Genomic DNA, 144179 nt, shown 5'->3' with positions numbered 1-144179 from the left:
AAATGAAAAGACAACCTAAAAATTGGGAGAAGATATTTGCAAACCATATATCAGAAAGGGGTTAATATCCAAAATATACAAAGAATTCATACATTTTATACGGAAGGCCAACAGGCACATGAAAAGATGTTCAACAGCATTAACTATCAGGAAAATGCAAATCAAAACTACAAATGAGATATCATCTCTCTCCCTTCAGAATGGCTATGATTAACAAGACAGGAAACAACAAGTGCTGGAGAGGATGCGGAGAGAAAGGGGATCCTTGTACACTGCTGGTGGAAGTGCGAACTGGTGCAGCCACTATGGAAAACAGTATGGGGTTTCCTCAGAAAATTAAGAATAGATCAACAATATGATCCAGCTACTCCACTACTGGATATTTACCCAAGGAACTTGAAAACACAAACGCATAAAGATACACACACCCCTATATTCACCTCAGCATTATTCACAATAGACAAGACTTGGAAGCAACATAGATGCCCATCAAGGGACGAATGGATAAAGAAGATGTGGTCTATATACACAGTGGAATACTACTCAGCCATAAGAAATGATGAAATCATGCCATTTGTGACAACATGGATGGAACTTGAGGGTATTATGCTCAGTGAAATAAGTCAGAGGGAGAAAGTCAAATACCATATGATCTCACTCATGGGTAGAAGATAAAAACAACGACAAACAAACACATAGCAACAGAGATTGAACTGGTAGTTACCAGAGAGGAGGGGGGAGGGAGGGAGGCGAAATGGGTGATTAGGCACATGTGTTTTGGTGATGGATTGTATTTAGTCTTTGGGTGATGAACATGATGCAATTTACACAGAATTCAAAATATATAACGATGGACACCTAAAATTTATATAATGTTATAAACCAATGTTACTGCAAAATAAATAAATATTAAAAAATAAACACTTCAAATGTAACATTATAGGTGGATTGAAAGTTAAAGGATGGAAAAAGTCATACCATGCAGATATTAATCAAATGAAAGGAGTGGCTATGTTAATATCATATAAGGTGAACTTTAGATCAAAGAAAATTGCCAGAGACTGAAAATTGCCAGAGACAATACATAAGGATAAGAGAGTCAGTTCACCAAGAACCACAATAATGTTAAACATGTTTAGCAAACAACACAGCTGAATGATGTGAAAAAATGACAGAAATTAAAGGATATATACAGAAATCCACAATTATAATTGTGCACTTCAACAACTCTCTCTCAAGCGATACAATCACTATGCAAAAAGTCATCAAACACACAGAAGAACTCAAAAACACCTTACATAACATTCCACCCAACATCAGCAGAAAACACATTCTTTTCAAGAGCCCATGAGACATTATCCAAGAGAGATCATGTGCTGGGACATAAAACAAACCTCAACAAATTTAAAAGAAGTGAAATCATACAGGGGTTTTTTTTTTGGCCAAAATAAAATCTAAGTAGAAGTCAATACTGGAAAACAATAGAAAAAACTCCAAACATTGGAAAGCATAAAACACATTAAAAATAACTCATGGGTGGAACAAGAAGTCTAAAATTTAAAAACATATTTAATTTACTTTAAATGAAAATACAAAACATAAAAATTTGTAAGATGTAAACAGTAGTGTATTGAGGGAAGTTTGTATCACAAAATGCTTACAGTAGAAAAGAGAAACAGTCTGGAATCAATAATTTAACCTAGAAAAAGAAGATAAAATACATTCAAAGCAAGCCAAAGGGAGGAAATAAAGATAAGAGCAGAAATCAGTGAAACTGAGAAGAGAAAAACATTAGAAAAAAGTCAATAGAACAAAACATGGTCCTTTAAAAAGATCAATAAAGTTCACAAATCTCGTAAGACTGACAAAGAAAAAATATAGAAAGCCCAAATTACGAATATCAGGAATAAAACAGGATATAGCTATAAGCTCTGAAGACACTGAAAAAAGATCATAAAGGAGTACTGTGAAAAATACACATAAATTTGACAATAGATGAAAACGATCAACTACTCAAAAAGTACAAACTTCCACAACTCACCAAATATAAAAGAGATAATTTGAACATCCCTGTAATTATTAAAGAAACTTAATTCCTATTTTAAAATTCTCAAAAAAGAAATCTCCAGGCCCACGTATTTTCACTGGGAAATTCTACTGAACATTTAAAAAAGAATCAACATCAATCTTTTCAAGAAAACAGAAGAAGATATAACACTTCTCAACTAATCTTGAGAAGGTAATTTTGCTCTGATACCAAACCCAGACAAACACAGTTAGAAAAAAACAAAGAAAACTATAGACCAAATAGTCCTCATGAATATAGATATAGAAGTACTTAAAATATTAGCAAGTAGAATTAAACAATATTTAAAAAGAATATTCCACTATGACCAAGGGGGGGGGGGTTTATGCAAGAGACACAAAGCTGGTTCAACGTTCAAAAATCAATCAATGAGGTGGAAACGACTCAAACATCCATCAACTGATGAATCAACAAACGATGATAAATCCATATAATTCTACTATAAAAAATAATGAACTACTGATATGTGCTACAACATAGATGAATCTCAAAAACATCATGCTTAGTTAAAGAAGCCAGGTACAAAAGGCCACACATATGATTCTATTTATATGACATGTTAAGAATATGTTAAGTCCATGGTGACAGAAAGTACCTTAATGGATGCCAGGGGCTAGAGAGAAGGAGGAATGGGAATTGACTGTTTAATGGGTACAGAGTTTCCCTTTCGGGTGATGAAAATGTTTTGAATCTGATAGAGTTAATGGTTGCACAACACTGTGAATTTACTAAATGCCACTGAATTGTACACTTAAAGTTAAATGCTGAATTTTATGTTATGTGAATTTAATCTCATAAACAGAATGGGTACTGTAGTGCTGTGTGATCTAATGGGGGAAAAGAACTTATGCTCATGGGATGTATTATACATTTTTCTAAGTTTCTGTAGAGAGAATATTTCCATAATAAAAAAGTTCTAAAAAGGAAAAATAATGTAATTCACCATATTAACCGGCTAAAGAACAAAAATCTCATGACCATATCAATTGATATATAAAAACCATTTGATAAAATCCAACACTCTTTTATGATAAAAACTAGGCAAAACTAGGAATAGTGAAGAACTTCTTCAACTTACTAAGGAGCATCTAAAAAACCTACAGCTAACGTTACACTACATTGGATGTTGAAAGACGAAATGCTTTCTCCATAAGCTTGGGAACACAGCAAGGACATCTGCTTTTACTATGTTTATTCAACATAATACTAGCCAGTGCAATAAGGCAAGAAAATAAAATAAAAGGGATATAGATTAGGAAGGAAGAAATAAAAAAGTCCCTATTTTCAGAAGATATAATGGTCTATGCATAAAATCCTAGGAATTTAGAAAAAAACTTCCTAGAACTAGTAAATTATGTCAATGTTGTAAGATACAAAATCAACATACAAAATTTCAATCACACTTCTATATGCTTACAATGAACATGTGGAAAGTGAAAAAGTACAATATCATTTACGAATGCTTAAGAAATGAAATACTTCGGTATATATATCAAATAAAAGTTGTACAGAACTTGTATGCTGAAAAACTTAAATGCTTGTGAAGGAAATCAAGGAAGATCTAAATAAATGGAGAGACATAGTGTGTTCATGGATTGGAAGACTCAATATAGTAACGTCAGTTCTCCCTAAATTGATATATTGATTTAATGCAAATCCTTCCAAAATCCCTGTAAGACCTTTTGTAGACATAGACAAGCTAATTCTAAAATTTATGTGAGAAGGCAAAGGAACAAGATAAACTAAAACCATTTTGAAAAAGAAGAACAAAATGGGAAAAATTACTCTGATTTCAAGACTCATTTTATGGGTGTAGTATAAAGACTGTTTAGTCTTGGTGGAAGAATAGACACATAGAACAATGGAACAGAAAGGAGAATCAAAAATAGACCCACATAAGTACAAGCAACTGACTTTCTTTTTTAATAGAAGTATAAAGGCAATTCAAGGGAGGATTCTTTTCAACAAAATGGTGCTGGAGCAATTGGATATCCACAGGCAAAAAATGAACCTACACCTAAGCCTAATGCTTTATACTAAATACTGGTGAGGATGCAGAGAAACTGGATACGTTATGCGCTGCTGATTTGATTATAAAATGGTATAGCCACTCCAGAAAATAGTTCAGATCCTGGGTGTGGACATGTCACTGCTCACCAGGTCATGTCGAGGCAGCATCCCATATAGCACAACCAGAGGCACTCACAACTAGAATATACAACTATGTATGTACATACAACTATGTTTGGGGAGAAGAAGGAAAAGAAAAAAAAAAAAGATTGGCAACAGATGTTAGCGCAGGTGCTAATCTTTAACAAAAAAAAAAAAAAAAGAAGAAGAGAGTTGAATCTTGCTTATATCACTTGGGAAGTGTTCCCAATTGAGGGATCTTCTGGGTGACATTGTACCACTTCTTACTGAATTAACCATATTTATAGCTTTGATCAGAGAGATATGCTGGCTCAAAACATCACAGCTCTATATTCTTCCCATTCTCCCAACCCATTCCATTTTACCTTTTCCACAACACTAATCCTCTGCTGCAGACAGAATAGTATCCTCACTTTCCGTGGCACATAGCCAGCTCATTCTCACTCCCATTCCACTGTTCTTCACATGTCTAGCTTCCTTATTTTCCTTTTCTCTTCCTCTAGTTCTACCATCCCTCAAAATTCATCTGAAGACCTATTTGAAGCTTTCTCAAACCATTCAAGTCAACTCTAATTTCCCCTTCCCTAAACTCTTACGGCACTGATAGTCTGTCTTATATAATTAGTAATTGACCATATATGGTCTTATCTTCTCTTGTTTCATGTGTGTATTTCTACAATTACTTTGGTGACAACAAGAGACAATGTCTTTTCTTTCCTTTTAACACAGGTTTAGACACACAGTAAACACAGATTACTTCTGAGCCCTGGCATCCTACTTTTCTTCTTCTCTCTCACTTCTCTCATTTGCTATTCTCACTTCACAAAGGAAAAAACTAAGAACTATAGAAAGAAAGCTGTCATCTTTCAAATCCCATGATAGAACCCAGTTACAGCCTCTGCTGCTCGCTATAATTAATAAAAATAATTTGCCCTAATGTTGCCCTAAGCTTCTCTCTCTTTCCAAGTTGTACTATACTAACTTAAAATTTGAGTAGGTTTGGATGGCACCACATACCCTGTCATCTGCTTAAGTGTTGTGCCATGTGTCATGATGCATTTGGAGCACTGGTAACACTACGCATCTTGCTGAAGAATCCCATCTTGTTTCGTAGTCAACCTTATATGGATGCTGATCTTACGTCTCTTGAGCTGAAGCATGTTAGCTTCCAGGATACATTTCCAGCCTATTACTGCAGATTCAGTCTCATTATAGGAACAAACTATTTCTCAGAGCTACTATATATAGTTTCAGTTACCCTCAATGATCACTTTGTACCTGCATTTGAAATTTTTACTACACAAAAATGTTTTAAAGTTTAATCACTGGCATCAGGTATTCCATGGATTTATGGATATCTAGAATGATGATCAGAATAATTTTTTCATTGTGTAGAAAAAATTAAAATTGCTTATTTTTACAACTTACTTTTTCCTGATAGTTCAAATTAGAATGTATTGAAATCTAACATGGTGGGTTAAATAACTCAACCTTCTAGAGAAGTAGCCTATAAGTTCAAATATTTCTAAAGCAGTGGTTCTAAAAAATTTAATATATATATTTTCAAATAAAATCTTATATACTCTACCCCCAAATAAAGCAAATGAATGTAGTGATGTTCTGGTTCAATTCATAAACATTTATTGATTGCCTACTTGTCCTACATGCCTGGTAGTATACTAAGTGCTAGGGATACAGCAATAAAGAAGGTAGTCACACTTCCCTGCTGCCATGGACATTATAGTCTAGTAGCAGGAGTGGAGGACCTCGGGAAGGGTGGAAAGAGGCTGGTGACATATACACCTAGCATCCCTTTGTTGATGGTTCCTGAAAGAAATCTATGAGGAACTTTAGGGTTCTGTGGAATAAACAAGGTTTGAAAATGGAGGGAGTAATAGCAGAGGAATAAGAATTCTTCACTACTTGTCTGGAAATAATTTACTAGCCCTGATCCAGCATGTTATGATGCATGCTGGAGTGACCCTTCAAGGGAGGCTGAGCAATTTCCTTCCAATCTGAACACTTCAAGGCCTAGTTTAACCATACTTCCTCCAGTGAGCCTTCCTTGACTAGATCAAACTTTCTCCCCTGAATGCCTATTGCATTTTTTGCCTACACCAACCATTTGGAGACCTGGCAAACATGCTCTAGACGTTGAGATTTTTATATTGTTATTTAAGTATTTTGTGATTATTTCCATTTTCTGTGCTTATATATTGTCTTCTCAACTAAACTATGAGATCTTCAAGGTCAAAGTTACGCTTTATTTTTGTATCTTCTTAGTCCTGGGCTCATTATGTGGTAATTGCTCAATCAAGATTTGGTGAATACTTGGCATAAGGAAGATTAGGTAAGAGAATAGTAGAGACGACTCTGTTAGCTTAATACCCAATTAATAGAGAGATACTTTCAAAATTGCAGAATCAGGAGCTCCATGCACCCCATGAAACAACCATAACTGGTGAAAAGTATATTGTAAAAAAAAAATTTAAAATCTCTGGAAGTTGTCCTAGGGGCATACTGCAAATGGGGACATATTTATTCAAGAAAATATACTAAATCTGGGTAATAGCAGTGAGAGTCTTTGGCATTTGAACCACGACCTACTACTCCTTCCACAACCACTACAACTTAGCATGACAGATGCTATATTCTGGGTGGATGCAGCCAAGAACTCAAAACTCACTTTTACCACAGCTCCCAGTCTAGGGCTACCTCCTCCCAAGGAGGAGCAGACCACCAGTATTTCTCATCTTCCTAGGTCTGTGTTGCCAAAGCTCTATTACAGATAAAAAAGGCTAGGAAGTCTGCACTTTTCCTCCACTCAACACTGACTCATAGGGCAGAAGCTCTACCTCAGGCATAGCAGGCCAGGGATACTGGGCCTTGGTCAGCTGCACCTCAGGTCATCTGTAGGAAAAGAGGTTACATGCTGGGAGAAACAAACTGAGAAAACCAGAAGCTACTACTCCCTCTTAGTACACCACTCAATAAGCATGGGTGTCACTCCAAGAGAAGTGGACCACTGTCCTTGTACCCAGCTCTGGAGCAGTAGTAAGAGGCTTTGCTAGAGCAGAGAGACAGAACATGAGAACAGGGAGCTCCATAACTCTCCACAAGGGACTGATTTTATTTAGAACAGAACATGCAGAAGTTCAAGCCTAAGTGTACTGCCAAAAACAATGGAGATCTTAGTGGCAAGCAATTAAGAAGAAGCTGGTAATTCCATGAAAGCAACAAGCTAACCTGTAGATCAGCTAGAAGTTTACCAGAGAGAATCAGGGAAAGAGTCATCCTGGGGTCATAACAAACCTCAAAGACTAAGTGCAAAGAACACCCTGTAAATGAGCCTGAACTTAATTGGATTGAACTACAGAGCAACTTATGCCCCAGGCCATTATCAAAAACAATACAGTGATCAGATGGAAATTATTGAACACTAACAGCTAGCGGAGATATCAACAGAGGCAAAAAGTTTAACAGAGAAACCAGGGAAAGAGACATTCAAAAAGAGCCCTACTAAAACACCATGATCACAGGGTGACCATACACATGCCCATGGCTGTGCCTTCTGGAGACCAACATCAGAAGTTTCACACTGCAGAGGAAACAGACTTCACTGAAATAGTCTACTCAAGTCATTAGACAAATAAACAAAAACAAGCCCCAGAGAGAAGGGGGGGGTATCAGAATGCAGAGTTATTATAATATATTATCTAAAAAGACAAGTTTTCAACAAAAAATTATGAGATATGCAAGGTGATAAGAAGGTGGGACCCATACATAGGGAAAAAGAAGCAGGCAACAGAAACTGCATTTGAGAAGGTCTAATCATCAGATCTAGCAGACCAAACTTTAAAGAAATTCTTATAAATATGTTCAAAGAACTAAATGGAATCATGCTTAAAGAAGTAAAAAGGTAGGTCTTATGATGATATCTTATTGAATAGAAAAAATCAACAAAGAGATAGAAATACTAAAAAAGAACCAAGTGAAAATTCTAGAGTTGAAAAGTACAATAACTGAAATGAAAAATTTACCAGAAAGACTCAACAGTAGATTTGACTCAGGAAAAGGAAAAATCAGTGAATTTTAACATAGATTAATAGAGATCATGCAATCTGAAGAAGAGGATGAAGAAAAATGAACAGAGGCACAGAGATATGCAAGACACTACTAAGTATACCAATACATGTATTATGGGAGTTCCAGAAAAAAGGAGTTGGGAGGGGGCGATGTTCAAAGAAATAATGATAAAAAAGCTCCCTAAATTCCATGAAAAAATATTAATTTATACATCACAAAGCTCATCAAACTCTAAGTAGGAAAAACACAAAGTGATACATATCCAGACACGTCATAGTGAAAATATTGAAAGCCTAAAACAAAAAGAAAATTTTGAAAGGGGCAAAAGAAAAACAACTTGTCATGTACAGTAGAATCATGATAACATTAAAATATGACTTCTCATCAGAAACAATGGAGGCCAGGAGACAGTGGGATGACATATTCAAAGTGTTGAAAGAGAAAAACCATCAATCAATAATCTTATATTTCTCAAAACTATCTTTAAAAAATGAAGATGAATTAAAGACAGTCCTAGGTAAACAAAAACTGAGAGAATTCCTTGCTAGCAGACTATCCTTATAAGAAATAGTAAAGGAAATTAGTCAAGTTGAAAGCAAGTGTGATAGGCTGAACAATGGGCTCCAACATATCCAGGTCCCAGTTCCCAGGATCATTAATATGTTACCTTACACGGTAAAAGGGACATTGCAGGTGTGATTAAATTAATGATCTTGAGATGGGGAGATTATTCTGGAATACCTGGGTAGGCCCAATGTAATCACAAGAATCCTTATAAGAGGAAGTCAAGAAAGTCAAAGGTAGTAGGAGATGTGACAGTGGATGCAAGAAGTTGCAGCGACATGAGGAAGGGGTCATGAATCAAAGATACAAGCAGCCTCTAGAAGATAAAATAAAGGCAAGGAAATAGATTCTCTCTTGAGTTCCAAAAAGAACACAGCCCTGCTGAAACTTTGATTTTAGACTTCTGACTTCCATAAGTGTAAGAGAATATACTTGTGTGTAGTTTTAAGTCACTAAATTTGTGATAATTTGTTACAGCAGCAATAGAAAACTAATACATGTGAATCCAGATATAATTAAAATTCACATGACACAGAGTGCAGTAAAATTAATTATGTTAGTAATTCCAAAAGACAGTGTAATTGAATATTTTAACTTCTTTCTTCTCTTAACTTATTTAAAAAGCAATTGCATAAAACAGTTTTTATGTAGTTGTATTCTTGAAGTTATACCATATAGAAATATAATATATTTACCAATAACAACATAAAGGAGATGAGTAAGAACAAACCTGCATTTTAGTAATGAAATGTCACCAGATTGTAACTTAAATCCACAGGAACAAATAAAGAGAACCAGAAATGACAAATAAGAAATTTAGTATAAGAAAGTATAAATATACATTTGTTCTCCTTTTTATTCTAAGCTTTTTAAAAAACATAAAATTATATAAATAACAAGTTATAACTATATGTTGTTTTTTGTAAAATATATAGATGTGATATGTATAACAATAATAGGATACAAAAGAAGATGAGAATTGAGCTATATAAGAGTAACATTTTTGTATCTCACTGGAATTAAGTCAATAAATATGAAGCAGATTTTGATAACTTCAGATGTATATTGTAAGCCTGAGAGCAAACACTGAGAAAATAAGTAAAAAAATATAGTGCATGAATTGTTAAAAGAATTTAAATGTTACACTAAAAAATATTCATCTATTGTAAAATAATGCAGTAAAGGAGAAATAGGGGAACAAAAAAAGATGTAGGACACATAAAAAACAAAAAGTAAAATGGCAGAAGTGAATCCAACTATATCAAACATAACATTAAATGTAAATAGATTAAACAATTCAATCAAACAGCGGAAATTGTCAGTTCGAAAAAATCCCAAATCCAACTATATACTGTCTACAAGAGACACAGTAGATTCAAAGATACAAATAGGTTGAAAATAAAGGACAGGAAAATCTACATCATGCAAATAGAAGCCATAAGAAACCTGGAGTGGCTATACTAATATCCAAGAAAATAAACTTTAAAACAAACAAGAAAACCATTAGTAAGATAAAGAGAGACGTTCCATAAGGATAAAAGGATCAATGTATCAGGAAGATATCATAAACCTATATGCATATAAGAAGAGAGCTCCAAAATACATGAAGAAACAAGTGACAAAAATGAAGGGAGAAATGGACAACTCAATGATAATAGTTGGAGTTTCCAATACCCTACTTTAAAAAATGGATCAAACAGGGGCTGGCCCAGTGGTGTAGTGGTTAAGCTCGCACTCTCCACTTGAGTGGCCCAGAGTTCATGGGTTCAGATACCAGGCATGGACCTACACATTGCTCATCAAGCCATGCTGTGGAGGCATCCCACATACAAAATAGGGGAAGATTGACACAGACATTAGCTCAGGGCCACTCTTTCTCAAGCAAAAAGAAGAAGATTGGCAACAGGTGTTAGCTCAGGACCAATCTCCCTCTCTAAAAAAAAGAAAAAGAATAAAACTATGCTTTTGCCTCATTGATGTTCTTATCATCAAGGAGATAGAAGACTTGAACAGCAATGTAAACACACTAGACAAAACAGACATCTACAGAACAATCTACTCAACAAAACTATATAAACCCTTCTTCTCAAATGCACATGGAACATTCTTCTGGGTAGACCATATAGTAGGGCATAACACAAATCTCAATGAATTTTAAAGAACGGAAATCATGCAATGTATGTTCTCCAACCACAATGGGATGAAATTACAAATCGACAACAGAAAGAAATTTGGGGAACTCATAAATATGTAAATACTAAACAACATATCCCTAAATAACCAGTGGGCCAAAGAAGGAATCACAAAGGAAATTAGAAGATCTTTTGAGATGAGTGAAAATGAAGACATAGCATAAAAAAAACTAATGGGATTCAGTGAAAGCAGTGATTAGAGAAAAATTTGTGGCTGTAAACATCTATATTATAAAAGAAGAAAAATTTCAAGTCAGTAACCTAACTTTCTACCTTAAAACACTGGAAAGAGAAGAGCAAAATAGCCTAAAACAAGCAGAAGAAAGGAAATAATAAAGATTCTAGGGGAAATTAATGAAATAGAGAATAGAAAATTAATGGAGGACATTAATGACACCAAAAGTTGGTTCTTTGAAAAAATCAACAAAATTGACAAACTTTTAGCTAGACTTACCACTATAAAAAGAAGAGAAGAAAATTGGTAATGAATATGAAGATGTCACTACCAAACATTACAGAAACAAAAATGATTATAAGGGAACATTATGAACTGTATTTCAACAAATTGATAACTTATATGAAATGGAGAAATGACTTGAAAGTCAGAAAGTACCAACATCGACTCAAGGAGAAATAGAAATAGACCTATAAAAACTAAAGAAATTGAATTAGAAATTTAAAACTATCCACAAAGAAAAGCCCATGTTCATATGGCTTCACTGGTGAATTCCACCAAACATTTAAAGAGGAACTAGTATCAATCTTTACAAACTGTTCTAAAATATAGAAGAGTCAGCACTTCCAAACTCGTTTTATGAGGCCATTATTACTCTGATACCAAAACTAGACAAAGCCATCACAAGCAAAAAAACCTAATATCCCATATGAATATAGAAGTAAACATTCTTAACACAATAGCAGCAAACTGAATCCAACAACATAAAAAATGATAATAAACTATGATCAAAGGGGATTTATTCCAGGAATGTAATACTGGTCTAACATATGAAAATCTATCACTGAAATACATCATGTTAATTGAATGAAGGGAAAAAAGCATACATGATCATCTGAATTGATGCAGAAAATGCACTTGATAAAAATCCAACATCCTCTCATGATAAAAAAAAAACACTCAACAAACTAAATAGACAGGAACTTCCTCGAGCTGCCAAAGGGTGTCTACAAAAAATCCACAGCTTACATCATACTCAATGCTGAAAGATTGAATGTGTATTACGTTAAACTATCAACAAGGATATATGATCTTGCTATTTTTATTTTCATTTTACCGTAGGTTCTAGGCAAGGCAATTAGGCAAGAAAAAGAATTTAAAGGTATTCAGATTGGAAAAGAAGAGGCAAAACTATATTTGCAGATGATATGATCTTATATTTAGAATATACTAAGGAATCCAATAAAAACATTAGAAGTATTAATTTCAGCAAAGTTACAAGATACAAAATCAACATAAAATATCAATTGTGTTTCTATATAGTAGCAATGAAAAATCCAAAATTAAAATTAAGAAAATTCTATTTACAAATACATCAAAAAGAATAAGATCTTTAGGAATCAATTTAACAAAAGAAGTGAAAAACTTGCACTCTGAAATCTTTAAAACATTGTCAAAAGAAATTAAAGAAGATCTAAACAAATGGAAAGACATCCCATGTTCAAAGATTATATTGTTAAGATGGTAGTACTCTCCAAAGTGATCTATGGATTCAATGCAATCCCTATCAAAAGCCTAGCTGGCTGTTTTGGAGAAGTTGACCAGTGCATCTTAAGATTCATATAGAAATGCAAGGGACACAGAATAGCCAAAACTGTCTTTAAAAGTTTAAAAGTTTTAAAAATAAAGTTGGAGGACTACAACTTTCTAATTTCAAGTCTTACTATGAAGATACAACAATCAAGACAGTGTGGTATTAGCATAAGGACAAATGTCTAGATTCATGGAATACAATGGAAAGTTCAGAAAGAAATCCTCACATTTGTGGTCAATTGATTTTCAGTAGAGTGCCAAGACAATTCAGTAGGAAAAGATAGTCTTTTCCAAATAGTGCTGATAAAACTGGATGTGTATATGCAAAAGAATGAAGCGCAACACTTTTTTTTACACCATACAAAAAATTAACTCAAAATGGACCCTAGACTTACGTGTCAGTGCTACAACTTTAAAATTTTTATACAAAAAATCACAGTAAACCTTTATCACCTGTGGTTAAGTAAAATTTTCTAAGATACTACACCAGAAACACAAGTGAAAAAAGAAAAAATACATAAACCAAATTTCATAAATATTGAAAAATCAAAGAACTGAATAAATGGAGAGACATTCCATGTTCATGGATAGGAAGACTAAATATAGTCACGATGTCAGTTCTTCCCAAATTTATCTATAGATTCAAAGCAATCCCAATCAAAATCCTAGCAAGTTATTTTGTGGATATCAACAAACTGATTCTAAAGTTTATGAAGAGGCAAAAGACCCAGAATAGCCAATACAATATTGAAGGGGAAGAACCAAGTTGGCAGACTGACACTACCCAACTTTAAGACTTACTATAAAGCTACAATAATTAAGACAGTGTGGTACTGGTGAAAGAATAGACAAGAAGAACAATGGAAGAGAACAGAGGGCCCAGAAATAGACCTACGTAAAAATAGTTAACTGGTCTTTGACAAAGAAGCAGACAGTGCAAGGGAGCAAAGACGGTCTTTTCAACAAATGGTACTGGGAGAACTAGACAGCCATATGCAAAAAAATGAATCTAGACACAAACATTACACCCTTCACAAAAATTAACTCAAAATGGATCACAGATCTAAATGTAAAACACATTACTAGGAAATTCCTAGAAGATAACAATGGAGACAATCTATATAACCTTGGGTATGGTAATGACTTTCTAGATACAACACCAAAGGTTTGATCTGTGAAAGAAAGAACTGATAGGTTGGATTTCATTAATATTGAAAACTCTTGCTCTATGAAAGAAAATGTCCAGAGAATGAGAACACAAGCCACATATTGGGAGAAAATATTTGCAAATCTGATAAAGGACTGTTATCCAAAATATACAAAGATCTCTTAAAACTCAATAATAAGAAAATGAGCAACCCTCATTAAAAAAATGGGCAAAAGATCTGAATAGAAATCTCACCAAAGAATATATACAGATAAAAAAGAAGCATATGAAAAGATGCTCAACATCATATGTCATCACAGAAATGCAAATTAAAACAACGAGATACCACTATACACCTATTAGAATGGCCAAAATCTGGAATGCTGACAACACCAAATGCTAGTGAGGATGAGGAGCAAAAGGAACTCTCATTCATCACAGGTGGGAATGCCAAATCATATAGTCAGTTGGAAGACAGTTTGGCAGTTTCTTACAAAACTAAACACACTCTTACAATATGATCCAGCAATTGTACACCTTGGCATTCATTCAAATGAGTTGAAAACTAATGTCCACACAAAATCCTTACATGGATGCTTATAGCAGCTTTATTTATAACTGTCAAAACTTGGAAGCAACCAAGATGTCCTTCAGTGGGTGAACGGATAAATGAACCATGGTACATCCAGACACTAGAATATTATTCAGTGCTAAAAAGAAATGAGCTATCAAGCCATGAAATGACACGCAGGAAATGTAAATGCACATTACTAAGTAAAAAAGAAGTAAATCTGAAAAGGCTCCATACTGTATGATTCCAGCTATCTGACATTTTGGAAAAGGCAAAACTATGGAGACAATAAAAGATCAGTGGTTGCTGGGGTGGGGACGGGGAGGAGGAGGGATGATTAGGCTGAGCACAGAGGTTTTTCAGGGTGGTGAAAATACTTTGTATCATACTATAATGAAAATACATGTCATTACATTTTTGTCTTACCCCATAGAATGCACTTCAAGAGTGAACCATAAGGTAAACTATGAAGTTTGGATGATTATGATGTGTCACTATAGGTTCACCAATGATAGCAAATATATCATTCTTGTGAGTGATGTTGATAATGGGGGAGGCTATGCATGTGTTAGGGCAGGGTGTCTATGGGAAATCTCTGTAACTTCCTCTTAATTCTGCTTTGAACCTAAAACTGTTCTAAAAATAAAATCTTTAAAATAAAATTTAAAAACAAAGACAGCGAATTTTAAAATTTTTACATGAGTTACAAATAGTATTGGAGTTATGAGTATAAGGCAAAAGTTTTGAATATGGTACTTGGATGATTTGGTGTATGAACAACTACACTACAAGACTAATATTTTTTATAATTCAGTAAGAATTTGTAACTATCCAGCCATAACTGTGAAGGGAAGAGTTGTACCCACTCAGGAATATACAGCAGCCTTGGTTGAGGAGATGGCTCATCAGGTCACATGATACTCACTTGATTAGAGAAAAAAATGTATATATATAATGTGACCCGAAAGTTAGCACATACCACACACAGAAAATTGTTGTTATAAAATATATGTGTGCATAGATATACATATATATCTCTCTATATATATCCATATTGAAACTATAATTACAATTAGTCCCATACGTGACATTATGTGGAAGCAACATACTTTCCAGGGATAACCTGGCAGTTACTAAATCCTCTTGATAAATTAAAAATATTCACTTGCTCATTGAAATTGTTGCATCAGATGATATTAGCATTTGATGGGCTCTCAAGAGATTATGTGGGAAAGGATAGTCTCTTCAACAAATGGTGTTGGGAAAACTGGATAAACACGTACAGCAATGAAACTGGATCCCCATCTTATACTACTCACAAAAATTAACTCAAAATGAATCAAAGACTTAAACATAAGACCTAATACCCTAGAGGAAAACATAGGGAAGAAGCTTTTCAGTATTGGTGTTGGCAATGAATTTTTGGATCTGGCATCAAAAGCACAAACAACAAAGCAAAAATCAGCAAATAGGACTACATCAAACTTAAGAGCCTCTGCACAGCAAAAGAAACAATTAACAAAATGAAAAGGCAACATACGGAACGGGAGAAAACATTTGCAAACCATGTCTCAGATAAGGGGTTAATATCCAAAATACGTAAAGAACTCATACAACTCAACAAAACAATACGATTAAAAAATGGGCAGAGGAACCAAATAGAAATTTTTCCAAAGAAGACATCCAAGGGGCTGACGGGTACATATAAAAATGCTCAACATCACTAATCTTCAGGGAAATGCAAATCGAAACCACAATATCACCTCATATCTGTTAGAATGGCTATCTTCAAGAAGACAAGAGGTAGCAAGTGTTGATGAAGATATGGTGAAAAGGGAACCCTTGCACACTGTTGGTGGGAATATAAATTGGTTCAGCCACTATGGAAAACAATATGGAGGTTTCTCAAAAAATTAAAAATAAATCTAGCACACAATCCAGCAATTCCACTTTTGGGTATATACTCAAAGAAAATGAAAACAGGATGTCGAGGAGATATCTGCACTCCCATGTTTATTGCAGCATTATTCATAATAGCCAAGATATAGAGACAACCTAAATGCTCATCAATGGATGAATGGATAAAAAAAGATGTAGCATATTTATCACAATGGAATATTATTCATCCATGAGAAAGATGAAAATCCTGCCATTTGTGACTACGTGGATGGACCTTGAGGACTTATGCTAAATGAAATAAGTCAGACAGACAAAGACAAATACTGTATAATATCACTTAAATGTGGAATCTAAAAAAGCCAAACTCATAAAAACAGAGAGAAAAATGGTAGTTACAAGGGGATGGGGAGGTGCTGAGATAGGACAGATGTTTAAGGGTACAAACTTGCAATGATTAATAAATAAGCCCTAGAGATCTGATGCACAGTATAGCGAATATAGACAACAATATTGTATTATAATCATCAAACTTGCTAAGGGACTAGAACTGATCATTCTAACTGCTTAAAAGAAATGAGAATTGTGTAATGTGATAGAGGTGCTGATTATCACTACAATGGCAATCATATTACAACACATAAATGTATCAAATTAACAGGCGGTACACCTTCAATTTACAAAATGTCATAAGTATATTTCAATAAAAAAAGAGATTATGGAACTTAACCTCCTCCCTTTAGGCAAATAAATTATTATAGGGTTCATTCTGTAGACTTAATAAAACTGAGATTCGGAGAGGGGATGTGACTTTCCCAAAGATTACTCAATTAGTTAACAGGAGATTTAGGAATGAAATAAAATTCTCCTAGCTCCAAACCAAATTGTCTTTCTACTAAACCGTGAAGAATCTGATGCATTTACTTGTCAAGTACAGAAAATGAAAATATACTTACTGCTGAAAAAATTAAAAAATTTAAAAATTTGTGCTTCAAAGGACACTATCAAGAAGGTGAAAAGACAACCCAAAGAATGGGAGAAAATATTTGCAAATCATATGATATGATTTGATATGGATCTAGTATCCAAAATATATAAATAACTCTTGCAACTAAATTAAAAAAACCCATAAAATTAAAAAGGTGACAAAGAATTTGAATAAACATTTCTCCAAAGAAGATACACAAAAGGCCACTAAGCCTGTGAAAAGATGCTCACCATCATTAGTTACTCATTAGGAAAATGAAAATCAAATGAAAAAATGAGATACCATTTCACACCCACAAGGATGGCTATAAGCAAAAAGATATACAATAACAAGTGTTGGTGAGAAGGTAAAGAAATTGGAACCTTTGTATAATGCTGGTTGGAATGCAAAATGTGGTACAACTACTGTGGAAAGTAGTTTGGCAATTCCTCAAAAAGATAAATATAAAATTACTGTCTGACCCAGCAATTCTACTTCTGGGTATATACCCAAGAGAACAGAAAACGTCCACACAAAAGCTAGTACACTAATGCTCATAGCAGCATTATTAATAACAGTGGAAATAATCTAATGTCTATTAGTTGAATACAAAAGGTGGTATATCTGTGCAGTGGAATGGACTGTTATTTGGCAATAAAAGAAATGAAGTACTGCATCACAGATGACCCTTATAAACATTTGCTTCATGTGAAAGAAGCCAGTCACAAAAGATCACATACTATATTATTCTATTTCTATGGAATGTCCAGAATAGGCAAATCCATAAAGACAGAAAGTAGATTGGTGTTTGCTTAAGGATTGGGGGATTAGGGCAAAATGGAGAGTGACTGCTAATGGGTATGAGTGTTTTTGGGGGGGTTGATGAACTCTTCTAAAATTGATTGTGATGATAGTTGTACCACTCTATGAATATACTAAAAACCATTGAGTTGTACACTTTACATAGATAAATTTTATGGTACATGAATTACATCTCAATAATGCTGTTCAAAATCCAGTTAATAAAATGAATTCAAAATGATTAGCACAAAGCCCCATGGGGTCAGGATGCTTAAAATCACATCCTATATCCTCCATTATTACCTTTTTTATAGCAAAGGGGAGCAGTCCTGGAACTATATATATTCTCTCTCTATCTATCTATCTATCTATCTATCTAAATATTGAAAGTAGTTTAAGTAATATGAACGCAATAATGAGAAGTCAGAGACAGGCATAGGCTTGTATTTGTAATGACAAATATATTTCCTAGCTTCAGGAATTAATCTTCACCACATTCCTGTGCCATCCTACCCCTTAAAACACTCCACCTGATTTTCTCCAAGGTTTGTCTTCAAAAGATTCCAAGTCCACTCTTATGACAAGTATTCCACTGATGATGCTGGAGAATTCAGAGCAGTGCTTTTTGATTCTAGTCTACCTTAGGAATGAAAACAAATTAGCAAAGAAAGACAAGAACATTTGTTGTGGAAGCAATGAACATTTGAGGACATGAAAGTCGTATTTCAGGCAATACTCTGTCATGCAGCTTCTAGGGAAAATTGGCATCTACAAAAGGCAAATCATAGCAGTTTAATCTCTACTGTACATTTCTGGGACATATCCCTAAAGCACTATAAGCGTATTACATTTTCTCATTCATTTCCCTGGATTTGAGGTTTTCTACTTAAAGATATTATGGTTACATCAGTCAGAAAGCCTGCTTTACACTGCTGCTTTGTAGTTGGTTTGTGGGAGGGCAAATAAGTCATAAGGGGCAAGGTTGGAGATCTTTTGAATTAAAATTCAATTTAAAAAGCCAATACAGGTAGTTCTGTTGTTTTTCTTTTTCAGACTGTAGGTATTTAATAAGCACCTCTACCTATCTGGGTCTTCTCTCTGAAGTTTCTACAATTCTTTTGAAATGCTTTTGTTTTACATGTATTCAAGATTTTTCAGCCATCAATGAAGTTCCATGTCACAAAATTCTGAAAACCAAGCTAAAAAAGCAAGAGCTATAATTTTTTCGTAATTTGCCCTTTTCTTGAAAACAATAGATGACATTTTTTAGCCCTTACTTTATGTCAGCTATATATTAAGTGCTTTACATGCATTATCTCACTTAATCTTCTGAATAACTTTATGAGTACATTCTATCATCATGCCCATTTAAATGTGAGGAATGTGAAGTTCAGGGAGGTTCAGTAAAATTGTCTAGATAGCATATGGTAAAACCAAAATTTGAATAAGGCTGTTCTTGTTTCTCCAAAACTGAGCATGTAACTACTACCTTATTCATCTCAATTTTAATATCTCTAAGAAACAGGATAATAATACAAAGGACTAGAAGTTGAAGGCCTGAGTTCTAGTGCCAACTCCTACTCTTATTAGCTGCTTATTTTATTTTTTAAAGTTCTTTTAAAAAATTTTGATTGTTGTAAAATACGCATAACATAAAAGCTACCATTTTAACCATTTTTAAGTGTATAGTTCAGTGGCATTAGTTGCATTCACACTGTTGTGCTCTCATCACAACCATCCATCCATAGAACTCTTTTCATCTCGCAAAACTGAAACTCTGTACCACTAAACAACTCCCCATACTCCCGTGCCCTCAGCCCTGGCAACCACTGTTCTACTTTCTGTCTTTATGAGTTTTTTCTCCAACGTTATTGAGATATTATTGAGATATAACATTGTGTGAGGTTAAGGTGTACAACGTTTTGGTGTGATGCATTTATATATATTCCAAAATGATTACCACGATAGGATTAGCTAACCCCTCCATCCCATCACGTAATTACCATTTCGTTTTTGTGGTGAGAACATTTAAGATTTATCCTCTTAGCAACTTTCAAGTATGTAATATAGTATTATTAGCTATAATCATTATGCTGTACATTAGATCCCCAGAACTTATTCATCTTATAACTGGAAGTTTATACATTTTGACCAACATCCCATATTTCCCCAACCCCCCAGCCCTTGGCAACCATCATTCTACTCTGTTTGTGTGAGTTTGGCTCTTTTAGATTCCATATATAAGTGATACTATGCAGTATTTGTCTTTCTCTTTCTGGCTTATTTCACTTAGCATAATATCCTCAAGTTCCAGCCACCTTGTTGCAAATGGCAGAATTTCCTTCTTTCTCATGGATTAATAATATTTCATTGAATATATACATATATATACCCCATATTTTCCTTATACATTCTTCTGGAGACAGACACTTAGGTTATTTCCATATCTTGGCTACTGTGAATAATGCTGCAGTGAATATGGGGGTGCAGAACTCTCCTCGAGATAGTGATTTTATTTCCTTTAGATATGTACTCATCAGTGGGATTGCTGGATTATGTGGTCGTTCTCTTTTTAATTTTTTGAGCAAGCTCTATATTGTTTTCCTTAGTGCTATGCCAATTTATACTCCCACCAACAGTGCACAAGTGTTCCGTTTTCTCCACACCTTCACCAGCACTTATTTTCTCTTGACTTTTTGATAATGGCCATTCTAACAGGTGTAAGGTGATATCTCATTGCGGCTTTGATATGCATTTCCCTGATGATTAGTGAAGTTGAGCATCTTTTCATGTACTTGTTGGCCATTTATATTTCTTCTTTGGAAAAACATGTATTCAAGACCTCTGCCCATTTTTTAATTGGATTGATTTTTTTTCTATTGAATTGTAGAACTTCCTTATATATTTTGGATATCAACCTCTCATCAGATACATGGTTTGCAAATATTTTCCCCAATTCTGTAGGTTGTTTCATTTTGTTGATTGCTTCCTTTGGTGTGCAGAAGGTTTTTTAATTTGATGTAGTCCTACTTGTTTATTTTTGCTTTTGTTGCCTGTGATTTTGGCATCATATCCAAAAAAATCATTAAGACTAATGTAAAGGAGATTTCCCCTATGTTTTCTTACAGGAGTTTTGTGGTTTCAGGTCTTATGTTTAAGTCTTTAATCCATTTTGAATTAATTTTTGTGAGTGGTATAAGATAGGGGTCCAATTTCATTCTTTTGAGTATGATTATCCAGTTTTTCCAGCACTATTGAAGAGACTATCCTTTACCCATTGAGTACTCTTGGCTCTCTCGTTAAACATTAGTTGGCTGCATATGTAAGGGTTTATTTCTGGGTTCTTGATTCTGTTCCATTTGTCTGTTTGTTTTTATACCAATACCATACTCTTTTGATTAGTAGAGCTTTGTGATATAGTTTGAAATCAGAAAACGTGATACTTCCAGCTTTGTTCTTCATTCTCAGGATTGTATGGGCTATTGTGGTCTTTTGTGGTTTTATACAAATTTTAGGATTGTTTTTCTATTTCTGTGAAAATGCCATTGGAATCTTGCTAGAGATTGCATTGAACTTATAGATGGCTTTGTACAGTATGGACATTTTAACATATTAATTCTATTGATCCATGAATATGAGATAGCTTTCCATTTATTTGTGTCTTCTTCAGTTTCTTTTGTCAAACTCTTATAGTTTTCAGTGTAGAGATCTTTCACCTCCTTGGTTTAATTTATTCCTAAGTATCTTATTGTATTTGATGCTGTTGTAAATGGGGTTTTTCAAAATTTCTTCTTCACATAGTTCATTGTTATTGTATAGAAATGCAACTAATTTCTGTATGTTGATTTTGTATCCTGAAATTTTACTGAATTTGCTTATTAGTACTAACATTTGTGGATTCTTTAGGGTTGTTTGTATATAAGATCACATTATCTGAAAACAGAGACACTTCTACTTTTTCCTTTCCAATTTGGATTCCTTTTATTTCCTTTTCCTGCCTAATTGCTATGGCTAGTACTCCCAGTACTATGTTGAGTAGGAGTGTTGAGAAGGGGTACCCTTGTCTTGTTCCTCATCTTGGAGGAAAAGCTATCGGTGTTTTACCCTTGAGTATGATGTAAGCTGTTGGATTGTCACATACCTTTATTGTCATATACCTTTATGTCATGCCTTTATTATGTTGAGGTATGTTTCTTCTATACCCAATGTGTTGAGAAATTTTATCATGAAAGGATGCTGTATTTTGTCAAATGCTTTTTCAACATCTATTGAGATGATTGTATGATTTTTATTTTTAATTCTATTAATGTAGTGTATCACCTTTATCGATTTGAGTATATTGAACCACGCTTGAGTCCCAGGATAAATTCCACTTTGCCATGGTGAATGAATCTTTTAATGTGCTGTTGAATTTCATTTGCTAATATTTTGTTGAGAATTTGCATCTATATTCATAAAGGATATTGGCCTTCTTTTCTTGTAGTGTCCTTATCTGACTTTGGTATCAGGATGCTGGCCCTATAAAACGAGTTTGGGAGGTTCCCTCCTCTTCAGTTTCTTGGGAGAGTTTAAGAAGAATTTGTGTTAATTACTTAATTGTTTGATAGAATTCACTAGTGAAACAATGTGGTGCTGAGCTTTTCATTGTTGGGAGATTTTTGATTACAAATTCAATCTTCTTACTTGTTATTCATCTGTTCAGATTTTCTACTTCTTCATGATTCAGTCCTAAGTAGGTTGTATGTTTCTAGGAATTTATCTATTTCTTATAGGTTACTCAATTTGTTGGCATATAATTATTCATAGTAATCTCTTACAATTCTTTGTATTTCTGTTGTATCAATTGTAATGTCTACTCTTCCATTTTGATTTTATTTGAATCTTTTCTCTTAGTCTAGTTAAAGGTTTGTCAATTTTGTTTATCTTTTGAGAAATCATCTCTTAGTTTTGTTGACATCGTCAATTATTTTTCCCATATTGATTTTGTTTATTTCTGCTCTGATCTTTGCTATTTCCCTCCTTCTGCTAAGTTTGGGCTCAGTTTGTTCTTTTTCTATTTCCTTGAGATGTGAAGTTAGATTGTTTATTTGATATCTTTCTTTCTTTAATGTGGGCATTTATCACTATAAATGTCTGTCTTAGAACTGCTCTTGCTAAATCCCATAAGTTTTGGTATGTTGTGTTTCCATTTTCATTTTTTCAATATATTTCTTGATTTCCCTTTGGATTTCTTTTTTGACCCATTGGTTGTTCAAGAGTGTATTGTCTGCTTTCCACATATTTGAGAATTTTCCAGTTTTTCTCCAGTTACTGATTTCTAGTTTTATACCATTGTGGTCAGAAAAGATATTTGGTATTATTTCAATGTTCTAAAATTTGCTGAGACTTGTTTTGTGACCTAGTATATGATCTATCCTGGACAATGTTCCATGTGACTTGAGAACAATGTGTACTCTGCTGTTGTTGTGTGGAATGTTCTGTATAAGTCTCTTAGTTCCATTTTGTCTAAAGTATATTTCAAGTCCAACATTTCCTTATTAATTTTCTGTCTATCCATTGTTGATGATCTATCCATTGCTGAAAGTGGGGTATTGGAGTCCTCTTCTATGTTGTTGTTTTTTTGTCTATTTCTCCCTTCAGATCTGTTAGTATTTCCTTGTATATTTAGGTGCTCCAATGTTGGGTGCATATGTATTTATGATGGTTATATCCTCTTAATGAAGTATTCTGTTTATCGTTATATAATAAACTCCTTTGTCTTACCATTTTGGCTTAAAGCCTATTTTGTTTGATATAAGTATAGCTAACCTCTCTCTCTTTTGGGTTTCACTTGCATGGAATGTCTTTTGCCATCGCTTCATTTTGAGCCTACGAGAGTTCTTAAAGAAAAGTGAATCTCTTATAGGCAACATATATATGGATCTTGTTTTTTTATCCACTCAGCTACTGTATGCCTTTTGAATGGAGAGTATAATCCATTTGCATTTAAAGTAATTATTGATAGATAAGGACTTACTAATGTCATCTTATTAACAGTTTTCTGGCTGTTTTTAAGTTCCCTTGTCCCTTTCTTCCTCTTGTACTGTATTCCTTTGTGAATTGATGATTTTGTGTAGTGGTATGCTTTGATTTCCTTCTCTTTATGTTTTGCATATCTACTGAAGTTTTTTGCTTTGTGGTTACCATGAGGCTTATGTGAAACATTTTGTAGAAATAATAGTCGATTTTAAGTTGATAACAACTTAACTTTAATTGCATACAAAAAACACCCTTTTACACCCCCCTTTTTATGCTTTTGGTATTACAATTTACCTCTTTTTCTATTGTGTCTTCATTAACAAGTAATTGCAGGTATAGTAATTTTTAATAATTTTCTCCTTTAACCTTATTAGTAGAATGTAAGTGGTTAACACACTACAATATTACAGTATTAGAGTATTTTGTTTCTTTAATACAGTATTTTTATTTGTTTATTTTATTGCGGTAACATGGGTTTATAACATTATATAAATTTCAGGTGTACATTGTTATATATTTCAATTTCTGTGTGGATTACATCATGATCACCACCCAAAGGCTAATTACAATCCATCCCCACACACATGTGCCTAGTCACCCCTTTCACCCTCCTCCCTTCCACATTCCCCTCTGGTAACTGCCAATTCAATCTCTGTTTCTATGTGTTTGTTTGTCATTGTTTTTATCTTCTACACATGAGTGAGATCATATGCTATTTGACTTTCTCCCTTTGACTTATTTCACTGAACATAATACCCTCAAGGTCCATCCATGTTATCACAAATGGCTGGATTTCATTATTTCTCATGGCTGAGTAGTATTCCTTTGTGTATGTATACCACATCTTCTTTATCCATTTGTCCCTTGCTGGGCACCTACATTGCTTCCAAGTCTTGCCTATTGTGAATAATGCTGCAATGAACATAGGAGTGCATGTATCTTTATGCATTTGTGTTTTCATGTTCTTTGGATGAATACCCAGCAGAGGAATAGCTGGATCATATGGTAGTTCTATTCTTAATTTTCTGAGGAATTTCCATACTGTTTTCCATAGTGGCTGCACCAGTTTGCACTCCCACCAGCAGTGTATGAGGGTTCCCTTCTCTCCACATCTTCTCCAACACTTATTGTTTCCTCTTTTGTTAATTATAGCCATTTTTACGGGAGTGAGATGATATCTAATTGTAGTTTTGATTTGAATTTCCCTGATAGTTAACAATGTTGAACATCTTTTCATGTGCCTATTGGCCATCTGTATATGTTCTTTGGAGAGATGTCTGTTAAGTTTTTTTGCCCATTTTTTAATTGGGTCATTAGGGTTTTTTTTGGTTGTGACATATCAGTTCTTTGTATATTTTAGATATTAACCCCTTATCAGATATATAATTTGCAAATATCTTCTCCCAATTGTTAGGTCGTCTTTTCATCTTGTTGATGGTTTCCTTTGCTGTGCAGAAAGTTTTTGGTTTGATGTGGTCCCCTTTATTTATTTTTTCTATGGTTTCTCTTGCCCAGTCAGACATGGCACTTGAAAATATGCTGCTAAGACCGATGTCAAAGAGTGTACTGCATATGTTTTCTTCCAGAAGTTTAATGATTCCAGGTCTTATATTCAAGTCTTTAATCCATTTTGAGTTAATTTTTATGTATGGTGTAAGATAACGGTCTACTTTCATTCTTTTGCGTGTGGCCCCAACACGATTTATTCAAGAGACTTTCCTTTCTCCATTGTATGTTCTTGGCTCCCTTGTCAAAAATTAGCTGTTCATAGATGTGTGGGTTTGTTTCTGGGCTCTTGATTCTGTTCCGTTTATCTGTGAGTCTGTTTTTGTGCCAGTACCATGCTGTTTTGGTTACTATAGCTTTGTAACATATTTTGAAACCAGAGAGTGTGATACTTCCAGCCTCATTCCTTTTTCTTAGGATTGCTTTGGCTATTTGGAGTCTTTTGTTGTTCCATATAAATTTTAGGATTCTTTATTATTCTGTTTCTGTGAAAAATGTTGTTGGAACTTTCATAGGGATTGCATTGAATCTGTAGATTGCTTTAGGAAGTATGGGCATTTTAACTATGTTAATTCTTCCAATCCAATAACATGGAATATCTTTCCGTTTCTTTCTGTCTTCTTCAATTTCCTTCAACAAGGTTTTATAGTTTTTGGTGTATAGATCTTTCACCTCTTTGGTTAACTTTATTCCTAGATGTTTTATTCTTTTGTTGCAATTGTAAATGGGATTGTATTCCTTATTTCTCTTTCTGCTACTTCATTGTTAGTGTATAAAAATGCAACTGACTTTTTTTTATTGAGTTAATGATAGGTTACAATCTTGTGAAATTTCAGTTGTACATTAATGTTTGTCAGTCATGTTGTAGGTGCACCACTTCACCCTTTGTGCCCACCCCCCACCCCACCTTTCCCCTGGTCTCCACTAAACTGTTCTTAGTCCATAATTTTAAATTCCTCATATGAGTGGAGTCATACACAGATTATCCTTCTCTCGCTGGCTTATTTCACTTAACATAATTCCCTCAAGGTCCATCCATGTTATTGCAAATGGAATGATTTTGTTCTGTTTTACAGCTGAGTAGTATTCCATTGTATATATGTACCACATCTTCTTTATCCATTCGTCTGTTGCTGGGCACTTAGGTTGCTTCCATGTCTTGGCTATTGTAAATAATGCTGCAATGAACATTGGGGTGCATAGGACTTTTGGGATTGCTGACTTCAAGCTCTTTGGATAGATACCCAGTAGTGGGATGGTTGGATCATATGGTAGTTCTATTTTTAATTTTTTGAGGAATCTTCATACTGTTTTCCATAGTGGCTGCACCAGTTTGCATTCCCACCAGCAGTGTATGAGGGTTCCTTTTTCTCCGCAACCTCTCCAACATTTGTTACTATTGGTTTTAGATATTTTTGTCATTCTAATGGGTGTAAGGTGATATCTTAGTGTAGTTTTGATTTGCATTTCCCTGATGATCAGCGATGATGAGCATCTTTTCATGTGCCTATTGGCCATCAGTATATCTTCTTTGGAGAAATGTCTGTTCATGTCTCCAGCCCATTTTTTGATTGGGTTGTTTGATGTTTTGTTGTTGAGTTGTGAGAGTTCTTTATATATTATGGATATTAAGCCTTTGTCAGATATATGACTTGCAAATATTTTTTCCCAGTTAGTGGGTTGTATTTTTGTTTCAATCCTGTTTTCATTTGCCTTGAAGAAGCTCTTTAGTCTGATGAAGTCCCATTTGTTTATTCTTTCTATTGTTTCCCTTCTCTGAGAAGGCGTGGTGTCCGAAAAGATCCTTTTAATACTGATGTCAAAGAGTGTACTGCCTACGTTTTCTTCCAGAAGCCTTATGGTTTCAGGTCTCACCTTAAGGTCTTTGATCCATTTTGAGTTTATTTTGGTGAATGGTGAAAAAGAATGGTCAATTTTCATTCTTTTACATGTGGCTTTCCAGTTTTCCCAGCACTATTTGTTGAAAAGACTTTCTTTTCTCCATTGTATGCCCTCAGCTCCTTTGTCAAAGATAAGCTGTCCATAGATGTGTGGTTTTATTTCTGGGCTTTCCATTCTGTTCCATTGATCTGTGCACCTGTTTTTGTACCAGTACCATGCTGTTTTGATTACTGTAGCTTTGTAGTATGTTTTGAAGTCAGGGATTGTGATGCCTCCCGTTTTGTTCTTTTTTCTCAGGATTGCTTTAGAAATTCGCGGTCTTTTGTTGCCCCATATGAATTTTAGGATTCTTTGTTCTAATTCTGTAAATAATGTCATTGGGATTCTGATTGGGATGGCATTGAATCTGTAGATTGCTTTAGGTAGAACGGACATTTTAACTATGTTTATTCTTCCAATCCACGTACATGGAATGTCTTTCCATCTCCTTATGTCGTCATCCAATTCTCTCAGAAAGGCCTTGTAATTTTCATTATATAGGTCCTTCACTTCCTTAGTTAAATTTACCCCAAGGTATTTTATTCTTTTTGTTGCGATTGTTAATGGTATTGTGTTCTTGAGTTCTTTTTCTGTTGGTTCATTACTGGAGTATAGAAATGCTACTGATTTATGCAAATTGATTTTATACCCTGCAACTTTGCTGTAGTTGTTGATTACTTCTAACAGTTTTCCAATGGATTCTTTGGGGTTTTCTATATATAAGATCATGTCGTCTGCAAACAGCGAGAGTTTCACTTCTTCCCTCCCTATTTGGATTCCTTTTATTCCTTTTTCTTGCCTGATTGCTCTGGCCAGGACCTCCAGTACTATGTTAAATAAGAGTGGTGATAGGGGGCATCCTTGTCTTGTTCCTGTTTTCAGGGGGATGGCATTCAGTTTTTGCCCATTGAGTATGATGTTGGCTATGGGTTTGTCATATATGGCCTTTATTATGTTGAGGTAGTTTCCTTCTATGCCCATTTTGTTCAGAGTTTTTATCATAAATGGCTGTTGGATCTTGTCAAATGCCTTCTCTGCATCTATTGAGATGATCATGTGGTTTTTATTCCTCAGTTTGTTGATGTGGTGTATCACGTTGATTGATTTGCCGATGTTGAACCATCCCTGTGTCCCTGGTATGAATCCCACCTGATCATGATGTATGATCCTTTTGATGAATTGCTGAATTCTGGTTGCCAAAATTTTGTTTAGAATTTTTGCATCTATGTTCATCAGTGATATTGGCCTGTAGTTCTCTTTTCGTGGTGTCCTTGTCAGGTTTTGGTATCAGCGTGGCATTGGCCTCATAGAATGTGTCAGGAAGTGTTCCATCTTCCCTAATTTTTTGGAATAGCTTGAAAAGGATAGGCATTAAATCCTCTCTGAACGTTTGGTAGAATTCCCCAGGAAAGCCATCTGGTCCTGGGATTTTATTCTTTGGGATGTTTTTGATTGCTGTTTCAATCTCTTTCCTTGTGATTGGTCTGTTCAAATTGTCTGCCTCTTCTTGAGCGAGCTTTGGGAGATTGTAGGAGCCCAAGAATTTATCCATTTCCTCTAGGCTATCCATTCTGTTGGCATATAGTTTTTTGTAGTATTGTCTTATAATCCGTTGTATTTCTGCAGAGTCTGTTGTTATTGCTCCTCGCTCATTTCTGATTTTGTTTATTTGAGCTTTCTCCCTTTTTTTCTTTGTAAGTCTGGCTAGTGGTTTGTCAATTTTATTTATCTTCTCAAAAAACCAGCTCTTTGTTTCATTGATACTTTCTCCTGCCTTTTTTGTTTCAATAGTATTTATTTCTGCTCTGATTTTTATTATTTCTCTCCTTCTGCTGACTTTGGGCTTCATTTGTTCTATTTTCTCTAGTTCAGTTAGGTGTACTTTAAGGTTGCTTATTTGGGATTTTTCTTGTTTGTTAAGATGTGCCTGTATTGTGATGAATTTTCCTCTTAATACAGCTTTTGCTCTATCCCATATGAGTTGGTATGGCATGCTATCATTTTCATTTGTTTCCAGGTATTTTTTGATTTCTTCTTTAATTTCTTCAATGATCCATTGCTTGTTCAGTAGTATGTTGTTTAGTCTCCACATCTTTGTGCCTTTCTCAGCTTTTTTCTTGTAATTAATTTCTAGCCTTATAGCGTTATGATCAGAGAAGATGCTTTTGATTATTTCAATTTTTTAAAATTTATAGAGGCTTGCCTTGTTTCCCAACATATGGTCTATCCTTGAGAATGTTCCATGTGCACTTGAGAAGAATGTGTATTCAGCTCTTTCAGGGTGAAGTGATCTATATATGTCTATTAAGTCCAATTGTTTTAGTTTTTCATTTAGCTCCACTATTTCCTTGTTGATTTTCTGTCTGGATGATCTGTCAATTGATGTGAGTGGGGTGTTGAGGTCCCCTACTATTATTGTGTTGTTTTTAACATCTTCCTTTAGGTCTGTTAATAGTTGCTTTATGAATCTTGGTGCTCCTGTGTTGGGTGCATAGATATTTATAAGTGTTATTTCTTCTTGATGAAGTGTCCCTTTGATCATTATATATTGTCCCTGTGTGTCTCTCTTTACCTGTCTTATTTTGAAATCCACTTGGTCTGATATAAGAATTGCAACACCTGCCTTTTTTTCCTTGCTATTAGCTTGAAGTATTGTCCTCCACCCCTTCACCCTGAGTCTGTGTTTGTCCTTGGGGCTGAGGTGTGTTTCCTGGAGGCAACAAATTGTTGGATCTTGTTCTTTAATCCATTTTGCCACTCTGTGTCTTTTTATTGGAGAGTTCAATCCGTTTACATCGAGAGTGATTATTGATGCATGTGGACTTAATGCTGTCAATCTGTCGCTCATTATCTTGTTTTCCTGCATTTCTTTTCCTGTGTGCTTTAGACTACCCATTTAATACTGCAATTTCTTATGCTGGGTTTCTTAGATTTTTCCTTATTTATGATTTGTGACTCTGTTCTGTACTTTATTTTAGTGTCTACCTTGAAGTTTGTATTTAGAATCTCGTGTATAATATAGTCTATTCTCTGGTGGTCTCTTACTTACTCTACCAATACTGATTTAGACCCTTTGATCTTCCCCTCCTAAATAATTATTTTCATTTTTTATTCCAACTCGTCTTATGAATTTGTAGTTAGAGTGATAAGATCATCCTTGCTTTGGTAGTTTCCTTACCTTTACCCTAATGCTATAGTTGAATATTTGCTATCCTGTTCTGGTTCTATCCATCGGTCTCCCTAGTCTGTGGATTGTGTCCCCTTTCTCCCTTTTTTCTTTTTTCAGGTATGAGAGCCTTCTTTAGGATTTCTTGTAATGGAGGGCTTTTAGTTACAAATTCCCTTAACTTTTGTTTGTCTGGAAAAGATTTAATTTCTCCCTCATATCTGAAGGAAATTCTTGCTGGATAGAGTATTCTTGGCTGAAGATTTTTATCTTTTAAAGCTTTGAATATGTCACTCCATTCTCTCCTAGCTTGTAAGGTTTCTGTAGAGAAATCCGCTGACAGTCTGATAGGGGCTCCTTTATAGGTTATTCTCTTTTTTTTTTTCTTACTTCCCTGAGTATTCTTTCCTTATCTTTCCTTTTTGCCAATTTTACTACTATGTGCCTTGTAATAGGTCTTTTTACATTGACAAATCTAGGAGATCTGAAACCTTCCTCTACACACATTTCTCTGTTGATCCCTAGATTTGGGAAGTTCTCTTCAATAATTTCGTTAAGCACACTTTCTGCTCCATTTTCCTTTTCCACATTCTTGGGAATTCCTATGATCCTTATGTTCTTACTCCTCATTGAATTCATTATCTCTCAGAGATTTTCCTCATTTTTAAAAATTCTTAGTTCTCTTTCTTCCTCTGTCTGGAGCCATTCAGCCTGTCTATCTTCAATTATGTTAATTTTCTCTTCTATGGTGTCTACACGGGCATTCAGGGAATCTGTATTCTGTTTTATCTGGTCCGTTGTGTTTTTCATCTCTAGTAATTCTGTTTGATTCTTCTTTATGATTTCAATCTCTTTTGTGAAGTAACTCCAGAACTTGGCTTGTTTCTCTATCTTTCTCTCTACCTCGTTGAGTTTTTTTATTATAGCTGCTCTGAACTCATTATCACTTAGTTTACCTAATTCTAAGTCCTCAGGACTTAATTCTATGTTTTTATTGTTTTCCTTCTGGTCTGGGGCTTTTATAAATTGCTGGATGGTAGAGGAGCGGTTTTTTCACATGGTGGTACAATTCGGTTGCAGTTACAGGCTGTCGCCACTAGATGGGGGTCGAGAGCCACGTGTTATGAGCTCTCCCCTTGGGGCAAGATGGCTGTGCCCACTGGCTTTGCCGGGAGGGAGGGGATGTTATTCTTATGCGCCGGTCTGGATTCAGATCAGTTCTCTTCTCTGGTCTCCCGAGGCCCTTGGTTTATGGGGTCCCCATGGACGGAAGCTTTCCCCCCATCAGCGGGTTTCCACTGAACCAGCAGCAGGAGTCATGGATGATCCCCAATCACGTGGTCCCTCTCCTGCTTCTTTCCAACCCACGCGGCAGCGATGGCAGACTCTAGGGGAGGGAGCGATGTTCTCTCCTACCGTTCCAGCGCCTCCGAGGCTGTAAGTAGGGTTTATGATCTCCACCTTCTTGGTATTGTAGGTCTCTAACGTGCTGGCATTATGTTTATTCTCTGAAATTCAGTTTTTCCAATCCTTTGTTGTATTTTGGAGGGGAGAGAATCCCGGGTCAGCTCACTCCGCCATTTTGCTCCGCCCCTTCTCCTCAAAATGCAACTGACTTTTGTGTGTTGACTTTGAATCCTGCAATTTGACTGTACTCATTTATTATTTCTAAAAGTTTTTTTGGTGGATTCTTTAGGATTTTCTCTATATAAAATCATGTCATCTGCAAATAGTGACAGTTTCACTTCTTCCTTTCTAATTGTGATCCCTTTTATTTCTTTTTCTTGCTTGATTGCTCTGGCTAAGACTTCCTATACTATGTTAAATAAGAGCGGTAAAGGTCATTATCCTTTTCTGGTTTCTGTTCTTAAAGGGATAGGTTTCAGTTTTTCTCCATTGAGAATGACATTAGATGTGGGGTTGTCATATATGGCCTTTGTCATGTTGAGGTACTTTTCTTCTATACCCATTTTATTGAGAGTATTTTTAAGTCATAAATGAATGCTGTATCTTGTCCAATGCTTTTTCTGCATCTATTGAGATGACCATGTGATTTTTATTCTTCATTTTGTTAATGTGGTGTATCGCATTGATTGATTTACAGATGTTGAGCCATCCCTGGAATAAATCCCACTTGAACATGGTGTATGATCTTTTAAATGTATTGTTGTATTCAAATTGATAGTATTTTGTTGAGGATTTTTGCACTGAGGCCAATCAGTGATATGGGCCTGTAAGTTTTTTTTTTGTGCTGTCCTTGTCTGGTTTTGGTATCAGGATAATGTTGACTTTGTAGAATGAGTTAGGAAGCTTCCTTTCCTCTTCAATTTTTGAAAGATTTTGAGAGGGATAGGTATTAAGTCATCTTTGAATGTTTGGTAGAATTCACCAGGGAAGCCATCTGGTCCTGGACCCTTATTTTTTGGAGGTTTTTGATTACTGTTTCTATCTCCTTACTGGTGATTGGTCTACTCAAATTCTCTGTTTCTTCTTAATTAAGTTTTGGAAGGCTGTATGATTTTATGAATTTATCTGTTTCTTCTAGATTACCCAATTTGTCTGCCTATGGCTTTTCATAGTATTTTCTTATAATCTTTTGTATTTCTGAGGTGTCCATTGCAATTTCTCCTTTTCATCTTGGATTTTATTGATCTGAGCCTTCTTTCTTTTTTCTTGGTGAGTCTTGCTAAAGGTTTGTCAATTTTGCTTATCTTTTCAAAGAACCAGCTCTTGGTTTCATTGATCTTTTCTATGTCTTTTTAAATCTTTATTTCAGTTATTTCTGCTCTGAATTTTATTACTTCCTTCCTTCTGCTGATTTTGAGCTTTGTTTGTTCTTCTTTTTCCAGTTCCTTTAGGTGCACTATTAGATTGTTTATTTGAGATTTTCCTTGTTTGTTGAGGTAGGCCTGAATTGCTATAAACTTCCCTCTTAGAATTGCTGTTGCTGTATCCCATAATTTTGTCTTGTAGTATTGTTATTTTCATTTGTCTGCAGGTAATTTTTGATTTCTCCTTTGATTTCTTCATTGACCCACTCCTTGTTAAGTAGCATTTTCCTTAATCTCCACATATTTGTGGCTTTTCTGATTTCCTTCCTGTAGTTGATGTCTAGTTTCATATGTAGTCAGAAAAGATCCTTGGTGTTATTTCAATCTATTTAAATTTACTGAGACTTGTTTTGTGGGCTAATGTGTGATCAATCCTGGAGAATGTTTCATGTGCATTTGAAAAGAACGTATATTCTGTGGTTCTTAGATAGAATGTTCTATATATCTCTACTAAGTCCATCTGGCCTAATGTGTCATTTAAGGTCAATGTTTCCTTATTGATCTTCTGTTTGGATGATCTATCCAATGGTGTAAGTGGAATGTTAAAATCCCCTACTATTATTGTGTTACTGTCTATTTCTCTTTTTATGTCTGTTAATAATTGCTTTATATATTTAGGTGTTCCTATGTTGGGTGCATTGATATTTACAAGTGTTACATCCTCTAGTTGGATTGTTCCCTTTATCATTACATAGTGCCCTTCTTTGTCTCTTGTTACAATTTTTGTTTTAAAGTCTATTTTGTCTGATATAACTAAGGCTACACCAACTTTCGTTTCTTGGCCATTTACATGGAGTATCTTTTTCCATCCCTTCACTTTCAGTTTGTGAGTGTCTTTAGGTCTGAAGTGTGTCTCCTGTATGCAGCATATATATGGGTCTTGTTTTTTCTATCCATTTGGCCACCTTACGCCTTTTGATTGGAGCAGTTAGTTCATTGACATTTAAAGTAGCTATTAATAAATATGTACTTATTGCATTTTGTTACTGTTTTTTCTGGATGTTCTAGTAGCTCTTCTCTGTTCCTTTCTTCTTCTCTTGCTCTCTTACCTTGTGATTTGATGGCTTTCTTTAGTATTATGTTTGGGTTAGTTTTTAAAAATTTTTTGTGTATTTATTATAGGTTTCTGGTTTGTGATTACCATGAGGTTCATATATAATAATCTACATATATAGCAATCCATATTGAGTCAATGGTCTCTTTAGTTTATTTCTTTTTAAAAGCCCTACTCTTTTGCTTCCCCTCCAACATTATATGGTTTTGATGTCATATCTAACCTCTTATTTTGTGTGTGTGTATCCATTGTTTTCTTATCATTGGAATAGGTAATTTTAGTACTTTTGGCTTTTGACCTCCATATTATCTTCATAGGTGGTTTATCTGCTACCTTTACATATTTTTGTGTTTACCAGAGGTTTTCTTGCCTTTTTTGGATAATTTTTTTTTATTCCTATTTGTCATCTTCTCTTTCTCACTTAAATAAGTCCCTTTAGCATTGCCTGTAAAACTTGTTTCTTGGTGATAAACTCCTGTAATTTTTGCTTGTCTGTGAAACTCTTTATCACTCCTTCCATTCGGAATGAACCTTGCCGGGTAGAGTATTCTTGGCTGTAGGTTTTTTCCTTTCAGCACTTTAAATATATCATGACCCTCCCTTCTAGCCTGTAAAGTTTCCACTGAGAAGTCTGCTGATAGCCTTATGGCATTTCCTTTATATGTAACTTGCCTTGCTCTTGTGGTTTTTAGGATTCTCTCTTTATACTTAATTTTGGACATTTTAATTACAATATATCTTGGTGTGAGTCTCTTTGACTTTATCTTGTTTGGTGTTCTCTATGCTTCCTGTACTGCACATATATTTCCTTCTTTAGGTTAGGAAAGTTTTCAGCTATTATTTCTTCAAATAGATTCTCTGCCCCTTTATCTCTCTCTTCTCATTCTGGGACACCTATAATATGAATTTTAGTTCACTTGAAGTTGTCCCAGAGTTCCCTTAGACTGTTCTCTTCTTTTAAATTCTTTTTTCTTCTTTTCTGTTCAGCTTGGGTGATTTCCTCCTTTTTTGTCCAGCTTGCTGATCCATTCTTCTGTATCATCCACTCTGCTATTGTGTCCCTTTAAGTGAATTTTTCATTTACACTATTGTATTCTTTATTTCTGATTGGTTCTTTTTTATATTTTCCAATTCATTGTTGACATTCTCACTATGTTCATCCATTCTTCTTCCAAGATCAGTGATCATCCTTATGACTCTTTGTATGAACTCTTTGTCAGGTAGCTTTAGTTGTTTCCTTTAGTTCTTTTTCTTGGGTTTTGTCCTGTTCCCTTGCTTGGAACGTATCCCTTTGCTTCCTCATTTTGCCTCTTTCTCTGTGCTTATACCTATGTATTAGGTGGGTCAGCTATGTCTCCTGATGTTGGAGAAGTGGCCTCATATAAGAGGTGCCTTTTGAGACCCAACAGTGTGCTTCCCGGTTCCAAATGTTCCAGGAGTGAACCCTGTGTGGGCTACGTGTGTCCTTCTGTTGTAGCAGGGCTGCTTTCCTGCAGCTTACCAGCAAGTCTAGGCTGTCCCCATGGCCAGTTGGTTGTTATGCTTAGCTGCATGTTACTGCTATGGACTCTTCACTCAATTTTCAGGTTTGGGGAGCCCCAGCACAGTTGGCTGCAAAGTCTAATAGCACATACTTGTTTTGTTTTTTCTGTTAAGTGAGTAGGCCCCCAATGTGCCTGGTTGCTAGGCTCAGGGGCTTACAATTGCTGTAGGCCTCTTGTCTGCAAGGCTGTTGTAAGCTCTCTCAGGATTGCAGATGACTGGGGCTGGCCACATGCACAGGAGCACCCAATTGTTTCATGTTTTGGAAGGTGGGGCTCATCCCCTATGTGGCTGTTTGAGAAGCACAGGTCTTCTGCTGCTGATAAGCCCCACAGCCCACAGGTCTGCACACTGTTTCAACACAGTCCTGACCCATGCAGGCATCTCAACCCCCTGGAGTGTACGCAGTCACCCCACTGCAGAAGTGCCCATACACTCCACCCATGCCCCACCCACTCCACCTGCTTCTCATCCATGCCCTGCCCAGGTGGATCCATTTTCCTGCCTGCAGAGGATCCAGGCATTCAGTCTATGCAGGCTGAAAAGTTGCCCAAGGGCTTGCTTTTGAGTGGGGCCAGTCCCTAGGGCAGGCTGACTGCCCTAGCTGAGCTAGATTAAATTGGTGCTCTAGCGAGCAGGGACAGGCCAGGGGAAGATCTCCAATGGCATCTGCCAGAGTCTGTGTCAGCACATCTGTACTAGGTTACAATAATGGCTGCTGCCAATGTGTCAGTCCCTGGAGAGGTCTCACTTCTCACCAAGATGCACCCAGATCCTATCAGGTGAGTCTCTTTTCACCAAAGGACTGTGCAATTCTTTTTCTGATGATTTTAGGTTGCTTTCCAAAATGGGGGAATTTTTGCATGGGCCCTCTAAGAGCTGACTTTTTTCTACTTATGTCTGATAGGTTTTCTAGGGGTATTTCCCATTGTAGTTAATAGCCAGGAATGCCAGATATTATGACACTTGTATCAGTTGTGCTGAGCCTAAAGGATGCTTATAGTGGTAATGTTCCCCTGCTCAGGTCCCCCACTCTTCCAGGGAAGGCTGCATATCTTCGGATTGCTCCTGGATGGTTGTGAAGTGCTGTGGCTTGCAAAGGTGGCCTTTTTTCTTTTGAGAAAAGAAATTTCTCCTCTTCCACCTCAGTCAGGATTGTCCCTTGTTGCAGGGGTTCTTTTTATCCAGTTTCAGTTCTGTCTCAGGGGTAACTGTTCCAAGAATAGCTGTAACGAGGTTGTGGGAGGAGGTGAGTTCAGAGTCTGCCTAGGCTGACATCTTGACACCAATCTCTATTTGAATATTTTGAATTTGACTTTGTAGTTACCTTTACCAGTGTGTCTTATATTTCATATGCTCTCAGGTTACTAATTAGCATACTGTCATTTCAGCTTGAAGAACCCGTTTCAGCATTTCTTATAAGGCATGTTAGTGGTAATTAACTCTCTTAGCTTTTGTTTATCTGGGAATGTTTTTATCTCTCCTTAATTTCTGAAATACAGTTTTGCCAGATAAAATATTATTTGTTGGACTTTTTTGCTTTCATCATATATACACTCTCTACTGTCCCGTAAGGTTTCTGCTGGAAAATCTGCTGATAGCCTTATGGGGGTTCCTTTGTAATTGATAAACTTTTTTTGTGTTGATAGTTTTAAGATTCTGTTTGTTTTTGATTTTTGACAGTTTTATTATAATGTGTCTTGGAGAATATCTTTTTTAGGTCTATTTGTTTAGGGGCTTATAAACTTCATGAACTTGGAGATCCAATTCTCTCCCCAGATTTGAGATGTTTTCAGCCATTATTTCTTTAAATAAGTTTTATGTTCCCTTCTCCCTCTCTTTTCCTTCTGAGACTCCAATAATTTGCTCGTTGCTTCCTTTGATTATAGCCCATAGTTTACATAGTCTTTCTTCACTTTTTAAAATTCTTTGTTTTTCTCTGATTGGGTTATTAAAGGATCTGTCTTCTTCACAGATTTTTGTCTTCTGCTTGATCCATTCTGCTGTTGATGCTCTCTATTGCATTTCTCATTTTAGTTACTATATTTGCGTCAGCTTCAGATTTTCTGTTTAGTTCTTTTTTTATGATTTCTATCTCTTTCTTAAATTTCTCTTCTGTTTATGTGTTATTTTCCTGATTTTGTTGAATTGTCTTTCTCTGTTTTCTTGTAGCTCATTGGGTTTCCTTAAAACAGCTATTTCGAATTCTTTATTAGGTAAATTGAAGATGTCCATGTCTTTGTGGTCAATTACTGAACGATTATTGTTATTCTTTAGTGGTGTCATGTTTCCTTCATTTTATATGTTCCTTAAAGTCTCATATTGTTATCTTTGCATTTGAAGTAGTAGTCACCTCCTCCAGTCTTTATTGATTGACTTCAAGAGAGAAAGGCTTTCCACCAGTCTTGCTAGAGATTTTGAGGCTTCCTTAGACCATCTATGGATACAGGTGCTCCATGCTTTTTGCTCTCTCTAGTGGTAGAATTCTTAAGCTTGTATGCCTTCTCTCAATCCTGCAATGTACCAGTCCAAGTTCTGGTAGTCTCCCTTTTGCTTTTCCAAGGGTGGTGCTAAATGCCCAAATTTGTGGTCTCTCCCTGGCCTGCAGATTTGGGCCAGCTGTCTGCACATGCTTACTAGCCATCTGTCAAAACTTGTTCTCACTGCCATTGGGATCACCCAGAGGGGGTCGGCCAAGAGATGGAGGGTTGTGTGGGTGAGGGACATGGATCACTGGGGTGCTCATGGGTCAGAGGGAAGATCTGCACATAAGAAGTCCCAGGGGCTCGTTGATGGGCCTCCCAATGGAATCTATGGTGTAGTTAGTAGGATCCATGTCCCTTTGATATTTTCTGAGCCCTGGCTGCTATTCTTCCAGCTGCTTACCACTCCAGTTGTCTAGCTCACAACTCAGCACTCTACATGGAGTGAGAGAGAAATGGGCCTCTTTAGCAGTGTCTGGAACAGCTGGGGAAGCCAGGCACTCACTCATACACTCTTTCTCCTGTGGGAGAAATCATAGGCCAAGAGGGGCTTTCTTGGCATTGAACTGGGCTGCTTCGGGTGAGGGGTGACATGGGTAAAGTCAAGGTGTCTCTCTCACCCTCTCCAATACATATAATCTCTGATTTTCTTTCTCTAACACTGTGCTGGAACTTCTCTGCTGGACTCTTGGACTTCCACAAAGGCTCTCTCATCTGTGGATGGCTGTCTAAGTCTGTTCTCCGGGGCCTCCAAGACCATGACCTGTTAGGGCTGGAGCCAATTCACAGTGCATTTCAGGGTTCACAGCTGGGACTGAGGTCTGTATGCGTATCACTTGACATACAGGTGGGCAAGACTCCTCTCAGGCCTCTTGGCATATAATGCTGGATGCCAGAGCTCCTACAAAGGTAGTTTTGCCCATTATTGGATGCCAAATTACTGTTATTGAGGGAGGTATACAAGTGAGGGACATCTTATTCAGCCATCTTCCTGATGTCACTCCCAGTTCTTTCCATTTAAATTACTTCCATAGACTTTCTCTGATCCTAGGTGGTTTCTTTTTGTCCCTCTTCAAATTATGACAGCTCCAACTGCTTGGTTTCTTACTAGGACCAGGAGTTCTTGGATATTTTATCAACACTACCAGCCACAGTGGTAAAGGGGATGAATGAAATCATTAGCTTATGCCATATCTTCACTAGACATCAAGGTAATCGAACTGATCCACTAAGAGAATCAAAGATTTAGAACCACTTAGGATCTTTGATACCATCTCACTTAATTTTCATATTTGACTTATGGGCAAAGGAAGGGGGAGGGTTCTCCCCCAGTCCACACAGACTGGAGTATACTAATAGAACTCAGGTCTTCTGTCTCCCAGCCCAGTGCTCTTTTCATTATATTGCTTATAAATATATTGCTTCTATTTATCAAATATACACATGACAAGCATCTGGCTGCCATTTTGAAAAGGGAAAACATGATCTTTGGCGCTGCTCTACCTAGGGGCTCTCACTGGGAGCTTACCCTATATTCTGGGCTTGTCCTTCCCTCTCATCATTCAGTAATTCATCTTTACCATGGGCTCATCTCTGCAGGGCTCTGTTTGCTACTTTCCCAGATGACAGCAGGTGTGTTAACAGTCCACCGTCCCTCTATTTCCATATATATAATTGGCCTCCTGGCAACAGTGCACTAACCTAGAAGAATGACTAGTAGTATAAACTTCAGGCACTGTGGCAGGTCAGCAAGAGGGATGTTTAGGGATGATGTCACCCTGTGATGGTTCTCAAATCATACTATGTGAGTGATCACTTAAGTTTTTTACATTCCAGGCCAGAGCTTATGATTTTGAAGGTAACGGAAAAGGATCTCTACAGTTGATAGAGACACATCATTCTCTAACCTTACCAGCCTTTCTCTTTCTTTAATTCTGGAGTCACATTAAGAATTAAAAATGATGCAGACTGTCTAAGAGATTTTGAAACACCTCGTGGACTTATAGTTAAGTCATTTGATCTCATATACCTTGCTTTCTTTAGCATGGTCTAGTGGAAAGGGCAGTAGACTAGAAGTTAGGAAACCTGGGCTCTGTTACCACTTCATTCACTAACTGATGTCATCACCCTGGGCTTGAAACATACCCCTGTCTGGGCCTTAGTTTTCATACCTGCAAAATGAGGAGCTTGGACAAGATCAGTGGTTATCAACCTTCTGTGCATCAGAATCACCTGATTCTAAAATATAGGTGAAAAAACACAAATGTCTGATTACTACCTACAAGAGATCTGATTGTTTTGGAGTGAGCTCAGTCATTGATATTTATTACATTTCCCCAGTAAATCTAAGAAGCTGGGGTTGAGAACCACTGCACTATTTGAGATTTTATGAGTTGACCCTCTCCAAAAGAGCAGTTTTAAAGATAAACAAGATATGTTCAAAAAGATTTCTGAAAGAAACACTAGGAACAGATTGTGGGGCAGAGGATAGAGTGAAAAACAGTGTGTGTACTATTTAAGTGGTTCTCCATTTTTTCTTTTTGTTATTCACCTCATGTGCCTCACAACTTTCCTCACCTTCCTTAAAGTTTTCAATTCACTCTGTATGTAATACTCTACTTTCCAAACTCTGTAGCTCTACTTTCCATGTTTGTATAGTGTTAGATCTCCATAACTTGAAAGCTAGGAGCAGAGCAGACTCTAGAGGTAAAGGGAGGATGGTCATTTTACCTCTTAACAGCCTGCAGAATATTGTCAGTCTCAGTCAGCCTTTTTGGAAATTCATCACAGTCCCTCTCCAGATTCTATACCAAAGACTGTGAAAAGGATCCAAGATCTTTGCGTAATATAAAGTAATAGGTACTAATTGGCCCATCATTTCATGAATATTTACACACTGTGACAATGCACAGAAATTGGCCAGTTTCCTTTCTTACCTTCAGGTTATCTTGCTTCTGCTATGTATCAGTTCAGGGTGGAAAAAAATGGTAAATCAACACTGACATGAGCCTCACCCCTATCTAAACTAAATTTCTGTTGTGTCAGTTTTAGATCCCAAAAAGGCTGAAACAAGTCTTAGATTTGCTTGCAAAGATGTTAGGTAAGTAGAGATAGGTAAGGGAGAGAAAAGCAGCTGACTGGCCAATTTAAAGCCTCTTTGAAGATTAGGGGTTGCCTAACTTTTTGACCATAGGAAAGTTGCTTCATTTTAAGCTTCAGTTTCCCTGCTTATAGAATGAGAGAGTGGGACAAGAGGATCTCTAAGGGCCCTCCCAGCTCAAATAGTCTAATTCCCATTGTAAAGTTAAACCAGGACATTTCTGTCTTGTAAAAACCAGAGCTTCAGACTAGAGAAGGTGGAAAGGATTGAGAGTGGGCAATTCAGAACAGGTACACCAAGGTGAGGTCAACATTAGTAGGATGATCATGATTCTGGTGTGTGACCTTGAATAAATCACTTTCCCTTTCAGGGCTGACTTCCTTATCTTTATAGTGGATATAATAATGCCTGATTTACATATCTAGCAGATTTTTTGTGAGAGTTAATGAGAGAAGAGGAAAAACTGTGAAAGTGTTAAAAGCCCTTTAGATATGTCAAGTGGTATTTAGATATGTAAAGTCCTGGTTAGACTAGTTTAGTAAGAAAAAGGAGGAAAATCGAATAGGATTACAAAACATTCTTTGTAATGTATTATGTATCCACTATTTACAAACTATATACAAATCTTTGTAGAGTAGCATTTATGTACATAAAGATCTTTAGCACACCCCACATCTGGGAATCCTGCTCATTTCCAGGAAATCTGTACATTTGATTGGCCCATGCTGACCCAACTGCTGATCAATCTGCCTTACTTAACGCCTACTGTGTTCCCAATCTTGTACTAGGGAACTCTTCAGGGAAACAGAGGAATCTAAAACATGTTTTCTTGCCCTTGATGACATCATGTTTTAACTGTGGGGGGCAAGATTACAGTATTCCTATTTTCTATACCAAAAATTGGAATTTGTGGTCTGACAAGTACGGACATTCTTATGGAGATATTTGAACAACATTTAAAATCTGTACTATACTAGAAAAAATCAGGATGTTTGGTTATAATAGGAAATACACAAACATGCAGAAATAGCATATACTATATACATTTGCTAATTAGGTGTCAAAGGAGTGGGATAGGCAGAGTGCTACAGGGAAGATTTCTTTGAAATGGGATGGTCAGGAAAGTCTTCACTGAGGAGGCAAGATGTATAAGCTTGTGGAAAGGAAGGAGAGGGCATTCTAAACATGAACATAGTGGTTGTCAGAATAGCAAACTTTTCCATATTAGAGGGAATCCAGTACTGTGCTGCTGTTGTCACAATTTAAAAGGTTTCTGGTGTGGCCTAAGTAATGAACCCAAGTCCACACAGCTCAAAGTTCTAATGTAACTCCATGTTACCTTGAGCAGCAAATTAACCTTCTTAGTGTCTTATTTGCCCCTCTTAGAATGAATATATCAGCGGTGGCTATCAAGCAGAATAAAAGCAAAGCCCTAGCTAATGAAGGGGATATGGAAATACCAGAAATATACCAACTTGTACAGAAATATATCAACTCACAGATATCTACACCTTGTATACATACATCAAAATGCCAGATCCTGTCAGACTGTAGCCTACTAAGATCAGACACGCTTCATCTTAATTTGGTTCCTTGCTGAGTCCCCAGAGAGTTCTCTCTGTGTTTACAGAGATCTGTTTTTTCCTATGGAATTGACAGCTGCTCAGTGGGTGGTTTAAGATGCCAGGTTCAATCAAGAGAGAGCCGGGAGATTTTTCTACTTCATAGAATGGTGAATTTATTCATAATAAATAACAAATGAAAGTTTCACATAAAGAACTTGCAAAGATGTATAGGGTGGTACTACAATGATACACGGTAAAGTAATATCGGTATAAGATTTTAGAACTGGAAAAACCATTACAGATCCTTGAAGTCTCTCATTTAACCACAGAGAACTGAAGCCCAAATTGCCTAAGAACTCACAGTAAGTAAATGGAAAAGCAGGACTAGAGTCCTGGCTTTTAAAAAAATACATGGTTCAGTGTTCTCTCCATCATATTATGCTGTCACCCACAAATCACATAAGAATGGCTAATATTTATTGAGTTTTTGCTTTATGTCAGACTCTCGGTTAAGTACTTTACATATATTCTCTCACTGAATCCTCACAAGAACACTAAAGAATCTGGTACTATTGATGTGGTGATATTAATGAGGAAACTGAGGCTTTGAGAGATTACGTAACTTGCTCTAGGTCAAAGAGCAACTAAATAGCTTACTTCAGGTCTATCTGGCACTGAAGCCCATTATCTTCATAATTATCCTACACGGTCTACAAATAGTAAACATACTTGGAAGAATGCTCAGCCTCACTAGAAAAAAGCGCAAGCTGAATTAATTATTTGATATATTTTACTTCTCTTAAGTTAATAATAATAATAAAGGAGCTCAGTGCTGGAGAGGCTGTCAAGAATCAGGAACACTTGCGCATTGCTGATAGTGACATAATTAATCAGTGTAAATCTTTATAGACAGCAATTTGACATTATGCATGAAGAGTCATAAAAAAATCAGCCTACCCTTTAACCTAGCAATCCCATTTCTGGAATGTATCCTAAGGAAATACGAATAAGTTAAAATACATTTGTATGATACATTGACAGTTCTATTAGTGGAAAACTGGGAATTGTCCAACATATATTAAATTCTATAATCATAGAATGCTGAAACTAGAATCTTTCAGGTTATTTTGTCCAAATATCATTTCTTTGCCACCCCGTATTATTTTTCAGATGAAGCAACTGAACTCAAGTAAGCTCTGATATCAACTGGAATGATTATTCTGCATTCATGAAACATGATAAAGACCATGAAATATGGAAAAGTATGGATAAAATATTGTAGTCACAGCCTCCTATGAAAATGTGATGAAAAAGGAAGGAAAAAAGATAGCCAGTGAAAAGTTAAATTCTTAGGCTCACTCCTTGACAGCTGTCTGATGGCTCTAAATTATTGAAGTTTGCACCATGCTGCTTGGATCATTTGCATGATTCAGGGGTTATTTATCTAGAGATGGGAGGAGAGGAAGGGGGTAGTCCTCTTCTTAACAATGTAAGGATGATCCAAAGCAAACAGAATAAGTAGTACTGCAGTGGGAGTTAAGTAACCTTAGCTTCCGTTCCAACGCTGCCATTAAAAGCAAGTCTCTGTTCCCACTTTGGGACTCTGCTTTCTCATTTGCACTGGAGTAGATGCCCTTGAAGACATTTTCCCACATCTAACTCTTTGTCATTCTATAATATGGTCCCTGGAAACTTAAAATTTAAACGCAAATTTGAGTTGTTTAGAACATCATGCTCATGAGGCCAAGCCAATAAGTTTAGATCCTATATACTCCCTTGTTCTATTATCACAACTCTAGCTAGCAGTCTCACACATATGTGTTACTGGTCAAGGGGAGGCCTGAACAAAAGAGTGCTTGGGCTACATTCTCAAAACTAGTGTAAAAAATACCAAGGTAGTGCTACCTAAATATGAGGAAAACAATGTAGGATCTGCTTAAACTATTATGCTTAATCTGCTTAAAACTATTATGTCAGTTTGCTGAAAGTCAGTCGAAAAGATTTAAAAGGAAGGAAGCAAGGCCTCTTTAGGAACCTATGTTTGAAGTGAAAAGTAAATGGAAAGATAAATTAATTAGTAATCTTCAGTACTATACGCCACTAAGTTTTCACACAAACTTTGAACATCCTCAGGGGATAAATAAGAGGCTTATAGCTGTAGGAGTTCACCAGCTATAGCTCCAGTAATGGGGAGGATTCTTTCCTTTCTAGCTGTGCCCTGGTAGCTGGTATGTGTCGAGATGTCTTGGACAACAGCAATACTCTCCTTCACTTACAGTTTTGAAAGCTCTTCTACACCCATGATCTCGTTTGATCTTCACAATAGCCCTGTGAGGCAAGGATTATTATATTCTCCTCATTTCATAACAATATCAAAGACTTTAAGTGATCTCAAAGCTAGTAAAATGTAGAGCTGGAATTTGAAGCCAAGTAATCTGATTCCAAGTTCAGTGCTCTTTCTACAAAACCACGTTTTTGCACATCTACCTCGGGTGCAAAGTCTCACAGCAGTCTCCAAGGGCCACCTAGTCTTTCTTTTCCTACTCACTGGTCCATGATCTCCTTTAATCCTTATCTTTAGCTCTGCTTTCCGTTCTGTTGTAGCTCAACAGACTGAAAAGTGGAAAAGACCCATTGCATACCTAGAAAATAGAGATTTTAAAGTAGCTTGTGAGTGTGTTGCTGGCATTTCTTGAGGAACTATTCATTTTCACAAATTATAAATCATTTTTCCAAGAGAGAACATTGCCCAAGTCACGAAACCTCTTTACAAGTCATGCTTCATTGCCAATCTTTTCTATTAAACAACTAGACTATATGAGCATAAATTGTCTTTGTCAGCCATTACCAATCTGAGGAGGAAATGGAGGAGGTCTTTGGGCGACACTCTCACCGACTTATTCGGATCCAACAGCACACATCCCTCTAGTTGCTGTATTCTTTATGGTAGGTCTTGATTCCATTTCTTTCTTCATTACAACTTCTAGAGTCAGCATAGGCTTTCTCTGAGTGATCAAACTATTTCCCTTAATCATATGGCATGGCATTTTGGTATCTTTTAACCTGGTATTCATTCCTCCCAACTGAGATCTAATTTTGACATGGTGCTTGGAATAGACAAAAGCTTATTAGTCTTAGAGGCCAAGCCAACACTAACATTACTCAGATGAACTCAGTGGTAAGGACAGTAGAGTTCCCATTCGCATTTGCCAGCACAGATTTATTTGTTGATTGTTTCCAGAACTTTGAGCAAACAAAAGGTTGAGACAGATGAATAAAAGTCAAGGTTGAAACAGGGATAAAAGTCAAGAAGAAAAATATATAAAATTAAAGATTTTATAATGCAATGTTATAATTGATTACTCATTAAGCCCATATAGAGTTTCAGACTGACATTAGAGATATCATGGAAAATAAGGTTCAGAGTGCAGATGGGTTTCCCTTCAAATACAGATGTTAAGAGCATCCAGTTGAAGGTTCATTTATTTGAATTTTCCCCTTCTCTAGTCACCTCAAATAATCAGCCAGAGGAAAACAGGTCCCTGAAAATTTCTCCAACATCCAAAAGTACTAAGCCCTTGTTTGTAATTCTTCACTCTGGCGATTTGGCCCCCATTATGTACATACAGTTTTAATTTATTGAAAATTTACTAATCATGAGAGATTTCTCTTTTTTTTTTTGCTGAGGAAGATTGTCGCTGAGCTAACATCTGTGCCAATCTTCCTCCATTTTGTATGTGGGATGCTGCCACAGCATGGCCTGATGAGCAGTGTGTAGGTCCATGCCTGGGATCCGAACGTGTGAACCCCGGTCCACCAAAGCAGAGCATGTGAACTTAACCACTGCACCACTGGGCTGACCCCAAGACATTTCTCTTGGAAGCATTTAGAGGTTTCCTTTGATCTTTGCCTTCAATTCTGATCATCTATGCCACTCTGAACATCTGCATTGCTGCCCATCTTTCATCTGTGAAATTCCTTGTCAAACTGTAAGTATTTCAGGATGCTTTTTCGGACAAGAGAAATGAGAACTGACTGTCAGCTATCTCGGAGTTCTGTTTGTTGATTGGCTCCACTCCTGCCCTCCACCTCCTACCAAATAATTCCTTTCTAGTCCAAATTGCTTAAAATATTTTTTTAAAGTCATACACCAAAAGCAGAATGCAAAGCTGATCTTACAAAATAATGTGTTTTCTATTTACTCTAATATACTGTATTGTACACTGTAATGTACACCTGAGGAGTGCCCCTAAGTAAAAAGAACTAAGAAAGGACCCACTGCTTCTATCTTGGTAGAGTTCTGAATGGTCAACATGTTTAACATAAGCAGCAGTAGATAATCCTGATCAAAGAATTAGATTAGCTTATTTACCTATCAGAAGGCATAGATCATGAAATTATTCTTCACTAGAAACAAAAATACTGTGACTTGATACCTTCTTACCTCTTTCAGATGTGATCTCACTTAATCCTAAGAATGCTGTTAAGTGTAATTATTCCTGTTTTACAATAGAAACCAAGGCTAAAAGAGTTGAACTACTTTCCCAAGACTGTCTAGAGGGAAATGGCACACCAGAAAGCCAGGTCTACGAAAAATATAAATCCAGCATTTTTTTGCTGAATCATGGCTGCCTTCCAAGAATTGGTAAAGCAGGTAAGAGGCAGCCATTTTAGGGGAGTGAGAAATAATCTTATAAGGACACAGAATATGGCAAATAATGTGTGAGGAAGGGTATCTTTCATAAAGTCAAATTTAAAAAGCTATCAAGGGAGGCAGTAGGCCAACATGGCCATCGAAGCCTGTGCTTGATATTTGGGAGAGGGAATTAGGTGGCTTGCTTTTCCATCTGACTGTTGAAAGATGATGGTGGGGTGGTATAACTACAGGCTGACACAAATTGTATTTGCTGATGCTTTGTATTGAGCTATCAGAGCTCTGTAAATCATACAATTTGAGAGCTGGTGGCTTCCTTCAAGGGATCAGGCCGCTAGCCCTGACTTTTAGGGACAGCTCTGCAGGGCTGAGGATAGTGTTCCACATTCCCTTGATTGGAGGAGCAAGGACTCCCTGTTCTAGTCTTAGCTGCTGGGAACACCAGTTTGATCCTTCCAAGTTTTGCCAGCACCCTACCCCAATTAGCACCTCTAAGCAGTGTGTCTGTATTAATTCCTGCTCTTAATTCTCCCCATCTATCCAGAGGAAGACAGAAACATTCAGTTTCTGGGTGTCATATCTTCCATGCCTCTCCTAAAGCAATTTTGCAATATATTTCAAGGGCTATAAAGACTTCATACTCTTTTATACAATATTTGATTTACAGGAATCTATCTGAAGGAAATTATCAGATGCAGGTAAAGATTTATGTATAATGATGCTCATGAAGTCATTATTTATAATTGCAAAACACTGAAAACAGACTAAATATCAAACAATGGGAAATGACTAAATTATGGCATATTCAAACATTGCACTACTATATAACCATATTTAAGTTTCCAAGATTACATATTGATATTGGAAAATATGAAAGTGTAAAAGCAGCATACAATATACATGTAAGAAAACTTCTTTATAAAAATGCACTATACACATACATAAAAATGTTATGCAATTTAAAGACATTAAAATGGCAGCAGATGGTGGGATTATGGGAGATTTTTATTTTCTTCATACTTCTATTTCTTACAGTTTCTAATGGAAGCAAGTATTTTAATAATAAAGGAAAAATTATCTTAATGGCCCTACTTTTCATCCATCAGACCCTAATACAACTGACAGTTCTGCTTGCAGTATCTAAACATATTGAGTCTAACCTATTTATGAAATAGGTCTTTCTAAATTTTCTTTTAAATTAACATCATTTTGCTTCAACATAGTGTGAGAAAAGAAAAACAATCAGTAGTCCTTTCTGAATAACAAAATACAAGACAGGTTTTATAGATTCCTACCTAGAGTTCTTATCATGGTGTTATCACCTTGGGCAATATTACCCTTGGGAGATAACAAAGCAGGTGCTGCTTTGCGTAGCTGACCAAACTTTCGTTGAAAAGCTATGAAGTAAAGATTGGTTCTAAAACAATGTTTTGGTCCTCTCTGCTTGTGGCTGTGTTTCACTAGGTGAAACCTTTGATGTCACTATTCTATTTGGAAGCCTGACCAGTTTCATAACACCATCCATTCATCATCATACACAGACCTTCAAAGGCATTATAATTTGAAATACATCAATGTTATAGAATCATCACATGGAAACTAAGAATGTCAGAATTAAATGAGGCTTTAGATCTGGCTTAGGGATCATGAAATCAAGTGTCCATAATCACCAGGTAATAGCAATGAATGAAGCAAGTCATTTGTAAGAAAACACTTCCTTTCCACCAAAAGAAAACCACTCCATCTTCCCACCCCACCAAAATTTTTTAAAGAATATATGCAGTTATCATGGTATTTTTTCCTCAATTTTGAAAGAGATATGGATTCAAGAAACATTTTGTTTCCTTTTTAACTATACCATAAGAAAGACAACATAACCTGAGTTTTAGAAGACAGAGGGAATGGTTATAACTATGGCAAAACAAAAAATAAATTCGCTCCATTTAAAGGGGGTAGGCTGCTACTCAGTTATAGCTGATAGTTCACATGTGGAATTTCTCAAGTGAAGCCAGAAATCTGGATTTCTATATGAAGTCTCTTAAGTGCTGGCAACTAATTCAGAATGTGTGAAAAAAATTCTGCAGGTCAAAAAGACACACCTGTCTGAGGACTGGCTATAGTTTAGTTTGCAGCCTTGATCAAACTCAACCTCATACCTTGGGGATGATGGATAAAATCAAGCTCACTGAGTGTCCTAATTTTTGCTAGAGGTCACTCAGGTGACAGAACAAGGATTACAACTCAGACTTATGGTAATTACAACTGGATCCCTTATTCCCTAGATCCCCTGGGATCTAGTATCACCCCGAGAATTTCCCACATTTAGGCAAATGAAGCATCCCATGAAGTGTTAAATATTATTTAATGGCAGATTTAAAGGCATGTGGCTTCTGCCCCCAATAATATAAAAAGTAATGTGAAAGTACTTCCCACACGGCACATTCTACTTCACATCCAAGAAGTTAGAAAAGTATAGATTTTTTGCTCGATCTATAAAGTTTTAAAAAAGAATTTTAAAACATTATGAAACTTCTTTGTATGTTTAATTATGTCATCTCTGCTTTAACATTTTGAAATTTAAAGTATTTTTGAAATATTCAGTACAATTACCAAAGATACTGGGAAACATTAAAGTTTTTCTTGTTATGTTACATTTTGCTGTTTTGCTGAATTCGCAAAAGTTTGGCATAAGTTTTAAAAAACCTAATATTATCGCATGTTAATCAGCTTGAGTAGAAGTCAAGTAGAAGATCATAACACTTGACTTTCTTATGATCTGCTGACAAAGAGTCAAAACTTTTGTCAAGTAGCCTCACATTTCAACATTTCTTGCACTAAAAAAATTACATTTACTAAGGTGGAACTCCATTTGTACTTTAAATTTTACAGTTCACAGGTGGGCATGCAGGGTGAATGCAAAGTCATTTAGAAACAAGTTCCTACTTAGTCAGATGCCAAACACTGGGCACAACACAGGCCCCCTAAGCTAATATATAGCATGAATTACTTACAGGGTCAGACATAACACTAGCAAATGTAGGAAGGAGCAGTATGCAAAATAAATTTTTTTAAAAAGGCCTTAAGTAATCACCTAATAATGATGAAAACAGGGTAGGGAAGGAAGAAAGGAAGATGCACCAAAGAAAACACAATTCAATTCATTAACATAGATTTGCACTTTATTGTAATTTTGCATCCTGAGATAATAAAATTTTATATCTGACAAGTGAACAACGACAGAAGCAGCAGTGAAAGTTTCAGAGAGGCAGGTATCCTTCATTTTGGCACAGCTGTGTATAGGTTGAGTTCTTCCAGGGAAGTTACTCCCAAACTCAAGGGAGAAAAATGAATTCATTCCACAGGCTATGTAACAATACAAGATGCATGAAAGTTCTAGGTTTGAATGGACATATCCACTTTTATTTTTTTCTTGTAAAGCTGTTCCAACAGGAATCTTCTCCCAAAAAGAAGAAATCCTAGGCTTTTCAAACAGATGTTTTGATCAATGCCTGCTCTCTAGCTCCCAGGATTTCCTGTTTTTGCAGCTGAGATTCCTATTTGTATGTGGTTAGTCCAAGGATGGCAAACGAGCTTGCAGATTATATAATTTCAAACATCTGTAACTTGTTTCCAAGTTCGGGCATTAAAAAAATTTTACACTACTTGCTTACTAGAAAACTGTAAAATTAAGAAAATTAAGCCAAGATAAAACCAAACAAAATAAGCAGGAATAAAAGGAACATTTGAGGAATTATTGCCTTGACTCATCATGATGAGTTCATACACAGAACTACTTTGAGACTCAGAAATTGATACCTACTCCAATGCTAGAACATGACATGATAACACTTTCCACATTTGCAATCCTATATGTGTGTGCATATACACACCAAAATAAAGTAGCTCAGTTAGATCATTCTGAAACAGAAAAAACTGAAGGCAAATTCTAACCTGGAGTTATATAGCTCACTCCAGCCAACACACACTCACACTCACACACACACACAATCTAGCATTTTATTATTTAGGGACTGGGTAAGCAACCTGTGGAGAGGGTCAAATAATTTTAGTTCCTTTATAGAAGTGGCTCCCAACATTTCACCATAAGGATCCTTACATTATTCCTTCTCCACGTTTTCAAGTATTTTACTTACTAAATTGCATGTAATAATAGGCTTTCTCATATTTTTATTAATCAAAAGCATAACTGCAATTCACAGCTTCTGGTTAGCGTGTGATAACCAGTGTTAGACAGAATTGAAAAAATTTACGCAATATGCATGGAAATGCAATGTGTTAGTTGGTTTGTGCAGCAGGAATATTATGGGTAAATGTATGATTTCTAGTATACTTTTTGAATTAATGAAAAAGGTTCAAGGATGCTCCCACTGCTATCTTCATCTGCCCCAAGTTGGGAACCACTGGTTTACACTCACCTGCTTTTCCTCCCTAAATCAAGTATTAACATAACACAATTACCCATGTTAACACATAGGGGATTATTAACAAAATTTACTACAGAAAAAATAGATTAAGTGCAACACTCATTCTGTAGGGTTTGACAGAGAAAGAAAACATAAGAACATAGATTAAAAGGAATCTATTTAGAAATTACAAAATTATGATATCCAGTACATCTTTCAGTCAACTTCAAAAGCACATTAATATATGAAAAGATCCTCAATTCCCCTGTGAGGTAGGTCCAGATTATTGTCCCCACTTCCACAATGAGGACATGAGGTACAGAGGAATTAAGCAGCAGAGCTAAGAATTAAACCAGAAGTGACTTGGGTTTGAATTCCACACCACTTTTCTTTGCATCTAATATTATCAATTTGTTCCAACAGATCTTTTTGAGGATATGGAACTTAACAAGACACTGAAGCAGATATTGAATAGGATATAAAACTCTTTCCACATCAGTGTCAAAGCGGGTCCTCCCATATCTCCATTGTTGTCACAGCTATAATTCTTGCCCAAATACCAACTGCATAGTCAGATTCCACATAGGCAAAGCCCACAGACCTCAGTTCTCAGTTCCTAGGGAAACTACATTCTTTCTTATCACCATGGAGGTGCTGAGGTCTAGCAGACATCAGGTTCTTTGAGTCTGTGTGATAAGAACACACATCAGCTAGGAGCCAGTTGGCAAATCAAACTTTTACTGTGTGCAAGGCACTGTGAGAGTTTCCACCAAGGGTAGTACATCTGAGGAAAATCATTCTGGGATCCTGTAGAGAAAAAATTTCCTCAACATTCCTTGAATCACAGAATGTTAGGTGATCTCTAATTTTCTGTACAGTTCCAGGTTCAACCCCATGATTTCACAGATGAAGAGACTGACATGTAATTTAAGTGACTTGCCTGGAACCCATCATATTAGATCATTTTCTCAGATAGTACGACTCTGACAAAGTCTACAGAAATTGGAACACATTCTCAGGTTGCCATCATCAAAATGAAAAGACTGGCTTAGAATCAGGTGAGAGAAATTTGGAGCAAGATAAGAAAATATATATCTCCTTATTTTTAGTCCACATATTACATGAACAGGTATTATGAATAAAATCTATTCCTTTTCTGTGGAGAATTGCCCAATAGTTCACCATTTAAAGGAACTCGAACAATTTGACAATTGTTGCAAAATGGATTTTTTTCTAAAGCAGAGTTTTACAGGCATAAGAGGACCTAATTTCAATGAATTTGAGCATCTTATAATCAAATTAGCAAAAAGTATTTCCAATATGTGAAACTTCTCCAATTAAACGGGTGTATATATTTCTATATCCTCCTAGGTCAATATAATCATTTCTAATGAAATATTGTTTGGGGGCTTTATGTTCAAGTAATGAGGTTTATTTTAAGTGGTGGTTTATTTGTAAACAAAATTAAAATGCTAATGATTTTTTAAAGCTCTCATACATTTGAAAAAACCCTGTTTATTCGAAGGCATGCAAATGTTATGGAACTTCACTCAAATTACGAAAAAACAAGAATAAATTACATTAAAAATGGTAGAGTGCTAAATATCAGCACACTTTGATGAACTGTTCAGACATTAGTGTTTATAGGTCATAATAATATGAATAGTATGTGTATTAAATACTTAAGTCGGTTTGTTAGGGCTTCAATCAAAGACCATTGCTCTTCCAGAACCATGTTAAATTACATGTTTACTAGCATTAGAATCATACTACTTTTGTAAGTGACTGATAGTCCTGTTCTGTAATATTTTGTCACTAATAGATCACATGATTGGGGGAAAACAACAAAACAGGCTTTAAATAATAAACAGAAGAAATATAATATGCTAGTGAAATATTCTTATACTTTGTTGAAAAGGATGGTTTTAAATCTGATGATCTACCAATTCATTTGTTCTGCTTCCTTCAACATAAAACACTATTTTTGTTCAAAAAAGACAAGGCACTTCTCTACCTACTTCTAACATTTGACTACAATGGTCTCTTTCCCAAATTAATACAGGGGGTAGTGGGGAACAAAGAGCAGCTGAAAAAGTTAGAGCTTATTCCATTTTATACACAATTTAGGTGTTTAAAGGGGCAATGGGGGTGGAGATGCATAAGGGAAAGTTAGAGAAGGAATAATTTTAACTTGTAACCTCAAAGCTTTATATACTTTGGCAAATATATGTTATTTTCTCTGGAAACTATCACAGCAGGTTTTATAAAGGAATACTGTGTAACAAAGAAATTCAAAATTACTTCAATCTAAAAACAACTTTCACAAAAATATTTTACTAACTTGATTGAAATATCCAAGTACGTTCTATCCTGAGGATGAAAGAAAAAAAGGTCGATGGGGAGGAATTAATGACCACAGTGTGCTCTGTCATTTCAGCATTTACTGCTGCCAATTTCATTGAAAGGAAAACACCCCCCACCGCGCAAAGCACTCTAAAATACCTAATTGCTAATCAGCCCCCTCCAAAAAACAACAGTTTGGAAAAGCAGTCATATAAGAAAGAAAAAGAGAAAAGTGGGTATTTTCTGAGTAGTACAAGAAAATAAGATGAGCCAACCAGCATAATGAACAATAAAATAATAAATTTAAGAGTGACTAGAGCAGGTTTTAAAATTAAGTTTACATATGCTGCCAAATGATTTTTATGACAGATACTACTGTAACTTGAATTTTACTCTGTCACCTCCAGATGCACTTTATTCTTGTCTCAATATTAGTTTCATGGAAACAATTCACCACTTCCTGCTGTTCTTTGAGTAAAATCAAGTGTGATTCATACATGGCAGAAAAAGTTACTATGACTATTACATGGCCAAATTCTAATCCTAAATTTTACAGAAAAAGGGAGATCTTAAGGGTTGACACTTAAAAGTAATTATTCTATCCGTGATAATTAGACATTTTGTATTATGCTGGAAATAAATTTTGGTATTAAACTGTCACAGTTTGAAGCATAAACCTGATGATATTAGAAGGAACATAAACCACAGATACAATTTTTCCCTGACCTTAGCTATAAAACAAGACATTTGGTATGCATTCTCAGAGGTTTCCACCTTGTCTACAAAAATACACCTTCAATTTTGCAGCAGACAGACAAATGATATTTGCAGGCACACACAATACATTAAAAGTTAGAGATTCTGGGTGGCTGGGTGGCATGGGGGTAATGGGGCTCTACAGAGGGAGGTGAAAAACTGTGCAAACAATTACAATCATATATCAAATAGTGTCTCTTTTTTCCCTCTTTTACTGGTCCAGGACTGTGGATTTGAAATTAAGCATAAATTCTAAAAGTGGCTTTAAAAGTTTTGACCTTGCATGAAGAAATGATTATTCTCTTCACTGGGATGAATGTTTGCCTAAAAAAGTTTACTAAAAGCAATAAGAGTAAGATGATAAATAAAATATTATTCAGTCATAGATACTTTTAATTTATTTTTAGCACTATGAATTACAAATAATGCCTATATACAGGCATACATTTGCAGTTGAATTAACACAATATAAAGCTTTCATTATGTTAAAAATTCAAATTCTAGAAGAATTAGAGTGTGGTGCTCTCACTCATCTTAATTGTGAAGAGAAAGAGAGAAATATGCACATACCAATAAAAAGGCTACATGTGTGGTGAATTTATAAACTAAAATACTTTTGTCTAAAACTTGTCTTTCCTCATTAATAATATCCAAATGTTTAAAAAAGATCCTCAAAAAGAGGATTAAGAGTATTTTATCAATTATGAATCAGCCACTATATATCCTTTAGTACAGCTTCTCAATTAGCTCTTCCTCTTTCCCAAAGTAAAATATCAGAAATCCAGAAAGAGGTTAGCAGTGGCTTTCGTGGGTCTAGACAGCTCCCAAGGCATCTGAAATCTTGAAACACTTTTTAAAGATCATAATTGTGTGTATTTTCAAATGAGGGAAAAGATACATAAAGGGAAATAAATGAGGACAGTGAGGCTGTGAAATGTGTCACATGTCAAATGAATTCTTTTAGGGGTGGGAGTGGAGGACAAAATGGGAATTTATTGAATTAAACGAAAAAAATAAGGTTCTTGGTTTCAGGTGCAATGCAGAATATCTCAGACAATGATTTCAATTTTAATCCACTCATTACAAAGGGCAACCCTGCCCTACACCTGAAATTTTTAACATACTTATTACGGCTTTGCCATAAAACAGCATGTTAACAGTCTATACATTCAAAAGGATGCTTGCAAACTTCATTCATATTAAAATCTATGCAGAATTGTTGGCAATACAGTAAGAGTAATATTACATTCTGTAAACCATGGCATATCACATTTTACATTATGCAAAGAGAGAATATTTACAAGTCTTTAGGAGTTTAAATATTTTATCCACTAACATAAGTGATAACTTAGCAAAGTGCAGGACAAAACCAGTGCTATTAATTGCATGTCCTTTAAAAGCAGGTAAGGGTAAAATCATTTCTAAAAGCTACCAAAAGCTTATTTACATATGTCCAGTAAGGGATTATAGAGCAATAAGTAGCCTAGAAAAATGATGCATATGTAGAAACAGTGAGTATGAAAATTATAAGGCAGCATGCTCAGAACAAGTTTTTGTTTTCCAAACACCAGCACTGATGTTTTATCTTTAGTGGCAACTATATATATATACATATGTGTGTGTGTGTATTTATTTAAAAATTGAGAGTGCAAAACACAAGCCTCATTTAACAACAAAAAAAAGATGTGCAAATTTTCTTCTGAAACCAACACAAATAAAAGAGTGAGGAGAACATTCTACCGTTATAAAGAATAAGTTGAACACAGCAAAGGAGACCATCTTCATTCCAAAATCATCTACAAGGCACTAAGGGTAGGAAATGACAGGTAACACAGAAGTGACCGAATAAAATTCCTCAGTCAGGTCGGAATATGGGATATTTTGGTAAGAACTCTATTAGTATTACCTGCAAAATAAAAACAAACAAGAATATATTGGCAAAATACTTTTCATTTACTATAACATAATAACTCAGAAAGTCTATAATCATTTTTCACAGGACTACATTTTGGTCCTATACTATAAAGTAAGTGATATATATAAAACAGTTAAAAACGAACTCACTATAAGTTATCATTAGATTGGCAATGAAATTAAACTGGCTAACTAACATAACTACTTATTGTAGCTAATGGGTTTTATTACCTGATTTGCAATAACTATTTGTTTAGGTGCAGAAAAGCAAACCATATCACATTATTTTGTCCTTCCCCACCCTGCCCCTCCTTTTTCTAGGAAAGTGGAAGAGATTAAAATAGTGTTATACAGATTAGAAAAAATACTTTTACCTATATTACATCTATATATATTTCAATTAAAGCAGCTGATATTGGTAGAGCATTACTATCTTTTACAAGTTGTTTGTAAAAAAATAATAAAGTGTCCAAATGGATTGATTAATAAAAACCTATTTATAAACTTATATACATTTAATACACAAATTTATATAAGTTTAGTATATAAATTCAGAATAGCTTATATAAGGTTTTATCTATAGTGAATTTTAGATTTGTGGTCATTTGCACATTTTTTCCAAAACTATTCAAAGTGGAGAAAGATACCATAATAATCCTTATTCATGAAATGGAAATGGAATGTTTATTATTAAATATATACTGCATGTCAGCAACTTGAAGCTTGGATAAATTTCATATTCTTTTGAATATTAATGATGCTGAATTTATCACATTGGCTATATGTGAATTTATGTTTTATGATTAAGATTGCATAGCTTTCAGTAAAAAAATATTGGAAGCTACAGTATTTTCACTGAAAATTAAATGTCAGCTAAGGAAAAAAAAAAGCAATAAGTATGAATCTGGAATTCAGAAGTCAATTCCTATTTTATGCAAATTTTGACAAGATTACATTTAGAAATAGTTTCGTGCAACAGCAGTTGTACCCGTCGCCAGATGCAATGGTTTGCACCTACATTAAAAGAAGATCAAGGCTGTGCAATGTTTTCATTTGAGCACACTAGCTGAGATTTTTCTAAGATGTAAATATTGCTAGCTTTCAAGATATTTTGTGCTGGCTACAAATCTAAAGAAGGTGGGAGGAAACCTCTATGTTTCAACTTACAAAAGTTCAGGGTGAGGAGAAAAAAGGTAGAAGGAAGATCTGACAAATGATAAACATAGTAAACCGTAACATTTAGGATGGAATCCAAAAAATGTAATTGAAAACGACTGCATACTTACATACTCCATCATATTGCTAGTTTCGCATTTCCTTTTAGTCAACTTCCAGTGCAAAGCAAGCTAAGAAAGTAGAGTTTGTTAAGAATTTTGATATCAATTTATACTAATTATTATTGATATATTTGAATAAATCACTGAAAACAATTCAGAAATAAGTGTAAGATATAAAACATAGCGTTTAAAAATACCTTGTAAAGAATATACATTAAAAATTGAGTATTATTTCTCTAATCTATTCTTTGTGGCCTGAAAAATTCTCATTCTTTCAATTTAATAATGCAAATATATAAATGGGGCACTTATTTGCTTCAACTTTCTTACCTTGTGATATAATCTGTTATTTTCCCATTCTAATAACTTCTGAATTGATCTTCTGGTCTAAGAGAAAGAAGACTTTGTTACAAGATGAATTGAAGAGCTTTGTAAACTATCTGTATCTATATTTTTCTGCTTACTCATAAAATTCCATTATTTTCTCCTCTTGTTTTTCTATTAGAAATCAGAAAAAAAGAATGTAACTGACAGAAACTGCTAAAAGAGGAGCAATATTTTGGATGATTATTATACTGTTATAATAAGCACCCCCCATGTACCGATTCACACATATATGGGATTTTAATATATGCTTTTCAAAATGAAATATATATAAACTACTCTGTAAATATATATAAACTACTCTGTGTTGTGAGTCCATTCACTGGAGTATTGTGAAAACATTACCAATACTGCTAGTAGTTCCTTTATGGACCTAATCTACATTTTCATTTACCTTTTCACAGGGTTACTTTTTCAATATACACATAGTATGCCAAACTAATAGGATTCCTCATAGAAAGTTTTCCTATCAGAGTTCCTAGCACAATGCCTGCCATATAGTAGTCAGTCAAGGTCTATAGGCTGAATAAAGCAAGCCAACATATATCAGAATTTCCACTGAAAAGAATATGTTAAAAACAGTCAGTCATAAAACTTGTATTTAGAGGAAAAAATATAAACCAGAGAAGCAATACTGTAGTAAATAGGGGGACAGAGGCTGAGTTTCTCCATTTGGAGTGCATGTATTTTGTAGAGAGTAAGAAAAGTTTGCAAAACCTTCAAAAACATTAAAATAAAAGATTATTAGGCATTTTTAATTCTTATTGGAAAAGTTTAATAAGGTTTCTGATTTTAAAAAAGGCTAGTAGCCATGGTTAAATTTTACAACTACTCCTAAAATTAAATGATTTGCAAAATCAGACTATATCTGAAATGATTTCCAAAGCACCAACATAAAAAATCTATTCTACCTGTTCAACTATGTAAGATAACAATCAATGGCAATTATATTCAGTTCATTTACAGTGGGCCAGATCAGCGACAATGCCAGCAAGAGAATAGCGGGGTCATTGTACTTGATGAAATCTCTCTAAACAAAATCAGATGGGTAACAAATAAAGAGACTGAATTAGTAATCATAAATCATTCCCCAAAGAAAAACTCAGACTCAGATGGCTTTAATGATGAATTCTACCAAACAGTTAAAGAAAAAATAATACCAGGAATATAAACACAAAATTCTCAACAAAATACTAAGCAAACTGAATCTAGCAACATATGAAAAAGATTATACATCATTATCAAGTGGAGTTTATCCCAAGAACACAAAAATAAATTGACGTAATACATTATATTAATAGAAGAAAGAACAAAATCCACATGATCGTCTTTATAGGTTTAGAAAAAACATTGGAGAAAATCCAATATGCATTCACGATAAAAATCCTAAGAAAACTAGGAATAAAAGGAAAGTTCCTCAACCTGATAAAGGGCATCAATGAAAAACCTACAGCTAACATCATACTTAATGGAGACTAAATGTTTTCCTCTTGAGATTAGGAACAAGACAAGGATGTCTCTTCCCATTACTTTTATTCAACATTGTATTAAAAGTTATAGCCAGGGCAATTAGACAAAAGTAAAAGGCATCCAGATTGGAAAAGAAAAAGTGAAACTGGGTTCATTTGCAGGCAACGTGATCTTGCATGGAGAAAACCCTAAAGAATTCACTAAAACACTACTAGAACAAATAAATTCAGCAAGTTTGCAGGAAACAAGATTGTGGTAGGTAGAATTCTGGCCCCCATGATCTTCACTCTCTGGAGTTACACCTGTGAATATGTTACATTACATTGCAAAAGAGATGTTACAGATGTAATTAAAGTTATTAATCATTTGGCTTTAAAATAGGGAGATTATCCTGGATTACTTTGGTGGACCCAACGTAATTCCATCAACCTTTAAAAGCAGAGAGCTTTTACTGGCTGATGGAAGGATAAGTAGAGGAGTTTGAAGCACAAGAAGGACTCAAACCACCATTGCTGGCTTTAAGACGGAAAGGGCCACATAGAAAGGATAAGAAAGAAATTATTTCTGCCAAAACCTGAATGTTCTTGGAAGTAAATTCTTTCCCAGAATCTCCAGAAAGAAATTCAGCCCTGCCAGCACCTTGATTTTGGCCTTGTGAGATCCTAATAAGAGAACCCAAGTGAGCCATGCTGTGCTCAAACCTCTGACTATGAAATAATAAAAGGTTTTTAAGCCATTGTTTGTGGAAATTTGTGACACTAGGTAGAAAAGTAATACAAAGATCAACACATAAAAATCAATTGTATTTCTACAAACTAGTAATGAACAATCTGAAAATGAAAGTAAAAGACCAATTGCATTCACAATAGAATTAAGAATAAATTATTTAGGGGTAAATTTAACAAAAGAACTACAAGACTCGTAAACTGAAAACTAAAAATCATTGCTAAAATAAATTAAAGAAGAGGTAAAAAAATGGAAAGATATCCCATGCTCATGAATCAGAAGACTCATGTAATGGCATTTACAACAAATGGTGCTTGGACAATTGGCTGTTCTAAAGAAAAACAATGAACTCAGACCCTTATCTCACATCATGCACAAAAATTAACTCAAAATGGATCAAAGACCTAATTGTAAGAGGTGAAACTTTAAAACAAGTAGAAGAAAACAAAGGAGTACATCCTTGTGATCTTGAGTTAGGCAAAGCCCTCTTAGATATGATACAAAAAGCATAAGCAAGAAAACTTTAAGTGATAAATTTGACTTAATCAAAATTTAAAAACTTTTGTTTGTCAAAGATAACATCAAGAAAGTGAGAGCCCTTTCAGAATGGCCATGTAAGGACCTTAGGGAAATCTCTTCCCTGGAGTGACAACTATTAAGCTAATCGGTATTAGCAAGGACAAACATTCAAATGTTCCAGAGATTGATCAAAGGGCTTACAACATATTAAGAAGTATTTATTCAACAAAATTTATGGAAAATAGGTAAGAACAGTGGGAGGTCTTGGTTTTGGAGCTAGGAACTACACCCGTATCTCCACTGCTCTGCCTTGTCAAAGAACTGTTTTAGCAAGCTTGGGAGCTGATTGGCAGGCAGTTCCCAGATCTCCCAGCTCTCTGGAGTGGAATAGCTCTTCTGGGTAGTTTCGGCAGATGGTGAAAATAGGTAGATTCTATTTTCCATAGCTCTGTGTGGCAGAAGGTCTATATCAAGTGGGTAGTGGCAGCAGGGCAGCACCCATTTCCCTATCCCCAATTTCTCCAATATAGGCAGGACAGTTGGTGAAAAGTGCAGTCCCCCTTTCTGGTACACATCTGTGTGGTGGGAGAGCTGATAAACTTGCTTGACAACTAAGTGGCAGTTCCCATCTTCCCAGCTTCCTAGGGCAGACATATTCTGGGTAGATCTGACAGATGGTGAATGTTAGCCACCCTCCTGGCTCTGGGCTAAAAACAATCCCAAAGGTAACATCACATTAAATGGTGACAGACTGAAAACTTTTCCCCTAAGAGAGGAAGAAGACAATGATGCTCATGTTTGCCACTTCTATTCAATATATTACTGGAAATTCTAGACAGAGCAATTAGGCAAGAAAAGAAATAAAAGCATCCAAATCAGAAAGGAAGAAGTAAAATTATGTCTGTTTGCAGGTGACATTACCCTATGTGTAGAAAATCCTAAAGAATCCACAAAAAATCTGTTAGAGCTGACAAACAAATTCAGTAACGTTTCAGGATACAAAATTAACATGTAAAACTCAGCTGTACTTCTATAAAATAACAGTAAACAATTCGAAAAAGAAATTAAGAAAGCAATTACATTTACAATAGCATCAAAAAGAATAAAATACTTAATAATAAACTTAAGCAAGGAGGCAAAAGTCTTGTATATAGAAAACTGCAAAACACTACTGGAAGAAATTAAAGACCTAAATAAACGCAAAGACATCCTGTATTCATGGATTGGAAAACAATATTGTTAAGATGACAGTATTATTCAAAATGATCTATAGATTCAATGCAATCCTTATCAGAATCTAAGTGACTCTTTTTGTAGAAATAGAAAAACCCATCTTAAAATTTGTATGGAATCTCAAGAGACCCCTATTAGCCAAAACAATCTTTCACATGAGGAACAAACATGAAAGACTCACATTTCCTGATTTTAAAACTTACTACAAAGCAACAGTAGCCAAAAAAACATGGTACTGGCATAAAGACAGACATACAGACCAATGGAATAGAATATAGAACCCAAAATAAACACTCAAATATATGGTCAACTGATTTTTGACAAGAGTGCCAACTACTCAATGGGGAAAAAGGATAGACTTTTCAATAAACATTGCAAGTAAAACTGGATATCCATATGCAAAATAATTAAGTTGGATCCTAAACTTACACTATACAAAAAATTAACTCAAAATGGATCAAAGAACTAAATTTAAGAGCAAAACTATAAAAGTCTTAGAGGAAAACATAGGAGACAATTTTCACGACACTGGATTTTGCAATGATTTCTTGGATATGACACTGAAAGCAAAGGCAGAAAAGGGGAAAATAGTTTAACTGCATTTTATCAAAATCAACAACTTTTATGCATCAAATGACACTATCAAGAGAGTGAAAAGACCACAAAATGAGATAAAATATTTGCAAACCATATATCTGATAAGGGATTAATGACCAGACCACATAAAAACTCCCATAACTCAGCAACAAATAAACAAACAGCCTAGTTAACAAAATGAGCAAAGTACCTAATATACAAATGGATAATAAGCAGATGTAAAAACACTCAACATCATTAATTATTAGGGAAATGGAAATCAAAACCACAATGAGATACTACTCCACACCCATTAGAGTGGCTATTATCAACAAAATAGAAAATAACGAATGTTGGTGAGGATCTGGAGAAACTGGAATCCTTGTACACCACTGATGAGAAAGTAAAATGGTGCAGCTTCAATGGAAGACAGTTTGGTGGTTCCTCAAAAAGCTAAACAATTACCATATGATCCAGGAATTCTACTGCTAGGTATATACCCAAAGGAACAAAAAGTAGGGACTTGAACAGACAGTATGGCAATGTTGAATGCAGTATTTAAATAGCCAAAATGTGGAAAGTACTGAGGTGTTCATCAGCAGCTGAGTGGATAAACAAAATGTGGTATATACATAGAATGGACTGTCATTCAGCAATAAAAAGGAATGAAGTTCTGAAACATGCTATGACATGAATGAACCTTTAAGACATTATGCTAAGTGAAATAAGCTAAGTGAAATAGTGCCAGGACAAATATGGAATTATTCTACTTATATGAAGTATCTAGGATAGGCAAATTTGTAGAGACAGAAAGTGGATTAGAGGTTACCAGGGTCCGAGGTGGGGGGAATGAGGAGTTACTACTTAATGGCTACAGAGTTTCTGTTGGGATAATGAAAAAGATTTGGAAACAGGTAGTGGTAATTATTACACAACGTTGTCAACATAATTAATGCCACTGAATTGTACACTTAAAAATGGGTAAAATGGTAAATTTTACATTATGTTTATTTTATCACAATAAAAAAAAACCCAGTGACCAACTAGAAACCAAGAAAGGATGTTGTCAGCTGACCAAAAATTTAAGGAATTTCCATATGATAGCCTCCAATGAAAGAACTGAACTCTAAAAAATTAAAGGCTGATTGCAGATATCTTGTTATAGAGGTGCAGAATCCTGGAAAAGAAGAAAAAATTAATTTGAAGTAACTTTAAATGTGCATAGCAAGGAGGACATATGCACCAAAAATTCAGATTCTCACAATAAAGGAATATAATATGTCATGTCATGACCAGAAATAAAAAAAGAATTAAAGGAAATTACGTCAATGTCTCATTAAACAGAGAATATCTACAAGGAGAGAGAAATTAGTAAAAAGAATCAAATGGAATTCTGGAGTTGAGGAGTACAATAACGGAACCAAACAATTCAGGATCAGGGTAAAAGAGTGGATTTGAGCTGGAATAATCATCGGTGAACTTTAAGATAGATCAAAAGATATTATGCAATCTCAAGAGCACAGAGAAAACAGAATAAAGGGAAATGAGTACAGCCTCAGAGAAATGTTAGACATCATTAAGTGCACCAACATACATATATTCAGAGTACCAGGAAAAGAAAAGAGTATGAATAAAACAGAAGAAACATTTAATGAAATAATGGCTGAACACTTCCCAAATTTAATCAAAAGTATTAATCTACACATCCAAGAAGCTCAAGTAACTCCAAGTAGAATAAACACAGGGAGATCCATAACAGACACATCACAGTAAAATGTTAAAAGCCACAGAATAGTAGAAAATCTTGAAAGCAGCAAGACAAAAATGACATCACTTATAAGGAAACTAGAATAAGATTAACAGCTGACTTCTCACTAGAAACAATGTAGGGCAGAAGACAGTGAGATAACAAATTGTAAGTGATGAAAGAAAAAAGACTGTCAACCATGAATCCTATATGCATCAAAATTAATTTTAAAAAATGAAGGTAATCCATTTAGGCATGGAAGGAGCTTGGAAGTTATCTCTCATGCCCACACATCATGATAAAAACCCTGAACAACCTTCCTCTTAGATTCATCAGAGAAGAGAGGTCATAGGACACACCAGTGCTTTCAAAATTGGAGAGAGAGACAGATGAACAAAAAGAAGCACAATTTACCAGCATAGAAATGCAGGAGAGGAAAACTCTGTGGGAATCAACACTAGGGTAGCAGAACCCGAACTTTAAATGCTGAATTGCTGGAAGTTCAGTGGGGACAAGTTTGAGGGTTAAGAATTCTAAGGAGGCCCAGTCTTGGGGGAGAATCCCAAACTTTTATTAGTTTTATTACCAGGAGCCCAATCAGGTTCTCACAGAGATTGGAGAAAAAGCCCCTAATCCTTCTAGCAGGGGAAGGGATAGGGCAGTCACTTTTAAATACGTCCAAAACATTCTGTTCTTCTTAACAAAGCCTGCTCGCAAGAGAAACTGCTGAAACAGATCATAACCTACTGGGGTTTTACAAGAGCCTAACCAATATTGGGGAAAGGAAATACACAACTCTAGCACCCTCTAGCCTTCCTGTCCTACCTAAAAGGGCAAATGAAACAAAATTGAGAAGCACTTGTGAAGGGCACAGCCCACAGGCACAGGCTCACTAAAAAACTTAGGCATAATCATAGCACTATAGAACACTTCCAGTACTCGAACACCTTACCACTACATCAAAAGGTTTCTGTATCATAATATGGGAATACCACTGAAAGGATTGTGCATCTCAGATGATATCTAAGATGTCTCTAGGGAAATCCAAAGAAACTAGGCCAGACAAAAACAAGGACACTGGGGAAAGTTTAGCCTCCAACACCAACAGATACAGCAAACAGTAAACACTGCAAAGTCCTAGCCAGAAAAATATAAAATCTCACTTTAAAGATCTGTTTACCTCAGTTTCTTTCACCTAGTACATCACGTGTAGTTTTCAAACAAAAATTAGAAGTCACACCAAAAGACAAAAGAAAACAGTTTGAAAAGACAGAGTAATCATCAGAACCAGACTCAGAAATGACAGAGAGGTTCAAATTATCAGACTGAGAATATAAGTCAACTAAGATTAATATGCTATATGCTGTAACGCAAAAAGTGGACAACATGAAAGAACAGACGGATAATGTTAGCAGAGAGATGGAAATTGTGAGAAAAAATCAAAAGGAAATGGTAGAAAGCCAAAATACCATAACAGAAATGAAGAATGCCTTTGATGGGCTCATCAGCAGACTGGACGTGGCTGAGGAAAGCATCAGTAAAGATCGAAGACACATCAATAGAAACTTCCAAAACTAAAATAAAAGGAAAAAAAATGAATACCACAGAACTATGGGACAATTACAAAAAGAGCAATAGATACTTTAATAGAAATACCAGAAGGTAAAGACAGAAAGGAAGAGATGACACGAATACAAAGTTAATATACTGAAGTAATTTGGTTTCTTATATGAGCAATGAATAAATGGAATTTGAAATAAAAAATACAATACCATTTACATTCTCCTCCCAAAAGTTGAAATACTCAGGAATAAATCTAATAAAATATATATAACATGTATATGAGGAAAACTATAAAACTCTAATGAAAGAAATCAAAGAATATCTAAATGAATGGAGAGAGAGTCCATGAACATGGATAGGAAGACTCAATATTGTCAAGATGTCACTTCTTCCTAACGATCTATACAGTCAACACAATCTCAAACAAAATCCCAGAGTTACTTTGTAGATATTGACAAACTGATTCTAAAGTTTATGTGGAAATGCAAAATACCCAGAATAGCCAACACAATATTGAAGGCAAATGAAGTCAGAGGACTGACATTACCCAATCTCAAAACTTACTATAAAAACCATGAGGTCCAGAAGCAGTGAGATGACATATTTAAAGTATTGAAAGAAAAACTACCATCCAAGAATTCTATATTTGGCAAAACTATCAAAAAAAAAGGAGAAATTAAGACACTCCCAGATAAACAAGCACTGAGGGAGTTCATCACTATTAGAATTGCCTGTAAGAAACGCTAAAGAGAGTCCTTCAGCCTGCAAGGAAAGAACACTAGACAATAACTCAAGCCATATGATGAAATAAAGAACATGAGTAAAAGTAACTGCAAAAATAAGTATAAAAGCCAATATTGTTGCATTTTGTTTTTGAATGCCTCTTTTCTTCCTATATGATTTACAAGATAAATGCACAAAATGATACTTATAAATCTATGTTAATGGGCATACAATATATAAGATGAAATTTGTGATAAAAACATATATGGGGAGGTATGGAGATATATAAGAGGAAAGTTCGTATACTATTAAAGCTAAGGTGGTATTAATTCAAACTAGTGTGTTGTAAGTCTAAATGTTAATTATAATCTCCAGGGTAACAACTAAGAAAATAATTTAAAAATATACAAAAAGGAAATGAGAAGGTACATGGTACACCACAAAAATCAATTAAATATAAAATAAGGAAGTAATGGTGTAATTGAGTAAAAAAAGATATCACATAAGGAAAGCAAATAGCGAAATGGCAGAAGTCCTCCCCTATCTGTTATGGACTGAATTATGTTCCTCCCAAATTGCTTTAAATGTAAACAGATTAAACTCTTAATTAAAAGGCAGAGAATTGCAGAATGGATTAAAAAACATGATCCATTTATATGCTGTCTACATGAGACTCAATTTAGATTCAAAGACACAAATAGGTTGAAAGTGAGAGGATGGAAAAAGATATTTCATGTAAAGAGGAACCAAAAAAACAGCTGAGGTGGCTATAATAATATCAGACAAAATAGATTTTAAGTAAAAAAAAATGTTACCAGAGAAAAAGATGGACAGCATATGTCTTAATATGCTCAGGCTGCCATAACAAAATACCATAGACTAGGCTTAAACAACAGACACCTATTTCTCACAGTTCTGAAGGATGGGAAGTCATAGATCAGAATGCCAGCATGATTGGTTGGGTTCTGGTGAGAGCTCTCTTTCTGGCTTGCAGATAGCTACCTTCTTGCTGTATCTTCACATGGTGGAGAAAGAGAGAGCAAGCTCTCTGTTCTTTTCTTATAAGGGCACTAATTTCATCATGAGGATCCCCCCCTCATGACTTCATCTAAACCTAATTAGCTCCCAAAGACCAAAATACCATCTATATCCAAATACCATCAGATTAGAGGGGAGGGCTTCGACATACGAATTTTGGGGGGATATAAACATTAATTCCATAACAGTATATATCGATAAAACATAAATAAATCAAGAAGAAATGACAATTATAAACATATACATAACTAACAACAGATCTGCAAAATACGTGAAGCAAAAACTGACAACAAAACCAAAGGGAGAAATATACAGTTCTATCTAACAGAGATTTCAACACCCACTGTCAATAATAGGTAGAACAACTAGGCAGAAGATCAATAAAGAAATACAGGACTTGAAAAACACTATCAACCAAGTAGACCTAACAGACATATACAGAATACTCCACTCCATAACAATATAATTCAAATTCTTCTCAAGTGTATGTGGAATATTCTCCAGGATAGGCTATATGTTATGACACTGAACAAGTCTCAATAAATTAAAAAAAATTAAAATCATACAAAGTATCTTCTCTAATAACAACAGAATGAAACTAGAAATCATAAGAGAAGGAAAACAAAATCATATTCATGTTGCGAAACTGAAAGAATATTCCCTTCCCTCTGAACATCCCTCTCAATTTAGCAAATATTATAGCAAAAATGGTAGAGGTTAAAAGTAATTTCAAATTTAAGGATAGTGGTGATATAAGAAATTTTTATATAGTGAAATATATGAGGAAACCATTCTGGTTTGAACTTGATTTGGCCTGAATTTATTTGAACCAAAGAAGCCTGATTTATGGCCTGTCAAACATACATTGTACATCTACTTTAATCATTACCCTAAAGTAAAGAATGTACTCTTTGAAGATACGGATTAATGCCTCCCTTCTTATGATGCCTGTACTCTTTGAAGATAAGTCTCTCTTCCCATGATGCCAGAGTCCTGTTGACTCACATCATATGTGCTAATCTGTAATGAACATTGCCTTGAGCCCTTGAAGGAAAGTACTCCTGTCATGCTTGATGTATGTATCTTTGTTTTGAAATGGTATATAACTGTGCTGAAAATCCTTCTTCTCCAGAGTGCTTTCTTCCCGTCTGAAGGCTGCAACTCCTAGGCTATGGTCCTCAGTTTGGCTCGAATAAAACTCTCTTCTCTTCTTTACTTAGAATGATTATTGATTATTTGTGTTGACATTTCTTGGTGTAGTCAGCAGGATTTCAGAGAAACCGACCTGAGACCAATTGGAGCCTACTTTGAACCAGCACGTGGTACCAGCACGGGCCCATTGTGCTCCCCCTGTCTTCACTGCACTCTTCTGATGTTTTGGTGGGTCCTCCTGAAATCCAGACCTCCTTACTCAAGTTGATGGTCCTGACTTTTATTCGAGCTGTTTTAGGTCTTGGGACATAATATCTTAAGGGTGTACTGGTACTTTTCCTAGGTAAGGGGAATCTAGGAGGAAATCTGGAGTGAACTGGGTTAGCTGATCCTTTTAATTTGGCTTTAAATTGGAAAACGTTTATGTTTATAAAGTCTGAATAAATGTTTGACAGCAAAATAAAAGGCTGAACTCGTTCAGCTCTGAAAAAAAGGGACACTTGCTCCCCCCAGCCACAAGGCATTCTCAAGTGACTGAGAACCTAGTGGAAGTGTCTTAGGTCAATCATCATGACGTGCAGTAGTCCCATAGGAAACTCTATTGTGATTGTTCACATTAAATAATTAATGGATCATTCAGAGACACACACCTAAGGATTGCTCATCCAGTGCTCTGAGACCCCCCGGCAGTTTTAGACTGCTGGAGGGAGAAACTGAGACATGATAAGAGAGTGTTCACAGCCTTTTAGGAAGTGACACTAACAAGTAGCATGGTTTTGACCCAATACACTGCCCTTAGGAATTGTTCAGAGTTTATATTAAAACAAAACTAAAAGAAAATGGGAAACCGTGCTTCGAAAGCTGATAAGCTCCCAGATGGACAGCCACTCCCTGAAACTCTGGCTGGCTTTATATACAATACATACAGAGCCTTTACTAGCAAGTACTTAACAAAATGGGAGAATCTGACAAAAGACAGCTTAAGCCTTAGATGGCCAAAATGGAGAACAACTGTTCTAGAACAACCATAAATGATCAACCCCCTTCGGGAACTCTAGCTGGTTTTATATTTAAGAACTACAGTCCTTCCTCTTGTAAATTTTTGTCCCAGTCGACCAATAATACTGAAGGTGATTTAAAATTACAGTGGCCACTTTGGGGCTCATTTGAGCTTCCAAAAGTTGTCTTTTTGTGCAACAGATTTGAGACCCACAGAACAGACAGATTAAATGCAATCTTTAATCTCTAAAGAGTCAAGCACGCCACCTTCCAGCACAGTCTTAAAAACCATGGTCTCAGAAGCTGCAAATATTTACAAAGAATAGAAAAATCTTACTAAGCTTGTTTCACATCCTGAGAGCTTGGCTTGGTAACCATCATGTTGCACATCCCAAAATAGGGTTGGAGAGAAATGCGGCTGCACCCTTTTTGCAGTCAGATATGGCTAGACAGAAATCTAAGTTGAACTCGATTTGCAGCTAGGGTCCTACCAAACTGCTGCCTGCCTTAGGGGAGATACATTGGCCATTACAAGGAATGTTCCAATTAGATAAGATCATTTAAGAAATGCACTTAAAAGAAAAGGCTTCAAAATTCCAAAATAACCTTATTGTGAAAGTTTTGCTTCAAAAAACTAATGAAAAATTAAGTTATAAGAGGTATCTAAAAGACTATATAAAAGTCTATTAAGTTATGGCTTTACAGACACCCCCATAATCTACCTTCAAAGGAGAGACTAATATGAGCCACTCCCAGAGTTAACAAGACTCTGAGAGATTTTCTGGAAACTGCTGTGTTATTCCCTTAAACAGTCAAGGGGAAAGTAAAATTAAAAATTAATGGAGTTGTTTAACACTGCCAAAAATATGTACTGTTTGTCCTGGCTGAAACCCGACAGATATTTGAAAGGATTTAACAACTTATGACCAGAAATTTGACCAAATTGGAAGCTGATGTTCAGAGCCTGATAGGAATTTTTTTTATATATATGCCATCTTCCCTAAGATAAAATAAAACTATGCATCCACAGGAAAAGAAGCAAATCAGGGATGATGAGGTTGGGCAAGTAGATCAACCTATGAAGTCATTTAAGTTACAACCCAATTTCTGAGGAATTGAGAGCAATTATTCTTGTCTTACAAATCTTTGCAAAACTGGAAATGCAGCTCTAGAGGCAGTTCAGATTTTACCCATTCCCTTTCACCAATCCACAAAACTTCTCCTACTTATCTCAAAAAGCTTGTAACCTCTCTGGGAACTGGCATCTAGATCATCACCAATTCCTTAGCAGATAACCTTAGTTTATTCTATCTGCCAGAAACACAGATTGGATCCAATTACTCCTTCAGAAATTAGTGAGTTTTGTATTGTACCTGATTCATGGCAAAAAGTTAATGAAAACTATTTAAGATCTCTGCTTATGTCTGTCTATGTATCTATGTATCTCTATATATGTGATATTTTTCTACCTCTGGATGGTATAATTTCTGAAAGAGTTCTATTTAATTGGCTTGAAGTAAGAACTCATATAAATTATTTCTAAATGTAATAAAAACTAACCCAAATGTTTTTCAAGTTAACGTGATATAAAATAATCTTTAGTAAATGAAAGCTTAAGTTTGTTGGTTTGATTGAAATAAGCATGTTTTCAGTTATCAGCATTGGATAGGATGCAGACACGTTATCTCTGTCACAAAATTTGTCAGCAAAAATAACTTAGAATGATGGCTGATTTTGTCTAATGTCTCATGAAATTTTTGTAGGTAATCTAAACATTATTGGGAACCAGTAAACTAAATAGATGTAACAAAAATAAGTTTTTTGGGGAATTTTTTAACAATAATTATGTGTTATGGTATATGTACTTAAAAATAACCGTAAAACCTTTTGAGGGGCTCGCCTCATGGCTGAGTCATTAAGTTCGTGTGCTCTACTTTGGTGGCCCAGGGCTTCACCAGTTTGGATGCTGGGCACAGACCTAGCACTGCTCATGAAGCCGTGTTGAGGCAGTGTACCACACAGGTCAACTAGAAGGACCCACAACTAGAATATACAACTATGTACTTATGGGCTATGGGGAGAAGGAAAAAAAAGAGGAAGATTGGCAACAGATGTTAGGTCACGGCCAATCTTGAAAAAAAATCTTTTGGGGCTGGCCAGGTGGCGCAGCAGTTAAGTTCGCATGTTCTGCTTCCCAGCGGCCCGGGGTTTGCCGGTTTGGATCCTGGGTGCAGACATGGCACCACTTGGCACGCCATGCTGTGGTAGGTGTCCCACATATAAAGCAGAGGAAGATGGACATGGATGTTTGCACAGGGCCAGGCTTCCTCAGCAAAAAAGAGGAGGACTGGCAGTAGTTAGCTCAGGGCTAATCTTCCTCCAAAAAAAAAAATCTTTTGATTACTTAAAACCTTAGAGTTTTTCTAAATTAACTTAAATGATAGAAATTTATTGAGCATTGGATCTTGTCAAGATGGTGGTGTGAGCAGATCATCTCCTCCCACAAACACAACCAAGTTATAACAATTTTTGGAAAAATTACCCGGGGTTGAAAACTGAAAACTGGATAAAAAGAAGCCCCACAACAAGGGACAGTCCTGACGAAGGCAGAAGAGGCAGTAATTCCTGCTAGAGAGGAAAAAAGCCACCTTTGGGAGCAGCGGAGCTTCTCAGCTGGCCAGGCGGGAGGTACCTTAAGGTATGCAGCCCTCCCTGGAGGAGTGAGGTCTGGAGTGGGGGCAATATTGCTATAAGCATCCTTCAGACTCAACCCAGCTGAGACGGGGGTCTTACTGTCTGGCTGTGCTGGCTACTGACTGCAGCAGGGACACCCCCAGAAAAGCTACTGGCTGAAAGCCGAAAAGACCAGGGTCTTAAAGGGCCCATGCACAAACTCACTCATTGCAGCAACATAAAATCACCAGAGAGAAGGCTGACAGTCCTTTGGTGAAATGAGACTCACCTGGAGGGCTCTGGGGGGCAACTTGGTGAGAGGAGGGACCTCTCCAGAGACTGAGACATTGGTGGGGGCCATTGTTCTGAGCTGGTCCAGGCATGCTGACATGGATCCTGGTGGGTGCCATTGAGGTTCAAACCTTGGTCTGTTACCCCAGGGGTCTGCCACACCCACTAGGGCACAGATTTAATCCAGTTCAGCCAGGGCAGGCAACTTGCCCTAGGGACAGGCCCCACCTAACAGCAAGCCCTCAGGCTACTTTTCAGCCTGCACTGACTGGGTGCCTTGATCCTCTACAGGCAGGCAAGGGTGTCTGCCTCTGTGGGGCAGGGCCTGTGTGAGGACCAGGTGAACAGTGGGGAGCACTGGTGGAGAGGGGGGCCCCTGCAGTGTGGTGCTGGGGTACACTCCAGGGGGTTGAGAAGTGTGCACGACCAAGACTGTGTTGATGGTGTATGTGGTCCTGTGGGGGGTGAGGCTTAGCAGCAGCAGAAGACCTGTGCTTCACAAACAGCCATAAAAAGGATCTGCCCCACCTTCCAAAGCCTGAAACAACTGAGTGCCCCAGCGCCTAGGGCCAGCGCCACTCAGCTGCACTCCTAAGAGAACTGACAACAGCCTTGTAGGCCTGAGGCCTATCACAACTGTAAGCTAAGCCCCTGAGCCTAGCATCCAGCTACACTGGGTACCAACCCAATTAAGAGGAAAACTGCAATAGGAGTGTACTGATAGACTTTGTAGCAAACAGTGCTGAGGCTCCCCAAACCGGATTTACAAACAGCTGGCCAGGGAAGGAAAGATTAGACTCCCTGGGTACCTGCAGTGGGAGCAACCCTGCCACAGCTGGAGGACACAAGTAGCCCACAAAGGGGTCACTCCTGGTTCTTATGGACTGGTGACAAGAAGAAAGCACACAGCTGGGCCTCATAAGGTATCTCATACAGAAGGCCACTTCTCCAAGATCAGGAGACATAGCCAACTCACCTAATACATAGAAATAAGCACAGAGAAAGAGGCATAATGAGGAGGCAAAGGAATACTTTCCAAGCAAGGGAACAGTACAAAACCCCAGAGAAAGGACTAAATGAAACAGAAACTAGTGACCTACTTGACAAAGAGTTCAAACAAAATATCATGAGGATGCTCATAGACATGGGGAGAAGAATGGATGAACACAGTGAGCATATCAGCAAAGAACTGGAAGATATAAAAAAAGCAATCAGAAATGAAGAATACAATACTGGAAATGAGAAATTTACTAGAGGGACTCAACAACAGAGGAGAAGAAGCAAAAGAATGGATCAGCGAGCTAGAGGAAAGACTAGAGGAAATCACCCAAGCAGAACAGAAAAGAGAAAAACGAATTAGACAGAATGAGAACAGTGTAAGGGAACTATGGGACAATATCAAATATGTTAACATTCGGATTATAGGGGTCCCAGAAGGAGAAGAGGGAGACAAAGGGGCAGAAAATTTATGTGTAGAAATAATAGACGAAAATTTTCCTAAACTGAGGAAGGAAACAGACATCCAAGTTCAGGAAGCACAGAGAGCTCCAAACAAGATAAGCCCAGAGAGGCCCACATCAAGACATACTATAATTAAAATGTCCAAAATTAAAGACAAAGAGAGAATCCTAAAAGCAGCAAGAGAAAGGCCACAAGTGACATATAAAGGGAAGCCCATGAGGCTATCAGCAGACTTCTCAGCTGAGACCCTACAGGTGAGAAGAGAATGGCATGGCATATTTAAAGTGCTAAAAGGAAGAAACCTACAGCCAAGAATACTCTATCCATCAAGGTTGTCATTCAGAATGGAAGGAAAGATAAAGTGCTTCCCAGAGAAGCAAAAATTAAAGGAATTTATCACCAAGAAACCAGTTCAGCAAAAAATGCTGAAGGGACTTATTTAAGTGGGAAAGCAATGACCACAAATAGAGATTAAAAAAAAATATCAAAAAAACCAAAACAACAACAAAAAACCAGGCAATAAAATCACTTGTAAGGTAAAAATATAGTAAAGGCAGCAGATCAACTACCTGTGAAGATAATATGAAGGTTAAAAGACAAATGTACTAAAATCACCTGTTACAATGATAAGAGGGTAATGGATAGACACACACTAAACAAGAGACTATATATGATTTGAAAAATCATATAATGTGGGAAGAGGGGAGTGAAAAAGTAGAGCTTTTAGAAAGTGGTTAAGCTAAAGAGTCTATCTACTCCAATATAGACTGTTATATGCATAGTATATTAAATAGTATCCACATGGTAATCACAAATCAAAACCGGTAACAAGCAAGAAAAAAAGTAAGACAAACGAAATCAAACAAATTAATAAACATAGCCATAAAACCACAAGGGAAGAGAGCAAGAGAAAAAGAAAGGAACAGAGAAGAACTACTAAAACACTCAGAAAAAAAAGGTGACAAAATGGCAATAAATACATATTTATCAATAGCTACTTTAAATGTCAATGGACTAAATGCTCCAATGAAATGCCCTAGGGTGGCCAATTGGATAAAAAAATAAGACCCATGTATATGCTGCATACAAGAGACACACTTCAGACCTACAGACACTCACAAACTGAAAGTGAAAGGATGGAAAAAGATATTCCATGCAAATGGCAAAGAAAAGAAAGCAGGGGTAGCAATACTTACATCAGACAAAATAGACTTTAAAACAAAAACTGTAACAAGAGACAAAGACGGGCACTAGATAATGATAAAGGGAACAATCCAACAAGAAAATATAACACTTGTAAATATCTATGCACCCAACACAGGAGAACCTAAATGTATAAAGCAATTATTAACAGACATAAGAGGAGAAATAGACAGGAACACAATAATAGTAGGGGACTTTAACACTCCACTTACACCAATGGATAGATCATCCAATCAGAAGATCAATAAGGAAACACTGGCCTTAAGGGACACATTAGACCAGATGGACTTTGTAGATATATACAGAACATTCCATCCAAAAACCACAGAATACACATTCTTTTCAAATGCCCATGGAACATTCTCCAGGATTGATCACATATTAGGCCACAAAACAAGTCTCAATAAATTTAAGAAGAGCGAAATAATATCATGCATCTTTTCTGACCACAAAGGTATGAAACTAGAAATCAACTACAGGAAGAAAACCAGAAAAGCCACAAAAAAGTGGAGATTAAACAAAATGCTACTGAACAATGATTGGGTCAATGAAGAAATCAAACAAGAAATCAAAAAATTCCTGGAGACAAATGAAAATGAAAACACGACATGCCAAAATCTGTGGGATACAGCAAAAGCGGTTCTAAGAAGGAAATTTATAGCAAATTCAGGCCTACCTCAACAAAGAAGAAAACTCCCAAATAGACAATCTAAAAGTGCATCTAAAGGTACTGGAAAAAGAACAATAAACAAAGCCCAAAATCAGCAGAAGGAAGGAAATAATAAAAATCAGAGCAGAAATAAATGAAATAGAGACTTAAAAAATAGAACAAATTAATGAAATCAAGAGCTCGTTCTTTGAAAAGATAAACAAAATTGACAAACCCTTAGCTAGACTCACCAAGACAAAAAGAGAGAAGGCTCAAATAAATAAAATCAGAAATGAACGGGGAGAGACTACAACGGACACCTCAAAAATACAAAAGATAATAAGAGAATACTACGAAAAGCTATACGCCAACAAATTGGATAATCTAGGAGAAATGGACAGATTCTTAGAAACATATAAGCTTTCAAAACTGGACCAAGAAGAAGTAGAAAATTTGAATAGAATTATCACCAGTAAGGAGAACGAAACAGCAATCAAAAACCAAAAAATAAAAGTACAGGACCAGATGGCTTCCCTGGGGAATTCTACTAAACATTCAAAGAAGACTTAATACCTATCCTTCTCAAACTCTGCCAAAAAATTGAAGAGGAGGGGAGGCTTCCTAACTCATTCTATGAAGCCAACATTATCCTGATACCGAAACCAGACAAGGACAACACAAAAAAAGAAAATTACAGGCCAATATCACTGATGAACATCGATGCAAAAATCCTCAACAAAATACTAGCAAATCGAATACAACAATACATTAAAAAGATCATACATCATGATCAAGTGGGTTTCATTCCAGGGATCCAGGGATGGTTCAACATCCGCAAATCTATCAACGTGATAGACAACATTGACAAAATGAAGAAAAAAATCACATGATCATCTCAATAGATGCAGAGAAAGCATTTGACAAGATACAGCATCCATTTATGTAAAAACTCTAAATAAAACGGGTATAGTAGGAAAATACCTCCACATAATAAAGGACATGTATGACAAACCCACAGCAAATATCATTCTCAATGGAGAAAAACTGAAAGCTATCCCTCTAAGAACAGGAAGCAGACAAGGATGCCCACTGTCACCACTCTTATTTAGCATGGCATTGGAAGTCCTAGCCAGAGCAATCAGGCAAGAAAAAGAAATAAAAGGGATCCACATGGGAAAAGAAGAAGTGAAACTGTCACTCTTTGCAGATGACATGATTTTCTATCTAGAAAACCCTAAAGATTCCACTAAAAAACTTTTAGAAACAATAACAGAATACAGTCAAATTGTGGGATACAAAATCAACGTGCAAAAATTGGTTGCATTTATGTACACTAACAACGAAGTAGCAGAAAGAGCAATTAAGAATACAACCCATTTACAATTGCAACAAAAAGAATAAAATACCTAGGAATAAACTTAACCAAAGAGGTGAAAGCTCTGTACACTGAAAACTATAAAACATTGTTGAAAGAAACTGAAGAAGACACAAAGAAATGGAAAGATATTCCATGTTCTTGGATTGGAAGAATTAACATTGTTAAAATGACCATACTTCCTAAAGCAACCTATAGATTCAACGCAATCCCTATCAAAGTCCCAACAACATTTTTCACAGAAATAGAACAAAGAATCCTAAAATTTATATGGAACAACAAAAGACCCTGAATAGCCAAAGGATTCCTGAGAAAAAAGAACAAAGCTGGAGTTATCACACTCCCTGATTTCAAAATATCCTACAAAGCCATAGTAACCAAAACAGCATGGTACTGGCACAAAAACAGACACACAGATCAATGGAACAGGATTGAGGGTATTATGCTGAGTGAAATAAGTCAGAGGGAGAAAGTAAAAAACTATATGATTTCACTCATATGTAGAAGATAAAAACAATGACAAACAAACACATAGCAATGGAGATTGGATTGGTGGTTACCATAGGTGAAGGGGGGAGGAGGGAGGGCAAAAGGGGTGATCAGGCTCACACGTGATGGGATGGACTATAATTAGTTTTTGGGTTGTGAACATGACATAATCTGCACAGAATTCAAAATATATTATGGTGTACATCTGAAAATAAACAAAGAAATGAAAAAAAAATCACAGCATATCTCTACAACAAAAACAAAAAAAAATTTATTGAGCATCTAGGCCATTTGCACATAAGTAAAATATTAAAATTACTAAACATAGGTTTATCTACCTTTGGCTTCTTATTTCAGAGAACCTAGAAAAATACTTGGGGTTATTAATCAACATGTTTGTGTCATCCTGAGAAATTTCTATGAGAAAGTACATGTTTCTAGACAGTATTTATAAGTCTACCAATCCACATGATGCCAATGTAAAAGAATAAGGGAAACATTTATGTACATATGGAAAGGAAGACATATGTTTTGAGTTTAAAGAAGGTATAAGGAATGGAACTATTTTTGTTGTTATGTTTGCATAGCAAAGTAAATTGTCCTAAAGCACTAGGAAGGAGGGAAGGCATGGGACAAATTCTGAATGTAAAAAGAAAGTTACAGAAGGTTTGTGGAAGAGGAACCCTGAGGAAAGAGTTTTGTGCATGCACAAGTTGGCTAAGATTTACATGAGTTTAATTAAGCAAATGAGTTTTAATAGCAAAAGTAAGCTGGTACAAAAATTAGAATTTGGTTTTCTCTCTCTCTCAAAAAGATAGTTTTCTTGGACTTTCAGTTTGCTCCTGATATAGATATTATGAAAGGTTTTTCTTTATCTTTGAGTAAGTTAACCTAAAAGCAAGGATTCTTTGTTTTCCAAATTTCCTATGTTCAAAAAACTGAGGTCTCTATCAAGAGAGCTAAGGTTTTTTTCTTTTTAACTGTTTAATTCTCTATGTTTTCCCCTAACATCTTCTGTTGTCATTTTCGTTCAATGGATAATTAAGTATTGTTTCATAGTGACCTATGATCCTATGTGATCAAGTGTTTTAAAACCTTTTGAGATTTTTGACAAACTTCCCCAAAATTCAAATCCTAAATAAAGCCTTTCTTTTGACCTGAAAGTAACTTTGAGAATTTCCAGTAGGCCCCTGGGACATCTCCAAGAATTCATTCTCTTTTCCTATAGAGATTAAACTAATTAGACTTATTTGGTATGTTAAATTGCGTGGGAAACTGTGAAATAAATGATGATAAACCTTCTTAGGTTATATTGTGTGGGTAAACGTTAATAATGTAAGTGTTTTAAAATTATATAACATTCCTAAAGTTTCAATCTTTCCTTATTATCAGTCATAATGTTAGTTATTATCTTAAAATGTTATATGTCACAGAAATAACCAAATTTATTTGTCACTTGCCATTTTCAAGTCTTTTGTCATTTACAGAATGTAACTGTTTTACTCTAATGTTTTGCAAGTATGTTTATCTTCAGAGAGATCCATGGGAAGGACTCTGACACGTACTCCAGAATAGAGGTATCTGATGAAGTTTCAGATCATAAAACTGAACTGGATTTAAAGAAATCTTTTCTCTTAAGTTATAAAGAATTTGGTAAGATATACCTTTGTAAACAAAGATGAAACATTTACTTTTTCTCCCTACCTGATCCCTCCAGAATTCAGAAACTCTCAGTGAGTATTCTTATTTTTGCTTATATAAATAGTCAGGCCAAGTTTATAAGATAAACAAATTAGTGTTACTATGCTTATCTTTGGTAAAAAATGAGGGTACCTGTGGAGAGGAAATTATGTTGCATCCTTGTACCCACTGGATTCTAGTCCTGTTAACTGTCTTTGAGGTTTTGTTATACACCTATAGACTAGATTCCCCTGGCCTAAGGTATTGCCTTTGGTCTTGCTGACCACTTGCAGTGCCCTCTTTGGAACACATGAACTGACCCCACATGGGATGGTCACCGGCAGATCAGTGTCTGTTGGTACACAACTTTCTGCTGCTTCCTTGTTCTCTTATGCTAGTTGACCAGCTACTGTTAAGTCTCTAATGTCTTATACTCAAGCCTATCATCAACAGGATAAAGAAGCTTTCCTGGATTCCACTTTAAAGGATCCTGTTGGCCACATCCTAGAGCTTGGTAACTGGGCATTTTGGAAGCAACATCAGAAGACAGCCCTCGAGTCCCATTGGAAAGGATCTTACCAAGTGCTCCTAACCACTGACACTGCTGCAGAACTAGAAGGCATTTAACCTTAGAGATACATCTCACAGCTAAACAAGTCTCCACCTGACATCTGTTCCTGTACAAATGCTGGAGATCTCCAAATCAAACTGACTAGGAAGAGAAGCTGCCGACAACTGAGGCAGACAGCTCCTCTCAAGACTCAGGACAATGCCTGTATTCTTACTTTTCCTCCATTTTATTACACCTGCCACTGTGGACAATATTGGACTCACTTGTCTATCCCCCCCTCCTAAATTTAATCTCACTGTAAGACCAGGAAGACTATGGGAAGCTCTATGGCATACTCAAACAAAGTTATACTCAGGTGTTACTACTACCCTTTTAACAGTAGTCTGGGGGAACCCAACACTTTTGGGTCCAAAACTTTTATCCTAATTATACCGAAGTCATTAGCCTACAATAGCAACAACACATTTGGTGGATTAATCAACACTGGCCCCAAAAAGAAAAGCAAGCTTTAGGAGCCATGTGATGACGGTTAGGTATTCTTGGACAGGCTAAATTTGCCTTTAATGAAGAAAGACGTTCAGAAGAAAAAAACCTTCAAATACAAAAAGGTAAATTAGAAAGACTATTATTCCAAGAAGAAGGTAAAGGGTAGGAATCTGCTTGGGCTGATAATTTAGCATTAACAAAATGGTTAGAACAAACTGAACATATTATGACAGAAAATGCCTATACCTAACAATGGGAAACAGCATGTACTTTAACTCCACAAGGACCTTTAGATATGTTAATTCAAATGGAATTTGAAGTAGTAATGGGCCAATAGCCTTTGCTCATGGCACAAGCCCAAAACGTACATCTATGGAAATTACATAGCCTAACTAACTTAGGAAATTTGTTAAAGGATCCTGCAATTCAGATAAGTGTTTAATCACAGTTTTAGTACCCAAATTTATACAAACTATACCTATGATGTTTCAATTAGTAGGAATAGGGACCATTTAAAATTCTATCAGAATTCTCCCTGTTGGGGGAAGATGGGCTTTATTATCAAATAATTCTTACCAGACCCTTATATCCACTCAAATTTGTGAATTCTCATAAGGTGTATGGCTGTGACCTGAACAGAAATAGAACCCCAAATTTACTTTTACTTGGCCTGTAACAACCACACCCATGCAAACAAGTATATGGTACATGGGCAAGGGGAAATTTTGTTGGGAAGGTTTACAAAATACCTCTGTCATATTTTCTGATCTGTATTGTAATCGAAGTATTTTTTATTATAACTTTACTGTTATATGGTGCAATACTGGCTTTACTAGTCAAGTAGAATTGCCTAAAGTTAATAAGACTTTACTAATATTGAAATTAATGATCAAATGTTTTGGGAAATAGACCTACATCCACCACAAGATGTAATTTCAATGGAATCTAACTGGACTGAAAAATCACTTATTACTATGTTAAACAAGTCTGCTCAAACTTATCACAAAGTACACATAATAGTGGACAAAAGAGGCAAACATATACTTAAATTAGTACAAAATTACGAAAATACCTGTAATGGTATTTTTTAAAAAACTTTTTATTAAGATTATGATAGTTTACAACCCTGTGAAATTTCAGTTGTACATTATTGTTAGTCATGTTGTAGGTGCACCACTTCACCCTTTGTGCCCTCCCCCACCCCCCCCCCCTTCCCCTGGTAACCACCAATCAGTTCTCTTTGTCTCTGTGTTTAACTTCCACCTATGAGTGGAGTCATACAGAGTTCGTCTTTCTCTATCTGGCTTATTTCACCTAACATAATACCCTCAAGGTCCATCCATGTTGTTGTGAATGGGATGATTTTATCCTTTTTTATGGCTGAGTAGTATTCCATTGTATATATACACACCATATCTTCTTTATCCAATCATCAGTTGATGGGCACTTAGGTTGCTTCCACATCTTGGCTATTGTAAATGATGTTGCAATGAACATAGGGGTGCATGGGACTTTTGGAATTGCTGATTTCAAGTTCTTTGGATAGATACCCAGTAGTGGGATGGCTGGGTCATAAGGTATTTCTATTTTTAACTTTTTGAGAAATCTCCATACTGTCTTCCATAGTGGCTGCACCAGTTTGCATTCCCACCAACAGTGTATGAGGGTTCCTTTTTCTCCACAACCTCTCCAACATTTGTCACTTTTTGTTTTGGATATTTTTGCCATTCTAACAGGTGTAAGGTGATATCTTAGTGGAGTTTTGATTTGCATTTCCCTGATGATTAGTGATGATGAGCATCTTTTCATGTGTCTATTGGCCATCCGTATATCTTCTTTGGAGAAATGTCTGTTCATGTCCCCTGCCCATTTTTTTATTGGGTTGTTTGATTTTTTGTTGTTGAGCTGTAATGGTATTTTAACCTGTACTTCTCTTGTCTCTTTAAATCCATGCCTAGTTCTCATTGACTACTTCAAATATTATTTATTGGTTTCTTATTGTTACTATATAAGTTCTATAAATGTCATAAACAATGTGATCACAAAAGGTCACGTAAAAGCACCTGGATGATGTTTGCATGACAATTCGACTTAACTGAAAATACACATAACCTATAAAAATACTTTCTCTGTCAGTGTGTACCTCTACGACTATCAATTACATTTGGTTATTCCCCCCCAATGTGGATAACTGGGTAGGTCAATCAAAATAAAGCTCAGCTCCAAGGGACCCAGGGCAGGAAGCAACCACCCTGGCATTGAGGGACAATACTTTGATCATCAATGCTTCTATTGAAAGATTATTGATCAAAGGGGATAAATGATATAAGACATTTTTATATATTGAAGTATGATGAACTTATTCTGGTTTGAATTTGATTTGGCCTGAGTTTATTTGAACCAAAGAAGCCTGACTTAAAGCTTGTCAAATATACATTGTACATCTGCTTTAATCATTACCCTAAAGTAGAGAATGTACTCTTTGAAGATAAGGATTAATGTCTCCCTTCTTATGATGCCAGTACTCTTTGAAGATAAGTCTCCCTTCCCATTAAACCAGGGGTCACGGTGACCTGCTGTGTATGTGCTAATCTGTATGAACATCTCCTTGAACCCTTGGAAGGAATGTACCCCTGTTGTGCTTGATATATATATATATATATATATAAAATTGTTTTGAAATGGTATATAACTGTGCTGAAAACTGCTCTTTTCTGGAGCATTTTCTTCCCTTGTGAAGGCTGTGACTCCTGGGCTATAGCTCTCAGTTTGGCTTGAATAAAACTCTCTTCTTTTCTTTACTACAGAATGATATTGCTTATCTGCATTGACAGTGGTATGACTAGGCCTGAAAATTGACTATGATATATCACAGTTGTTTCAGTGGTAAATGCAAAAACAGGTAAAGGAAAACCTTCATTTCATATATCATGTAGCCATGGAGTCCTACCAGAGTCAAGAGAGACTAGGAGGAGCTCAGGGCACCCTGATCTGTATTTCTTTTCTTTCACCTAACTTGCTAGAAAAAAACTTCCATAAAGGAAAATGGCTAAAAAAGAAATAGTTCATAAGGCAGACTGTTTACATTGAAGTTCTTTTCTTGGAAACATTTTATAATCATTAGTTTACATAGCAACCTTGTGACATAGGGCAGAGTAATTATATTATTTCCATTTTATTTTGTGGATAAACAAAGACATGACTTCCATAAAGCTAGATACCCCATTAGAGACGGCTAGAGCAGGATGGCAAACTATAGCCCATGGGCCAAATCTGGCTGGCTGCCTGTTTTTGTAAATAAAGTTTTATTGGAATACAGCAACATTTACTCATTTACATATTGTTTATGGCTGCTTTTACACTAAAATAGCAGAATTGAATAGTTGCAACAGAGAGCTCTGAGCCACAAAACTTAAAGTATTTACTATTTGCTTTTTTAAGAAAAAGTTTGCTGGGCCGGCTTCACGGCTGAGTGGTTAATTTCGTGTGCTCTGCTTTGGCGGCCCAGGATTTCGCTGGTTGGGATCCTGGGTGCGGATATGGCACTGCTCATCAGTCCATGCTGAGGCGGCGTCCCACACGCCACAACTAGAAGGACCCACAACTAAAATATGCAACTATGTACTGGGGGGGCTTTGGGGAGAAAGAAAAACAAAAAGAAGATTGGCAATAGATGCCAATCTTTTTAAAAAAAAAAAAAGAAAAAGCTTGCCAACCCCTGCTAAAGAATCAAAATTCAGGGGGCTGTTTATCATACCACTTATCCTAAGGTTTCTTGTCTCAGGAATAGGAAATTTGACTCAAAAAATATGCTGTAGTCAAGAGAACACAGTGTTACAAGGGACAAAGGCAAAACAAAACAAAACAAAAAAGAACAGGATTATTTTTCTGGTTGTGCCATTTACTGTGTAACACTGGGAAAGGCACTTCAACTCTCCGGATCTCAGTTTCCACATCCGTAAAATAAGGGATTTGGGCTGTATGAATGCTAATCATCTTTCCAATTAAGCTATTATAATCTATACAACCTAGCTCACAGATTAAGAAGCAATAGTTAAGGCATAAAAATTCTCTTTTAAAAAATTAATTTCCGATGTACATCATATTTCAAATTCTGTGTAGATTACATCATGCTCGCCACCCAAAAACTAATTATAGTGCATCCCCTCACATGTGACCCTAATCACCCCTTTTGCCCTCCCTCCTCCCCACTTCACCTATGGTAACCACCAATCCAATCTCCAATGCTATGTGTTTTTGGTCGTTGTTTTTATCTTCTACTTATGAGTGAGATCAGATGGTATTTGACTTTCTCCCTCTGACTTATTTCACTCAGCATAATACCCTCAAGGTCCATCCGTGTTGTCACAAATGGCCGTATTTTATCATTTCTTATGGCTGAGTAGTAGTCCATCGTGTATAAATACCACATCTTCTTTATCCATTTGTCCCTTGATGGGCACCTAGGTTGCTTCCACGTCTTGGCTATTGTGTATAATGCTGCAATGAACATAGGGGTGCAAGTATCTTTTTGCCTTTGTGTTTTCAAGTTCTTTGGATAAATAGCCAGCAGTGGGATAGCTGGATCATATGGTAGATCTATCCTTAATTTTCTGAGGATACTCCATACTGCTTTCCATAGTGGTTGCACCAGTTTGCACTCTAAAAATTCTTAAATTGTTGTATTTTATGTTTTATTTCTCCATGTGGACAAAAAAGCAGTGAGGTGCTTTAAATGTCTTCATCATTACAACCACCTTAAAAGTAATACTATCCCGATTTTATAGGTGAGGAAACTGAGGTTCCAGAAAGGACAGTGTCTTGCACAAGGTTACCAGCACGTGCTTAGTGTTTTATTGTCTAGTGTGTTAACAACATAGCATGTACAAAATGGAGGGCCATAACTATAAAGTGTACAGAGAAAAGCAGATAATGTAAATGCTGGTGGTTCTGTGGTGAACCAGAGACTGCATGTCCTATTTGAAGGGAGCAGTCATCACTGAGCTAGGGTCAACTGCTGAAATATAGGCATGTGGATCAATACTGACAGATATTCAGATTTTACAAGAGAGGCTGTATATCTCAAATTTTATTTTAAATATTCTAAGTTTTAAATCCTGGCAATTGGATTCAATTGTTTAAAAAACAAAGTAGGCTACATTTAGCCCACAGGACAACAGCTTGCAAATCTGTACTAAATAAACTTCTTTTAATTGACAGATTAGTGATCTAAGAATACACTGATTCCTCAACTTCAATATGAAGTCTTAATTAACCAAAGTAATGGGGGACAGGGAGAAATCAGAGCATTAGTATTAATCTCATTTTCTATTGAACATTCTATCCTAAGTGCTCACAGTAAAATCACATGATTGAAAAAATTGCTTCTCTCTATTTCAAACCCTGTGGTGAAGGTCGTAATAAATAGGCAAAGAGTAAATAGGTGATCAGAAAAAAAGATACATCCTGGATAATATTAAAACTAAAAAATCTGTTCTTAAGTAATTGAAATTGGCTGTATTTGTATGATGAAAAATCCAAATCATAATTAATTCACATTGAGACTTTAAAAATAATGGAGATGGATAGGAGCTATTGATTTGTAACTTTTAAAAGTAAGATATAACAATTAGGGAAAGAAATTTATGCTGTCAATTTTTTTAACTTACATAAAGCCATGTGAAAATATTGTAAATGCTTTGACAAACAATAAACTAAGTTCTATTTTAAGAAAAGTTCTGAACTACTGGTAGTTACGCCAAGGGAATCAATAAAATGTTTAATTTTTCCATTCAAAAAGTCATAGAGGTGGCAGTATCTCATTATTTGTTTTTGTTTTTTTTTTGATGAGGAAGATTGGCCTTGACCTAACATCTGTTGCCAATCATCTTCTTTTTCCTTGAGGAAGACTGTCCCTGAGCTAATATCTGTGCCAATCTTCCTCTATTGTGTATGTGGGATGCTGCCACATCATGGCTTGATAAGTAGTGTGTAGGTCTGCAGCTGGGATCCGAACCCGTGAACCCCAGGCTGCCAAAGTGGAGGGCGTGAATTCAACCACTATGCCACCAGGCTGGCCCCTTATTTGTCTCTTTGAAGTAGACGTTAAGGAGCGCAGGAGAAAGACGGAGAAGAAAAAATAATGAGTACTTCTTGGGAATATTTTTGGCCTTTATGAAACAACTGCATCACTAATTCTACCTCCACAAGGTACTGTGATTTTGAATCTGGTTCAGTTGGCTAATTATTATTTAAAAGTTTAAATGAAGTCATCAATGTGGTAAAGGGAAAAGAACTTTAGGTAAAACGAGTTAATTTTCTTCACTGGCTTCAATGAAAAAGTTTAAAGATATCTTCCTGCTCGGAAAAAAAACATTCCAAAGACTGAAATAAAATTTTAAAGAAGATGAGATTAAGATAGCAGTCTTAAATCCATGACATAGCTAGTAATGTCATGTTAGAATGTTGTTTCAACATGTTCAAAAGTAAGCAGGATTCACGTTCCCCCAAACTTTGTAAGTTACTCTCACTCCTGCCTTTCTTCAGATCAGAAGAAGCTCTGCCATACATATATCTGTAGCTTAGAAATACTTTAAATCACAGCTTTGGGTTTTGTAAAAAGAATAAGTAGTCCAGTCACATTTATATTTATTCTAAGTACTCCACTTACATTGCACTCATTTAGAATGATGAGAACCCATATTAAGTGATTAAGTGTTGATAAAGATTGGACAAATGACTTAATCTCTCTGTCCCTGAGTTTCTTTATCTCTAGACTGAGGACAGCATTGTTATGAAAATGAAATAAATCATGCAAAATACTTGGCACAAAGCAAGTATTCAATAAAAGTCAGCTCATTATTGTTATACAATAAAATGGTTACTTACTCTTTTGTTGAGACAAACAACAGGCCACAGGCTGCAACCCAGTGTGCAACAGCAGCAGAGACAACCACACAGCAACCATTTCACATTGACTGGGAGAGCCTTTTTCAAACATGCATTCACACGGCCAATGCTGGTCTTAAATTCTTCTGGGGCCACCTACAACAAGGGGACAATCTTTAATAGTCTGTGGGCAGCTTTCCTCTATTTATCTCTATACCTAAAGAAAATGTTTCTTATTACTAATATTTTAAGGAACTACACACATCTAAATGTATTTTCTCCCTATCTTCCCCTATTACATACTCTTGGATGACATTAGAAAGCAAAACAATATAATTTCATGTTTATAGAACTTATTCTGACGTTTGAAACAATCTTCTGAAATTACCAACAATAAAATGACAACAATAAAATTGGGGTAAAGAATACCTGTAAGCAGTTTTCTTACCAAATATTCTCATTATTAAGGCAACATTATTTATAGTCTCCAGTCACTGACTAAAAGTTAAGACTAGAAGCATAATATAACAATAAAAACCTAAATACTACCAGAGGAAATGGAATTAAAATTAGACCTTGGCAATATTCCTGGATTACTTTTAGAAAGGCAACTCTCAAACCTTTTCTCTCTGGCAAATGTGCAACGTAATTTTAACACTTGCCATTGTTTGTAGGGAAAAGCTACACTAACAAAAGGTAGTGAGGAGTGACTACATTCAAAAAACCATCTTAATACTCAGCATAAAATGGACTCATAACTGCTGTAAAGTCTGAAAGTTGAAAGGCTCTTAAATATGTAAATTTAATATTTTAATTACTACCTCCATTCCTGGAAGTGGCTGCTTGTGCCTTGCTGTAAACAATGACAAAGTCAGTTCAAAGGCAAGAGCATGACAGGCATAATTAGATTTATACAGAAAATTCTGCTTCAAGGTTATACAATTCAAAGGTATACTAAAAATAGTTTGCTTTCAGTGAAATCACATTTCTGGATCACAAAAATGATTCCCTTTCATTTAGAAAGCTATCAGACTGTAAAATTTACTGGAAAAAAATTCAGCATCTGGCTGTGTAAGCAAAAATTATGAAACTGTTAGAAAAGATAAGCTGCTGTAAAATAAAAAACCCCATTAGCAATTTTGGTATCAAAAATACAGAGCTTTACAATTCTTCCAAGTAAATATTGTACTAGAGGAATCAATTTACTACATTTTTGTGTCTTTTGATAGACATGTATTAGAATCAACACTACGAAATATATACCTATTAGCAGATGTTAAAAACATAAATGACCACAGAATTCAGCACCATCATGATTAAAAACATTAAGTAATTATATTAGCTTTATTAGAATTGTTCATGCCACTCAGTAAGGTTAACTGCTTAACCCATAAGCTTGATTTTACTCATAATATGTTAACCAACAATGGTTGTGAAATTGTAAGGCTCAAAACTGTAATTACATGAGGAAAGTAAACTAATTTCATTCTCCATCTAGATTGTCAGCAATAGGACCTAAAGACAATCACTAAGTAAAAAGAATTCTAATTAAGTGACTAAATTTCTGGGGTAAATATGAAAACAAATCCAGAGAACCATGCTTTATAACCGAAAATAGAAAACACTAACAGGTTAAGCACATTAGACAATAAATCAAGATCTGGATTCTAGTTACTTATTAGCTATGAAAAATCCTAGACAAATTCATTTAATTTTTCTGAGTTGTAGTTTCCCATCTATAAAATGAGAAAAATCATCTTTGTTTTATAAACCTCACAGGGAATGTGAATTATACCTTAGAAAGAATAGTTTCCTATCTATAAAATGAGAAAAATCATCTTTGTTTTATAAACCTCACAGAGAATGTGAATTATACCTTAGAAAGAACCTCCTGAGTGGAATGCTTTAAAAAAGGATGTCAGTGAATCATATCTCTGACAAGATTTGAAGAAAAGCAAAGCTCTCTTTTGCATGTAGTCTCACCTGAAGACAAGGGGTCTGATCAAGCTATTAGTACTGCAAAGCTTTGCTACACATTGTATTATAAACAAAAGGATAATCTGCTACATTTTGAATGCAAATTCAATGCTCTTCAGTTCTTCAATTCTTTAGAGAAAAAAAAATGTTCTTTTTAAAAATAAGGTACCAAGTTGCAATATTAAGATTTCACTCTCAAACAGTGATATTCAACTAGTTTTTTCCTAGTGAATCACTGAGCAACCAAATAGAAGTTAACATAGTGAAAATATATTTAGCTCTAATTTGTAATGTAACATTACTATCAATTCTCTCTAAATTACGTATCCAGAAACACTAACAAATTTTAAAAATATGGTAAATTTTGATAAAAACTGATATATTCATAAAATTATTAAATATGTCCATTTACAAATTTAAGTGCTTGTAACTAGAATTTAAATTTTTATTTAAAATGTAAAATTTTTATTTAAAAGTGCAAATGCACAGATGAAAAAAATAAAAGAGTGAAGCTAAAACCAGAAATGAATCAGTCCAAAAAGTAAAACTTGCCTTTTGTTTAAAACATTGTGAATAAAATAAATTATATGTCAAGGTATCTAAAATTTGTCTTTCATTACATGCTTCTGAAAATGAATTAACAAAAATGTTTCTAAAATGTGACAATTTTCCTTCTTCCCTGCCAAAATTTTCCACTTTTAACATGTAATAGTTCCAATTGTACTCTCCTTACCATGGGCAAATTAAAAGCTATCAAGTTACTAAAAAATGAGAATTCAAAGTTTTGAAGTCATAAGATAAATATATTGAAAAGAAAACTCTGACTAGAATTTCAAAACAATAAACTGAAATCTACATTTTGCCTTTAAAAGGAGGCCAGGCTTGTCTTTGAAAAAAAAATCTGTGTTTGAATAACAGTAAAAGTCATAAAACAGAGATAAAGGCATAGGAAATGAGAATTGGTTAACTCCTGATTTTAAACAATGTGAAAGAAATGTTTAGTTAACTGTGTGGAATCAGAGTTAATAACATTTTACTCATTTACTTCCATATAATTGAGTATCTCTAGTAATGAAGGTTAGATGGAAGCTCTTTCCTTTCTAGCTGAACGGTAGGTTGTAAAGAAACATTTAATTCCTTTTGACTTTCTTAGAAAGAAAAAAGAAAACCACATCATAAAGGTGGGGGAGAGGGTCATAATATTTTATAACAGGATGCAAGAGACTGCAAACAGAAGAAAATCTAAGCAAAACCCAGCAGGACTGATTTGCCTCCTTCAATCATGGGAAACACAACCCTATCAATCACTTGTCATATTGAGTTCACAATAGTAAAGGTTGATTTTATGGCTTACGGTTCCCAACACCACACACTAATCTCCCCATAATATCGTTTAATTGTTTCAAGCTGAAGGCCGGAAGCTTTTATTTCTTCCCTAAGTTCTTTGGTTCTTTCCTTTTCTGGTCATGTGAATCTGTGTGTATACACCTGCTTGATATGTCTTAGCATGACAGGAGGACTTATCTTTAGTGAAACGAGGGAAACAATCTTTTCTGCATTTAATATAAAAGATTAACTTTTTATTTGTATTAAAAGCATTAGCATATAAGAAGCACAAAATTAATATTGAGCCACAGAGCTTGTCAAAATGGCTTTCTAGGTTTTCAGAATTCATTCTGTGTAATTTTGGTTAGTGTAGGCATAAAAGCTATTTAGAATCCCATTCATGCTGACCGATTTTGTAAAAGGTAGATTTATTTTTCTATTTTAGCTATTGCATTTGTTCATTTTAAAATATTTTTATACAAAGGCTGCTAAGTCTGGAATTCAGATCTTTTTTTCTTTTAGATTTTTTTCCAGTTCATGTAAATTCTTCTTGCCTCTTCCTCCCAGTTATCAGAGAAGCATTTTGATAATCCAAAGTAATCTATACAAATGAAACAGTGCATACTGGAGAACTATCTCATTAAAGAGAAAATGAATAAACTTAATGTTACCACCATGTGACTTTTAAAAATCAGACTTTCAGAATTCCTTTTAGTGTTTTTTCCACCACCAAACACTAAACTAAGAAAAACATCACAGTATCATTTATGCCTTATCTGACAGATGAGAAATTGTGTGCACTTTAAATAATGCACAGTAGAATAAATATCCAATCATTATAATATGTGCTACAAAAACAGTCACCTGAAAAGAATGTATAGAACATCTCATGTCCAGATCATTTGGGCTGTGTGAATGCATACCAAAAGCAGCTTAACAGTCTTCCTACTCTAGGTTAAAAAACTGTACTTCTTTCTTTTGGGTTGGTGGAGTTTTTAGTTTTAGAAGAATTGGAAAGAAATGAAGAGATGTGAAGAAATATTCTGAAGATTCCTTGAGCATGTAAAACTGGCCAGTTTCAAAGATGGATAATTCTTATGCCTGAGAACTCTATTTCTGACATATTTTTTTGATTATTCATTTTCTGGAATTTCTTGGACTTGCAACTGAAACTTTTTAAAACTAAACCAATAATAAAGCTGGATATAACTGCCCAGACAACACAGGCAGCAGCATCAAAGGAAACATAAAGAACAAGTTTTCCATTGGAGATGTTTTAATTCACATTCTCTTTAATTCTAATTTGAATTTGTGATCTTTCCACAAACATATTATTATTCAAGAGATTTTTCCATAGCTATTTTTTTTATTTGGAGAAAACATTTATGATTAATTCATATAAAACAAATCTAAGCCTGAACTGCTGCTTCAATTGGTAAATTAAAATGATCAGGATAGGAAGGTAGAACATATTAGAGAGTGAAGCCAAAATCTCACACCAAAGGGTTCTGTGTATCCCAAAAAGTTAAATGGCCACATATTTTCTAATGTTAACTTATCCAGGGACTATCTCCACTTGCTTATTATTATATGGAATGATTGATTTGACTTTATACCTCAGGAGAGAGAGAAAAGGTCAACAGTCAAGAGGACAAACTATTGGTAGGACCAGAGAATAAACCATTACTCAGATGAAGAATGTAAAAGTAGCAAAAGCAATTAAACATTGAAAGCTGGTGAGTAGAGAAAACTGGAAAAACAATCAGGGTGAAACTGGGATACACTGATGAAGAATGGTTAACAGCAACCACAAACTTACGTTGGGAAGCTAACAAGCACCTGACAATATGAGTTTTATATATGCTCTCTCATTTAATCCTTATAACAAGAAGTGAGGTACTATCATCGTCATCTCTATTTTTACACATAAGAAATGAGGCTCAGAGAAGTGGACTTCCCCAGGCTAGAAAGCTGGGAAGTGACAGACCTTGCATTCCAACTCAGATCTGACTTCACAACTTGTTTAACTACTCTATATCATCTCCAGCTAGCTCCCATTTTTCAGGGAGAAAATGAAGCAAATAAAGTACAAAATACCTTTCAGGGTTTAATTAAATAGAATTTCTTATGATCTCAGCGATAACCCTTGAAAAAAGAAATAGGTCTCCTGTCTTTTTCTCTTTTGTCCCCCCTAATGAGACTGGGGAGAAGGTTGGAATTAGGCCAAAAGTGAAGAGAACAAGCAGCTGGAAAATGTATCATGACAAAAAGGAGGCAATATTACTAGAAGTATTTTATCCCATTCTCAAAGAATTTAGAATGAGAGGAAAAATTAAAAATACATTAAGGTTTGAATAGGTCACATGGTTCAAAAATCAAAACAACACTAAAAGATATTCAGGAAATGGTCTCATCCTTACCCTTGCCTCCATCCATCTCATTCCCCTTCTCCCATCAAGGTAACCACTTTTATTAGTTTCATTTGTATCCTTCTAGAATTTCTTTACACAATTATTAATGTGATTATTTCTTCCTGTTATTACACATACTATATACACTGATTTGCACCTTGTTTTCTCATTAACAATATGAGAAAAATTAACACTAAAATAGCATAAAAGCCCTTTAGAGAAAGGAATGATTTTAAAATATGACCAAAATCTATACTGACAAATAGCATTATTCTAGTACTAAAATTAAAGAGAATGGTATCAAATTACAGGCTTCAAAACACAAAAAATTAACTTCTTTTAACCCCAAATCATCATTTCAGCTACCAAGCATTCAGCTATTAACCCTTTGGAAATTACTGAGTATTTTGTAATGTAACAGCTTTTCTCTTTCTTCTTCTACATTTCCTCAAGTAACAAATGTGTAAATAACTTTCTGCCTTAGAGCCTTTTCCTTTGGGCCTAGAAGTTAGCATTTCTGTTGTAAAGAGGATTTTTCAAACAAAGTTTTGAATCCTAGGAACTCTGAATATTGAGCCCCAATGCTAGAAGATATTACTGAATGTAGAGGAACCAGGGAGCAGAAAGGCAATAGCAATTTATTGTAGTGACTCTAATTTTAGAAACTCAAACTAAAAGGCAGAAAAATGTCTAACCAAAAATTTGATTCTTTTGATGTATAACAAATCATACCACAAGACACTTTAAAAATAACAGAGTGATACAAAGTTAAACAATGATAACTTTGTTAACTCTAACAATACTGGAAAGTACTGACCTACACACGATTATAGCTACCAGTGCTGAGAAAAAAGGCAAAACTGGAAAAAGTGAACAGATGAGTAAATAATGGCAGGCATTAATGGACCGCGAACAAGATAACTGGTCACAGGCTAGTAGTCATGGAGACAGCTTTCAGTCACTAACAACACAGTCTCCAAGTACCCTGGCCTCTTGTTATTAGACTTCATTACCAGTGAGTCAAAGCATTCATCATAACACTGAATAAGCCATAAAACAATGCTTTTAGAATTGAAAAGTTCAAAGCAAACTCTCACTTACCTTCCCTGTTAGAACTGAGGGAAATTCAGTATCAAACTTGTTGCTCAAGCCAAACCTTAAAAACAAAGACAGAACAAAATATATTCTACCCAGCATATTTAACTCTTTCCCTTTCTTCCAAAAAGGTTACAAAACCATGCATTTTTCTTTTGATGTTGTGATTTAAAAATGGGTCCTAAAATAATTTTATGATATTTATAGAAAATAAATCTTTCACTATTAATCCAAATTAATAGTTAGTAAAAGAAACTTAAGGAGCAAATGTTAAAGGAGGATTCTAACTAGATCCACGATATGGGGTTGAAAAATAATAAATTAGAGAAACACTGATATAGAGCTGGAAATAAAATAACTTTTGACCGAAATGTTTCTGTTAAAACCCATTTGAGCTGATAACTGTTGGAACTGGCTGAGGGGTAGTACGCGGGAGTGGATTATACTTTATACTTTTGTGTATATATGAAAATTTTTCTAATAAAAACTAATATAACCTTTGGAACTACACAGTTTGACAACTTATGATCAGTTACCATTCAGATACCCAAAGGTTGATCCTTATGAATGGCTTTTATGTACATGCTCAACCAATTCTGAGAAAATAGATCTCAGCCTTGAAAGCTCTGACTCTCTTCAAGTATGCCCACTAACATCTGTACTCAGTAGTCCAAGTGAATTTTATAAGCCTTCCTTCACCTACTTGTTGATTTCAGTAGGGATAACAAAGGTCACTTCCTGCATGTTAGATGATATCATGGTGACTACGATTTTATGTTAGCGGATGAAGGGTTGTAAGCAAAAAAGGAAAGGACATTAACGTTTATTGAGAATTCCCTGTGAGGTAGGCAATAAAAGTAACAGTTACCAGTAACTACTTACCATGGGCAAGACACTGTGCTATATAAATACATTACTTCTAAACTGTACGACCCTGCAAGAGAGGTATCTTTATCTCCATTTTACAGACAAGGAAGCTGACATTTAGAAAAATTTTTTTTTCCAAAAGTAATTAATTAAATAACTTGGTCAAAGTCATATATCTAGTAAGGGGAGTAAACCAAAACTCAAATGCTGATCCTTAAGTTCTGTCTGTCCTACATTAAGCTCCCTGAGAACAGAACCTATGGCTTATTTATTTTGCTAGTAGGTGTTTAATAAAAGTTTGTTGAATAATAAGCTACTGTACCGTTTGATTCAACTGATTTATAGCACTTTGGCTTTGGGTCAGTTTAAAGACATGTTAAGAATCCTATGTTCTACCAAACTATGCGTGAATATTATATTGTCCTTGTATCCTTTATACTAGCAGCTCTTTTTCAAGGACACAAGTCAGTCTTAAACACAAAGACTCTCTATACTTAGCAGCTGGTAGCAAGGTACATCATATCTGTGCATAAATATTCTATACCTTGTCCGTTTAAAATGTATTTTAAAAAAACAACGATATTTTACAATAGTTGAGAAAATTAATTAGTAGTTGTAAAAAGATCTCAACTTCATTAAAAAACCCTTCATTACTTCTCCAGGTGTCAGTACAACATGTAACAAGAACATAACATTCTCATAATAACATTCCCTTTAAATCTATACATAGACACAGGAGTACAGCCAAACTTAATAACAAGATGGATACTCCTCTACATGAATTTCTATGGTAACTTTCATGTGCTGTTTGAGAAATTGACACTCTAGTATTAAATATGTATTTGTAATTATGTGCTAATTCAGAAACCAATAACACAACAAATATTTAATAGAGCAAGAAACATATTTCATTTAAGTCATACTTAGCTAAATAGTAACTTTATCACTAGTCAAAAAGATGTAATTTAATTCATTATTCCACAAAGAGTAAATTCTTATTGTTTAACAAAGAAACAGATACAGGTTTCATTTTTAGAAAGTAGACATATTTAAAAGCAGAGCTCTATTTCCATATCTTGTCTAAAACGTCTTTTAGATGTAATGTCAATAACGTTTCTACCTCCATCAGAGACTGCTGCCACTATAGCTTTTCTCAGCTACCATTTTTTACCAGACATCAAATATGTAGAGGATATAGACAGATGTATCCCTCAAAATGTATGGAATATTTCTATTATTTAAAAAATTCTTAGCTTTGCTATTCTCCCTTTGCATTTATCACCAGACAAATGAACTTTCTTTCCCTCCATTTCCATTTCCCTAATATCCCCTCCTTTCTTAACCTTTTGAAATTTGACTTTTGATGCTGTCACTTTACTGAAAATAACCTCCTATTCAGTAAACTTATTCAGAAAGACAAGTTTACCTTGTCTTATTTATTGCCAAACACAATATCCTCTTTTCAGAACCTTTTCCCTTGACTTTGCAGCTTGTGATACTGTTGATCACTCCCTTTCCAGCACTCCCCCATTCTTTCACTTTCCCCTAACACTCTTGCCCTTTCCCAAAATTTAGGTTTTAGTCACCTGCTTCTCTTTCTAAGGGAACTATGACAGTTCAGCTATATTTAATAGCTTTGGCAATCACTTCTATGCTGCTGATCATCAAATCTATATCTCTAGTTCTGTATTTTCCAACACGCTCTAGTCCCTCATCTCTAATTTCATAGTAAAAATTTCCATTTGGATATCTTGCTACAAAATAATACCATCTCAAGTGAAAGAGGTCTAAAATTAAAATGCTATCTTTTATTGGAAACTGGGTCCCCCTTTTAAATTCTTCATCTCTATCAATGGCACACTGACTCTCTTTAACATAGACCTTGGTATTGTTTTTGTACTTTCTCTCTCCTATTTTTTGCACCTTGCTTATATTCAGGTGGTTCCAAGTCCTGTTATTTGTTCCTCTGCAATCATTCTTATAATGATGATTCCTTCCTTTCCACTGCCACTGTCATGTTGGCTCCTGCTTTGCTCATATGGTTCCTCTTGCTTCCTCTCCCTAGTTTAAATCCTATACAGTCTGCAAGGCTCAAGTCCAGTTCCCAACCCTGCTGTAATATCTTGAATGCTCAGGCCTTCACGGATCCCCCCTTTCTTTGGTCACTCACAGCTGCTTCGAATCTGTAGTATACAATTCACCAGTTAATCAAATATTTTCTTTTATTCTTTGCCGCGCCACGGATCTTAAAGGCAATTTTCCTGTTAGTTTTGTAAAGCAAGGCCTATACTTTGTTTTTTTATGTATGCGTCATAGTGCTTGGCCCAGTGATCAAGTTCTCAAGAAATATTTGCATATTCACATTACTAATTTTCTTCAATATAAAAAGGGATTGTCTTTTCTAAAATATAGAAAGTACATAAGAAATGGTAAATAAAGTGTCATTTTACTTCTTAAAATATTCCTTAATCACCTACATATATCTACTTCAAAAGGTACAAAGATAGGCAAACTAGGCCTGACATGCTCTCACAATTTTGGCTAAAAGGCAGGAGCAATCCTGTTCTTGCCTACCAGGTATTTCTTTCCTTAACTTCCTCCATTAGAGACTCAGCACTTAAAAAGAATACTTAACTCAAATAATCTTAGGCACAACATTTTCACTTAGTAGCTACTAGGAAAATGTTGAAATGGCTGCTGCTGAACAAACACCTCAGCTTTGTTTCATAAACAACCCATTAAGTTAAGAACTGTGAGTCCCAGGAGTTAGACAAGCTCATCTACCCATTACTGATCAGTGACAGACATTACCCAAGATGTGTGGTTCTTTGGCATTAGATAAACAGGCACTTGGGAATTGCTTAAACTGCTATTTTATTGGCTTCATTAAATATAGAACCTATTATGTGTTTGAAGCTGACCCAGGTGGTTGTTCTTAATGACTGCATTTTATTTGTCAAGTGTCTTCGATGCCCCAAATTTTAATTTCTTGGGCAATTCTGTGGAGTAAAGAAAATTGAGGCAAAGAAGGATGAGTCCTGTTAGCTGCTCTTTGCTCTTCTCTCCCTCTGTACACCCCACACTATTTTTAATCCTTTTGAAAATGGCTATACATCAGCCTTTGAAAACCTTGCACAAATTAAAGTTCATGTGTTCAGGTTGTTTAAGAAAATGGAGCAAAGTGTAGTAGAATTCTGCCAACAAGAAACATGATTTCTCTAGAAAGCTATGCACTTATAGTAACACTGATTCTGAAGCAGGTGCACTAAACTCTATTTACTATACCAAGGAAAAGGAAAGTCTATGTTATACAATTCAAAGAGATTTTCAAATAAATTATAGTTAAATCTCTTTAATCTTTCATTTGGAAATAATCATGTCTTGCCACACTGTAAAATGGCAATTTATCATAGAGGCAGTATCCTCAGACTAAAATCTCATAAAATGTTTACTTTTTACAAACACAAATTAACAATGCATCACTGTAATTCCTCAAAGACAGCTGTTTACAGAAAAGACATTCCATTCATTGATTTGAGAAGTATCAATATTTGTGGTGCTCTCTAGTTTTTGCAGAAAGGAATTGTTTGGCAAGTGTGACCCTCTTCTCCAATTCTATATATAATAACTTCAGCCCTTAAAGATTAACTTTATAAATCCCTGAGAATTGGTAACCTATCATCTCCACTAACTTCTATTAAGGGTAAATATCTATATATTTTAAGCAATATAAAGAGTGTGGTAATGCTTATAAATGTGAGAGGAAAATCTCAAGAGATGTAATTTTCCTTGTATTTCGATACATGGGATCCAAATATTTATCCTAAAAATATCAAGAAGTGATAGATACTAAGTTATATCACTTAGATGTAGTGTATTTCTGAAACACTTAATACTTCCAGGAGACATTTCATCATTTCTGTTTCTATAAGCTCAAATCTGTGGGAGTTAATTTAGCCATATTTTTTTAAAATTTGGAAAAAGATCCCCAAATATCCATTTATGATCATCATCTCAGAATTGGAATTACAATTAGCGTGGTTAGGTCATTCCACTTCTTAAGAAATTATAATTAAATGCATTTTAAAAGATTAATACCTTGTTAAAGTAACTAGAAAGCCAATATGTTAAGATGATACAAGTAGCCAGGGGCATTCTGACACAAAGGGCTTGCTTAACAAAGCTTTAAGAGGTTAAGGCCATCCCATACCCACCATTAATGGGACTGGTGATATTACTGTATCCATATATATCCATGCTCAGAAACATAAGTACTCCACAGCATGACTCAACTAACCAGTATTTGTTGAGGGCCTATAATATAGCATGCATTATGATGGGCATACTGAACGTTACTAAAGTGAACCAATATTCATTCAACTCACTTTTACTGAGTGTCTACTTCAGGGCAGGTACTGTGTTAGACACTGAGGATTCAGAGACAACCAGAAATTGTTCCTGCCACTGCAGCTTACAAGTTCATGGGGACAGAGAAGATCTGCAGAAGGTAGTGATATACGGAGAGCTGGGGTGAGGGCGGTGGGTTCTGGAATTCTAGATGGAGAATTCAGCTTGAGCAGAGGCAAAGAGATAAGAAGCAGCATGCTATGAACAGGAAAATATAATCAGCAAGGGTAAATGTCAGGAGATTAGGCTGATAGATAGGAAGAGTCCCGTTCTATACGCCATGTTAAGGAGCTTAGACTCTATCCTGCAGGTGAAAGGAAAACCATAGAATAGTCTTAAGCAGAAAAGTGGCGATTCAATCTAGCAGCAGGCTGGGGGACGGATGTGAAGGTGACAAGGATGAAGGCAAGACAACTAGTTAGTGTGGTGAAAGGGCCTGAAACAGGGAAGTGGCGGTAGAGAGGAAAATAAGAAATTTTTAGGTCACGTGTTGTTAATACTTGCTGATTACTCAGCTTTGAGAGGTGTGAGTGGGAAACAGGGGCCAAGGATGAATAACGGGATAGGTGGAGATACATTTAACTAAGATGGAGAATCCAGAAAGAGGAGGGATTTTTTTGAGGGGTTGGGATGGGAGTTTGAGGGTCTGTGTAAGCGGGGAATGAGTTCTGTTTTGAATACATTGAATTTAAGATGGTGGTGGGCCATCAGGTGAGGAAGCCCAGATAAGAGTCTGAGCAGAGACTGGCGCAGAGATACATATTTGTGAGACATCAGATAACTGAAACCATGAGAGTCAAGATGAGTCCACACAGGGAGAGGAGGGAATGAGAAGAACAGTGGGCTGAGAACAAAACCCTGGAGATCACTGTTATTCAAGGGGCAAGAGAGGAAGAAAAGCCCAGAATGAGACAGTTAAGGAACAGCCAGAAGAATACAAGGAGGACCAGGAGAGTGAAGTCACCAAGAAATTCCTAGGTTTGTGGGGCCAGCAAAATGTTCTTTAAAAACAGAATTTGAATACCTCTAGACAAAACATATACCTTCCAGTTCAACTAAGTCTCCATCATTACTCAGACTGCACCATTTTCTGTGACCTGTTTTGCCTCTGAACGCCTGTGTGTTTGTGACCCGTGGAGTAGAAACCTCCAAGAAGAACAGAGTCATTATAAGCATCATATGCAGCAGAGAGAACCAGAAAGATAGAGAATGAAAGATGCCCACTAATTTAGCAATAAGTGGGTCATACTGATCTTATGAGGCCAGTTTATCTGTGGTCATGGTAGCAGAATCCAGATTACAGAGGGGTGAAGAGGAAAAAGATATGGTGGATACAGCTACTTTAAAAAAATTTGGAGAAGGAAGGGAGAGAGATTAGACAGTAGCTAAGGGGGAACATAGGTCTAGGAAGGCTTTTGCTTTTAAACAATTAAGAGAGACTCTGGATATGTTTACAGGCTGATCCAGTAGAGAGGTAGCGAGAGGTAATATTAGAGACAGGGTTTGCCTGATGGAGCAGACCTGGGAGGAGGCTGGAAGAGAAGGGTATGGAAGGCAAAAGTGGAGGGGTGAGCTTTGGACCAGAGGAGGGATTCCTTGACCTCTGATGTTGGAGGAAGAGAGCACAGGAATTCAGACCTAATTAAGATCCAGTGCAGGGGCTGGCCCCGTGGCCGAGTGGTTGAATTCGCGCTCTCTGCTTCGACGGCCCAGGGTTTTGCCAGTTTGGATCCTGGGCGCCAACATGGCACCGCTCATCAAGCCATGCTGAGGCGGCGTCCCACATGCCACAACTAGAAGGACCCACAACTAAAAATATACAACTAATTACTGGGGGGCTTTGGGAGAAAAAGGAAAAATAAAATCTTTTAAAAAAAAGATCCAATGCAGGTTTTTCAGCTGGAAAGTGACATGATTAAACTGTGTTTTAAGAAAATTAGTTTGGCACAAGCTTGCTGGATAAAATGGAGAGGGGAGAGGTGGCAGACTGTGGCAACAATTCAAGCAGAAGACGATGGCAACACAAACTAGAGTGGTGCCAGGAGAAATGGAAAAAATGAAAAATCAAATAGGTATTTCAAAAGGTATGATCACATAATCCTGGGACAGGCTGGCATAGGACAATTCGAGGAGAAGGAAGAGTTAAAATGACTCAAGGATTTGAAATATTACCCTGGAAGATTAGAATGGTGGTACCAGGGTCAGACATGGGGCAACTGGAATGCACAGCCAACGTGGGGAGAGAAAATGTTGGGTTTAAGATAGAGAGTTTGAGATGATGGTTCTCAAATTTTAAACTTTGAAAAGAAACGAAGTCCTCTATAGAATAGACGACTGCACAAAGAAAGGAAAAAATAAGGGGTGGGAGAGAATAAGAAATATTTCATTCAGATAGGGCAACTCTAACACTTCCATACCAGAAAAAAAATTAAACTGAAGCTGATATTTTAGATGTCTCATAATTAGATTAACTATTTCACAAGGATCTTACTTTACTGGATATAAGGAAGGTCTTACTACCACAGAAAGACCAGTTTCTCAGATCCAGTAAAACCTTCTCCTAAACTGTAATTTTTTTTCCAAATCTCAGACATTTAACATCAAATGTGTTTTCTAGGTAAGAGAATGTGTGCAGCGGAACTAAATAGTTTTCCAAACTATATAGGTTAATTAGCGATTCAAGTACTGGTTTGCTGCTTTTCAGGTTTTGGCTTCAATTAATACCAACAATTACTACCAGCACCACTTCTTCACACTCCTAATTCCAGAATTTTTAAGCTGGAAGGAATATTACACCTATCACAAGGCCCTGGGCATGGCAAGTGTCAGTGTTGTGCTTTTAATTGAAAATAGGTTAGTAAGTACTTCACCACGATTGTGTAAAGAGTAGAATGGAACTACAAATAAGTTTGGGGGAACTTAATTTCTGTTTCCTTGCTCCTTCTCTGTTTTCTGAATTTTAGAAAATAATGAGGGGGAGGCATGTTGGAATATAAAGTTCTGGACTGGAATAAAAAACCTTTTTCTGTTCAGTCATGTGAAATAATCTGCATGAAAGCAAACTTTGATGCCAGAATCATAATTAGTTTGAGTAATTAAGTGTCTCCCTAGCGATGAAATGAATGGAGTAAAACAGTGCAGTAAGTGGCATCTGAACATTGGAGACTATCTGCAAAATTCTTGGCCCAAGAAAAATTGTGTTAAAATTGCTGAACCAAAAAGCAGGTCTAACAATCTCCCCAAACCCTTCCACAATTTAAAAATCTTTCTTCATATATTTTATGCCAAGATCACAAAAGTATACTACAATAAAAATACTCAACGTGTTAAAATTAAAAGCTAACATCATGGGGGGGGGGGTGCATATTATATGATTTCAGATACTATGAACTCAATTGAAAGGCAAAGAGGCTAGGTGAGCCATTATCAAAATTAGAGGCAGCATGATTTGATAGGAAAAAATAGCCCTATTTTGAAAATGCAGTAAAAGATAGCATAGTTAAGAGGATGAACATGACACAATACTCAAACTTCCAAGCACTTACAGCCCAAGCACATAAAAAATGAGAAAGCACTCCTCAAAGCGCAGAGAATCATTAAAATTTTCTTTTGCTTTGCAACTACTATGCTGTGAGGTCCCACCTCCTTTTATTTTCTCAAACATGATCCAAGATTTCAATTTTTAAAAATGTCCTTCTGCATAGGTTTTCAAGAAATCATCCTCAGCTCCTGAGGGACTAATTTCCATATATATATTTAATGTTTGCATATTTAGTATTGGGCATACAAAATCTCCTGGAGGTATCTTAAATTATCTCAGAGCTGAAAGGCTTTAGAAACCATCTACCTCAAACCCCTCGTTTTACAGATGGAGAAATCAAGGCCCAGAAATGGGAAGTAACCTGACCAAGGTCAAAGGGCTAGTAAGAAGCAAAACTTGCACTAACATCCAAGAGCCCTCACCCTCAATCCATTGCTCTTCCTATTTTTCATAGCTGTCTCTCCTCCTGAATCTCTAATTGTGTGATATTTAAGGAATGTTAGAGTGAAGAGTGATCAACACATGGAAACGATTACTGCGTTCATTCATATAAGGATTAGAGAGGAAGAATGGATGGAGGAATATGTGTGTGGGTGGATATTCTATAACATTATTTACAAAATATATCATGTTTCTGTTTTGAAGAATTCCAAGCCTAGGTCTTGTCACATGTCACAGCAGTCACCCTGTTCCACTAGACACCAATCGTAGCAGCAAAGAATCCTCTGGTACATCATGCAGTTTAAAGACTATTCACTTGCCAGCATACACAGAAGCAAGGAGATTCATCCCTATTCCAGTCTCTCTGGCTCCCAAACCCCTAACTTCCCGGCCCTGTACTCATTCTTTACCTGGCGTTGGTGCATCACATTTGCATTCTCCTCTTCCTTTACACCCATCTCCCTCGGCTCGTCCATTCAGACCGGTGTCCTTTCCTAACTGTATGCCTCAGTCAGCCCTCCCCCACTGCAAAGGCCCCTCCATCATCTTCTCATTCCTCTGTCGCCAAATCTCAGCCTTTTCAAACCCCATAGCCCCCTCTCGCTTACACAGTGATGTGGCCGGCGCCCCGCACCAATACGGGGTCGGGGGCATATCTCCGCAGATGCTCCTCGCTCACTACCCGAGGCGGGGGCGGCGTCTCCTCCTCCTCTTCTTCTTCCTCCTCCTCCTCTTCTTCCTCCTCCTCCTCCTCATCTTCCTCGTCATCGTCGGGCCCCGATACAGAAGACGACGACGGCGACGACGACGACGTTGCCGCTTCTTCCTCCTCCTCCTCCAGTTCCGAGATGGTGTCGAACTCCGCCATGTTGGGCAGCAGGATGCTCATCACGTGACCTCTCGATCGCCTCCACCCTCACGGAGAAGAGTTTGAACCTGCTGAGGTGCTGGGAGAGGAGGGGGAACAAAATGAAGAGAAAGAGGACCGGGGTAGGGACAGGATTTGAGGAGATGCGCCTGCGTGTTGAGACAGAACGGGGGGGGGCGGTGGTGGGTGGGGGGAGGTGGGGGGCTGGAGGCGGGGGCACGAGGGAGAGAAGAGCAAAATCAGTGTACGCTTGCGCGGCTCTAAGAGACGGGGGGCGTTAGAGGTGAACTCCAGGGAATTGTCGAGGTCCGGTCTGCGGTTGCAGATGTTAGCACTGCTCTTTGGCATTTTGCTGCTTGTGTGCGGGGGACGTATCTTCTGTTTTTATTTCCTATAAATTCATAGTGGATGTTATTACCCCTCCCCCAAGTGCAGGGAAAACATATTCTATAAAAGTGAAGTTAGAACTTTGCCCCAAATATCTAAAGGTATATACCAATCCCTTGTGTTTGTTCAGCATTAGAGTTTAAAAGACCTTTGCATCACAACTTTGCCACACCCTCGGAGGCATTTTTGTTAACATTTTACTGAGGAGGAAGCTTTCTATTTACTACTTCTAGTACTCCTACTATGTAATACTTATAGAGGACTTACTAAGTGTCAGGGACTGTGCTGTGTGCCCTGTATGCATATCTCATTTAATGCTTCACAACTCTGAGATATGTCCCATGATGATCTAATTTTACAGATGGAAGACCTAGATGCAGAGAGGATAAACTTGCCCAAGGTCATGGAGTTACTGAATGGCAGACCCAGTTTTAAATTTGGGGGTCTTTTCTGGTTCCCAAAGCTCAATACTCCTAACCAAAGGGCGATACTGCCTGAAGTTCTTTGGAAAGGCTTTGTAGAGTAGTGTCTTTAGGACTGTTTCTTAAAAGTTGTTTGAATTTGGAGGTTTTTTTTTTTTGTGGGGGGTGGAAGGAGTGGAGGAAGCATTCCAACCTAAGGAAACATTAACATCCATTTTCCAGACACTGAGCTAGACTGACTCATGTACAATACGTCTCTCAGTTAACCCTTAAACAATCTGTGAGGTAAGCATCATCATGTCTATTTTATAGATAGCAAAACTGAGTCGCAGGAAATTTAAGTGATATATTAAGGTCTATGGTGACTTTTTGTCCAGAATTTTTCATTTCAAATATTTTATCTTCTCCACGCCCACCAAAATGTTATAGAGATCACATATTTTGAGTGTCCAATCCATATCTCAAACTATTTCATACTTGGCAGCAGCACAAAAATCCGTGTCATAATTCAGGGATCATTAAGACAGTAAAGTCACACAGCTGCTAAACAATAAAACAAATACTGTAATCCAGGTATTCTAATATCAGCTTCATTGTCCCTTCTGCTGCACTACAGCTGCATCCCAATTAGATACCGAGACTGGAGAAACAGACATAGCCACACTTTAATTTAGGATGAGCATTACGTTAGCAGTATAATAGTATAAACAAAACATTTAGGATGTTTGAGGGAGGAAGAAATTAGTTCTATAAGAGGCACTGATCAAACCATCATCATTATCAAGGAGTGTGTTATTAAAAGAAAAAAAATTTTGTTGTACTCAAAAGCTTGATTATTTAGGAACTTTAAAAATAAGTTGTAACACTGTCAATAAACAACAAAATCTAGTCTTTTATAGTATAGACAACTTATCTATTAGGCAGGAATTATAATTAAATATGGAACTTAAAATACTTTATGATAGCCTTCTGGCAAGACATATATGATATATTTGCTTTTCTTGGGTATTAATAAATAATGTGTCATCTGTCATTTATGGGGGTGATATACCTTAGACTTAAAATTAGTATTCTGCACCAGTTCTTCTCTTTCAAAAAACAAAAAAGCCATAGGCGATACTAAAAAATTTCCAAATATGTTATCCATAAAGGTCCACTAAGTCAATGTCTAGGAGGGAAGTATTTTGCTGCCTACTGCTTAAATGGTAGCTTCTCCTTTCTACCACTCCGGATTAGGCTAGGAAGGGATATTTGAAGGACAGAAAGGGAAAGGAGTACAGGGGTGGACTTTGTGATTAAGTGTAAATGAGGTACTGGAACTATGGTACAAGTGAAGAAATAATGGCTATGGGAGATGAGAGGGAAAGTGAGGGAGGGGGAAATTCCACTGTCAAAATGGAAAGAGGCCCCTGACATTTAGTTAGATCTCAAAAGGACAGAGCAGTTCAGGGAAGTGCTGTGCTTGGAGAAACTCACAAGTATAGTAAAATCTGTTCGTCTGTTTTTCTGCACATACAGGGTGCTGAAAAGGCATATATGATTCCAAAGAATTTGTTTTGCTGAACTACAGGAGAATTTGGAATTGGGCAAGCTGAGAAAAACACATTTTGTCAGTAAACACAAGAAACAACATGATTTTTTAAAGAAATTTTTATTGAGTTAATGATAGGTTACAATCGTGTGAAATTTCAGTTGTACAGTATTGTCTGTCAGTCGTGTTGTAGGTGCACCCCTTCACCCTTTGTGCCCACCCCCCACCCCATCTTTCCCCTGGTAGCCACTAATCTGTTCTCTTTGTCTACATTTTTAAATTCCTCATATGAGTGGAGTCATACAGAGATTGTCCTTCTCTATCTAGCTTATTTCACTTAACATAATTCCCTCAAGGTCCATCCATGTTGTTGCAAATGGGACGATTTTGTTCTGTTTTACAGCTGAGTAGTATTCCATTGTATATATATACCACATCTTCTTTATCCAGTCATCTGTTGATGGGCACTTGGGTTGCTTCCATGTCTTGGCTATGAAACAACATGATTTTTAAATGTTACTTTAGCAACCATCAAGAATAGTAAAGCTAGGAGTAGATGGAGAAGAAAGCAGGCCATGTAACTTTCTGTCTGATGTGCTAAGCAGGGCATGGGGGTAATTCTCCTGTCTGATGGATAGGGACCTGGGGCGAGAGATCACAAGTCTAACCATCTGAGGGGTTTTCAACCTTAAAACAGCAGAAAAGAAGTGTAACTTTTAAAAGACAGATTTCTTTCTTTAACAACTTATTTATTTAAGCATATGATTCAGTATTTTAGTACATTTACGAACTTGTACAAATAGCAACACAAACTAATTTTAGAACATTTCTGCCACACTCAAAGCAATCACTGCCCCATTTTCAGTCATTCCCCATTCTCACCCCTAGCCCCAGGCAATAATTAATCTACTTTTTGTTTCCATAGATTTCTTTTCTGGATATTTCAAATAAATTGTATCATACAATATGTGGTCTTTTGTGTCTAGCTTCTTTGGCTTAGCATAATGTTTTTGAGGTTCATCCATGTTGTGTCTTGCATAAGTACTTCATTACTTTTAATTGATGAATAGTATGCCATTGTAATGATATACCGCATTTTTTTTAATCCACTCACCAATTGATGACATTTGTGTTGCTTCTACCTTTTGGATATTACGAAAATGCTGCTGTGAAAGTTCACCTACACGTCCTGTGTGAACATGTGTTTTAATTACTCTAGGGTATATACCTATGAGTGGAATTGCTGGGTCATATGGTAAGACTATGTTGAATTTAAGAAAATTACCAAACTGTTTTCCAAAGTGGCTGAATCAGTTTACATTCCCACCAGCAACGTATGAGGGTTCCATTTTCCCCACTTCCTCTCCAACATTTGTCGTCTATCTTTTTGTTTATACCTATTCTTGTGAGTATGAAGTGCTATCACATTGTAGTTTTACTTTGCATTTCCCTAATGGCTAATGATGTTGAACATCTTTTCATGTGCTTGTTGGCCATTTGAGTACCTTCTCTGATGAAAAATCTATTCAAATCTTTGGCTCCATTTTTAAAATTAAGCTTTTTTCCCAAGATAATTAGATATTCATATATCCTTTAAAAAATAATACAGAGAGGTCCTGTTTACCGTTTACTCAGTATCCCTCAATGGTAACATCTTGCATAATTGTAATATACTATCACAACCACAAATTTGACATTGATACAATCCACTCATCTTACTCAGATTTCCACAAACATACATGTATTCCTTTGTGTGTGTGTGCATTTAGTTCTATACAATTTTATCACAGGGTAGGTTTATAGGACCACCACTGTAGTCATGATGCAGAGCAGTTACATCACCATAATCCCGTCTGTTATCCTTTGATAACCATTTTGCCCCTTTCCCCCACAACCATTAAACTGTTTAGCATCTATAATTGTAATTTCAAGGATGTTATGTAACTCGTATCATACAGTATGTGACCTTTAGGGATTGGCCTTTGTCACTCAGCATACTTCTAAGAATCATCTAGGTTATTGAGTGTATCAGTGGTTCATTTCTTTTTATGGCTGTGTACTATTCCACAGTAGAGATGTACCATAGTTTGTTTAGCTATTCACCCACTGAAAGACATCTGGTTTTTTTCCAGATTTTGGCTGTTATGAACATTTATGTACAGATTTTTTGCCCTTTTAAAAGTTTGGTTATTTGTTTACTTATTATTGAGTTATAAAGCACCCTTTATATATTCTACATGGAAGGCCTTTATCACATATATAATGTACACATATTTTCTCCCAGTGTGTGACTTTCCTTTTTATGCTATTAATGATGTCTTTTGAACTGAAAAAGTTTTCAATTTTGATGAAAGCCAATTCATCAATTTTTTTAAATTGCTTGTTCCTTTGGTGAGAAATTTTTGCCTAACACAATGTTCAGAAGATTTGCTCTTATGTTTACTTCTAAAAGTTTTTTAGGTCTATGATCCATTTTGAGTTAATTTTTGTGTATGATATGTAGTAAGGGTCTAAACTCATATTTTTGCATGTGGCTATTGAATTGTCCATTTAATTCAGAATGGCACCATTTGTTGAAGACTGTCCTTTTTCTGTTGAATTTCCTTGATACCTTTGTTGAAACTCAATTAACCGTAAGTGTATGGATTTATTCCTGGACTCTTAATTCTGTTCAGTTGATCTATATGTCTATCTTCATGCCAGTGCCACACCATCTTGAATACTATAGCTTTGTAGTAAGTTTTTAAATTGGAGCATCTAAGTCCATCACATTTGCTCTTTTTCAATACTATTTTGGCCTCCTTGAGTCTTTCATATTTTCACATAAGTTTTAGAGTCCTCTCATCAATTACTTCCAGACAAGCCGGCTGGAATTTTGATTGGAATCACATTGAATCTGTAGATGAATTTGGGAATATTGCCAATTTAACAATGTTAAGTCTTCTGATCCATGAACATGTGTTATCTCTCCATTTGTTTAGATCTTCTTTAATTTCCTTAAATAGTGTTTTGTACTTTTCAGTGCACAAAACTTGCAATTCTTTTGTTAAATTTATTCTTAAATACTTTTTTTTGAATACTATTATGAATGGAATTGTTTAATTTCATTTTTGGATTACACATTGTTAGTTTATGGGAATACATTTTTTTATATTGATGTGTAGCCTGTCACCTTACTGAACACATTTATTAGTTCTAATAGATGTGTGTGTGTGAAATCCTTAGGATTTTTTTTACATATAAATTCATGTAATCTGTGAATAAACACTGTTTTACCTATTCCTTTCTAATCTGGATCTTGTCTCTCCCTCCCTCCTCTTTCTCTCCCTTTTGCTTCTCCTTCTCCCTTCCTCTCTCTTCATCTCTGTCTCTGTCTCTCTCTCTCTTTCCCTTCCTTCCTTTCTTCTTCCATTCTTTCTTCTCCCTCTCCCTCCCTGCCTTCCTTCTTTCCTGTCTTTTCTGCTTGGTTACATGGCCTTGAATTTACATTACAATGTTGAACAGAAGTGTTGAGTACAGAATTCCTTGACTTGTTCCCAGTCTCAAGGGAAAATGATTCAGTCTTTCACCATTAAGTATGATGTTAGCTGTAGTTTTTTTTATTTTGCAATGTCCTTAATTAGGTTGAGGAAGTTTCGTAGATTGTGGAATTTTTTCTTTTAATCAGGAATGGTCTCAGGTTTTGTCAGATGCCTTTTTCACATCAATTGAAATGATCATGGAGTTTTTGTCCTTTATTCTCTCAAATATTTTATTACATGAATTGATTTCCAGTTCTTAACTCAACCTTTCATTCCTGGGATAATTCCACTTGGTCTTAGTGTATAATCACTTTTATATGTGGATGGATTCAGTTTCTTAATATTTAAGATTTTTGCATCTATATTCATGAGGGATAAAATATATATTATTTTACTTTTGATATCGATCTCACTTTGGCATTAGGGTAATGCTGGCCTCTTAGAATAGGCTGGAGTTTTCCCCTTTTCCTCTGTTTTCTGGGGGAATTTGTGAAGAACTGTAATTTTTCTTCTTTAAATGTTTGAAAGAATTCACCAGGCCCGGACTTTTATTATGGATAATTTTTTTTTATTACTAAGTCAATCTCTTGTTGAGATTGATGTCTATTCAGATGTCTATTCAGATTTTCTCTTTCTGCTCAAGTCAGTTTCAGTACTTTTTGTCTTTCCAGGAATTTATCTATTTCATATAAGTTGTTTAATTGTTGACCTAAAATTGTCCATAGCATTCTCTTATAATCCTTTTAATTTTTGTAAGGTTGGTAGTGATATCCTCTCATTCATTATGACTTTAGTAATTTATGTGTTCTCTCTCTTTTTTTTTTGGTCAGTCCAGCTACAGGTTTTTCCATTTTGTTTATCTTTGCACAGAACCCACTGTTGATTTGACTGATTTTAACTTTTTTTTTTCTGTTATCCATTCTATTGATTTTTGCAGTAACCTTTAGTATTTTCTTCCTTCTGATTGCTTTTGGTTGAGTTTGCTTTTCTTTTTCTAGTTTTTTTAAGGCAGAAATACAGGTTATTCCTTGAGATCTTTCATCTACGTTATAGATATTTACTCCTATAAATTTCCTTCTAAGGACTGTATTAGCTGTATCTGATGAATTTTTCTATGTTGTGTTTTTGTTTGCATCCAGCCCAAAAGATTTTCTAAATTCCCTGGTGATTTTTCTTTGACCCATTGGTTATTATGAAGTGTGTTATTTAATTTCCTGATATTTGAAGGTTTCCAAAATTTTCTTATGTTGTTAATTTCTAATTTAATTCCAGTGTGGTTTGAGAAGATAAATTGTACGATATCAATACTTTTAAATTTACTGAGTCTTGCTTTATGGCCTACCATATCATTTATTTTTGAGAAAGTTCCATGTACATTTGAAAAGAATGTATATTCTGCTGTTGTTGGTTGGATTGTTATAAAAATGTCAGTTAGGTCTACCTTCTAGTGCTGTTCATGTCTTCTATATCCTTGTTGATTTTCTGTCTCACTTTGCTGTTGGGTACTCAGAGTGAGTCACTGAAATCTCCAAGTATTATTGTTGAATTTTCCATTTCTTGTTCATTTTGTTAGTTTTTGCTTCATGTAGTATAAGCCTCCTTTGTTAGGTGGACATATGTTTATAATAATTATATTTTCCTGATGAATTGATTCTTCATCATTATAGAATATCCCTTTTTGTCTCAAGTAAAAATATTGGTTTATATTTTTATATTAGTGTAGACGCTCCAGCTCTCTTATTGATACTGTTTGCATCATTTTTTTTCATTCTTTTGCTTTATTTTATTAACTTTTTTATTGAGATATAATTGACATATAACATTGTGTAAGTTTAAGGTGTACAACGTATTGACTTGATAAATTTATATTGCTATAAGATTGCCATCATAGCATTAGGTAACGCTTCTGTTGTGCCACATAATTATCATTTCTTCTAATGTTGGGAACAATTAAGATCTAGTCTCTTAGTAAGTTTAATGCTTATAACACAGCGTTGTTGTCTATAATCACTGTACTGTGTATTAGATCTCCAGGACTTATTTATCTACTAGTTGCAAGTATGTACCCTTAAACAACTTCTCTTCCATTCTCCCACCCCCTAGCCCCTGGTAACCACCATTTCACTCTGTTTTTCTGAGTTCAGTTTGTTTTTTGAGATTCCGTGTATAAGAGATATCGTATGGTATTTGTCTTTCTTTGTCTGACTTATCTCACTTAGCATAATGTCTTCAAGGTCCATATGTGTTTTTGCAAATGGCAGAATTCCCTTTTTTCTCGTGGCTGAATGGTATTACATTGTATATATATATATATATACCACATCTTTATCTACTCATCTGTTGACAGACACTTGGGTTGTTTCCATATCTTGGCTATTGTGAATAATGCTGCAATAAATATGGGAGTGCATATACCTCTTTAGTAACCTGTTTTCATTTCCTTTGGATATACACCCAGAAGTGGGATTGCTGAATCATATGGTGGTTCTAGTTTTAATTTTTTGAGAAACCGCCATACTGTTCTCCATAGTGGCTGAACCAGTTCATAATCTCACCAACAGTGTACAAGTGGTCCCTTTTCTCCACATCCTTGCCAATACTTATCTCTTGCTTCCTTGATGATGACCATTCTTACAGGTGTGAGGTAATATCTCATTGTGGTTTTGATTTGTATTTCTGTGATGATTAGTGATGTTGAGTATGTTACCATGTACCTGTTGGCATTTTGGATGTCGTCTTTGGAAAAATGCCTGTGTAGCTCTTCTGCCCATTTTTAAATCAGATCTTTTGTTTTTTTGTTATTGAGTTGTATGAGTTATTCATAAATTTTGGGTATTAACCCCTAATTCAGCACATGGTTTGCAAATATTTTCTCCTATTCCATAGGTTGCCTTTTCATTTTGTTGATTGTTTCTTTGCGGTGCAGAAGCTTTTAAGTTTGATGTAGTCCCTCTTGTTGATTTTTTCTTTTGTTTGTGCTTTTGGTGTCAAATCCGAAAAATCATTGCCAAGACCAATGTCAAGGAGATTCTTTCCTATGTTTTCTTACCAGTAGTTTTATGCTTTCAGGTCTTATATTTAACCCTTTAATCTATTTCACATTAATTTTTGTGGGTGGTGTAAGATAGAGGTCTAATTTCATTTTTCTGCATGTGGTTATCCAGTTTTCCCAACACCATTTGTTGAAGAGACCATCCTTTCCCCATTGTATGTTCTTGGTTCTCTTATCAAATATTAGTTCACCACATATGTGAGGGTTTAATTTTGGGCTCTCTATTCTGTTCCATTTGTCTATGTGTCTATTTTTATGCCGTTACCATTCTGTTTTAATTATTGTAGCTTGGTAGTATAGTTTGAAATGAGGAAATGTATTTCCTCTCGTTTTGTTCTTCTTTCTCATTATTGCTGTGGCTATTCGGAGTCTTTTGTGGTTCCATACAAATTTTAGGATTGTTTTTTGTATTTCTGTGAAAAATGCCATTGGGATTTTGATAGAGATTGTGTTGAATCTATAGATGGCTTTGGGTAGCGTGGACATATTAATAATATTAACTCTTCCAATCCATGAACACAGGATGTCCTTCCATTTGTTTGTGTCTTCTTCGATTTCTTTCAGCAAAGTCGTGTAGTTTTCATTGCATAGATCTTTTACCTCCTTGATTAAATTTATTACTAGGTATTTTATTGTATTTGATGCTATTGTTAAAGCACTGGTTTCATTTCCTTTGAGAGTATATCCAGAAGAGGGATTACTGGATCATATGGTAGTTTTATTTTTAGTTTTTTGAAACCTCTATAGTGTTTTCCATGATTGGTGTAGCAATTTACATTCCCATTAACAATATACAAGGGTTCCTTTTTCTCCACATTCTCGCCAACATTTGTTATCTTTTATTGTTTCCTAATAGCCATCCTAACAGGTGTGAGGTGATATGATTTTGATTAGTGATGTTGAGTATCTTTTCATATATTTGTTGGCCGTTTGTATATATTCTTTGGGAAAATGTCTCCTCAGGTCCTTTGCCCATTTTTTAATCAGATTATTTGTTTGTTTTTGCTATTGAGCTGTATAAGTTTCTTATATATTTTGGATATTAACCCCTTATCAGATATATAGTGTGAAAATATTTTCTCCCAGTTAATAGGTTGCCTTTTCACTTTGTTGATGGTTTCTTCTCCTGTGCAGAAGCTTTTTTAGTTTGAGGTAATCCCATTTATTTATTTTTTCTTTTGTTTCCCTTGCCTGGGGAGACACAATATTCAAACAGATACTGCTAAGACCAATTAAAAAGCTTTTAATCTTTCATGCTGTGAATGAGGTATCACAATTATTGATATTGCGGTTGAACCATCTGTGCATCCAAGCAATAAATCCCAGTTGATCATGTTGGATGATCCTTTTAATTTGCTGGTGATTTTGGATTGCTAATATTTTTTTGAGGATAATGCGTCTATGTTCATTCGGGGATATTGACCTGCAATTTTCTTTTTTTCTAGTGTCCTTGCCTGGTTTTGGTATCAGGTAATACTGGCCTCATAAAATGAGTTTGGAAGTTTTCTCTTCTGTTCAATTTGTTGGAAGAATTTGAGAGGATGGTCATTAATTTTTTAAATGTTTGGTACAATTCATCAGTGAAGTCATCTGCTCTTGGGATTTACTTTGTTGGGAGGTTTGTGTTAATTGATTCAATCTCCGTACTCATTATTTGTCTGTTCAGATTTCTGTTTCTTTATGATTTGGTCTTTATGATTTGGTAGCATGTTTCTAGGAATTTGTACACTTGTTCTAGGTTATCCAATTTGATGACGTATAATGTATAGTTGTTCAGAGCAGTCTCTGATGACCCGTTCTATTTCTGTGGTATCATTTTAATGTCTCCTCTCTTATTTATAACTATCTGTTTGAGTCTTTTTTTCTTAGTGAAACTAAACTTTTGTAAATTTAATTTTTTTGAAAAGCCAACTCTTAGTTTTATTGATATTTTCTATTGTTTTTCCAGTCTCTATTTCTCTTATTTCTGCTCTTACATTTATTATTTCCTTCCATCTGCTAATTCTGAGCTTAGTTTGTTTTCTTTTTCTAGTTCCTTGAGTTATAAAATTAGTTTTTTATATGAGATCTTTTAATTTTTTCAGCTTTATTGGTATATTATTGATGTATTACATATGTAAACGTGTACAATGTGATGATTTGATACACATATATATTACAAAATGATTATCACAAAAGTGTTAGTTAATGCTTCCATTCCCTCAAATAATTACCAGTTTTGGAGGGGTGTTAACATTTAAGATATACTCTCTTCACAACATTCAGGTATATAATACAATATTCTTAATTATGGTCATCATACTGTGCATTAGATCCCCAGAACTTATTCATTTGTAACTGGGAGTGTGTACCCTTTGACCAACATCTGCCTATTAACCCTAGTTCCTGGCAACCACCAATATGCTCTCTGTTTCTATGAGTTCAGATTTTTTATATCTGCATATATGTGAGAACATACAGTAATTACCTTTCTCTGATTTATTTCACTTAGTGTAAAATGCCTTCGAGTTCCACCCATGTTGTTGCAAAGGTAGGATTTCCTTCTTTCTCATGGCTGAATAAAATGCCATGCCATGCCATTGTGTGTGTATATATATACCACATCTTCTTTATCTATTCATTCGTTGATGGTCACTTAGGTTGTTTCATATCTTGGCTATTGTAAATAATGCTGCAACGAACATGGGAATGCTCATTGTGTTAAGTTTTGTTCTTTCTCAAGATTGCTTTGGCTATTTTGGGACTTTTGTGGTTCCATATGAATTTTAGGATTGCTTTTTCTATTTTTGATTCATGAACATGGAATATCTTTTAATTTATTCGTGTCTTCTTCAATTTCTTTCATCAATATCTTATAGTTTTTCATGTAGAGATCTTTCACTTTCTTGGTTAGGTTTGTTCCTAAGTATATTACTGTTTTTGATGCTATTGTAGATGGGATTGTTTTCCTTATTTCTTTTCAGATAGTTCATTTTAGTGTATAAAAGGCAACTGTTTTTGTGTGTTGATTTTGTATCCTGCAACTTTACTGAATTCTCTTATTAGTTGTAACAATTTTTGGGTGGACTCTTTAGAATTTTCTATATACAAGATCATGTCACTGGCAAACAGAGATAATTTTAGCGTTTTCTTTCCAATTTGAATGCCTTAAAACAATTTGTTTGGCTAGGACTTCCAGTACTATGTTGAATAGGAGTGGTGAGAATGGACACCCTTGTCTTGTTCCTGATCTTAGAAGGAAAACTTTCAACCTTTTACAACTGAGTATGTTTCTGTAGGTTGTTTATTTGAGGTCTTTCTTTTTTCTTAATGTAGACATTTATCAGTATAAACTTGACTCTTACCATTGCTTTTGCTGCATCCCGTATGTTTTGGTATGTTATCTTTCCATTTTATTTTGTTTCAAGGTAACTTTTTATTTCTATTTGATTTCTTCTTGACCCATTGGTTTTTCAAGAGTGTGTTAACTTACACATACTTGTTAATTTTTCAGTGTTCCTCCTGCTTTGATTTCTAGTTTTATATCATTTTGGTCAGAAAAGATACTTGGTATGATTTCAGTCTCCTTAAATATAATACATGGACTATCCTGGAGAATGTTCTGTGAGCCCTTGAGATAATGTGTATTCTGCTGCTATTGAATGGAATGTTCTGTAGATGTGTGTTAGGTCCATTTGGCCTATAGTTCAAGTCTAACATTTTCTTGTTGTTTTTCTGTTTGGATGGCATATTCATTGTTGAAAGGGGCATATTGAGTTTTTCTACTATTAATGTATTGCTTTCTGTTTCTCCTTTCAGATATGTTAGTATTTGCTTAATATGTTTAGGTAGTCTAATGTTGGGTGCATCTATATTTACAATTGTTCTATCCTCTTTATGAACTGACTCCTTTATTATTATATGACCTTCTTTTTCTTTTTTTTACAGTTTTTGACTTAAAATCTCTTTTTTCTGATATAAGTATAGGTACTCATGCTCTCTTTTGGTTTACTTGGTGGTTTTATTTATTTATTTTATTTTTTTGATGTAACAATTTACATTTTTATATTATCATTAACATATTAGTGTTGCTATAGCTATTTTTAATACTTTTGTCTTTAACCTTCATACTAGAGTTAAGTTACTAACATAACACCGTATTACAGTATTACAGTATTCTAAATCTGACTACATACTTACCTTTACCAGTGTTTTGTATATTTTCATATGTTTTCATGGTACTAGTTAACATACTTTCATTTCAGGTTGAAGAACTTTCTTTTTTTTAGCATTTCTCATAAGGCAGGACTAATGGTGAAGAACTCCCTCAGCTTTATTTGGTTTGGAAAAGTCTTTATCTCACCCTAGTTTCTGAATGACAACTTTGCTGAGTAAAGTATTCTTGATTGATGGTTTTCTTCTTTCTTTGAATATATGATCTCATTTTCTCCTGCCCTGCAAGGAGAAATCTGCTAGAAGACTAATGGGGGTTCCCTGTGAGAATGAGAGAAAGCTTTTTTCTCTTGCTTCTTTTAAAATTCTCTCTTTGTCTTTGATTTTAGACAGTTTTATTATAACGTGTTTTAGAGAAGATTGTTTTAGATTGAAATTTTGGGGTGGCCTATTAGCTACATGAACTTGGATGTCCAAATCTCTCTCCAGGTTTGGGAAATTGTCAGCTGTTATTTCTTTAATAAAGCTTTATGCCTGTTTTTCCCTCTCTCTCCTTCTGTGACTCCTATGATGCATAGATTTTTCTTGATGGTGTTCTATATGTCCCATATGCTTTCTTCATTCATTTTTTTATTCTTTTTTCTTTTTCCTCCTCTAACTGGATAGTTTCAAATTACCTGCCTTTGAGCTCATTGATTCTTTCTTCTGCTTGGACTAGTCTGCAGTTGAAGCTCTTTATTAAATTCTTTAGTTCAGTCATTTTATTCTTTAGCTCCAAAATTTCTGATTTTTTAATGTTTTCTATATCTTTGTTGAAGTTCCCTTTTCGTTCTTTTGCTGTTTTCCTGATTTCATTAAAATTTTTATCTATGTTTTCTTGTAGCTCTCTGAGCATCTTTAGAACAATTATCTTGAATTATTTGTCAGGCACTTCATGTATCTCCATTTCTTTGGGGTTAGTTACTGGAAGTTTATTGTTTTCCTTTGGTGGTGTCATGTTTCCCTGATTCTCCTTGTTCCCTGTAGTCTTGTGTATTTGTCTGCAAATTTGATGAAGGAGTTACCTCTTCCAGACTTTATGGACTAACTTCAGTAAGGAAAGACTTTCACCTGTGGGTGAGGGTATGCTGGAGTGTGGTGTGGTCCTGGGTCTAGTGGTGCAGAGCACCAAGTGCAAGGGAGTGTAGTAGCTCCAGGTCTGGGGGGACATGATGACTCATCAGTTCAGACCATTGGTGTCTACAGCTTTGACAACTGCGTGGTCTTTGGTGAACATTGTGGAGTTTCTGCACAGACCACAAAGGCTGCTGGGGTTCTCTTGGTGTTTCCAGTAACAGCAGCTTGGGGCCAAGTTAGGCAGTGGCAGTGCTCAGAGCCAGTGGTGTGCACACACAGAGTTCTGAGGGCCAGCTGCAGGTTCCTGTGTAGTGTCAGGGGCTGGTTGCAGATGCACACACCGTGGAGGGTGCCAAGGCATCCAGCAAGAGCCAGGGCCATGGGTGCACTGGCAGCTGCAGGGGCAATGACTCTCAGCGTGCACTACCATGGCTGCTGGATCTCACGATGAGCACATGACAATGAAGGCCAGTGTTGGGAGTCAGGCCAGGGGAATGGAGGTGCACAGCTGGAGGGCTTAGCTGCAGGTGATCACAGTGGTGCTGGCCAGTGACAGGAGAGACCCAAACCTAGGCCCATAAGCAGCTGTGGCAGCCCTGACTGTCAGTATGCACTTCTGTGGATGCATGGTCATCCTGCAGTGTGTATATGGCAGTGGAGGCTGGTGATGGGGGTCAGGCTGGGGGCATACAGTTACACAGCTGGAGGGGCTAGCTTCAGGTGAGCCCATTGGTGCAGGCCAGTGACAGGAGACAGGGCCAGATCTGGGCCCCAAACTATCCCCATGAGCCTTGGCCATTGGCATGCATTCCTGTGGCTAAATTGTCTCCCCACGGGCATGTGCATAGTAGTGGAGACCAGTGATGGGGATCAGGCCAGAGGCATACAGGTTTCTGGTGAGCCCAATGGTGCAGGCCAGTGACAGTATAGAAGACCAAATCCAGTCCCAGAAGAAGCCGTGGGGGCCTTGGCTGTTGGTGTGCACTTCCGTGGCTGCAGGATCTTACCACAGGTGAGCACATGGCAATAGAGGCCAGTGATGGGCATTAGGCTGCTGGTTTGCAAATGCACAGCTGGAGGAGCTAGCCCTGAGTATGTGCATGGCAATGGGGTCATCTGTATAAGTCTAGGCTGGTGTCTTGTGTGGCTGCAGTGCACTTGTGTGGCTGCAGAGGCCTGGGCTAGCTGCCAGTGTGGGTCCCAGGTTCTGGCATAGGCAGAGGGGTAGAGTGTGAGGAGGGACTCAGGTGGCTGGTGTCAGTGAACTTGAATACCTGTGAGGCAAAAACCAGTGAAATCTGTAGGGGGTCAACATTGGCTGTGCTGGCTGTTAGTTTCTTCAATGGCAAAATCTGTTTGGGTTGTCCACAGAGTAGGTCATTGGGAACCACAGTCACTTCTACTGCATGACTGATATTGGTAACTCTTCCTCTTCCTCTTGGTTCCTAGCCATCTCTATACATCTCTCAGTCTTGCCTGTCTCTGGGTGGGGTAAAATTGAAATGGATCCTTCATGCAGTGCTCTGAAAGGCTGGGAAGCTGGTTGCTCACCACACTCTCCCTTTCCCAGCAAAGACACTTTTTCAAGTGGGAGAGTTCCTTCTTGGCGATGAGCACTGCTGGCCTGGAGGAAGGGATGATGCAGGCAAAATGAAGCTCTTCTTCCTACGCTTTTTGTGTGGTGATTCTCAGGTTTTTGTTCTGTGCTGTGGCTGAAGCTTCTTAAGTGAATTCCTGTGCTTTCCAAGAACTATTTTTGTTTGTGGACAACTGTCTAATTGTTGATCTTTATGGGAGGATGGAGGTTGGTCATCTTGGTGATGTCCTGATTGATTTTCAAATGCTGAACCAGCCTTGCATCCTCGGAATAAACCCAACTTGGTTATGGTGTATAATTCCTTTTGTATATTACTGAATTCTATTTGCTAATATTTTTCTAAGGAATTTTTTCATCTCTATTTGTAGGGATATTGTTTTATAGTTTTCTTTCTTTGTCATCTCTTTGTCTGGTCCTAGTATCAGGATTCTAGTTTTGTAAAATGAATTGAGAAATGTTATTTCCTCTTCTATTTTCTGGAAGGGATTATGTAGAATTAATTTTAATTTTTTAAAGCTTTGTTAGTATTCTCCAGTGAAACCATCTGAGCTTGGAAACATTTGGGGCAGTGTTTCAAATAATTCAAGAGGAAGGATCAAAATGGTGGAGTAGGAAGATCCTGAGCTCACCTCTTTCCATGGACACACCAAAACTACAACTACATATAGAATAACAATCTCTGAGACTGATCTGAAGATTTTCAGAACAGATTTTCCACAACTAAGGATATAAAGAAAAAGCCACATTGAGATGGACAGGAGGGACACAAAGCTATGGTTTAGTCAAGACCCATACCCCCAGCACAGCAACCTGTATGCAGGAGGGATGTAACAACCACAGAAGTCTTTCCTGAGGAGTTAGAGGTCCAAGCCCCACATTGGGCTTTCCAGCCTGGTGGACCTGCACAAGAAAAATGAGCTCCCATAAAATTTGCCTTGAAAATTAGTGAAGCTTATGTCTGGAAGAGCCGTAGGGCTGTAGGAAACCAAGACTGCTCTTAAAGGGTATGTGTAGAAACTCACTCACTCTAAGTCCCAGAGCAGAGAGGGAAGTTTGAAAAGTGCCTGGGTCAAATGTGAAGAAGATTCATTGACTAATTTTAAGGCATGTGCCAGAAGGGCAGGGATCTATTGGAACTTTCTCTGGGGATGGAAGCACTGGCAGGTGCTTTTTTATACTCTTCTTTTACCTGGCTGGCTCATTGCTGGTGGGTGCCAATTCCGACACTCACCATCTACCCTGCTAGCAGTGCTCACCCCACCCTGGCATTCCCCTGTGGACCTGGCCATCCTGGCTAGCACCACATCAAAGCAGCTCTTGCTCTGCCACAGCTCGTGGGCAGCCTTGGCCATGACCAGTGCCCCTCCAAAGTTGCTCCAGCCCTACCATACCTTGCAGGTGACCTCAGCCAGGATGGGTGCCTCTGTAATGTGGCTCCCACACTGTCACACTGGCAGGTGGCCTCAGCTGGGTCTGGCACTCCCAAAGTGGCTCCCACCTTGGCACAACTGGTAGGCAGGCTAGGCTGGGAAAAGAAACCCTCTAAAGTGGTTCCCACCATGCCCCACCTGGTGGGCAGCCTGATCCAGGACTGACATTCCCCCAAGTGGCTCCTGCCCTGGAGGTCCAGCCCTGCACACCAGTGCAACTGCAGCAGTTGTTGCCAGGCCTCTCAGCCAGCCAGGCCAGGGGCCAGCCCCACTCACTAGCATACCTGTAGCAGTCGTGGCCAGGCTTCACAGGTGGCTATGTTGGAGGCCAGCCCCACGCACCAGTGTACCCACAGCAATTTTAGAAATTGAGATATGATCAAATAATTATAATACAACATGCCAGTGCATGGATAGAGTAACACACTGTATACTATAGAAGTACCTAAGGGAGGTATTTTTCCCAGCCCAGGAAGATAGGGAGAGAATAACACACAAAAGTTTCCTAAAGGAGATGACCCTTGAGCCAAAGATTATAGCATGAATAAAAAACAGCGATGTGTAGGGGAACACCAGCAAATCAATTGCAATCATCCAGAAAATCAATAAGCAAACATTGACCTTAAATGACACATTAGGCCAGATGGATTTATTGGATATATACAGAACATTTCATCCAAAACCAACAGAATACACATTCTTTTCAAGTGCACATGGAACATTCTCCAGGATAGACCACATGTTAGGCCAAAAAATAAGTCTCAATAAGTTTTAAAAGAATGAAATCATAGCAAGCATCTTTTCTGACCACAATGGTACGAAACTAGGAATCAATTACAAGAAGAAAACTGGAAAAACACAAACACGAGGAGCCTAAACAGCATGCTATTAAACAACCAATGGGTCAATGAAGAAATCAAAGAGGAAATAAAAAAAATACCTTGAGAAAAATGAAAATGGAAACACAATGTTCCAAAATATATGGGATGTAGCAAAAGCAGTTCTAAGAGGGTAGTTTATAGTGATACAGGCCAATCTCAGGAAACAAGAAAAATCTCAAATAAACAATCTAACCTTACACTTAAAGGAACTAGAAAAAAAAGACTAGAACCAATAGCTGATAGAAGGAAGAAAATAATGAAGATCAGAGCAGAAATAAATGAAATAGAGACTAAAAAAACAAAAAGATCAATGAAACTAAGATTAAGTTCTTTGAAAAGATAATCAAATTGATAAACTTTTATCCAGACTCATTAAGAAAAAAAGACAGAAGGCTCAAATTATAAATTAAGAAATGAAAGAGGAGAAGTTACAACTGATACCACAGAAATACAAAGGATCATAAGAGATTACTATGAACAATTACATGCCAACAAATTGGACAACATAGGAGAAATGCATAAATTCCTAGAAACATACAGTCTCCTAAGACTGAATCAAGAAAAAATAGAAAATCTGAACAGACTGGCTACTAGTATGAAATTGAATCAATAATAATAAAAAAAACTTCCAAAAAAGAGAAGTTCAGGACCAGACTGCTTCACAGGTCAATTCTAGCAAACGTTTAAAAGAAGAGTTAATACTTTTCCTTCTCAAACTATTCGAAAAAATTGGAGAAGAAAGAACACTTTCAAACTCACTTGATGAGGCCAGTATTACCTTGATTCCAAATCCAGACAAAGACACTACAAAAAAGAAAATTACAGGTCAATATCCCAGATGAATAGAGATGCAAAAATCTTCCACAAAATATTAGAAAACTGAATTCAGCAATATGTTGAAAGGATCATGAACCATGATCAAATGGGATTCATCCCAGGGTTGGAAGGATGGTTCAATATCTGCAATTCAATCAACATGATGCAACACATTAACAGAACAAAGGATAAAAATCATGTGATCATTTCAATAGAGGCAGACATAGCTTTTGACAAAATTCAACATCCACTTATCATAAAATCTCTTAACACACTGGGTATAGAGGGAATATACCTCAACATAATAGAGGCCATATATGACACACTCTCAGCTAACATCGTGCTTAATGCTGAAAAGCTGAAAGCCTTTCCTCTAAGATCAGAAACAAGGCAAGGATGCCCACTCTTGGTGCTTTTATTCAACATAGTATTGGAAGTCTTATTCACAGCAAGCAGAGAAGAAAAAGAAATAAAAGTTATCAAAATTGGAAAGGAAGAAGTAAAACAGTCACTATTTGTAGATGACGTGATACTATATATAGAACACCCTAAAGACTCCACCAAAAGATATTAGAACTAATAAATAAATTCAGTAAAGTTGCAGGATACAAAATCAATATACAGAAATCTGTTGCATTTCTATACACTAACAACAAACTATCAGAAAGAGAAATTAAGAAAACAATCCCATTTACAATTACATCAAAATAATAAAATATCTAGGCATAAACTTAACCAAGGAGGTGAAAGACCTGTACTCTGAAAACTATAAGACACTGATGAAACAAATTGAAGATGGCACAAATAAATGGAAAGATAAACTGTGCTTATGGATTGGAAGAATTAATACTGTTAAAATGTCCATACTACTCAAAGCAATCTATAGATTCAATTCAATCTCAATCAAAATACCAATGGCATTTTTCACAGAACTACAACAAATAATCCTAAAATTTGTATGGAACCAGAAAACACCTCAAATAGCCAAAGCAATATTGAGAAAGAAGAACAAAGCTGGAGGTATCACGTTGTTTGATTTCAAACTATACTATAAAGCTATAGTAATCAAAACAGTATGGTACTGGCACAAAAACAGATATATAGATCAATGGAATAGAATAAAGAGCCCAGAAATAAACCCACACTTATATAGAAGAGGCAAGAATATACAATGGGGAAAAGACAATCTCTTCAATAATGGTGTTGGGAAAACTGGACAGCTACATGCAAAAGAATGAAAGTGGACCACTTTCTTATACCATATACAAAAACAAACTCAAAATGGATTAAAAACTTAGATGTAAGACCTGAAACCATAAAACTCCTAGAAGAAAACATAGGCAGCAATCTCTTTGACATTGGTCTTAACGATATACTTTTGGATATGTCTCCTCAGACTAGGGCAACAAAAGCAAAAATAAACAAGTTGACCACATCAAACTAAAAAGCTTTTGCACAGTGAAGGAAACCATCAATAAAATGAAAAACCAACATACTGAATAAGAGAAGATATTTGCAAATGATGTATCTGATAAGGGGTTAATATCCAAAATATATGAAGAACTCATACAACTCAATATAAAAAAACCCCAAACAATCCAATTTAAAAATAGGCAGAAGACCTAAATGGACATTTTTCCAAATAAGACACACAGATGGCAAACAGACACATGAAAATATGCTCAACATGACTAATCATTAGGTAAATGTAAATCAAAACTGCAATGAGATTTCACCTCACACTTGTCAGAATGGCTATTATCAAAAAGACTACAAATAACAAGTGTTGACGAGGATGTGGAGAAAAGGGAACCCTTGTGCAGTATTGGTGGCAGTGTAAATTGGTGCAGCCACTATAGAAAACAGTATGGAGGTTCTTAAAAAAGTTAAAAATAGAACTACTATAAGATCTAGAAATTCTACTTCTGAGTATTTATCCAAAGAAATTGAAAACACTAATTCAAAAAAATATATGCACTCCTATGTTCACGGCAGCATTATTCACTATAGACATGATATAGAAACAACCTAAATGGATGGATAAAGAAGATGAGCTATATATATACAATGGAATATTACTCAGCCTTAAAAAGAATGAAATCTTGCTATTCACAACAACATGGATGGACCTAGAGGGTATTATGCTAAGTGAGATAAGTCTCACAAAGAAAGACAAACATGTGATTTCACTTACATGTGGAATACAGAAAACAAAACAAAGGAACAAACAAAACAGAAACAAACTCATAGATACAAAGAACACACTGGTGGTAACCAGAGGGGAGGAGGGCTAGGAGATTGGCAAAATAAGTGAGGGGATTAAGAGGTAAAAATGTTCACTTACAAAATATGTCGTGGGATATAATGTACAGCAAAGGGAAAATAGTCAATAATATTGTAAGAACTTTGTATGGTGACAGATGGTTACTAGACTTATTGCGGTGATAACTTCGTAATGTATATAAATGTTGAATCACCATGTTGTACACCTGAAAACTAATATAATATTATATGTCACCAATGCTTCAATAAAAATACAAACAGGAAAACCCCAAGGTGTGAATTCAATTACATTAAAAGCCATATTGAAAATCAAATAATGTTTAATTTGGGGTGAATTGCAGATTGTGCTTTTCGAGGAATTGACTTATTTCATCTAAGTTTTTAGATTTATGTGTGCAGTGTTGTTCATATTATATCTTTATTATTTTGATATCTGCAGAGTTTGTAATGCTAGTCCCTTGTTTCATTCTAATATTGGTAAGTTGTATATTCTCTCGTTTGTCAATCTTCTTAGAGGTTTGTCAATTTGACCTTTTCAAAGAGTGAGCTCTTTGTTTCTTTTATTTTCTGGTTTCAATTTTATTGATTTTTGCTTTCATCATTATTATTTCATTCTTTCTGTATGCTTTAGGTTTACATTGTTCTTCTTTTACTTGGTTCTTGAGGTGGAAGCTTAGATTATTGATTTGCTATTTTTCCTCATATATTATCTGCATTTAGTGCTATAAATTTTCCCCTCCTCACTGCTTCAGCTTTGTGCTACAAGTTTTAATATGTAATATTTTCTTTTCTATGCAGTTTACTCTATTTTCATTTCTCTAGAGACTTCCTCTTTGACTCATTGATTATTTAGAAATGTATTGTTTAGTTTCCAAGTGTTTACAGTTCTCCATGTTAACTTTTTGATATTAACTTCTAGTTTTCTTCCATTGTAGTTGGAGCACACACTCTGTACAATTTCTTTTTCAATTTGTTGAGGTTTAAATTATGAGCCTGGATATAGTTTATTTTGGTATATGTTAGGTAGGCACTTGAAAAGAATGTGCATCTTGCTGTTGTGTGTTCTAGAAAAGTTGATTAGATGCTGTTGGTTGATGGTGTTATTGAGTTCTATATCCTTGCTGACTTTCTGTCTAGTTATTCTCTAGTTGTTGAGAGAGGGCTATTGAAGTCTCCAACTGTTGGTTTGCAAACTGGCCCCTGTACACGGAGGGCAAGGAGAGATTGAAGAAAGAAGCAGACCACTGCAGATTGGTAGATTGCAGTTTTAATAAGCAAGGGAACTTATATACAAGCCTTTTCTTGAATGGCTGCACCCATCTGCCAGAATCGTAAAAGTTTATATAGAGGCCTTAATGAGGTTCGTCACATATAGCATTCAGACAGTCTCTACAACACATTGCTCTCTCAAGGCTGCATCCATGAAAACAGCTCCCACCATGGGAATGGTGGGCAGAATGTACATTCCAAGGACAGGAGAGGGTGAGGAGCCTTTAATTACCCAGGTCCAGATTGTGTGTCAACTGGTGGTCACATCCTCTTGATGACCTCCTTCAACACTGCACCCCTTGTGACCAGCTCTTACTATCTTACATGCTCCCGTCTTCCACAATGTGCCCTGAGTGGTCAGCAAGGGCATGGAGGTGGCTTGTTTGGTAGGTGTCTGGCTGCATTGGAGGCAGACATCACAGCAATGATATAGGCACATGCAAGAGAAAACGCAGACTGATAATGATTCCCAAAATAAGTAATTTCTTTTCCACCAAGAGCCCCATGATCCAAACCATTGATTTATTAAGTCCCCTAGGCTAGGGGTTGGATTATTCAGGGCATTCACTTGTGTCCTCCTGTGATTTAATAAAGATGGTACATTAGCAGACTCATCAAGTATGAACACACAACATTCTGTTTGGATAAGGGCATAGGTGCCTCCTTGCAAGGCAGTAATAATGTCCAAGGTCATCCTATTTTGAAGGGCAGCTTTTCTAATTGAAGATATTTCAGTGTTCAGTAAAGACAGGCTTTGCCAACTATCATTTAAGGCTTCTTGGGGGAATTTAGTAAGGGCCTCTATGTGTGCTATAATGTCCTCCAAGCCAATGGAGGGAACATAGATGGTGGCCAAATGGCCAGACCAGTGGAAAACAGAACATGCCCACCTAGCCTTGAGGAGAGGGATGTTGACAGCTTTAGGAACTTGATCTGGTTGTGCATACCATACATGTTGGCCAGCACTATCAGGCATGAGGATATGGACTTGGGGTAGGATATGCCAGACCAGTACTCCAACCTTTTCCCCTCTTTCAATGGTGTGTGTTCCATTCCAAGTATAGTGCATTTCAATAGGTCCAGCTTGCAGCAGGACAATGAGATCCTAGTGGAAATTGAGTAGTTACCCCTCACCCAGGGTTGCAAAGTAACTTACCCATCCTGGTGGGACTTTCCATTACAAATTCTAGTAGATATTGCCTCTTCCAGGCATGATGGGGCTTGGTGTTCTCAGTAGCCTAGCATGCTGATCCACAGTGAGAGTCAGAACAAGGGCTGTTTCCTGTGACTTCCATACCTTTACAGTAGTGGGTCTCTTGGTAGGGGTCCTCAGTCTGGCATATGAGGCAACAGGCCCTACTGGTTGATCATTCAAATGTATTAAAGCCTGAGATAGTACTTTAGTCCACCCAGCCAAGGTGGTTTTACCTGTTAGTAATTGAATCTGCTGCTTTAATATTCCATTTTTCCTTTCTACCAAGACTACTGTTTGTGAGTTATAAGGGAGATGGAACTTCTATTCAATGTCATGTTCTTTTGCCCAGTCTTACACATCATGACCCTTAAAATGTGACCCTTGATCACTGCCTATTTGATAAGAGTATTCATACATTGTACTCAGCTTCTCTCATTCCCTTATGGTGGCAGCTTGGTTTGTACAGCAATGGGAAATCTTCAGTTAGGCCAGCCATGGTGTCGACACAAATCAAGGCATATTTAGAACCCTCACTTGGAAGAACAGGGCCATATGATCAACTTGCCAATCTCCCCCTGGTTGGGAACTCCAGTGGATGGCCCCAGACTCCTTTGGTAGTTGCCTTGGGTATTGTTTAGAACACATAGACATGCTATTATTGCTTTAACCAAGTCACTGTATTTCAAAGGCAGTTGAGCATCCTTGTCAATATGCCATTCCACTTGGGTGCTATGGTGGCTGCTCTTCATATGCACCCAATATGCTGTATCTACGGAAAGACCAGTTGCTAGGGCTCATACCCGGGCTGGGGCATCAGCTTCTTGATTACTGGGGGATTATGAACTGGATGTGGATGACAGTGAGGACTGCTTCAGGCTCTAGTAGGTTAACCCAAATGTCTTTTCAAATATCCTGACCCCACAAGGGCTTATTCATGATCATCCACCCCTTGGCTTCCCACTGTCCAAGTCATAGGGTTAATCCCTTTAGAACAGCTCAACTGTCAGTGCAAAGGATTAATGGCCAGGGCTCATGATGGATCAGTCAAACTGCTCTGAGCTCAGCCCACTGGCTGCTGCGATTTGTTTCTGTTTCCATCCAGAGGATGTCAGTGTTGGGCTGAATAGTCACTGTAGTCCACGTGGATGGTTGCATTGACTAGACCCATCTGTATTTCAGGCATTAGCAGGAGTTTACCCCATTCCTTCTCTACAGGCCATAGAGGGCGGACACAGGGTGCTGCCACAGGAATAGGGGCCAGGGCATTTGGAGACTCTACATACCCTACAGTGCCTAGTAATACTCGAGCTTCTAGAGGCAGTCAGCTGGCAAACAGGGTGCTCCTCTGCTGCAAATAGACATGACACTTAGTCAAAGTGGGAGTTTGAGCTATGACAGAGGTGGGTCTATGGAACATATTCTCAACCAACCCCTTGATAGTAAGGGAAGTTCATGATATGCTGTTCCTTCATGAGAGGCTTTACCTGGAGGAGCACTGTGTACACTGCTGGGAGCTGTTGCTCTCTGGGGGTATATCAGGTTTCTGCCCCCTTCCAGAGCTGGGACCCAAACCCTAGGGATAGTCTTTTTTGTTGTCTCTGTCACAGTGCCCAACCCATACCTTTCAGAGTCACAGATACATCTCGCTCAAATGGTAGCCCTGCTTGGGAGATGCCCAGAGCTTTAAGCTGCTTTGCTAGCATTTTTTCCCTTTCAAAGATGGCTTGTTGTTCTGTTCCCCAGTCCCACATGTGCCCTTCCTCACTAGGTGGTATAAGAGATGGAGGCACTGTGCCAGGTGGGAAATAAAAGTCCTCCCAAACCCCCAAATCCCTACAAATCTTCACACTTCTTTCACATTCTTAGGGCTTGGATCGGCTTTCACTTTGTCAATCACAGCTTCTGGGACAACACATATCTTACCTGAACATATGACTCCCAATAGCTTCACTGCGATGCCTGGGCCTTCAATTTTCTGTGAGTTTATTGCCCATCATCTCCCTTGCAGACATTTTGGCAAAGTCTGCAGAACGTTCTGCAGCAGAGGCAAGTCTTCACATAGTAACATTATATCATCAATGTAATGGGTCCATTTTACTGATGTGGGGAAGGAGAACAGGGATAGATCTTGGGTTGCCATCCCATGACATAGGGCTGTGCATGTAACCTTGGGGAAGCAGTCAAAAGCTCCATTGTTGCCCCTTTCACATGAAGGAAAATTGATCTTATGACTCAGCAGCCAGTGGTATACTGAAAAGAAGCATTTGTTAAGTCCAGTACAGCATGGTATACTCCAAGGCCATGGCCAACGTATCTAAGATGGATGCAATGTTGAGCACAGCTACTTTGATGGGAGACACTATCTTGTTCAATTCTCGGTAGCCCACATTTGGTTTTTTTACTAGCCATACCATGCTGTTGAAAGCACTATTGGCAGGATGTACAATACCCACTTGGTGCAGTTCTTGGGTAGTTTCTCCTATTTCCTTATGCCCCCCCAGGAAATTTATACTGTTTGACAGTTACCACTCTCTGCAAGGTGATAGACTTAACGGTTCCTAGTTGGTTTTTCCCAGATAGAGGTTTGCAGAGTTTGACTTTGTAGGATATCAATGCCCAATGTGTTCTCTGGTATTGAAGAGACAAAAACCTCGTATTCTCATGGGATAGAACACCCAATGTGCAGTGTCAAAGGGACCTTCCTGAACATAACCATTTGCCTTCCATAACCATCAATGGCACTGAAGGTCCAGAAAACTTCTGAGAGTTACCATGTATTAGAGTACACTCGGCTCCAGTGTCAACCAGAGCCATCACCTTTTGTTTATTTCTGAGGGATCAGTGAATAGTGAGCTCAACAGGGGGCCTCTGGTTGCCTCCAATGGCCCTTACCTAGAGGTAATCTTGGCCTGCATCCTATACTTGGGGTGTGGGAGGCACCAACCCTGAATAACAACAAAATGGGTATAAAAGGAACGTACCTTCACATAATAAAAGCCATATATGACAAACCCACTGCCAACATCATACTCAATGGGGAAAAACTGAAAGTCATCCCCCTGAGAACAAGAACAAGACAAGGGTGCCCACTCCCAGCACTCTTATTCAACACAGTACTACAGGTTTTGGCCATAGTAATTAGGCAGAAAAAAAAAAAAAAAAAGGAATCCAAATAGGCCATGAAGAAGTGAAACTCTCACTTTTTGAAGACATGATTTTATATATAGAAAATGCTGAAGAATCCATCAGAAAACTGTTAGAATTAATCGAAATCTACAGCAATATTGCAGGATACAAAGTCAACATACAAAAAACAGTGGCACTATATTCTAATAACAAACTAACAGAAAAAGAACGGAAGAATATGACCCCATTTACAATCAAAACAAAAAGAATAAAATATCTAGGAATAAATTTAAGTAAGGAGGTGAAAGACCTATACAAGGAAAACTACAGGACATTACTGAAAGAAAGTGATAGTGACAAAGAAATGGAAATATATTCCATGTACATGTATTGGAAAAATAAACATAGTTAAAACGGTGATATTACTTAAAGCTATCTACAGATTCAATACAATCCCAATCAGAATCCCAATGACATCCTTCACAGAAATAGAACAAAGAATCTTAAAATTCATATGGGGCAACAAAAGACCCTGAATAGCCAAAGCAATCCTGAGAAACAAGAACAAAGCTGGTGGCATCGCAATCCCTGACTTAAAAACATGTTACAAATCTATAGTAATTGAAACAGTATGGTACGGGTACAAACACAGATCAATGTAACAGAATTGAAAGACCAGAAATAAAGCCACACATATATGGACAACTAATCTTTGACAAAGGAGGCAAGAACATGCTATGGAGAAAGGAAAGTCTCTTCAATAAATGGTGCTGGAAAAACTGGACAGCCACATGAAAGTTACCATTATCTCTCTCCATACACAAAAATGGATTCAAAATGGACCAAAGACTTGAAGGTAAGATCTGAAAACATAAGCCTTCTGGAAGAAAATATAGGCAGTACACTCTTGAACATCAGCCTTAAAAGGCTCTTTACAAATACGATGTACACTCAGACAAGGGAAACAACAACAACAACAAAAATAAACAAGTAGGACTTCATCAGACTAAAATGCTTCTGGAAGGCAAAGGAAACCAAATCAAAGTGAAAAAACAACCCACCAACTGGGAGAAAATATTTGCAAAGCATATATCAAATAAGGGGTTAATCTCCATCATATATAAAGAGCTCAGACAGCTAAACTACAAAAAACAAAAAGAAAAACCCAATCAAAAAGTGGGCAGAGTATATGAACAGACATTTTTCCAAAGATGATATACAGACGGCAAATAGGTACATGAAAAGATGCTCAATGTCACTAATCATCAGCGAGATGCAAATTAAAACTATACTTAGACAGCATCTTACACCCGTTAGAATGGCTAAAATCACCAAGACAAAAAATATTAAATGTTAGAGAGGATGTGGAGAGATGGGAAACTTCATCCACTGCTGGTGGGAATGCAAACTGGTGCAGCCACTTTGGAAAACAGTATGGAGATTTCTCAAAAAACTAAAAATAGAGTTACCATATGACCCTGCTATCCCACTACTGAGTATTCATCCAAAGAACTTGAAATCAACAATTCAAAGAGATTTATTCACCCTTATGTTCATTGCAGCCCTATTCACAATAGCCAAGACGTGGAAGCAACCTGAGTTCCCAACAACTGATGATTGTATAAAGAAGATGTGGTGTATATATATACAATAGAATACTACTCAACCATAAAAAAGACATAATCGTCACATTCACAACCACATGGATGGACCTTGAGGGCATCATGTTAAGCGAAATAAACCAGATAGAGAAAGACAAACACTATATGATTTCACTGATATGTAGAACATAAACAATCTTATGGACAAAGAGAACAATTTAGTGTTTACCAGGAGGAAGGGGGCGAGGGTGGGCACAAGGGGTGCAGGGGCACATTCATATGGTGTTTGACAAATATTAATATACAACTGAAATCTCACAGTTATAAACTATTCAGACCACAATAATTTTTTTAAATAAATTAATTAATCAATTAAAGAAAATAGAGTCTCTTTTAAAAATAAGTCCATGGTCCCTATCAGCAGTGATTATAGAAGTAAAAAGTTAGACATAACAAATATTTTTATAACAAAATCTTGATTAAATAAATTATTACATTCCAATATTTTAAAAGCCCATGGTATACTGTTTAGGATCAGATCCACATATGCATAGTTTGGAGGTGAGACCAGGGGTCCATAAATACACTTGGGTGTTCCTTCATTGACCATTTCCCTCTTAAATTTAACCAAGGAGGTGAGAGATCTGTACACTGAAAACTATAAAGTATTGTTAAAAGAAATAGAAGAACATACAAAGAAATGGAAAGATATTCCATGCTCTTGGATTGGAAGAATTAACATAGTTAAAATGTTCATACTGCCTAAAGCAATCTACAGATTCAATGTAGTCACTACCAAAGTTCCAATAACATTTTTTCACAGAAATAGAACAAAGAATGCTAAAATTTATAAGGAAAAACAAATGGCCCTAAATAGCCAAAGGAATCCTGAGAAAAAAGAATCGAGCTGGAGGTATCACATTCCCTGATTTCAAAATGTGCTACAAAGCTATAGTAATCAAAACAGCATGGTGCTGGCAAAAAAACTGACACATAGATCAATGGAACAAAATCAAGAGCCCAGAAGTAAACCTACACACCTATGGACAGTTAATCTTCAACAAGGGAGCCAAGAATATACAATGGAGGAAGGAAAGTCTCTTCAATACATGGTTTTGGAGAAACTGGACAACCACATGTAAAAGAATGAAAGTTGACCATTATCTTACACCATACACACAAAGTAACTCAAAATGGATTAAAGACTTGAATGTAAGACCTGCAACCTTAAAACTTCTAGAAGAAAACATAGGGAGTATGCTCTTCGACATTGGTCTTAGCAGTATATTTTCAAGCACCATGTCTGACCAGGCAAGGGAAACAGTAGAAAACATAAACAAATGGGACTACATCAAACTAAAAATGTTCTTCACAGAAAAGGAAACCATCAACAAAATGAAAAGACAACCTAAAAATTGGGAGATTGTATTTGCAAACCATATATCATATAAGGGCTTAGTATACAAAATATATAAAGAGCTCATACATCTCAATAACAAAAAAAGAACAACCCAATTAAAAACTGGGCAAAAGATCCGAACAGACATTTTTCCAAAGAGATATGCAGATGGCCAACAGGCACATGAAAAGATGCTTGACATCACTAATTATTAAGGAAATGCAAATCAAAAATGCAACAAGATATCACCTCACATCTGTCAGGATGGTTATAATTAATAAGACAAAAAATAACAAGTGTTGGGGAGGATGTGGAGAAAAGGGACCCCTCATACACTGCTGGTGGGAATGTAAACTGGTGCAGCCACTATGGAAAACAGTATGGTGATTCCTCAAAAAATTAAACCATATGATCCAGCTATTCTACTGCTGGGTATTTATCCAAAGAACAAGAAAACATGAATGCATAGATATATGCATCCCTACGTTCATTGCAACATTATTCACAATAGCCAAGACTTGGAAGCAACCTAAGTGCTTATCAAGGCGCTAACGGATAAAGGAGATGTGGTATATATACACAATGGAATACTACTCAGCCATAAAAAAGATGAAATTTGGCCATTTGCAACAACATTGATGGACCTTGAGAATTTTATGCTAAGCACAATAACCCAGAGGGAGAAAGTCAAATACTATATGATTCCACTCATAAATAGAAGATAAAAACAACAAACACATAGAGACAGAGATTGGATTGGTGGTTAGCAGAGGGGAAGGGGAGAGTGAGATAGGTGAAAGGAGTGATTAGACACATGTGTGAGGTGATGGATTGCAATTAGTCTTTGGGTGGTGAACATGATGCAATCTACCCAGATATCAAAATATAATGATGTACACCTGAAATTTATATAATGTTATAAACCAATATTACCTCAATCAAGATAAAGAACAGCAGGATAATCTCTCTGCAGATGAGATCTTGTAATTCTATATCAGCAGGTCCACATCTTGTGGGTTTCTTCCACCCCATTATGGAAGAAATTCTAGTTAACCAGTCTATTTCCATCCATTTTTTTGCTATACACTTATGTATTGGGCTGTGTCATTTGAGTTTTATTATACTATGGTTTGATGATCCATAAAAGAATGAAAGAGTTTAATTTGTAGAAGAATTAAAACATACAATGTTAATAAAATTCAGAAAAAAAGAAAAGAAAAAAGGAGTGAAAACTTCCAAAACATGGGGAGATATTTGGACATTCAAGTGCGTGAAGTTAATAGATCACATCATTATGTCACTCAAAAATTATTTTCTCCAAGACACATTATACTAAAACTGTCAAAAATAAAGGACAAAAAGAGAATCCCAAAAGCAGCAAGAGAAAAAAGATTGCAACATACAAAGGATCCCCTCTTAAACTATCACTGGATTTCTTAGCAGAAAAGTTACAGGCTGGGGGACAGTGGGATGATATTCCAAGTGCTGAGAGAAAAAATATTTCCAGCCAAGAATACTCATTCCAGCAAGTTGTTCTTCAGAAATGAATAAGAAATAAAGAATTTCCCATACAAAAGCTGAAGGAGTTCATCATCACTAGATCTGCCTTACAAGAAATGATGAAAGGAGTTCTTCAAGCAGAAATGAAAGATGTTAATTGGTAACAAGAAAATATACAACACACTGGTAAAGGTAAATATATAGCCAATCCAGAAAACACCAATACTGTAATAGAATAGTGTGTTAGCCACTTAATGATAGTAGAAATTTTAAAAGACAGAGTATTTTTTTCTTGTTGCCTTTTTCTTTTAGGAAACATTCGTTTATAACAATATATAGATTTCAGGTGTACATCATTATATTTTGACTTCTGTATACACTACATCATGTTCACCACCAAAATTCTACTTTCAAAATCCTTCACCGTACAAATGTCCCCTTTACCTCTTTAGCCTTCTTCTCACTCCACTTCCCCTCTGGTAACTGCCAATCTGTTCTCTGTATCTACGTGTTTGTTTGTTTATCTTCCATATATGAGTGAAATTATACAGTATTTGTCTTTCACAGCCTGACATATATCGTTTAGCATGATACCCTGGAGATCCATCCATGTTGTCAGAAATGCCAAAATTTCATTATTTTTTATGGTTGAGTAGTATTCCATTGTGCATACATACCACATCTTCTTTATCCATGCATTCATCAATGGGCATTTAGGTTGTTTCCGTGTCTTGGCTATTGTAAATAATGCTGCAATTGGGCTGGCCTGGTGGCACAGCGGTTAAGTGTTCATGTTCCGCTTCGGCAGCCTGGGGTTTGCTGGTTCATATCCTGGGTGCGGATATGGCACTGCTTGGCAAGCCATGCTATGGTAGGCATCCCACATATAAAGTAGAGGAAGATGGACACGATGTTAGCTCAGGGCCAGTCTTCCTCAGCAAAAAGAGAAGGATTGGTGGCAGATGTTAGCTCAGGGCTAATCTTCCTCAAAAAAAATATAATAATGCTGCAATGAATGTAGAGGTGCGTATATATTTTTGAATTAGTGTTTTCGTATTTGGATAAATAGTCAGAATTGAAATAGTTGGATCACAAGGTAGTTCGGCTTTTAAGTTTTTGAGGAATCCCCATACTGTTTTCTATAGTGGCTGCACCAATTTACGTTGTCAACATCAGTGTATGAAGGTTACCTTTTCTACCCAGCCTCTCCAACACTTGTTTCTTGTCTTTTTGTTAATAGCCATTCTGATGAGGATGAGGTGATCACTCAATGTGGTTTTGATTGGTACTTCCCTAACAATTAGTAATGTTGAACATCTTTTCATGCACCAGTTCGTCCTCCGTATATCTTTGGAAAAGCATCTTTTCAGATTCTCTGCCCATTTTTTAATTATGTTGTTTGGTTTTTGTTGTTGAGTTGTATGAGTTCTTTATATATCTTGGATATTAAACAATTAAAGGTATATGATTTGCAAGTACCTTCTGCCAATCAGTAGGTTGTTTTGTCATTTTGTTTATGGCTTCCTTTGCTGTGTAGAAGCTTTTCAGTTTGATATAGTCCCATCTGATTATTTTTGCTTCTGTTTCCCTTGCCTGAGGAGACACATTCAGAAACATATGACTAAGAACAATTTAAAAGAGCATACTTCCTGTGTTTTCTTCTAGAAGTTTTAGTTTGAGGTCTCACATTCAAGTCTTTAATCCATTTTGAGTTAATTTCTGTGTATGGTGTAAGATAGTGGTCTGCTTTCATTGTTTTGCATGTGGTTATCCAGTTTTCACAACATCGTTTATTGAAAAGACTTTGCTTTCTTCATTGTATGTTCTTGGCTCTTTTGTCAAAAATTAGCTCTCCATATATGTGTGGGTTTATTTGTGGGACCTCAATTCTGTTTGATTGACCTGTGTGTCTGTTATTCTGCCAATACCATGCTGTTTTGATTACTATAGCTGTGTAATATACTTTGAAATCAGGGAGTGTGATACATCTAACTGTGATCTTTTTTCTCAGGATTCCTTTGGTTATTTGAGGTCTTTTCTTGTTCCATATAAATTTTGGTATTCTTTGCTCGATTTTTGTGGAAAATGTCATTGATTTTTTATATTAAGATTATGATATTTAACAACCTTCTGAAATTTCAGTTGTACATTATTGTTAGTCATGTTGTAGGTACACCACTTCACCCTTTGTGCCCTCCCCCCACTCCCCCCTTTCCCCTGGTAACCACCGATCAGTTCTCTTTGTCTATATGTTAACTTCCACCTATGAGTGGAGTCATACAGAGTTCGTCTTTCTCTGTCTGGCTTATTTCACTCAACATAATACCCTCAAGGTCCATCCATGTTGTTGTAAATGGGACGACTTTGTCCTTTTTTATGGCTGAGTAGTATTCCATTGTATATATATACCATATCTTCTTTATCCAATCATCAGTTGCTGCGCACTTAGGTTGGTTCCACATCTTGGCTATTGTGAATGATGCTGCGATGAACATAGGGGTGCATGGGACATTTGGAATTTCTGATTTCAGGTTCTTAGGATAGATACCCAGTAGTAGGATGGCTGGGTCATAAGGTGTTTCTATTTTTAACTTTTTGAGGAATCTCCATACTGTTTTCCATAGTGGCTGCACCAGTTTGCATTCCCACCAACAGTGTATGAGGGTTCCTTTTTCTCCACAGCCTCTCCAACATTTGTCGGTATTGGTTTTGAATATTTTGGCCATTCTAACAGGTGTAAGGTAATATCTTAGTGTAGGTTTGATTTGCATTTCCCTGATGATGAGTGATGATGAGCATCTTTTCATGTGTCTATTGGCCGTCCGAATATCTTCTTTGGAGAAATGTCTTTTCATGTCCCCTGCCTATTTTTTGATTGTGTTGTTTGATTTTTTGTTGTTGAGCTGTGTCACTTCTTTATATAATATGGAGATTAACCCTTTGTCAGATAAATAACTTGTAAATATTTTTTCCCAATTAGTGGGCTGTTTTTTTCTTTCAATCCTGTTTTCCCTTGCCTTGAAGAAGCTCTTTAGTCTGAGGAAGTCCCATTTGTTTATTCTTTCTATTATTTCCCTTGTCTGAGGGGTTATGCTGTCCAAAAAGATTCTTTTGAAACTGATGTCAAAGAGTGTACTGCCTATATTCTCTTCTAGAAGACTTATTGTTTCAGGCCTAATCTTTAGGTCTTTGATCCATTTTGAGTTTATTTTTGTGAATGGTGAAAAAGAATGGTCAATTTCCATTCTTTTACATATGGCTGTCCAGTTTTCCCAGCACCATTTGCTGAAGAGACTTTCTTTTATCCATTGTAGGACCTCAGCTCCTTTGTCAAAGATTAGCTGTCCATAGATGTGTGGTTTTATCTCTGGGCTTTCAATTCTGTTCCATTGATCTGTGCACCTGTTTTTGTACCAGTACTATGCTGTTTTGATTACTGTAGCTTTTTAGTATGCTTTCAAGTCAGGGATTGTGATGCCTCCAGCTTTGTTTTTCTTTCTCAGGATTGCTTTAGCAATTCGGGGTCTTTTGTTGCCCCATATGAATTTTAGGATTCTTTGTTCAATTTCTGTAAAGAATGTCATTGGGATTCTGATTGGGATAGCATTGAATCTGTAGATTGCTTTAGGTAGCATGGACATTTTAACAATGTTTATTCTTCCAGTCCATGTGCATGGAATGTCTTTCCATCTCTTTATGTCGTCATCAATTTATTTCAAGAAAGTCTTGTAGTTTTCGTTGTATAGGTCTTTCACGTCCTTGGTTAAATTTATCCCAAGGTATTTTATTCTTTTTGTTGCGATTGTGAAGGGGATTGAGTTCTTGAGTTCTTTTTCTGTTAGTTCATTGTCAGCGTTTACAAATGCTACTGATTTATGTATGTTGATTTTATACCCTGCAACTTTGCTGTAGCTGTTGATTATTTCTAATAGTTTTCCTATGGATTCTTTGGGGTTTTCTATATATAAGATCATCTCATCTGCAAACAGCGAGAGTTTTACTTCTTCGTTGCCTATTTGGATTCCTTTTATTTCTTTTTCCTGTCTAATTGCTCTGGCCAACACCTCCAGTACTATGTTGAATAAGAGTGGTGAAAGTGGGCACCGTTGTCTTGTTCCTGTTCTCAGAGGGATGGCTTTCAGTTTTTGTCTGTTGAGTATGATGTTGGCTGTGGGTTTGTCATATTTGGCCTTTATTATGTTGAGGTACTTTCCTTGTATACCCATTTTATTGAGAGTTTTATCATAAATGGATGTTGGATCTTGTTGAATGCTTTCTCTGCATCTATTGAGATGATCATGTGGTTTTTGTTTCTCATTTTTTCTTTTCTTTTTTTATTAATGTTATGATAGATTACAACCTTGTGAGATTTCAGTTGTACATTTTTGTTAGTCATGTTGTGGGTACACCACTTCCCCCTTTGTGCCCTCCCACCACCCCCCCTTTTCCCTGGTAACCACCGATCAGATCTCCTTGTCAATATATTAACTTCCACCTATGAGTGGAGTCATATAGAGTTCGTCTTTCTCTGACTGGCTTATTTCACTTAACATAATACCCTCGAGGTCCATCCACGTTGCTGCGAATGGGCCAACTTTGTCTTTTTTTATGGCTGAGTAGTATTCCATTGTGTATATATACCTTATCTTGTTTATCCAATCATCAGTTTCTGGGCATGTAGGTTGGTTCCACATCTTGGCAATTGTAAATAATGCTGCAATGAACATAGGGGTGCAAGGGACTCTTGGGATTTCTGATTTCAGGTTCTTAGGATAGATACCCAGTAATGGGATGGCTGGGTCATAGGGTATTTCTATTTTTAACTTTTTGAGAAATCTTCATACTGTTTTCCATAGTGGCTGTACCAGTTTGCATTCCCACCAACAGTGTATGAGGGTTCCTTTTTCTCCACAACGTCTCCAACATTTGTCGCTCTTGGTTTTGCATGTTTTTGCCAATCTAACGGGTGTAAGGTGATATCTTAGTGTAGTTTTGATTTGCATTTCCCTGATGAATAGCGATAATGAACATCTTTTCATGTGTCTATTGGCCATATTCATATCTTCTTTTGTGTTTCTCATTTTTTTAATGTAGTGAATGACGTTGATTGACTTACGGATGTTGAACCATCCCTGTGTCTCTAGTATAAATCCCACTTGATCATGGTGTATAATCTTTTTGATGTATTGCTGTATTCGGTTTTCCAAAATTTTGTTGAGGATTTTTGCATCTATGTTCATCAGTGATATTGGCCTGTAGTTTTCCTCCTTCTCAGGTTTTGGGATCAGGGTGATAATGGCTTCATAGAATGTGTTAGGGAGTGCTCCATCTTCCTCAATTTTCTGGAATACTTTGAAAAGGATAGGTATTAAATCTTCTTTGAATGTTTGGTAGAATTCTCCAGAGAAGCTGTCTGGTCCTGGACTCTTATTTTTGGGGATGTTTTTGATTACTGTTTCTATTTCTTTACTTGTGATTGGTCTATTCAGATTCTCTATTTCTTCCTGATTCAGTTTGGGGAGGTTGCAAGAGTCTAGGAATTTCTCCATTTCTTCTAGGTTGTTCAATTTGTTGGCATATAGTTTTTCATAGTATTCTCTTATGATTCTTTGTATTTCTTCGGTATGTGTTGTGATTTCTCCTCTCTCATTTCTAATTTTATTTATTTGAGTCTTCTCTCTTTTTTTCTTAGTGAGTATGGCTAAGGGTTTATCGATTTTGTTAATTTTTTTGAAGAACCATCTCTTTGTTTCATTGATCCTTTATACTGTCTTTTTTGTTTCAATATCGTTTATTTCTGCTCTAATTTTTATTATTTCCCTCCTTCTACTGACTTGGGGCTGTGTTTGTTCTTCTTTTTCTAATTCTGTTAGGTATCATTTGAGGTTGTTTATGTGAGATTTTTCTTGCTTATTGAGGTGAGCCTGTATTGCAATGAATTTCCCTCTTAGGACTGCTTTTGCTGCGTCCCAAATGAGTTGGTATGGCGTGTTTTCATTTTCATTTGTCTCCAGATAATATTTGATTTCTTCTTTAATTTCTTCAATAATTTTCATTGGTATTTTGATAGTGATTGCATTGAACCTGTAGATTGCTTTAGATAATATGGACATTTTAACTATGTTAATTCTTCCAATCCAGGAGCTTCGAATATCTTTCCATTTTTTTGAGTGTCTTCCTTGATTATTTTAAACAATGTCTTATAGTTTTCACTGTACAGGTCGTTCACCTCCTTGCTTAAATTTATTCCTAGGTATTTTATTCTTTTTGTTGTGATTGAAAATGTATTTGTTTTCTTGATTTCCCTTTCTGGTAGTTCATTGTTAGTGCATAGAAACACAAAAGGTTTTTGCACGTTGATTTTGTATCCTGCAACTGTATTATATTCATTTATTATTCCTAATAGCTTTTTGGAGGATTCTTTAGGGTTTTCCATAAATGAAATTTTATCATCCACAAATAGTGACAGTTTTACTTCTTTTTTCCAATCTGGATTCCTTTTATTTCTTTTTCTTGCCTAATTGCTCTGGCTAGGATTTTCAGTACTATGTTGAGTAAGGGTGATGAGGGTGGGAATCTTTGTCTTCTTCCTATTCTTAAAGGGAATGCTTTCAGTTTTTCCCCATTGAGTATGATGTTAGCTGTGGGTTTGTCATTTATGACTTTTATTATGCTGAGGTATTTTCCTTCTATATCCAGTTCATTGAGTTTTTATCATAAGTAGATGTTTCATCTGGTAAAATGCTTTCCCTGCATCTATTGAGATGATCATGTGATTTTTATTCTTCGTTTTGTTAATGTGGTATATAACTTTGATTGATTTGCAGGTATTGAACCATCTTTGCATCCCTGGACTAAATCCCACTTAAGCATGTTGTATGATTCTTTTAATGTATTATTGTATTTGGTTTGCTAACGTTTTGTTGAAGATTTCTGCATCTACATTCGTTAGTGATATTAACTGCAATTTTCTTGTCTTGTGTTGCCCTTGTTTGGTTTTGGTATCAGGGTAATATTGGCTTCATAAAATGAGTTAGGAAGCATTGCATCCTCTTTAATTTTTAGAAGAGTTTGAGAAGGATAGATATTAAATCTTCTTTAAATGTTTGGTAGAATTTACCAGAGAACCCATATGGCCCTGAACTTTTGTTTTTGGGGAAGTATTTGATTATCATTTCAATTTCCTTACTGGTGATTAATCTATTCAGATGCTCTATTTCTTCTTGATTCAGTTCTGGAAGGTTATATAATGTAAGAATATCCGTTTCT

The 144179-nt window shown here is 36.2% G+C and overlaps 1 protein-coding gene across 1 annotated transcript; it reads right to left on the bottom strand.

Annotated features, from left to right (window-relative positions):
* Positions 1-51250: 51250 nt before the first annotated feature.
* Positions 51251-108933, bottom strand: CHIC1 (cysteine rich hydrophobic domain 1). The gene is made up of 6 exons (XM_001504969.7): positions 105373-108933; positions 95515-95569; positions 88700-88855; positions 59134-59190; positions 58813-58872; positions 51251-57518 (listed from the first exon to the last, which is right to left on the bottom strand). The coding sequence occupies exons 1-6, from the start codon at positions 105651-105653 to the stop codon at positions 57468-57470; spliced, it is 660 nt and encodes a 219-aa protein (XP_001505019.4). The 5' UTR covers positions 105654-108933; the 3' UTR covers positions 51251-57467.
* Between the last annotated feature and the right edge of the window lie 35246 nt (positions 108934-144179).

Source organism: Equus caballus, chromosome X (assembly GCF_041296265.1).
Source record: "Equus caballus isolate H_3958 breed thoroughbred chromosome X, TB-T2T, whole genome shotgun sequence".
Classification (NCBI taxonomy): Eukaryota; Metazoa; Chordata; class Mammalia; order Perissodactyla; family Equidae; genus Equus; species Equus caballus.
The sequence above is the reverse complement of the archived record's forward strand: the minus strand, read 5'-3'. Positions and strand labels throughout refer to the sequence as shown.

Bases quoted from the DNA above. Each gene is read 5' to 3' on its own strand.
- CHIC1 (XM_001504969.7), bottom strand. From the start codon at position 105,653: ATGAGCATCCTGCTGCCCAACATGGCGGAGTTCGACACCATCTCGGAA. The intron at 58,873-59,133 runs GTAAGAAAGTTG...CTACTTTCTTAG, and splicing joins ATAACAGATTATATCACAAG to CTTGCTTTGCACTGGAAGTT. The intron at 57,519-58,812 runs GTAAGTATGCAG...TTTATTTTGCAG, and splicing joins CTAGCAATATGATGGAGTAT to GTAATACTAATAGAGTTCTT.